The sequence below is a fragment of the Lacerta agilis genome, chromosome 8 (assembly GCF_009819535.1).
Source record: "Lacerta agilis isolate rLacAgi1 chromosome 8, rLacAgi1.pri, whole genome shotgun sequence".
NCBI lineage: Eukaryota > Metazoa > Chordata > Lepidosauria > Squamata > Lacertidae > Lacerta > Lacerta agilis.
Window position 1 is genome coordinate 7,894,788 of NC_046319.1, and position 143,435 is coordinate 8,038,222.

A 143,435-nucleotide genomic window follows, 5' to 3' on the forward strand; every position below is an offset into this window, starting at 1 on the left:
GGGCATGCACTCTCCCTTTCGGCTGCGCACGGGCGTCTCCCCCGGGCGACGTAACCTCTCCCCCGCTCGGCTTCCTCCAGGTTCCCTTTGATCTCCGCGTTCGGCTCAGCAGGGAGCGATAAAAACAAGCGCGCGAGCGAGGACTTTTCTTTTTTTCCCCCCTCCCCGTCTCTTGGCGAGCCTCCCTCGGTCGGAACCGCTGCCGCAAGATCCGCTGCGGAACGAGAGCCCTGCCTGCCTGCCTGCCTGCCTGCCTGCCTTGACGGTAAGCCGCTCGCCCGCCTCTCTCACCCGCCTGTTTGGGCTGGCCGGCCGGTTGGGTCACGGGTCGGGCGACGCCGCTGGGCGCTTGGTTGGGAGGTATCTGGGCGCGGGTTGCAGGCAGGGGCATCCCTACGGTTCCTCTCCACCCCGCCTCCTGTTGGAAAACACGGGAGCGATCTTTCTTGCGGGATCAGTCCCGCCGTGGGAAAAGCTCAGCAACCCCACCTCGGTATCCTGCAAAGAATCGCAGCCCAAGGGTCATCTAGTTCAACCCCCCCCCCCAAGAAGGAGATGGGGCTCCCCCTGGCAGGCGTCTGGCTTGGGGGCAGAGCATTTGAACCACACTCAACACCCATTTAAAGCGCAGGACGACTCCTCCGAAGAATCCAGCGAACTATAATTCCCAACACCCTTAACAAACTGCAGCTCCCGGGATTCTTTAGAGGAAGTCAAATGCCCGTTGAGTGTTCCTTTAAATATACAGTACGAGGCGGATCTGCTGTGATAGACTGGGCAGATGTTCCAAGTGGCTTCTTGTGGTTCTGTGGTTCCTCCTTGCCCCCCCCTCGGTCCACTGCCTCAAATGGGGAGGGGTCCTAGCGCTAGGGTTCAATGCCCGCTCTGCATGCAGGAAGCCTCAAGTGCTGCCCCCCCTTTGCCAGCAACAGGCTCTTAGCTGGCTGGGCATGGAACTGCCCTCCATTGCCCGAAACCTGATTGAACTGGGCTGGGGGCGTGTGCGAATCAGTGAGATTTGGACCTGCAGGTGTTAAATCAAAGAATTGTAGAGTTGGATGGGACCATGAGGGTCCCCTAGTCCAACTCCCTGCAATGCAGGAATCTTTTGCCCAACGTGGGACTTGAACCCACGACCCTGTGATTAAGCACCTCAAGCCAGGTTTCTGAACAGCGTTAGCCTGTTAACAACAAAGCCAGACAAGTCTCAGGTGGCAGCTGGCGGCAAAGGACTCCCTAATCCCTGGGCGCGTCTGCCGTACGTTGAAAGTGCATCATCTTCGTCTGGGAACTGTAGTTTGTTGAGGGTGCTAGGGGCTGAAGTGCCGGGCATGGGGAACTACAGTTCTGGTGCCTGAATGGGATGCAGGGAAAGGAAAAAAGCATAAATTCTCTTGCTTTGGGAAAGCTTGTGGAAGGTTAGCTTTGCGTCCCTCGAAATGAGCTGGAGGAGGGTCTGTGTTGCCTTCGCTGGTGCTCCCCGCTTTGCTGCAGACTTACTGGGGCAGGCAAATTCCTCCCTGCTCATCTTTGATCCCCAGGCCCACAGAGCTGTGGAGCTGAGCAGCTGCAATGGAAAGAGCAAACATCCACATCCCATTCTAAGTACACTTGGAGCGGCAATATGTTTGAGGGGCAACGATGAAGGAGGGGGTGTGATCTGCAATGCCTTGAGAGGGAGGGATGGAGGTGGACAGCTTCCTGGTGGGCGGCCAGGTGAAAAAGAGGACAGGGCTCTTGCACCTTTAATAGCAAGCTGCCCATTCTGCAAAGCCTTCATCTTCACATCTATTGATGGTACAGGAGCCCTGTCTACCCTCTTTCTTGACTGAGTGCTTTCTTGCACTGAAGGAGGTGGCTGTGGCCTGGGGCCAAGGAGGAGCGCCTGTATTGTCAAATGGGCATGTAGAAATAACCGATGGGTGTGTGTGTGTGTGTGCCTTCTGGGCTCTACGGAGGTATTCACCTGGCCACTACTGGTGGCTGCAGGATGCTGGGCCAGATGGGTCATTTGCTAGGATCCAGCACGGCAATTCTTGTAAAGACCTGGACAAACTCTCAGAGGTGAGGTCTGTCAATGGGTTTCAGCCCTAAGGAAGGAGCCTCCCTGTTTAGGGGTAGTCTACTGGGAACAAAGGGCTAAGCTGCCCGACTGGCCCCTGCTGGAAATGGGATGCGCCCTAGGTGCAATGTGGTTTGGATATTATGTTCTAGTGCTCGTAGCTCCAATATGGATCGATGGGAACTCCCGTACATCACATTGTGTCATGCAGAAATGATTAACATGGGAGCGTGTGCGATAGAAGGCGCATTCCTATTTAAACGGGATTCATGCAGAGTTAACAGATACAAAAAGAACAGAAAAAAGGAATGCAACAATATGGAAAAAAGATATTCTGTGCTAGGTGGGGAAAGTGGTCCAAGCCTTGGCCAAGTTGCATGAAGATGGGAAATGGGAGGCAGAACAGAACCCTGGGAAATGGCTGGTCGGGATGGCGTTAAACCCAAATGGACAGAGTAATGGAAAAGAGGAAAGTCTTCTGCAAGCAATCAGTTTAGTTCAGACCTCTTGAGAAGGAGAGGGAAATGGGTGGGGGAGGGAGAGTGGAAATGGATGGAATAATGGAAGGAAGGGAAAGCCCCCTGCAAATGAGAGGAAAAAAGCTTTCCCTGCCTTTTATCTTCTTTTCATGAATCACAGAATTGTAGAGTTGGAAGGGACACCAATGGCCATCTAGCCCAACCCCCCTGCAATGCAGGAATCTCAACTAAAGCATCTCTGACCGATGGCCATCCAAACTTCTGCTTAAACACCTCCAAGGAAGGGGAGTCTGCCACCTCCCAAGGGAGTCCGTTCCACTGTCAAACAGCTCCCAAGGCCGGAAAATTCTTCCTGATGTTTAGTCGGAATCTCCTTTCTTGCCATTGGTTCGAGTCCTCCCTTCCGGAGCGGCAGAAAGCAAGCTTGCTCCATCTTCCATGGGACAGCCCTTCAGATATTTGAAGATGTCTCTCATTCCTCCTCTTCTCCAGGCTAAACACCCCCAGGGCTTGGTTTCCAGACCCCTGATCCTTTCGGTTGCCCTCCTCTTCACACCTTCAATGCCCTTCCTAATGTATTGACTTTATTCTTATTTTATTCCACACTTTTGGACAATGTGTTCTATGTGACGCTGGTCTTTAACCCTAACAAGAAAGATTTTTTTTGGGGGGGGGGTGAGATTCCCTTGCTCCCCTTTGCTCTGGCTCTGCTCCAGTTTTGGGGCCCCAACAAATTCACCCGTCCCCAGGTGACAGAGGAAAGGCTCCTGCCCTGCATGGAGCTCGTGTCTCCTTAAGGATGACATGTGACCCACTTGTCACCCTGCTGCTGCATCTGAGAATCACACCTGTGGGGCGGTTTTTTGTTTTTTATTTTGCTCTTTGGACCATATCCTCTGGGGAGTCATAAGCTGTGTGTGCGCATGCATGGAGAGCAAGGAGCTCATTGCAATACTCTAGCTGTCAGTTCTGGTCCTGATCTTCCTGACCAAGCGCTAGATTTCGAAACACTTCCCCGCCTGCTTGTTGGCAACCGTGCAAAAGGCTGTCGATGAGCCTGGCTTTTTGTCACAAAATCCATGGGAGTCCGCAGCAGTTATACGGCAGTAGTCTTTCCGACTCATATTTTACAGCAGAGCAGCAAGGCTTAGCTAGGGGATGGGCTTGGCCTTGGGACCTGCTCTGGATTCCGGAGTTTGTTCCTGGGATGTGCCTGACCATGTAATATCAGGCATGGCCAAACTAGGCCCTCCAGATGTTTTGGGACTACAACTCCCATCATGCCTAGCTAACAGCACCAGTGGTCAGGGATGATGGGAATTGTAGTCCCAAAAACATCAGGAGGGCCAAGTTTGGCCATGCCTGATGTACAGTGTGTTTTCCTTTCACCCGCTGCGAAACCACAGCCCATGTCACAGGGGATGGTCCTGAATGTGTGGAATGCAGAAGCCTTGCTGAAGCTAAGCAGATGACAGGCCACTTGGGAATTACCTCCCCCCCCCCCCAGGGCCTCACCATGTATGCCATCTTCCATCTACCACGGAAGAAAGGTGGGGTAAAGGTAAAGGGACCCCTGAGCATTAGATCCAGTCGTGTCCGACTCTGGGGTTGCGGCGCTCATCTCGTTTTATTGGCTGAGGGAGCCGGTGTACAGCTTCCGGGTCATGTGGCCAGCATGACTAAGCCGCTTCTGGCGAACCAGAGCAGTGCACAGAAACACCGTTTAGCTTCCCGCTGGAGTGGTACCTATTTATCTACTTGCGCTTTGACATGCTTTCGAACTGCTAGGTTGGCAGGAGCTGGGACCGAGCAACGGGAGCTCACCCCATCGCGGGGATTCGAACCGCCGACCTTCTGATTGACAAGCGTCCTTGAAAGGTGGGGTATATAACATTAAAGAATAGATGAGGGAGTTGGTTATGCTTAGCCTGGAGAATGAGAGGTGATGGAATAGCTGTCTTCAAAGATCTGAAGGGCTGTCCCATGGAAGATGGAACAAGCTTATTTTCTCCTGCTCCGGAGGGTAGGATACAAAATAGTGGAGCCAAATGACAAGGAAGGAGATTCCGACCAAACATCAGGAAGAACTTTCTGATGGTAAGAGCCGATCACCAGTGGCATGGACTCCTTCGGAAGGTGGTTTTTGAACAGAGGTTGGATGGCCATCTGTCAGGGATTTTTGAAAGCCACGATTCCTGCATTGCAGGGGCTTGGACCTCCAGTGCTACAATTCTGCGAAAGAATACACCTGGGATTAAAAAGATGGGCTTCTGTGTCAAAAAAGGCCTGAGGTGGTTGCACACCACGGAAGGGAAACCGAGGCTTGCCCAAGGGCAAATATGGACTCTGTAATGGAGATGGAATGTAGTAATTATTCCAGCTGTTACAGGTAGGTAGCCGTGTTGGTCTGCCATAATAATAATAATAATAATAATAATAATAATAATAAATCCTTCCAGTAGCACCTCAGAGACCAACTAAGTTTGTTCTTGGTATGAGCTTTCGTGTGCATGCACACTTCTTCAGATCCACCAAAGTGCTTCGTGCCTGTTACCCAGTTGTAACCCTCACAACAACTTTGCAAAGCAGGTCTGTGGTTCTCTAGCTGTTGTTGAAGTCCGAATCCCATCAGACCCAGCCAGGATCTCCAGTACTCCGGCATTATGGGAGTTGTGGCCCAACAACATCTGTATAAAGTGTTCTCATCTGCTGTAAAGTGAAGTGGGATGTTCTGATCTCTAATGCTGAAGATGGTGAAATTGAAGCTGAGCGAGAGTGGCTTGTCTCAGGCTATCACATGGAGTTTCAAGCAGGGTTCAGTCCCAGCCCTACCTGGGGACTGAGCGATGGCCCAGTACAGTGGTACCTTGGTTTACGAACTTAATCTGTTCCAGAAGTCCGTTCTTAAACCAAGGCACGCTTTCCCTAATGAGGCCTCCTGCCGCCGGTGCCTTTCCATTCTTGTTGTTGTTGTTCAGTCGTTCAGTCGTGTCCGACTCTTCGTGACCCCATGGACCAGAGCACGCCAGGCACGTCTATCCTTGGCTGCCTCTCGCAGTTTGGCCAAACTCATGTTAGTAGCTTCGAGAACACTGTCCTACCATCTCGTCCTCCGTCGTCCCCTTCTCCTTGTGCCCTCCATCTTTCCCAACATCAGGGTCTTTTCTAGGGAGTCTTCTCTTCTCATGAGGTGGCCAAAGTACTGGAGCCTCAACTTCAGGATCTGTCCTTCTAGTGAGCATTCAGGGCTGATTTCTTTGAGAATGGATAGGTTTGATCTTCTTGCAGTCCATGGGACTAAGATTGCGGTCTAAGATTCCATTCTTAGACCGAGGTAAAGTTCTCAAAACAAGACACTATTTACGGTTTTGCGGAGATTGTAAACCAAATCGTTCTTAAACTGGACTGTTCTTAAACCGAGGTACCTCTTTGTGTGTGTGGCAGCAGCATCTGCGCTAGGGCTACCGAATGAATTAGGGGCCGAGTCGAACCTTCCAGTTACTGCTTGCTCCCCCTTTTAATCCCGGAGAGACATTAGCTTATTAACTGACCTTGAAAAGTGCTTTAATCCATTTCAGAATTAGCCGTGACATTTCCACGCAGGTCCCCCTAGTTCTTGTGCCACAGGCTACAGGGGTGGTTCTGGTACAACAGGAGTGTGGAATCGATCTGGCTTGCTACATGGTTTCTCTCTCCCTCCATGCAAAAATGCCCTGCTCTTAAATGGGTCCGTTAATGGATGCAGAGCCTCGCACAGAGCTAGCACTAGTTTGTACACATACAGAATGTACAGTGCCGAAAATGGACTGAGCGTTCGCTGCCAAAAAGCCCCTTCAGTGAATGTGGGTTTCTTTCCCAGGAGCTCAACTCTGCAAATATCTTCTGTGCAAATCAGTTTGTTCTTTTGGGGGGGAGGGGCAGAAGGGGAGTCTTAATGACTGTTTCCACAGCAAAAGGGGGGAGGCCTCTCTGGTTCATCTTTGTGGAAGTGCTTGATGGAGGCTGGGATGTATATATATATCTTCCATTCTCCATCTGTTAGAAGCATCATTATTTATGCCCACTTCACATCTGGGGGAACTGAGGCTAAGAGCGAGGGCATGCAACAAATCACAGGAGAGTAGTCTACGGACCTCCAGATGTTGATGGGCTTTAACTCCCATTGGTTCTACTCATGCCCCCCCTCCCCCCGAAAATCAATCCATGGCAAAGGTGCCCTCGAAGGACTTAATCATTGATTTACTCAATCAAATCAAGGTTCATTTGAATTAGTGGCCTGTTTCCAACAGTGCACAGCCAGATTCCCATGGAAGCTCAGGGTGCAATGGCAAGATGGCTTTCCCCTCTTGGTTCCTGCTCGTACTTAGAGGTATAGTGCTTTGGAATATGGAGGCTCATAGCTGTGGATGGATCTCCACTATAAATTTGACCGATCCTTTAATTTAAATTCAGGGGCATCTAAGATATAATAATAATAATTATTATTATTATTTGTACCCCGCCCATCTGGCTGGGTCTCCCCAGACACTCTGGGCAGCTTCCATCAAATATTAAAATACATTTAAAATATCACAGTTTAAAAACTTCCCTAAACAGGGAAGTGAGCACGGCCAATTTAAGAAGGATGTTGACAAGCTTGAAGGTGTGCTGAGGAAAGCAATCCATTTTTTTTTAAGTTTTAAAAATAAATCTTTATTGAGAATTATAACATTCATACATTAAAAACAATGCACAATGCACAACAAAACAAACATCACACTCACACATAACCATAATACATCAAAAAGAAAATTGAACAAAACAAATCATACATATTCATTCATTCATTCATTCATTCATACTATCTATTAATAAAATGGCAATATTCACTACTTAAATCAATCAATCAATCATAACCTCCCCTGTTTTTGATGTCAATTAATAATTTGTATTTAATCCTAGCCGGTTTACTATTCCAAATAAATTTCGTTAAATCCTTCCTCCATTGTTTAAATTGTTCTGACCCTGTTGACAAAATTGGTAACATCCGGAATAAATATAACATTTTTGGGAGTATATTCATTATCTTTTCTTAAATTTTCCAATAGAAATTCAAGTACCAAAATAAATAGAAGAGGGGATAACGGGCATCGAGGAGGGCAATCCAATCAGGATGATCAAGGTTCTGGAAACAAAGCCTTATGAGGAATGGTTGAAGGAGCTGGGTATGTTTAGCCTGGTAAGGAGGCGACTGAGAGATGATATGATAGCCATCTTCCAATATCTGAAGGGCTGTCATATGGAAGATGGAGCAAGCTTGTTTTCTCCTCTGGGACTCAAAACAATGGCTTCAAGTTACAACGAAGGAGATTCCGGCTAAACCTATGGAGAAACTTTCTGATTGTAAGAGCCTCTGGAAGGTGGTGGGCTTCCCTTCATTGGATATTTTTAAGCAGAGGTTAAATGGCCATCTGTCTTGGATGCTTTAGTTGAGATTGCAGGGGGGTCGGATTAGATCCTCCATGGGGTCCCTTCCAATCCTACAGTTCTGTGTTTCTGTCTCGTGTGTGTAACTGTTGTGCAGGGATTCGAACTTGTGACCTACTCTGTTGCAGGCACAGCTGTCTGATGCAGCCATCCAAATGCAGCACAGGTGAAGAAGGGACTTGCAAGTGTGGTGTTTCTAGAATTCCTAAAGGAGATGGCCCAACAGTGTGATACCTAATCTTGCTGTTTTATTGCTTCACGTTGGGGCTCCACCCTTCTTCCAAGGGCTCACGTTTTATCCACGCACAACCCTCTGCTGTAGTGTGATCTGCCTGTGATTGGTCCAATTCCATCCACTGATACTCATGGCCAAGTTGGGGAGGATTTGAATCCGGGTCTCCCCAGGTCAACATTCTCACCACTGCACCACGCTACCTCTCAAATGTATGGAATTGTTGATTGATTAGTCCTAAAAGTAAATACCTCTGAGGTTTTTGATCCAGATACCGCCGTTCAAGTACCAGGTTCCTCGGACTGACTTGATGTCCCAAAACATCTGGAGGGCACTAGGTTGGTGCCTGCTGATCTCTGCAATGCAAGCAAAGGGCCTTCTTGCTGGTGGCTCCACTTCTGCTCAGTTGAGATTTAATGTGAACCTGCTTAATTCACGCTTCCTTTGGAATCCACGCTTCTCTGAATTTTTAACCCCCAAATGTATACAAAAATGTATATTCAGGGAACATGTATAATCAGGGGAAAGTGGCGTATATGCATATGGTGATGAAAATAACATACACAAATGAATTTTATTGTTTATATTGTTTTATTGTTTGCACATGTGCATTAAAATGTGGGTGAATTTTCATGACTACCATATGTCACAGACTGATGAAGGAACGGGATGGCATTTTAGGGGGTTGGACTAGATGACCTTTGGGTACCTTCCAACTCTATGATTCTATGAAATATGAGAGATTGAAAAGGATACATTTATCCATCCCTCCTTTAATATCTTTTTATCGTCTGATGACCTTTACGTTTCCCCAGGCTTTTAAAATTTCCTGCTTTGAAATGTCTTGGTTTTTAAATCCCTTCTCCTCATTTAATTTGCTTTTGTTTCTTGGCATTTTAAGCCTTTTTGTCCTCATTAAAGTTTTAGCTCTCCTTTTAATTGCTCAATTGCTGGCTTCTCATATTGTTGTTGCTGGATCCTACGCCCCTCTCCATTTCAGTATCTTTCTCCTTTTTATACTTACACCCCGAGTGTCTTCTTTGGGCAGCATTGCAAATTAAGCAAATTATCATCCAGAATAATCTTGGTGACAGGGATGGAAGAACATTTCTTTATCTCCAGTTCCCGTTTTCCTAATCTTAAACCTAGTTTTCCCAATTTCTGCATTCATTCGTTATTTTTTTTATTTGTTTGCGCTTTCATGCGCATTCGTCCTAACAGAACCTGTTTTGCCTAATACATTTTTTTGCAAGCCAGTTTCCCTAACGTAATGCATTTTTACATATTATTGTACCTTGGTTATTACATGCATTATATTTGGCACCAGAAATCTTGACTGGTTTGGATTTTGAAGGAGAGGCATGCTTTGCCGGGGGGGGGGCAAGCGAATCAGGTGGGTTCAAACTGAAACCTCTCCTTCTCGCCATCCTTGGAAGGTGAGGATCCGAAGCTGGGAAGGTTTGCTGCTCAAATCTTTACCAATGTGATACATGGCTCAATTCAGGAATTGGTGCAGGGGACGATGACTACGAGGGAGCCAGCAGGTGTCCTCACTTTCCTCCCCTTTTAACTGCCTGTGATGGATTTTAAAATTCAGCCCAGCAGGTATTCAGTGCCCCGCTTTGTATTTTCAACAGAGATTTGCAGCACGGGTTATTTTTACAGCTTTCCATCTCTCCGCCTGGCTTTCTCTGGCATTTAGTGGTTCACTGGCCTGCGGGGGGGGGGGGGGAGAGGAGGGGATGGTGGGGGGGGAGTGGATGTGGTTGCCATGGTGAGGCTGCCACCGAAGCTCTTTTGGGATGGAGAGGGCGGTGGGCCCTTCGGAACGGCGACGGGGTAAAAGATAAAATGAGATCCGATGTGGCAGGGAAAGGCAGCTTTTGGGTTTCCTCCAGAACCCCCCCCCCCCGTGCCAGGTCACTGCTGTGTTTCGGAAAGCGCAGCGTATCACGAGGGTTTATATAACTCTAGGACTGCGCCTGTATTAAGAGACGAGGCTCAGGCCTGGAATGAGGGGCAATGCACTAGACCGGGAAGTCGTGGGTTCGAATTTTGCCTTCTCTCTGAGTCTGCAAGATGGACTGCGGGTCAGGCCACATGGCTGGAGATTTGTGGCACTAGAGGAGATGGGCAAGGTGTCCCCCCCAAAGGAGCTTGCCCCCCCTCGTCTCACCTCCATTGATGGACTCCTGTCTATAATAGACACATCAGAGATCTATATTCACATGTGGGACACAGCTTACCTGCATACTTGTCCCATCTGTGCCCCCCTCCAAATGTTTTTCTGGTGTCACCACTGCATACCCGCCAACATTTCTCTGATGAATATAGGGTTGTTGTTGTTTGTTTGTTTGTTTGTTTATTATACCCCACCCTTCTGTTTGGGTTGCCCCAGCTACTTTGTGCAGCTTCCAGCATATATATAAACATAACAAAACATTAAACATTTTTTTAAAAAACCTTCCCTATACAGGGCTGCCTTCAGATGTCTTCTAAAGGTTGTCAAAGTTACTTATCTCCTTGGCTCCAGGGGGGGGGGGTCCGCATAGCTCCATACCCTCCAACATTTCTCTGATGAAAATAGGGACACCCTAAGTTAAAGTGAGGGACGCGGGTGGTGCTGTGGGTTAAACCACAGAGCCTAGGGCTTGCTGATTAGAAGGTTGGCGGTTCGAATCCCCGCGACGGGGTGAGCTCCTGTTGCTCGGTCCCTGCTCCTGCCAACCTAGCAGTTCGAAAGCACGTCAAAAGTGCAAGTAGATAAATAGGTACCGCTCCGGCGGGAAGGTAAACGGCGTTTCCGTGCGCTGCTCTGGTTCGCCAGAAGCGGCTTCATCATGCTAGCCACATGACCCGGAAAAACTGCAGACAAACGCCGGCTCCCTCGGCCAGTAAAGCGAGATGAGCGCCGCAACCCCGGAGTCGTCCGCGACTGGATCGAATGGCCTTTACCTTTTACCTTTTAAGTTAAAGTGGGACATTCTGGGATCAAATCGGAAACTGGGATGGCTTCTGTAAATCTGGGACTGTCCCTGGAAAATAGGGACACTTGGAGGGTCTGCCACCGTTTGCAACTGAGCTTCCTGCATTTTTTTTCAAAGATAAAAGAGGGCTTAGTCTGGACTGGGACCACAACGCTGGGGAAGGAAGGCCTACAGCTTACTGGCAGAACATACGATCTGCATGCAGAAAGCCCCATCCTCAGCTCCTGAGTCCCGTTCAAGAGTCCTGAGAGCTGCTGCCGGTCTGTGCAGACGACACTGACCTAAACGAACTCAATGGTCTGACTCAGTCGAAGGCAGCCTGCAATGTCCCTATTTAAACTGGTAACTTATGTGGAACCAGGTGGAATGGAATCTGGTTATTTTTAGGGGCAGTGCTGTAGCTCATAGGCTGGGAAAGACCCCCTACGAAACCCCAGAGAGCTTCTGACAGTGTCAGCCGGTCGGAGTGCTGTTTCTCCTGACCTTCCTCTTATTTGTCTCATGCGGGCAGAAACATAACCGCAGTGGTAGGGAACTTGAGTCCTCCCCAAGGTGTTGGTGGATCACCCCTCATGTAAAGGCACCTAATTTGTGGTGGGCGAGTCTAGCTGCTTCTATTAGCTGTGATCGGTTGGTGGAGCTTCCATGTTTAGAGGCAGTATACCACCGAATCGAAAGTGCTGGAGACAAAACATGGGAGGTCTGTTGCTTCCATGCCTGGTTTTTGTGAGCTTCCTGGAGGCATCTAAAGAAGCTTATGGCCCCCTGATCCAGCTAATAACAATAACAATAACATATTGCTTAAAAGTGCTTTTTCTGGGGGTACACCAGGGTACGCATACCCCTACACCTATTGCGAATCTTTGTACTTTTGTCCATTTACTGTATTGATTTTTCCCAATTTGAACGATAAAATGGTGATTTTCTTGAGTCAAAATGAGAGTACCCCTAAAAAAAAATATTTAGAAAAAAAGCACTGCTACTTAATGCCAAAATAGGCATCTAAGTAGTTTGCAAAATATAGAAGCCAATTGCACAAAACTATTGAAATACACCATAATTGAAACGCATCTTAAAAGAATCCCATTTAAACATCCTGCCCAGCACACGGCGGCAGCTGTGATGTGACAAGTTCCAGGGAGTTTTTGCTAAACAAAAATCACACCAGGGTGAGCGTGGGGAACAGTAAAGGGACATTTGTACTGCTTAATTCCTGAGATGATCTGCCCTCTTCCCTGCTGAAATGAAGAACTCCTGCAGGTGACCTGTTTATTCAAAACAGCATTCACCCTGATTTGCTTGCACAAAGCTCACTCAGTGCTTAGATTCTCGAGTGTTTGTTTGGATTTGTTTGCAGGGCTTTTACAACAATGAGAATTCATCCATAATTTGCATACGGGGGTGTTTACCATGCACTCACCCCAAACTTTCCCATTCATTTCCCCCATCCCGATCCAAATGCAGAAAGCAAGCCCATCCACCCCCACCCTGCTTTTAAACATGATTATTTTTTCGTGCTAAAGTGTCAGAGCACTTTGTTGTTGTTCAGTCGTTCAGTCGTGTCCGACTCTTCGTGACCCCATGGACCAGAGCATGCCAGGCACTCCTGTCTTCCACTGCCTCCCGCAGTTTGGCCAAACTCATGCCAGTCGCTTCAAGAACACTGTCCAACCATCTCATCCTCTGTCGTCCCCTTCTCCTTGTGCCCTCCATCTTTCCCAACATCAGGGTCTTTTCCAGGGAGTCTTCCCTTCTTATGAGGTGGCCAAAGTACTGGAGCCTTAACTTCAGGATCTGTCCTTCCAGTGAGCACTCAGGGCTGATTTCTTTAAGGATGGATAAGTTTGATCTTCTTGCAGTCCATGGGACTCTCAAGAGTCTCCCCCAGCACCATAATTCAAAAGCATCAATTCTTCGACGATCAGTCTTCTTTATGGTCCAGCTCTCAGAGCACTTTAATCCACCTTAAAGGTTTGGACTATGTGCTTTCATCCCTCTCAAAAAATACCGACAGCCTGGAGGCCTTGACAGCTAAGGGGCATATAAGTGCATATAGGAGGTCTTTTTGTGTGTGACATTTGCTCAGTTCCCCTTCCCCTCAAGTTCCCTCCCCCTTAATTGAGATTTAGATTTTAAGCTCCTCTGGGCAGAGACCTCTCGCTTGCTTTTCGGTGCAAAGAACCGCATTGCACTGCTGCTTATCATAGTAGCAATAGTAGAAGAGGCAATACTAATATGATAACTGGGTCTCTTTTATGGGTCTCTTCTACCCTTGTTAAGGGCTTGTTGTAGGGAACGAGGAGAGGGAGTAGGAGAAAATGATTTGTTTAATAGATTTATATCCCACCTTTGTCCCTGGATGGGATTCAAGGCAGCTTCCAAACATTTAAAAGCATCGTTGTAAAAGGCAAAGCAAAAAAAGTTAAAGACAATAGTGAAAATGCATTGAAACACATTTAGAACTAGCAAGATAAATAAATAAGTAAAAATTCAGCGGTTCCCATGATCTACTGGGCAGCTTCTGAGGGAAAAGTCTTCGAACCTTGACAGTGGACCATTGCTTAGCATTTTCTGACCCTCAGTTTCCAAAGGCCTGTCGGAAGAAGAAAGCTCTCAGCCTGCCAGCAGAAGGATAGCAAAGAGGGAGCCAGCCTTACAAAGGAATTCCACAGTATGGGAGCAGCCACAGAGAAGGCTCTGTCTTGTGTCCTCAACAGCCAAGCTATGGAATGATGAGGATGAGGATGAACATGGAGGGACAAATTGCAGATGCTGCAGTTTGGGAATGAGTGGAGAGCCTTCCCCTTGCCCCAGACACTGGATCCACTGAAATTCAGGGGGCATGTTGTGCCCCATTCCTCTAAGAACACCTAGGACTTCCTGACGCGTGAGTGGATCAAAAAAAGGAGCCTATCTCTAAGGCCAGGAACCCACTTCACACATGGAAGGTCCCATGAACCCACTTCACACAAGGTACCAGGGGGAAGAAGCAGGGGCATCGCAAGGGGTGCGCAGTCCGCCCTGGGTGTCTTGCCTGGGCGGGGTGACAACCGCCCTGGGCGGATCGGCGTGGCGGCGATCGTACCCCCGACGGGCATATTTGAGTGATTGGCAGGTGGCGCTCGCACCCCCAGGAGGATCAGCGCACTGCCACTGGCACCCCCGGGAGGACTGGGCGCCGCTGATGGCACCCCCGGGAGGATTGGCGCGCCCTTGGGTGCAGGTCATGTTTGCCGCTCCGGGTGCCCAAGTGGTTTCCTCTGCCGCTGGAAAGAAGACCCTTCCCTGCTGAAGACCCATAAGCCCCAACAGACATTGCCCTATCATGCTGGGGCTGATGGGAGCTGCAGGGCAAAAATCAGAAGGGCAGCAAGTTGGCAAAGACTGCTCTACTAGGGAGCAGGACCTCTGATGATGGGAATTGCTAGCTAGGGATGGTGGGGGTTGTAGTCCAAAACCAGCTGGAGATCCAAGTTTGGGAAACTCTGGTCTAGCTCCTTCTGTTTACACTGACACCTAGCAGTGTCTCTCCAGGGCTTCTGGCAGGGAGTCTCTCCCAACCCCAGCTGGAGACACCAAGAGTGGGACTTGGGACCTTCTGCCTCCAAGCTGGAGTTCTGCCACTGAGCTATGGCCGTTCTGCTTGCACAGGTAGTATTTCTTTAGTTATACCCCGGGCATGAATTTCTCCTTGCTTTGCTTTGCCATTTTCAGAAATCCAAAGCATATGGAGCAGCAGAATGTTTACTTTCTCTCTTTCTGAACTCTGCTGCTGTTGTGCCGTCTGAGGGGGAAAAAGGGGGGGGGAGGCTCTTCTGTGATGAATTTCCCCTACAATGGGATTTTCCCCCCTGGTTTAATCATCATAACAAAATAAGGACATAATTTTCCAGCGAGGAGAGGAACGATCTGCAACTGCTATTAAGAGGATAACAGATAAATAATTTGGTTCAATTGCTAATGCCGAGGACTTTGTTTGTGTTCTGTGGCATAAAAATTGAAGCTGGAGAGGGTTTATGCGTGCGCCTGGGGTGTCTCTATTCTTGATGTAACAGCCCCCCCCTTTGAAAAAAGATCCAGATGTTGTGGGTTTGGGTGCAGTCAGTCTGGATGATGCCTCAAGTCCCTTCCAATTTTTGGGATCCTGTATGGGGAGGGGTGTTAGAACAAAAGAGAGCAAGCTTGTCGAACCAGCCCCTTTGTCTAGATCGTGGGTAGGCAAATTAAGGCCCGGGGGCTGGATCCGGCCCAATCGCCTTCTCAATCCTACCCTCGGACGGTCCAGTAATCAGCGTGTTTTTACATGAGTAGAAGGTGTGCTTTTATTTAAAACGCATATCTGGGTTAGTCACACTCCTGTCTCAGCGACATCCACACTGGCTTAGCCATATCCACAGAATGGAAGATGGCAGGGTCCCCAAGGACGTGCCCTACAGGGAGCTGGCTCCAGGCACCAGGCCAATTGGCAGACCAACTCTGCGTTACAAAGATGTCTGCCTACGTGACATGAAGGCTGGCAACATCAACCCTGCTGTGTGGGAATCCCTTGCAGATGATCGCAGTGCCTGGAGACAGGCGGTGAGGTATTGCATCTGCAGCAGTGACTGGAATAGGAATGGCCACTGGGAGGAGTGCAGATTGAAGATACGCCATGGTTGCATCTGCAGCATTACAGCCGGACTCCTCCTTCTGCCCCAGCTTCAACAAAACATGTCTCGCCTGCATCAGTCTTTACAGCGCTGCAACCTTCCAACAGTTTGATCAACAGTTTGATCTCTCCCCCAGCCCCAAGGCAGACTCCTCCATTGCCCCCAAGGCAGACGAATGCCAAAGGCATCCTCAGGTTCACTTACCTCTCCTGGCCTGAGCTACTTCACAGTGTTAATGTACTAAGAAAAGGGGTAGCACCTTGGAGAAGCAGTGGAATAATACATATTGCTGGTGTAAACAAAATCTGCTCCTTTACAGTGTGGTGTGTGGAGCCTGTGTGGTGTAGTGGTTAAGAGCGGTAGACTCGTAATCTGGTGAACCAGGTTCGCGTCCCCGCTCCTCCACATGCAGCTTGCTGGGTGACCTTGGGCTAGTCACACTTCTCTGAAGTCTCTCAGCCCCACTCGCCTCACAGAGTGTTTGTTGTGGGGGAGGAAGGGAAAGGAGAATGTTGGCCACTTTGAGACTCGTTTGGGTAGTGATAAAGCGGGATATCAAATCCAAACTCTTCTTCTTCTTCTTCTTCTTCTTCTTCTTCTTCTTCTTCTTCTTCTTCTTCTCTATCCAAGAGCCCATATAGAGTCCTTAAGTGCATTCCCTATCGGTAGGAGAAAATAACAGAGGACATCCAGAGAATATTGAGAAGCAAAGCAGATAGTAAGCCTGATTTTATTAAATCATGGGTAGGCAAACTAAGACCTGGGGGCCGGATGCAGCCCAATCGCCTTCTAAATCCGGCCCGTGCACGGTCCAGGAATCGGTGTTTTTACATGAGTAGAATGTGTGCTTTTATTTAAAATGCATCTCTGGGTTATTTGTGGGGCATAGGAATTTGTTCATTTCCCCCGCCCCTCCAATATAGTCCGGCCCACCATATGGTCTGAGGGACGGTGGACCGGCCCACAGCTGGAAAAGGTTGCTGACCCCTGCATTAAACTGTTGCAACAGGGTCCTCACTCACCCCACGCAGGAGGCAGGAGGGACCTAGAACAATGGTGTGCAAGCCCTTATATAGACTTTTGAAATTGCCCACCTTGTAGCTCAAGGTAAAGGTAAGGGACCCCTGATAGTTAAGTCCAGTCATGAACGACTCTGGGGTTGCAGCGCTCATCTCACTTGTAGGAAACCAGAGCGCACAGAAACGCCGTCTACCTTCCCGCCGAAGCAGTACCTATTTATCTACTTACACTTTGACGTGCTTTCGAACTGCTAGGTTGGCAGGAGCTGGGATCGAGCAGCAGGAGGTCACCCTATTGCAGGGATTCGAACCACTGATCGGCAAGCCCTAGGCTCTGTGGTTTAGACCACAGCGCCACCCGTGTCCCTTGTAGCTCTAGACCACCCCCCAAAACATCATACATACATCACAGAAGGAGGCAGTCTCCAGCAGAAATCCTGTCTGCCAGGATACCTGACAATGGTCACTGATTGCTTTACCTGGGCAGCTTGGCCATTCTTTTGTGATGGTAAATACTTTAATTCCTGAAACCAGGTCGCAGGCTCACCCTATTCATACACAAATACGCAAAAGACAATGGCGAGGCGTTCCCATTTCCTTCCTCCTTGCAGAAAAAAAATTGAGGTCAATTTGGGAGAGTCAAAATAGTTTCAGGATGGTTCTCCTGTGCTATTTCAGACAAGTGGTTTACATACTTATGCATGTGTTTGCCTTGTAAATTCATGAACATTTAATTTATATGTTTGAGACCTTAAATTCTTATAACATCCCTCTCTCCCTCTCTCTCTCTCTCTCTCTCTCTCTCTCTCTCTCTCTCTCTCTCTCTCTGTCTCTGCCTGCTTGAGTGCTGCTTATGAAGTTCTCTCTCTTTTTGGTGGGGGGGGGCAGATGGAGCTGATTTATAAGGTCTTCATCCTGGGTTTGGGAAGGTGTGATTGCCTCATCATCTGTGATGGATTTCTATGCTTACTGTACTGCTTGCCGTTTGGATCTATTACCTGCTCTTTTTTAAAAAAATGATTTTTAATTGTTTCCCCAGCCGGGGGGGGGGGCTTGAGAAGGGTGGGCAAAGTGCTATTTTAAAACTGCAGACTTCTCCTCCTGCCTTATGTTGTAAGCCAATTAAAACTATAATAAGGAGAAAATAGGGACCGTTTCCCAAGGGGGAGTTCCGGAATTTTTACCCTGGGGAAGACCCTGTAATTTGCAGAGCCTCCCACTTATGCTGAAATGACAGAGACGAACCGTAGCTGAAAAAGCAAAGCGTAGCCTTCCCATTTATTCCAAGATCTGTTGCAACAGAGGTTCCCCAGACGAACAGAGAACCCCGACTTATGGTACAAGGAGACTTATATACATTTCCGTTTCCATACAAGTCAATGACACGAAAAGAGCGGGAAAAAGGGATTTTACATAAGGTAAGCACATTTTACTGTGTGATTGGATTTGACAATGGTGGTTGAGTGCTTTTTCCTGTCCATCCTTTGACTAGATAACAGTCCTGTATATCTCTGTATGCAGGGTGGAGCCGGCGATTGGAATTTCCTGAATTGCAAATGTCCATGCTTTTGTTATGAATAAAGGTGGTTGTCCTTGTTTATAGTTGACATCTCAATGTTTATTTCTTGCTGCTTTGGTAGTAGACCCAACGGGTGGCGCGGGTCTGGCTGATGGGTTTAGATTATGCAAATGGTCAAGAGGCTGGGTGGAGAGGCTAATCCACCTGCAGGCGATAGGCATGGGTGGGGTGCGGAGATGTGATCAGATAATGAGCGGTCAGTTTTGCATCTGAACATCAGGATTGTCGCTGTCCGTTCCCCCCCCCCCAACCTGCCCTTCTGCTTCTGGAAAGAAATGGATCAACATGGCTCTCTCTCCCTCCAGGTGGCCTTGCCTTGGACCTGGGTTCTGTGGGTCCCCTCTCTGTTCATTGGGGTGATAGTGGGGTGCAGGTGGGGTACAGGTGGGGTGCACTCCTATTACATTCCCCTCTCTGCGGCTTAATTTTGGTACAAAATTATTGCCGCACATCCTTTGTTGAATACACACCTCCCCCTAAGTGGTACATAGGGATGGACACAGGGGCTCCCCGGGGCTGCATCAAGGGAGCCTGGATGGGAATAGGGGAGGGTTGTGCCGAGCGCATTATAGCAGGAAAACATTGTAAGCAGCAACAGAGGAAAACAGCGATGGCAATCAAAGAGGCAGCAATAAAAATGAACCCCTTTACGGTCTCATGTATCCATGAGGAATTAGGGAGCCATGACCAAAGATCCTGATCAGAAATACCTTCATGTAGGATATCTTGGAGGTTACCGGTGAGGGAGGCGATGGCACCGAGGTGGGCTGAAATGTTAAAGGTCTGGCCGGTCACATAAGAACAACACTCTGCCCCGATGACCTTACAAGCTCTGCCTTGTTACTTGTGGTATTCTAGCACTTTGGGATAAACATTTTCTCCCTAGTGGTCTATGCTTTATTTACCAGGAAGGTCCGCCAGTGACTGAAAATGCAGTTTGTTTTGTTCCTGTCTTTTGTGTGTGTTTCCAGGTGTCAAAGCTAGCTGTCCTATGGTCTCTTGACCTTCAGCATGCCACAGCAACACCCATACATGCATCCCTGGTGTAAGGGCTTGCATTGACTTGACCTAAAGCCTTTTAACCCCATGTGGTTAGGTGTGACACTCCCTGGAGAGAAAATGCCCCATCCTGCGCATTTTGGGGCTTCTGTGGCTTTGGTTCTGCTCTCAAAGGGGTGGGCCTGCGCTCTTGCTATTTATAGGGACGTAAGCCAATGACACCTTGGATACAATTGTCCAATTCAAATGAAGTCCAATTAAAATTTATACATGCCCATGGTTCACGTTCCAAACCAATCTGTGAAAAACCATTCTAAAAAGGCAGTGGTCCAAATAATAATTTAACATATAAGGAAACATTCCTGCAAAATCAAAGCATAAACACCTTCATGTATCTGGGGTTTTGTTTTTTGTTTTGGATCTCGAAGTTTCTTCTTGGTAAATGATTCAAACAATCTAAAATGTGTAGATGAGGTTGGATATCCAGTGGGTCAAGGAAATGTGGTCATAAATTGGTCTAACCTAAATACTGGACTATGCAATAGCCTGATCTATTGAAACATAAAATGCATGGCAATACGCTATACATTAAACATAAAAACAAAACAATTAAACACAAAAAGAACACACTATCAGACAAATTTCAGCATTCCTACATAATAACACATAATATACACAACATACAATTATTAATTCAACAGCAGTTGGATGTCTTTGAGGAACTCATGTGATTTTGAGACCATTCTGGCTGCTGTTACATCCTTTCAATCCTAGGGCACAGAATCTTGGTCAAAAGAAAAGAAAAATGTCCTTACAATTCAACTCCCCCCCTTTTGTCAAAAAAGAAAAGAAAAGAAAAATAAGCTCCTGAAGAGAGCACTCTCATTTTTACCTGTGGAAATAATTTGGCATGTTAGGATTTTAAAGCCCCAATACTTAATTCTTTTGTTGTTATTCAGGTGGCCCCTGGAGCAATCTCCTAGCAGGGATAAACTTTGTCAGTAGCCTCTGTGCATGTACAGAGTTCATGATTTAGAAACCTATTGTACCACTTGAAAGAGTTGCATCCCTTGGCTAAATTATTTTTTTATAAAGGAAGGGAAGGGTGAGGAGATTTTGAAAGAGTAGGTTTAGACAGAAACCCAGCAATTTACGCTTTCACAAAACCAGCACTAAAGATTGGTCAAATTAAAGTCCTAATGAAGTCTCGGCACTGATCGTGTTTACTGTACCAAATAAACATATCATACCCCAGGCAAAATAAATTGGGAGCTATGCCTCCTTTATCTACAGGAAATTGGGGTGCAGGTTTCTATTCTCAATTGTACCATTTGCAGACAAAATTATTCTGCCCTTTATTTACAGGAGAAAATGGTCAAGGCTCATTGATTAGTCTACTTGAGTATGTGGGCTATCATTATTTTGTGTGCGCCCCCTCTGGTCATTTAGCAGAATACCTGCTCCCTTATATATGAGTAAAAATGGCCAGAGTCAGAATGAATAAAATTCAAATATTCACAGTGATTTTAGCCAAGGCAGACTAAATTCTCTGCTCCCTCATGTATGGGAAAATGGCTCTTCAAGGCTCTTGTATGTGCTTAAACTTTAAAACTTAAAATAGGTGAATTGGTAATCGCTCCTTTTATAAAACAAAACACAGCACTCTACTCTCAACTCTGAAAGCTGGGTTGAATTTCAACCCACCACCACACCAGGATTTAAAAATTACCCTCCAATGCTTGCAGACACATGGCCTTCCACATAGTTATAAAGTGGGAGTTGAAATGTACCCTGAGGTCATCTAGTCCAACCCCCTAAAATACAAGGTTCACAAGATTTGTACTACCAGAAACACATTCTTATGTACAGACACAACTATCATGCAAGTACACATGTACTAAAAGCAAAAGAAAAGTACCATCTTTATACAGAACCCTTTAGCAGACTTTAAGATAATTTGAGTGAGGATTTTTCCTTAGACTAGAGATGGCAAGTTCTTCGAGAATTATTTTTTTAAGATACAAGTGAACAGACGGTTTTCCTAAGATTTGATAGGGAGATAGTCTTTTATAAGGAATACTAATTCAAGAGTTGATATAACCACCTACAAATAATAAAACAGCAATAGATTTGATAGAAGTGATTTTTTTTTTTTTTAGAAGGTAAAAGTGAACAATTTTCTTGAAGCCTAATGAACCAATGTATTAGCAGCAAATTAAGAATTAAAACAACCATACATAGGAAAGTGAGATGGGGGGTACCTTTAGCAAAAATCCCCCCCTTTTCGATGGGGAAGGAAAAGCTCAGACAGAACAAAGAAAACCCTTTTTTTTAAGGCTTAAGGCTGATGAAAATCAGACACTGCAATTCATCTTGTAAAACTTTAGACTTCTGCAGCAGAAAAAATTGTGTATTGAACACTGAGTTCACAAGTTCAAAGTTTTATATAAAAATTCAAAGTTACAAATCTCCCTTTTCTACAGCCTCTTTAAAACAAAAAAACATTTACACACAAATTCCATCACTTACATAAGATTATTTAAGCAAGCTTGCATTTTCTAAACCTTGATTACTTCTCTTATTTACTTCAAGGAAAACAAAGATCTCTAACATACAGGCTCTCAGACTGTATAATATTTGGGGGGGTTTCTCTCTGGCCTTTTTAAACTCACTGAAGTTACACAAGGAAAACAAAATGACAGACACAAGGAACAGACTCACATGTATAACAGACAACACACATAACAGACATGTAACATGTAAACATATATTTCCATAAAGGAGTTGGCTCACTTCCTGTTTCATTAAGCGAAGTTAGTGGGAAAGTCCCACATGAAGTGGTTTTATGAGCCTCCTTTAAAGGACCAATTTCAAAGTTTGAGCAAACATTTCCACAGTTACAACCCTTCATTTTTCTTCATCCTGTACCAATTGCAATTTTATAAGTTGGTCATGTCAATTTTAAAGTACAAATTGGAGAGAACTGACTCAGAGTTCCAGCCAGGACCAAGCCAGATGGGCTTTGTTCTGACCAGGAGTCTGGGAAAGGAATTCCTTGGATTGGGGTGCACCCATTATCTAAAAGTGTGGTCTGACCTTTTATCCTGCAGTCGGGTTAGGAGAACCCTCTATGCTGGGACACGTTTCTCCCGGATCTTCTAGATCCCACAGCCCCCGGCTGTGATCTGCCTACCGTTCGTTTGCGCTAACTACTAGGTGGCCCAGCCATTGGCCTCTAGCTACTAGGCTGTGGTGCGATCAAGTACCTTCGAGACCCCCCTTACTAGTGTCAATAATAATTGCTGAGGGTCCGACAGCAACGTTCCTGCCTCTTACAAACTAAGGAAAAGGACTACCTGCCTTCGAACGCTTGCGTGTGCAATGCCGAAGCGGTAAGCCCAGGATAGATTTTGTGAAAGGAAAAGGCAACCTTGCGTCCTGACAGCAGCCCATCAGATTTAAAGAGGAAACATAGTAAATTTTGACAAGAGAGTCAGAGTGGACCGGGTCAGTTGCCACGTTTTGGACGTGAGCACTGTACCCCAGGACTTTGGTTCTGCTTTATCACCCTGCCCTACAGCTATGCTGTTAACCAAAAGTCCGAGCGAAGGGAAAGAAAAGGGATAGAACAGAATTTTTCGTTGCTGCGGTCACTTATCCACCCCTTACACCGTGTCCCTTATACTCACTTAGCGCTCTCTCGATGGCTTCCCGGGTTTCTTAACCTGCAAATTAACGAAAAAAAAAGGAAAAACAAAAAACAAACTTCCTTCCCGGTTGCGTTGCTTTGCTTCGGTGCGTCCCGCTGGAACTCCAAATTACTGCCGGAGATCCTGGTTCCTGGGGCGGGGGAAAGCTCTCCCTGCAAAAGAGCTGGGTGCGCGCTGAGCTCCCTCGTCCCCAGAACCCTCAGATCTCCGGAAAACTTGGGTCCCTTCGTGGTTGCCAATTGTTGTAAGCCAATTAAAACTATAATAAGGAGAAAATAGGGACCGTTTCCCAAGGGGGAGTTCCGGAATTTTTACCCTGGGGAAGACCCTGTAATTTGCAGAGCCTCCCACTTATGCTGAAATGACAGAGACGAACCGTAGCTGAAAAAGCAAAGCGTAGCCTTCCCATTTATTCCAAGATCTGTTGCAACAGAGGTTCCCCAGACGAACAGAGAACCCCGACTTATGGTACAAGGAGACTTATATACATTTCCGTTTCCATACAAGTCAATGACACGAAAAGAGCGGGAAAAAGGGATTTTACATAAGGTAAGCACATTTTACTGTGTGATTGGATTTGACAATGGTGGTTGAGTGCTTTTTCCTGTCCATCCTTTGACTAGATAACAGTCCTGTATATCTCTGTATGCAGGGTGGAGCCGGCGATTGGAATTTCCTGAATTGCAAATGTCCATGCTTTTGTTATGAATAAAGGTGGTTGTCCTTGTTTATAGTTGACATCTCAATGTTTATTTCTTGCTGCTTTGGTAGTAGACCCAACGGGTGGCGCGGGTCTGGCTGATGGGTTTAGATTATGCAAATGGTCAAGAGGCTGGGTGGAGAGGCTAATCCACCTGCAGGCGATAGGCATGGGTGGGGTGCGGAGATGTGATCAGATAATGAGCGGTCAGTTTTGCATCTGAACATCAGGATTGTCGCTGTCCGTTCCCCCCCCCCAACCTGCCCTTCTGCTTCTGGAAAGAAATGGATCAACATGGCTCTCTCTCCCTCCAGGTGGCCTTGCCTTGGACCTGGGTTCTGTGGGTCCCCTCTCTGTTCATTGGGGTGATAGTGGGGTGCAGGTGGGGTACAGGTGGGGTGCACTCCTATTACACTTATGACATTTTGTAGACCTTAAGGCTAATCCCTAGTGAGTTGTGTGTCCCCCCCCTGCCCTGCATCCACTGCTTTCTCTGTGCGGTGGGTGCCCAAAACACCCTGCAGGACTCAAGGCCCACAGAGACACATTTTCCAGGAGCTGTGTGCTGGAGAGCTTAGACGAGATTGGCAGGACAGCGTTCCCCGAAATGCTGCAGTGTTGCTGTCGGTGGTGCACACCCTGAGATTCCCCCTCCCCATTGCAAAAAAGAGCCTAGCCATCCTGGATAAAGTCCCCCCCCCATCCTGTTCTAGATCTACCTCTTCCTTTCCACATCTCTTTGTTTACCTTCCTATCTACCTGTGTACACAGGTACTTTGAGAGCTGCTCTGTTTCCCCCTGTAATTAATGCTCACGACTCCTTTGTGATGATGTTTGCTTTAGGGAAAGAGGTTGCCTCGCGGATAATGTCAATGCCCTGCATCGCTCGAGCTTAATTTCCTGGGCGCTGCGGTGAGTGGATGCCTTCTTCTTCCAGCATAGCGTAAAAGTGTCAGAAAGCCCCAAATTTGGGTGGCAGGGATGGGGAGAGAGAGAAAAGCAGGGGGTTCGGGTCCAGAGAAAGGCAGCAGGAAGACGACAGAACAAGGCCCCCCCTGGAGAGAGCTTGCTTGTCTCCCTCCTTCTGCTCTTCTGCAGGGTCACTAGAGACGAGGTTACCTGAACTGTGAGGGGTTGCCCTGCACCCCACTCTTCTCTGAGGTGTTCTGCAGAGGGAATCCTGTTCATAAGGGGCTGCTAGGAAGATTTTAATGGACTGAAGTTTGGTAATGATTGGTGTTTGTATGGGGTAAAAGGGAAGCAGGTGGCGCTGTGGTCTAAACCACTGAGCCTCTTGGGCTTGCTGATCACAAGGTCAGCGGTTCGAATCCCCACGACGGAAGGAGCTCCCGTTGCTCTGTCTCAGCTTCTGCCAACCTAGCAGTTCAAAAGCACACCAATGCAAGTAGATAAATAGGTACCACTGCGGTGGGAAGGTAGATGGCGTTTCCACACGCTCTGTTTTCCGTCACGGTGTCCCGTTGCACCAGAAGCGATTTAGTCATGCTGGCCACATGACCAGTAAAGCTGTCCGTGGACAAACGCCGGCTCCCACCGCCTGAAAGCAAGATGAGCACCGCAACCCCATAGTCACCTTTGACTTGGCTTAACCGTCCAGCCCCCTTCATGGATCACTGCCTTGTTGTGGCGAAGGGGCTTGAATTACTCAGGGAAACTATGGACAGGTCAAGATGGACAGGTCATAGTGGAGAGTTTGGACCAAACGTGATCCACCTGGATCACAAACCTAGACAGCATCTTAAAAAGCAAAGACATCACCTTGCCGACAAAGGTCCGTATAGTTAAAGCTATGGTTTTCCCAGTAGTAATGTACGGAAGTGAGATATGGACCATAAAGAAGGCTGATTGCCGAAGAATTGATGCTTTTGAATTATGGTGCTGGTGGAGACTCTTGAGAGTCCCATGGACTGCAAGAAGATCACACTTATCCATTCTTAAAGAAATCAGCTCTGAGTGCTCACTAGAAGGACAGATCCTGAAGTTGAGGCTCCAGTACTTTGGCCTCCTCATGTGAAGAGAAGACTCCCTAGAAAAGACCCTGATAGTGGGAAAGGTGGAGGGCACAAGGAGAAGGAGAAGGGGACGGCAGAGGATGAGATGGTTGGACAGTGTTCTCGAAGCTACTAACATGAGTTTGGCCAAACTGCGGGAGGCAGTGAAGGATTGGTGTGCCTGGCGTGCTCTGGTCCATGGGGTCACGAAGAGTCGGACACAACTGAACGACTGAACAACAACAACAACAAACCGTCCAGGGGTCCTTTACCTTTTTCACCTTCTGCTGGGGGACAGGTAATGCTCCTTCTGGGGTACTTTGTCCACCTCTGGTCCCCACCTCGCACTCAGCTCTCACCTGTGGCTCCTAGAAGCTGCCAGCATGTGATAGTGGCCACACTGTAGGAGCAGCTTTGACTGGCCGGGCTGCCCACCCTGGCCAAACTTGCCACTTTGGTGCTGCTAATGCAGTGGTTTAACTTTCACCCCTGGAGGTGAAGCACCCCATTGTCTCTTGAGGCAGAGAGATGCCGACAATGAGGTGCTTGTAGGAATGGATGGGGTGGAAGTGGGCAGAGGTATTCTGGGGTGGGATTCCAGGCATAAGGGAGAACATAAAAAGAGCCTGCTCATAGCTGTCAAGTTTCGGATTTGAAAATAAGGGATCAGCAGTCTCACCTATCCCGGGGACAGTCACATGTCAGTGGTGGGCGGAGCCAGAAGCAAAAGTGGGTGGAGCAGCAATGGAAACTCCAAGCGGGGTCAGAGTGGAGCAAAGAGGAGGGCAGCCGTGTGCTCCGCGCGATGGAGCCCCATCGTCTTCTTCTCTGATCCCATCAAAACAGGACAGGAAGCAGCAGCTGCTCAAAGGCAGCCAGGCTCCGCCCGCCAGCTAACCCTATTGGCCGGCTGAGGGGCTCGGTTGCAACGGATAGGGGCTGATGGAGGGGGAGGAATACACCCCCCTTAGAGCACGGGAAACGGCTCCCACTTGCTTTGAGGGCTGAGGCTTTTCTCTCCAAGTAGGCGAGGTCTTCCCACCCAGTCCCTGGCCAGCAGGGGAGGAGCTGCTTCCATTAAAAACGGGAAATTTAAGGGAAATAAAAAATAAGGGAGAGCAGTGGGAAACTGCTTAAAATAAGGGAGAATCCCGGGGAAAACGGGATACTTGACAGCACTGAGCCTGCTGGATCAGGCCAGTGGCCCATCTAGTCCAGCATCCTAGCGGCCACCCAGATGCCTGTGGGAAACCAGCAAGTAAGATTTGAACACAAGATCCTTCTCCCTTCCTGTGGCTTCCAGCAACTGGGATTCGGAAGCACTGTTGCCTCCAACTGTGGAAGGCAGAGGCTAGTATTAGCCATCGATAGAGCTCTCCTCCATGCAGGGGGCTGCACGAAAAGGCTGTGATGCTCAGTGTTGCCAGTGCCTGCAGTGATGGCTGGGGTAGGAGTTGGAGCTGCTCTGCTCGGGCGACTTGTGATCTACCTGCCGGGGAGCTGCGCTTTGCTGCAGCCGTTGCCAATCGCAGGGATTTTTCTTTCTTTCTTTCTTTCTGGGGGTGGGCACGCCCGGCGAATTTGCTCGCCACCCTGCAGGTGTCTGCACCAAGCAGGAGGAAATTCACATTGCAGCAGAGGCTGCTCCTTTACGCTCTCTCGACAACAACAGACTGGAACGGGAACACATTGGATTCCTCAACGTGAGTTGTGAATGAGCTTTGAGGTGGGGGGGGGGAGGAGGAAGAGGGAGGGAGTGAGTGAGTCCGTGTTTCATTGAATAAGCTCCTGCGCTGTTTCGGTTTAATTTTGCCTCTCCCTTCTGCGAGCAGAGCACAGCTCCGAGACGCCTTCTGCCGCAGCAGAAGGGAGGCTGGGCAGCTTTTCAGGAATCGCGTGGAACACCTCGGCCTCTTGGGATCTGCTGTTGCAGTGTAACGGGGGTTCGCCCAGGGTGTGGTTGGCTCCCAGGAAAGAGGGAAAGGACCCCACTCCCGCAGGCTCTAGGGCAGGGAGCTTTTTTTGGACGAAGGGCCACCTTCCTTCTGTCCCATCAACATGAGAGGCATTGCTGGTGGTGACATGCAAGAGAGCCTTCTCTGTGGCTGCTCCCAAACTGTGGGATTTGCTCCTGGAGTGGGCAGACCGGCTCACTCCTTTTTTATCCATCTGCCTAAGGCTGAGACCTTTTGTGCTCCGACAGGCCTTTGGAAACCGAGAAGCAGATGGCGCAGATGCCTGAGCTGCTGTCAGGGCAAACTGCACTTTAACTGCTGGTGGAAGTCGAACGGAATCCATTCCAGAAGTCCGTTCGACTTCCAAAACGTTCGGAAACCAAAGCGAGGCTTCTGATTGGCTGCAGGAAACTCCTGCAGCCAATCGGAAGCCACGGAAGCCCCGTCAGACATTCGGCTTCCAAAAACACGTCGCTTCTGGGTTTGCAGCGTTCGGGAGCCAAAACGTACAAGTACCAAGTTGTTCAGGATCCAAAGTACGACTGTATTGTGTTTTTATCATTTTTTTGTTGGGAGCTACCCAGAGTGGCTGGAGCAACCCAGTCAGATGGGCGGAATAATAATAATAATAATAATAATAATAATAATAATAATAATGCGCATTTTGCAACAATGCTTTTAAACTTTGTAATCCACCTTGAATCCTAGCTTGGGAGAAAGGCAGGATAGAAATACGTACTGGGTAAATGCAAAATAATAACAAATGCCTGGGCCAGTTCACTCCAGCGGAGATCCCTCCGTGGGCCGGATTGCGTGCGCGGTCGCGATTTCCGGTGTCTGCACCTGCGCAGGCATGATTTACGGCGCCACGCAAGCGAGTCCCCACGCCGCGCTGCGCCAGTTTAGTGCAGCGTGCGGGGACTCGCCGAGTTGGTGGCTCGGTTCGTGGGCGGCTCGTGGGCCAGTTAAACGGCCCCCGTGGGCCGCTTGTGGCCCATGGGCCTTAGGTTGCCTACCCCTGCCTTAGTGCAATAGGCTCCCCCCAGGATATCTCGTGTCTTCCATCAGGCAAGAAAGAGGCAGAACAGCAGTTCAGGGACACCTTCCAGCCAGGCAAAAACACTTTGAGGGCAGCCTGTAACAGGGGCAGGGAAGGGGGTGTGGTTTGCGGAAGGGTCGTGGCCCAAGGAGGGACCCGGTGGGCAGAGAAAGAGGCCTTGAGGGCCACATTTAGGAGGACTCCACGAACACCACCTCGGACCTTCCAGAACCCAGGCCTTGGGAACAGACTGGAGGTGATACCAGTCCTTTTGTTGCTATTGTCTTCTTGGTGCATAAGGGAGGGGTTTGACCCCACATCCCAGCCCCTCCTTCTCCCAGATTGCGTTGCTTTCAGAAGAGGAACACAGGGGTTCTTTAGCTGCGATTCCTGCAGTCCAGGGGGTTGGACTGGATGACCCTTTGAGTCCCTCCCAGCTCTTTGCAGCTGCGCTGGAACAAGAAGACACCCGCTCATGGTAGTGCTCAGGAAATGAAACTCAAGTGATGCCATGACATTCTTAGCAAAGCGACCTCTTTCCCTAAAGCAAACACCACCGCAAAGCAGTCGCGAACATTAATTACAGGTCTTCCCCGGGGAGTTTCATGGCCGAGCGGGGATTCGAACCCTGGTCTCCCAGGCCTTAGTCGGACACTCTAAACACCACACGGCCACTGGCTTGCAACTCCAGGCCTGCCACCTTCTGTGATTGCAGGAATAGAGCAACAGGGGTACAAAACAGGTCCTGGGGCTCATACTTTATCCTGACACACTGAACTTGCCTCTAAGTTGGGCAACGTATTCCTTTCCCTCTGAAACATTTACCTATGGGCAGATCCACACCATAAATTCAACTGGAAGCTGTAGTTTCCCCTTACAGAACTACATTTCCCAGCACCCATAGCAAACTACAGTTCCCAGGATTCTTTGGGGATAGTCATGTGCTTTAAATGTGCGTGGGATGTGCTTTAAATGTACTGTATGCCTGGTGTCTTCCAGAGGGCCAGCTGATTGTGGCGGAAATGGTTTTCTCCCTCTCTCATAGCACTTGAATTTGTGGGCATGCAGTAAACTGAATGTTGGAAGATAAAATGAAGTCCTTCTTCATGCAGCAATAATAATAATAATAATAATAATAATAATAATAATAATAATAATAATAATAATAATAATTTATACCTCACCCATCTGGGAGGTTCCCAATAGAGTATTAAAAACACGATAAAACTTCAAACATTAAAAAACTTCCCTAAACAGGACTGCCTTCAGCTGTCTTCTAAAAGTCAGATAGTTGCTTATTTCCTTGACATCTGAGGGGAGGGCGTTCCACAGGGCGGGCGCCACTACCAAGAAGGCCCTCTGCCTGGTTCTCTGTAACCTCACTTCTCGCAGTGATGGAGCCACCAAAAGGCCCTCGGAGCTGGACCTCAGTGTCCGGGCTGAACGATGGGTGTGGAGACGCTCCTTCAGGTATACTGGGCCGAGGCCGTTTAGGGCTTTAAAGGTCAGCACCAACACTTTGAATTGTGCTCGGAAACGTACTGGGAGCCAATGTAGGTCTCTCAGGACCGGTGTTATATGGTCTCGGCGGCCACTCCCAGTCACCGGCCTCGCTGCCACATTCTGGGTTAATTGTAGTTTCCGGGTCACCTTCAAAGGTAGCCCCATGTAGAGCACATTGCAGTAGTCCAAGCTATTGATGGATGCTGGCCAGGATGGCTCTGCTCTGCCTTCTTGTTCAGAGGCAGGAGTGCTTCTGAAAACCCTCTCCACACGAAGGGAGAGTGCTCTTGCCACTGTGAGAACAGAAGTTGCACTGGATGGGTCATTGGCTCTTCTGATGTTCTTTGCCAGGTCATAGGTGCCCCATCAGCCTGTGCTGGTTAGGGCTGATGGGAGTTGTAGTGGTTCAAAACATCTGGAGGGTACCAGGTTGACAAAGATATGATTGGACTAGTTGGGCCATTGGCTTGATCCAGCAAGCTCTTTGGGCATTCCTATCTATTTCTGCTCACCTCTACAGCAGCGGCTTTGCAAGGGCAGACGCTTAGGCAGAACGGTGTGGAGCAGTGGAAAGGAGCATGGAATACTGTGTCCAGTTCTGGGCACCACAGTTCAAGAAGGATACTGACAAGCTGGAACGTGTCCAGAAGAGGGCAACCAAAATGGTCAAAGGCCTGGAAACGATGCCTTATGAGGAACGGCTTAGGGAGCTGGGTATGTTTAGCCTGGAGAAGAGAAGGTTAAGGGGTGATATGATAGCCATGTTCAAATATATAAAAGGATGTCATATAGAGGAGGGAGAAAGGTTGTTTTCTGCTGCTCCAGAGAAGCGGACACGGAGCAATGGATTCAAACTACAAGAAAGAAGATTCCACCTAAACATTAGGAAGAACTTCCTGACAGTGAGAGCCGTTCGGCAGTGGAATTTGCTGCCAAGGAGTGTGGTGGAGTCTCCTTCTTTGGAGGTCTTTAAGCAGAGGCTTGACAGCCATCTGTCAGGAATGCTTTGATGGTGTTTCCTGCTTGGCAGGGGGTTGGACTGGATGGCCCTTGTGGTCTCTTCCAACTCTATGATTCTATGATTCTCTATGTGCAGAGTGCCTCCCCTTGGCCACTCGGCAATCACGGCAAGCCAACGCCCAGTTGAGAATATGGGAGGAGACAACTGCACCCCGGGTCCTGCCGTGTTGTTGATGTGCTTTTATTGACGGCTGTTTCCATTTTGGCGTTGTGTTCTCAGCAAATGCCGCCCTGCGCCGCTGCCCTCTCTGCCAAGGGGGTCTTTGTTGAGCATGGTTTTAATTGGGATGCGCGGCTCTGATAGAGGAGCTGGAGCATCATTAAAAGCGAGATGCCGTGCACTGATAGGCCTTGAAACCTCAGTGCTCTCTGAAATACATTTTTTTTTTTTTGCTTAGATGGATGCACCAGACAACGGCTTATTAAATTGCTAATTGGGAGCTGTGGGGCATCTTTGAGAGCCAATTTGAGATACCTCCTGTGCCTGGAATAGATGGTGACTAAGAATTAGGGTGTGAGGAGGAGGAGGAGGAGGAGGAAGGGGGGCTGTTTATGGAGGAGGGCCTCCCCCACCCATTTGAGAGGAGTGTTGGCACTGGCAAAATCTGCAGGTTGTTCCCAGCTCCTGGGAAAATGCTGGGCACAGACTTATAGAAAAGCAGGCAGAGGGCTTGGGTTTGTTGCCTGCATGCCTAGCTCATACTGGAGGAAGAGCAGCTGATGCTCATTTTTCTTCTGCAGTCTTTGAGCAGTGGCATAGCATTGGTTGCTGGTGGCCGGGGCGTGTGTGTGTGTGCATGCACTGGGCTGGGGAGGGGGTTCATTTGTGCGCTGGGTGGGGTGGGGCACCAGCCCAGCCCTCTCTGCCACTGCCACTGCCACTGAAGTGACCCCACCCCCCACTGGAGCAAAGTGGGGCCATGCTGATCCCCCCCCCTGCCTCCCCTCTGCGCAGGGAGGAGCCTGGCCGGCCGACGCAGCCCTTGGTGGGTGGAGAGGAGCACTGGGCCAGGCTGCGTTGGGGCCACCTGCATGGGTTTGGCCCCCTCAAAAATTGTGTGCCTGGGACCACATCTCCCATGGTACCCCCCATGCCTCATCCCTTCCTTTGAGTTTTCCCTCCCTTTGGGGAAGTAGAGAACAGCTTTGTATTGTTTTTGCAGAAATTCCAGTCTCCCAAGTGGGTTGGCTCTGGGCATGGGCACCGGCTCATGGGAGCCGAGGCATTTCTCTCCACCCAACTTTTTTTTTTTTAGTGGGCCGGCCCCCCTCAATGTTCAGAGGGCATTCAACTCTGCCCCCTGGCTCCTCATGATGTCGCACACATGACATCAGGAAGTACCCTCGGGTCCCCTCAAGCATCTTGAGAAGTTGGCGCCTCTGACTCTGGGGTTAGGAACCTAAGGATAGCCTGTAGGATCAGGTCCAGCCCAGTGTGCGAAACTCCCATTGTTCTAGATGCATTTTGCCACAGGGTATTCCATCAGCACAAGGAGTTTCTGAGCTCTGGGCGCAGTGCTGTGCCTAAGATTTCAGATTAAAACTGCGGAGTGGATGGAAAGGAGGGGCCTTTTCTGCCTCCCCACTTCCAGCTACTCTCTGGAGACTGGAGAAGAGCCCCTCTGAAGAATATTGGGGGGGGGGGGCGGGCAGGGGAAGGACTAGAGCATATGAAAAATGAACATAATATTTTAGCTGCAGTTCATTCATTTTCAGCTTTGTATTCTTGTTATAAAAAAAGTGCGAAGACATTCAATTGTGGAGCCCATAACCCAGCTTTAAGGTGCCATTTAGCTCCTAGCTTTCGTATCTCAGTTTCCAACACTGGTCCAGCGTCCTGTTCTCACGGCGGCCAACCAGGTGCCTGTTGTGGGAAACCCACAAGCAGAACCCGAGCACAAGAGCCGCCTCTGTGGTTTCCAGCAACTGCTATTCAGAAGCATTGCTGCTTCCCACCGTGGAGGCAAAACCGATCCATCCTGGTTGGTAGCCACTGAGCATCAGATCTCTCCTTCTTGCCCTTGGGACTGTCCCCAAGTCACGACCTTCAGTGACCCTGCTCCATGCCTTCTTCTGGGGCCTTTGCATGCCTGGAATGTACTTACGAACGGCTGATAGTGCTCCTTGTTGCCCGGACGTAGGTAGGCAGGTCTCTCTGTGCAGAAGCTTTTGCACGGCTGCGATGTTGCCTCCTTAAAAAGGTAAGAGTCACATCCATCGCCTAACCCCTCACCTTTGCCTTTGGCTCTAACCAACGTGAGCGTCTGGTCCCCACAAGGGAGTGGGTGGCGCTGTGGTCTAAACCACAGAGCCTCTTGGGCTTGCCGATCGGAAGGTTGGCGGTTCGAATCCGTGTGACGGGGTGAACTCCCGTTGCCCTGTCCCCGCTTCTGCCAACCTAACAGTTCGAAAGCACGCCAGTGCAAGTAGATAAATAGGTACCGCTCCGGCGGGAAGATAAATGGCATTTCTGTGTGCTCTGGTTTCTGTCACAGCGTTCCATTATGCCAGAAGCGGTTTGGTCGTGCTGGCCGCATGACCCGGAAAGCTGTCTGTGGACAAACGCCGGCTCCCTCGGCCTGAAAGCGAGATGAGCGCCGCAACCCCACAGCCGCCTTTGACTGGACTTAACTGTCCAGGGGTCCTTCAACCCTTTACCTTTTTAACCCACAAGGAAATGTAGTCCTCCGGCTGAAAATATTGCCCCACTCTTGGGAGAGTTGGACCATGGGGTTTGCCTGCAACCACCTCTCCTCTGAAGTCTGTCTGTCTGCTGAACTGAATTCATCCAGTGTGGTGTAGTGGTTAAGAATGGTAGACTTGTAATCTGGGGAACCGGGTTCGTGTCTCCGCTCCTCCACATGCAGCTGCTGGGTGACCTTGGGCTAGTCACACTTCTCTGAAGTCTCTCAGCCCCACTCACCTCACAGAGTGTTTGCTGTGGGGGAGGAAGGGAAAGGAGAATGTTGGCCGCTTTGAGACTCCTTCGGGTAGTGAAAAGCGGGATATCAAATCCAAACTCTTCTTCTTCTTCTTCTTCATCCTGCTATGCCCATAAGGTCATAACAGGTGTGGACATTGCCTTTCCAGCATTAATAGCTGACAGTGGAAAGAGGGGGTTCAATGGGGGCTGGGGGCTCCTGCAAGCCATTTCCAGTTAGGTTCAGGAGGCTGCAGAGAAGGCGTTCAGCTCTTTTGAACATAGCCAGTGAAGAATAACGGAACTGTAGAATTGAGCGCAACTCTGAGGGTCATCTAGTCCAACCCCCTGCAATGCAGATGCCTCTGTGTTTTTGCAGGTGGGTGGCAAGGAGCCAGCCTGGCAGATCACTTTGTGCGGAGCTGAAGTTGCTTTAAAAGCCCAGCACTGCTCATCTGGGTGCCTACCTGCTCCCCAGCTTGCATATTTTCTCATAAACCTATTACATAACAACCCCGTGAACCAGAAGTTGTCGGACTCCCAACAGCCAGCACCCCTGAGGATCCACCGGCATATGGAGGGTCGCCCGGCCATATGCCCCTCTCCTCGCGGGGAAACGGGCCCCGAAAAATGCCGACCGCCTTCCCTGCCCCTCGGTGCACCTTCTTGGCACGTGCAAAGGGAGAGGCTCTGCGGATCTCTCCCTCTTGTTTTTAATTCTCCTCTCGCCACGTCCTCTTTGGTCGTTCCCCCTTGCTGGGCATCCCCCTTCTTTTCCTGAATGAAGATTGATTGCGTTCAGGCGCCCTCAACGTGGGGAAGGAAAGAAAGCCAAGCGGTCCCTCAGTCTTGGCTTTACCCGCCGGAGTTGCATCAGCCAGCCTGTTCAATATTTAAGAAAGCTGCATTGCAGAGCTGGGAAAGTGATGGAAAGAAGCCGGTCGCTGGGTTGCTCCCACCCTGGAAATGCCGTGCCCGGGAACTGCCCCTGAAACACCCCTTGCGCCTCTCCTTTTCACCCCTGCCCAAGTTCCAGGTTTTCCTACGGGACCAGTCTGCTTCAGGGTGTGCCAAGGATCAGCAAAATTTTTCAGCAGGGGGCCGGCCCACTGTTCCTCAGACCATGTGGGGGGGCCGGACTATATTTTGGAAAAAATAATGGAACAAATTCCCATGCCCCACAAATAATCCAGAGATGCATTTTAAATAAAAGGACACATTCTACTCCTGTAAAAACATGCTGATTCCCGGACTTTCTGCAGGCCAGATTTAGAAGACCAGAGCACGCCAGGCACCCCTATCCTCCACTGCCTCCCGCAGTTTGGCCAAACTCATGCTAGTCGCTTCGAGAACACTGTCCAACCATCTCACCCTCTGTCTTCTCCTACTCCTTGTGCCCTCCATCTTTCCTAACATCAGGGTCTTTTCCAGGGAGTCTTCTCTTCTCATGAGGTGGCCAAAGAGGAGATTACCATCTCCAAATATTTCAAGGGCTGTCTCATGGAGAATGGAGTAGGCTTGTTTTCTCCTACTCTGGAGGCTAGGACCCGAACCAATGGATTAAAATGACAAGAAAGGAGATTCTGACTAAACATTAGGAAGAAGTTTCTGAAAATAAGAGATGTCAGACAGTGGAACGGGCTCCCTCGAAAGGTGATGGATTCTCCTTCATTGGAGGTTTCTAAAGAAAGTTTGGAGCGCCACCTGCCTTGGATTCCTTAGTTGCCATTCCTGCATCACAGGGGGGTTGGACTAGATGACCCTCGGGGTCTCTTCCAGCTATACAATTCTACATTTATGTGACTATTATCCAGAAGCCATTTTAACGTGGCTTTGGATTATGCTTTGGCTATTGGCCACTCCGCAGCATGGACTCAATCACTTGGTCCCTCTCACAGGCTCTCTCGGCACCCTTTCTTGTTTACATCAAGCTGAAGCCATTGCTGCCTTATGGAAGAGTTCGGAGCCCAAGTCCTTCATGCTGGCCAAAAAGGCTGAAGTAAGATGTAGGGGCTGTTCCCCACAGAGCTGGCATCACTCGGAGATGCTGCCTTCCTTCCTCGTTTACATCTCTTTCTCTGAAGATGCAGGAAGCAAACAGGAGCCTTCCCCCCCCCCCAACACTCTGGGGATTTGAGGAACGGAGAAAACAAAAGGAAAACAGCATTTCCCCTTTGATCATGTTTTTCACATGCCTGAAATGAGATACTTGGAGAAATCTTGGCAGCTTTCTCTTTTAATGATCCAAGTGCGAGGACGTCTCCTGCTGCTGTTCGATGGAGAACGTGTTACACCCAGGCTTTCTGCTATTCCGTGGTGCCAAGTACAAAAGTTGTTTGATGGGTGAGAATGTCACAAAGTGAACTGGGTTTCCCCCCCAAAAGTTACTTTGCAAGGTAATTAAAACCATCCTCACCTGGCAGGTCTGGGAGGGAAGGCAGGTTTGGTTGAGTTTTGAAGTGTGCCCTGCCCCCCTTTTACAGTAGAAGCTGTTCACCCCCCCCCCAATTAATCAAGCTTGATTATGTCGTCACAAATCCCTTTTAGATTTCAGGGCTCTGCTGTGCCAGCCTTGTGGCTTGCTTCTGCACCCCATGTACACAACACCAGTTCAACCCGTGCACTTCTAACGACGAAACCGTTATAGGTTTGCGGGGTCAGTCTGGATGATGTCCCGGGTCCCTTCCAAGCCTGTAAACCAGCATCCAGTGCTGTTAAAAATCTAGAGACTGCAGAACCAGTCCAATCTGGCTTTGGCCAGCCAGGTAAATACTGCTACTTACCAAAGAGGTTGCTCTGTTGCCATGGAGATAGATGGGTGGGTCTTTCCCAAACTCACCTGCCTGGATGCAGATGCCATTTTGGGATGGAGAACAACAGGGGGCTTTGTATGTGAGACTTGTGTGCTTGAGGTTTGGGCTGATGCTGGAAGCTGAGGAGGCAGAGGCCTGTCTCGCTCTGTGATGGGCTGTGAATTTGGGCTTCCCTGGAACCCTGATATCTTAAGGGCTGTCACATGGAAGAGGGAGCAAGCTGGTTTTCTCCTGCTCTGGCAGGTAGGACTCGAACCGATGGCTTCAAGTTAAAAGTTAAACATACAGAAAAACCTTCTGACAGTCAGAGCTGTTCGTCAGTGGAACAGTCACCCTCAGGAGGTTATGGACTCTCCTTCCTTGGAGGTTTTTAAAAGCAGAGGTTGGATGGCTATGGACACTTTAGCTGAGATTTCTGCATTGCACGGGGTTGGACTAGATGACCCTGGGTGTCCCTTCCGACTCTATGATTGTAATGGGGAAGGAAGTTCTGTTGAGGCCTTAATGCTGTGAGTCCCTCCATCCTCTGCTCAGGTTGTATGCATGGGTATACATCTTTGGAAAACAACACCACCACCAAAAAAATGCACAATCAACATGGTAGGTATGTAAAAGAAAAGTGAAGATGTGTAAATATAGATTTTACAATACCGAAAACACACACAGAGCAGAGCGCCTTTTATTTTGTTAGCATAAAGTTCCTGGCATGTCCAGTGAAAAAGAGGCTTGAGAAATCCTTTCTGCTGAAGTGGGCTACATCACTTCTGCTCCGTGGACCGATGTTCTGGTTTGGTATAATACAGGGGTCGGCAACCTAAGGCCCATGGGCCACAAGTGGCCCACGGGGGTCGTTTAACTGGCCCATGAGCCGCCCCCAAACCAAGCCTCCTGCTCGGTGAATCCCCGTGCGCTGCGCTAAAGTGGCGCAGCGCGGCGCGGGGACTCGCTTCCGCGGCACCGGAAATCGTGTCTGCACAGACGCTGGAAATTGCAGGCGCGCTTATGCACATGCGCAATCTGGCCCACGGAGGGATCTCCACTGGAGTGAACCAGCCCAGGCGAGGTAAATCTTGCCGACCCCTGGTATAATACTTCCTAATGCAAGCTAGTGGAAAATCCTTTTGGCTTGGTATAAGTGCACCCCTCAGAGATGGGAGGTTATCCCGTTACCGCATGAATGCCCACTTGACCACTTTGATTTACTGAACTGGCTCTATTACAGGTGCTATGTAAGACTTGTTCTGCGTCGGCAAGAAACAGATCTTTTATTTTGGTAGCACCCGCACTTTGGAACTCCCTGCCTATTGATAATGTTGAATTATAGAGTTGGAAAGGGACCCTGAGGATCATCTAGTCCAACCCCCCTGCAATGCAGGAATATGCCGCTGTCCCATACGGAACCGTGTATATCACTGGAAGAATAGCATAAACATGAAACTAAACTGACAATATCTTAATGCAAAGGGTACTTATAAATATTTCATCAGAGGCAAACCTATATATGCTTTAAATGATAAAATGCTAGTACAAAGTGCAATTAGAAAGTGCAAAAATACAAAGTGCCATATAATGTTCAGTATAATGATGAAGATGGTATAGCAAATGTCTATCAGACGCGTAGGTCCATCCTCACAATGTTGAGGAAGGTTATTCAGAGTCCCTCCAACATGTGGGTGTGTTCTCCCGACTGGTGGCTAGCTTCAAACTTCCCGTTTCACCAACGGTTTCTTCAAGGTCTGGACTTTTCATCAAATCAGAACAAAGAAAGAAAACATAACTCAGCTATTCACAGTGCCTCAGACTCCCATCCTTCCAATACAGCTGTTTGAAGCTAGCCAGTGATATACACGGTTTTGTATTTTTTCTGAGGTTCAGATACCGTGACTGTCTGTTGTTGTTTCTGCTGTCCCATACGGGGATCGAACCTGCAACCTTGACATTATCAGCACCATGCTCTAACCAACTGAGCTACCAGGCAGGCACCTTCGCAGTCCTCTTTTTGGCTCCTGCTTGCTCAGACACGCCTGCCCAGATACACAGAAGGTTGACATGTGTTTTAATCTGTTTTTCACTTATCGTTAATTGCAATCATTTTTGCATTATTTCAACAGCTGCTTTAACTGGTTTTATTGATAATTTTCTTCTTTTCTGTAAACGGCTTTGAGGTTTCTTCTTCTTCTTACAATCAAGTGCATATAAACTTTTATGAAACTTATAAATATCCAAGCTTGTAGGCCTTGTCTCCATTTCTTCACACAGCACCCTTAACTTGCTTGGTGCTGCACAAAGTATGAGGGGGTGGGTCCCTGCCCCGATGAGATTACAGTCTTTGATTCAGCACAGAGGAAACAACAGGCAAAGAAGAGGGAAATGGAGTCAAGGTTAAGGGGCGGAAAAAAATAACTTTTGGATTCAGTTGCATGCACTTGGACTTACCCAAGGTTAGACCTGCTCAGAGTAGACCCATTGAAATTAATGGACCACATAAAATCCAGTGGAGTAGGAAGCCTAAGGGGAGTGTGGCAAAGATGCCATAGAAAATGTGGGCTTCTGAACATGTTTTTAACCCCTAGTAATAATTCTTTTGAAATGTATCTGTTGGTCAACTGGAATATGGAGGTAGTTACTGCAAATTGCTCCAAGTAGACCCTCCGAGTGTCCCTATTTTCCAGGGACAGTCCCGGATTCATAGAAGCCATCTGGGTTTCCGGTTTGATCCCAGAATGTCCCTCTTTTCCTTAGGACGTCCCTATTTTCGCCAGAGAAATGTTGTAGGGTATGAAGCTGTTGTCAGTGTCCCAGCGTGGCACCATTAAGCAGGATTCATTCCTGAAACAGGAAAAGGAAGCCAGCTCTCTGAATTCTACGCCATTCACGGTCTGTTTTGCTTGTGTAAAGTTGTGCCTCTTTGTGCTGTTGTGCGGCGACACTTTCTCAATCCACACCGCTGCGTCTCTTCCGACACCCAGGAGCTGCTATCTGAGCTCCCGTGCTCGCTGGCTTTCCTCGTGCAAATGGCGTGGTGTGTGGCAGGGATCTAGCATCAAGACTCAGTGCTGGCATAGCAAGGCAACACCCAACGTGTGGCTGGCGCACTGTAGCATTGCGCATGGTTTAGCTCTCGATCGCTCCCATATAAATGTCCGTGCAGACTTGATGTCCAAACTGACCCGTTGCAGCGTTCACAGATTCAGTCTTACTTGCATCAGATAAAATGCCCCATGCTGCTTTCCCTCCAGGAACCCGGCCTTGTGAACAAAAATTGCAACTCGGCAAAATCTCTCCGGACCAGAAAGGCAGTTTCTTCCCTGTGGCTCCTGGTACCCATTTAAGATGCCCAATGGTCCTTTGAGAAGGGACCTGTTACTGACCTGCAAATATGGAGCTGACAGAGGAGGGGGATTCTCCGACAGCTTCTTTGCCTAAAGGGCTCGTTGCCTTGTAGCTCTGTCAGCGGAGCGCGAGACTCCGAATCTCAGGGTCCTGGGTTCGAGTCCCATGTAGGGCAAAGGATTCCTGCATTGCAGGGGGTTGGACTAGATGACCCTCGTGCTGCTGCAATCGTTACCTCTTCAACCCTTGTTCTCGCTGCTGACTTACAAGCTCTTGCTGCCTTTTTTTTTTTTTGTCTTTCAGGGAGCCTCAGCGTTCAGCCATGACGGACACGGTCGTTGGCAACAGCACTGGTCAATGGATGTATCAGAATGATAGACAGATGGCACTTCGGGGCGGGTAAGAGGATTCCCTGGCCTTTGTATCTCTCCAATTCCACCACCCACCTGCCAGCTTATTTGTATATTATATCACAGCTTGTGTGGAGCTTACGTTCCAGGGGTGGCCCATATACCAAAAAACAAAACAAAAACACATATACTCGAATCGCACACCCCATCCTTACTTTCCAGAGCTGGCAAACTGAGTGGGCCTTATCCCTGCACCCCCCTAGGCAAGGCAGAGAGCTTTCAAGTGCACAGACTCTGGGATGCTCTCATGAGATCTCCTGGAGCCATCTGATTTCCCATGGGATGTCCTGAGAGCATTCCAGCGCCCCTCTCCAAGCGGAACTTGCCTGGAAAGCAAGGCAGAGAGCTTAAAAGGTCTTTCCACATGGGGGAAAACCTGACGCAAAAGGAGCTTTTTAAGCTCCCTGCCTTGCACGCAATTAATTTGCACCGTTTCGACCGGCCAGTTTCCAACTGTGCAAGGTTGAAATTGTGCAAGTTACCGGTTATTGTGCATAAGATGTGATCATACTGTTTAATAATGTGCGTGTTGTGTGCATGCATGCGGCGATTCAACAGGCGTGCACAGAACCTGGAAGAACGTGCTGTCAGTGGCATAATTTAGCTGCCGGAGAACCAGAGGTTTCACTCCTCGTTTCTAAGCCTTATTTCTTTAGAGAACCAGTTTCACCCCACTCTTTAGCCAAAAAAATGTGGCTTATAAGATCAGTCATAAAGACTTATAATAAAAATAGACATGACACACAAGGAAAAGGGGATGGGGAGGGAGGAGGGAAAAAGTGAGCTCATGCAGCAGTTCTCAGCATTTACAGTTCTTATAACGATGCAAAGATCTGTTTGAATTATGCATTATGGCTGTCACCTATTGAAATATCAGCAGCCCGAGGAGGTAGTTGATCAAGGGAGCTTGTGTGCATGTGCTTCAGTGCTCGGCAGAACATCTTTGTTCCTTCCTGTGATAAGCAAACCAAACCAGAATAAAATGCACAGAATGGTAGGAACACTGCGCAAAGGAAGTGGAAACAGGGATCATTAACGCAGGTTGCAGAATTAAGCCTGTCTGGTTGCAGAATGTTGATACTCTTCAAAGAAGAACCCAAGGAGAGCCTTGCTACCATTCCAGTTTTGGCAGGTCCTGACAGCAACTGGGGTGCGTGTGTTTGTGTATGGAGTGCGGAGACCCTTAAACACTGACAGCACCTCTAGTCCACCAGCAGTGATCAGAAGCGTTACTGGAAAAGCTGAAATTGTGACCCGAGTATCTCTTCACCCAGCCACCCGTGGCCTAAATTAATTTTGCCCGTTAATTCTAATCCTTAAACTGCCATCTATCTCAAGCCATCCCTCAGCTCGGCAGCAGAATTAAATTCAAATCATTTAAATAATGTATGCAGCTATTCCCTTGCCAGAAGTGTTTGCTCCTTATCAGACTGGATTCCAGGAGCTGCTAATGACCGGGTTGGGGGGGGGGGAGAGACAGAGACAGAGAGTCCAGTAGATGTTAAATTGTTTGCAGATCATTTTCAGAGGGCACAGAACTTAAGGAAACTGCGATAGCCATGGGCCCGTTGATGTTGTTGGTTGACCGTGGGGGAATGCCAAGTTGGTGTGGGTTTAATTGGGGAGTCCCAGAGCTCCAACATGGGACGCAGGTGGTGCTGTGGTCTAAACCACAGAGCCTAGGGCTTGCTGATCAGAAGGTCGGCGGTTCGAATCCCCGCAACAGGGTGAGCTCCCGTTGCTCGGTCCCTGCTCCTGCCAACCTAGCAGTTCGAAAGCACACAGTGCAAGTAGATAAATAGGTACCACTCTGGTGGGAAGGTAAACGGCGTTTCTGTGCGCTGCTCTGGTTCGCCAGAAGCGGCTTAGTCATGCTGGCCACATGACCCGGAAGCTGTATGCCGGCTCCCTCAGCCAGTAAAGCGAGATGAGCGCCGCAACCCCAGAGTCGGCCACGGGAGGGGAGAGTGCTCTTGTGCTCAGATTCTGGCTTTTGCAGTGTCCTCTGAGGGTTCTTTTTCTGGTACCAGGTCAGGGCAAGGCGTGACGTCAACCTGCCCAATTCCCAAACTCACACACAGGACTTCCATCTTACAGTAATCTCCTTCGGTTGATTGGCCCTTACCCAGCCCGTCACCAACTGCAGACATGTGTCCAGGAATTGATCAGCCTCCCCTTATTCAGACGTTGCCGAGAAATATTATTATTATTATTATTAATAATAATAATAATAATAATAATTGCAGAAAGGGTAATTGGTGTTAGCTTGCCTTCAACAGAGACAATTTATGCTACCAGAGTTAGGAAGAGAGCAGAGAGAATTGTAGCAGATCCTTTACATCCCGGTCATCATCTGCTTGATTTGCTTCCATCTCGACGTTGCTACAGGACTCCATATACAAAATCGGCCAGGCACAAGAATAGTTTTCCCCCTTGTGCCATTAAATTGTTATATTTGTAGTTTGTAGTTGTATAGCTGAAGGGGAGGTAAATTATGGGTGGGGTTTCTTTGCTTTGAGAGGAACAGTATGTTTACATTGCAATGTAGCTGAAACAAATTCCAAGTATGTTGGAAAATGTACTTGGCCAATAATAAACTATTCCTATTATTATTTGTACCCCGCCGATCTGGCTGGGTCTCCCCAGCCACTCTGGGCGCCTTCCAACAAATATTAAAACACATTAATTATTAGCGGCCTTTTGATGATGTTTGTTTGGTGCAATAATGTGTTTGACTTTCCCCCCTCTTCCTCCCCCCCCCATGCTGCTTTGAAGTGGAAAAGAACAGTAAGTCCTCTCTTTATCTGTTGTGCATTTAGTTCACATATACACCCATGGCATCTGGCTGGTGGGGGCTGATTGATAGCTTGATGAAAATGTGGACACAAGTGTTAACGATCCGGTAGGAAGTGAAGTGAAAGTAAACTGCATTTAATATCATGATGCTGGTATGCAGATCAGTGGTGTGAAGTCTCGTCAGAAGGCTTCGTGAGGCCTGGGACTCCATCTCTGAGGCCTCTCAAGGCCCCAGACACCACCTCTGAGTCCCTGAGAGGCCTCAGACTTGACTTCCAGTGCTTCGCAAGGCACCAGAAGTCGTGTTTTGGGTGCTCGGACCCCCAGGGCGCTGGTGGACCTGGAGTTGTCAAGTGTGGACCTGTGCCTGGAAAGAGCAGGGCAAAAAGTTAAGCATGGACAAAGCCCTTCGGGTAGACAGCAGCGATGTAGGTGGACCAAAGGTCTGGCTCAGTGTCCAGGATGCCACCACAAGAACGTAGCCAGACTTTGAAAGGAGCTGCCCGCCCTCTGAAGTCCCTGAATGGGGAAATTCATCTGCCGACCCCCTCCTAACGGCGTCTGCCTGCGAAGAGGCATCTCTGTCTAGATTTCCCCCCCACCCAAAAAAAACACCCCGCCTTGGCTTGGCGAGGGGAAGAATGGGAGACGAGATCTGTTCAAAGCCCCCCTCAATTTCACGATGTGAGAACAATTGGCACTATTTATACCTGCCCTATTTAGCTCCCTGCCTGCGCCGGCTGGCTTTTGTCCCTCGATTCAGCTGCAGATTTCTGCTTGTTCCCGGCAGAATAGAAATGCAGATGGCAGCTTGGATTCGGGGCGGGGGGGGGGGGTGGGCTCCATCTGTAGGCGCTGTGCTCGATTGGGTGGATCTGCGAGGTGGCTCCCAAAGGGCTTTGTCCTCTCCGGGTGGGCAAGATCTCATCCCTGTGCCCTTCCCCAGTTGTAACGGGAGCCTGTAGGAGAGAATTTGGAGGGTTGCCATCCGTACCCCTTTCTAAGGTGTCTCTAGCAATGTGTTCCCTACAGTTCTGGTCGCCTCCTCTCAAAAAGGAGGTACGAAGATGTAAAGGTAAACATAAAATGGCAAATGCAATTCATTTTAAAGATTTCTCTGATGAAAATAGGGACATCCTATATATAAGAAGGCTGATCGCCGAAGAATCGATGCTTTTGAATTATGGTGCTGGAGGAGACTCTTGAGAGTCCCATGGACTTCAAAAAGATCAAAAATATCCACCCTTAAAGAAATCAGCCCCAAGTGCTCACTGGAAGGGCTGATCCTGAAGTTGAGACTCCAATACTTTGGCCACCTCATGAGAAGAGAAGACTCCCTGGAAAAGACCCTGATGTTGGGAAAGATGGAGGGCACAAGGAGAAGGGGACGACAGAGGATGAGATGGTTGGACAGTGTTTTCGAAGCAACTGGCATGAGTTTGGCCAAACTGGGGGAGGCAGCGGAGGATAGGGGTGCCTGGCGTGCTCTGGTCTATGGGGTCACGAAGAGTCGGACACGACTGAACGACTGAACAACAAAATATATAATAATAATAATAATAATAAGAAGAAGAAGAAGAAGAAGAAGAAGAAGAAGAAGAATATCCCACCCATCTGACTGGGTTGCCCCAGCCACTCTGGGCAGCTTCCAACATATATAGAAACATAACAAAACATTTAACATTAAAAAAACACTTCCCTATACAGTGCTGCCTTCAGATGTCTTTTAAAGCTTGTCTAGTTACTTATCTCCTTGGCTGGGGTGTGTGTGTCACATAGCTCCATACCCTCCAACATTTCTCAGGTGGCACTGTGGGTTAAACCACAGAGCCTAGGGGCTTGCTGACCAGAAGGTCGGCGGTTCGAATCCCCGCCACAGGGTGAGCTCCCGTTGCTCGGTCCCAGCTCCTGCCCACCTAGCAGTTCGAAAGCACGTCAAAGTGCAAGTAGATAAATAGGGACCGCTCCGGCGGGAAGGTAAACGTCGTTTCCGTGCGCTGCTCTGGTTTGCCAGAAGCGACTTTGTCATGCTGGCCACATGACCCGGAAGCTGTCTGCGGACAAACACCGGCTCCCTCGGCCTATAGAGCGAGATGAGCGCCGCAACCCCAGAGTCGGACATGACTGGACCTGATGGTCAGGGGTCCCTTTACCTTTACCTTTAAGGAAAAGTGGGACATTCCGGGTTCAGATCAGAAAACCAAGATGGCTTCTGTACATCAGGGACTGTCTCTGAGAAATAGGGACACTTGCCGGGTCTGGCAAAGTGATCCATATCAGGGCAGGAAAAAAACGCCCTTGATTTCACTGATGTCTTTTGAGTCAGGGGTCAGCAAACTTTTTCAGCAGGGGGCCGGTCCACTGTCCCTCAGACCTTGTGGGGGGCCAGACTATATTTGGGAGGGGGGGGGGAATGAACGAATTCCTATGCCCCACAAATAACCCAGAGATGCATTTTAAAGAAAAGGACACATTCTACTCATGTAAAAACACGCTGATTCCCGGACAGCCTGCGGGCCAGATTTAGAAGGCAATTGGGTTGGATCAGGCCCCCGGGCCTTAGTTTGCCTACCTATGGCTTTGAGAAAGCTACAATTGCTCAGGTAGATTTTGGCCCCCAAGTCACTGATTTTGCTTGAACCACAGCTTACTTTGTGGTTCTGTTGCTGCGACCTATTTGTTACGACCAGGAATGTTCACCGGTTGTTGCTGTTTTTTTTAAATTGCCCTTCTGAGGAGTATCTAATAAACCGAGGAATCCAAACAAAGATGGTTTATTGATTGGAACAGAGAAAAACACCTGATGGGATCCGGCTCGGTTGCAGAGATCTGCCGGATAAACTGCTTACTTTGGTAATCCAAGATGAGGGCCTGGGAATAGGGGAGAGATTTATTGATGGCATGATTGTACATGAAATGCAATTTGGTCGATAAAAGAGCTGCAGCCAAAGGCTTGGCTTGCAATTTCAAATTGAGACGTGGGGTTCGGCTCCCTCCACCAGAGAGTTTGTATCCTTGCAAATACCTGCTTTTTTAGACACAAACCAGAGGGGAGAAGGGGAAATGTACAGCAACGTGACAACTTCCCCAAGCGATTTAGCAAAGACCACTGCTACGAATTGCTGCTTCTGAATGGAAATCTGGAAATGTTGTTCTCAAGTGTTATAAGAAAAATACGGCTCCCTTTCCCTTATGGGGTATCGAAGAGCCCATATAGAGTCCTTGAGTAGGTTCTCTATAGGTAGGAGAAAATAACAGAGGCCAACCAGAGAATATTGAGAAGTGAAGCAGCTAGTAAGCCTGATCTTTATTAAACTGTTGCTAGTGTGGTGTAGTGGTTAAGAGCGGTAGACTCATAATCTGGGGAACCGGGTTCGTGTCTCCACTCCTCCACATGCAGCTGCTGGGTGACCTTGGGCTAGTCACACTTCTCTGAAGTCTCTCAGCCCCACTCACCTCACAGAGTGTTTGTTGTGGGGGAGGAAGGGAAAGGAGAATGTTAGCCGCTTTGAGACTCCTTCGGGTAGTGAAAAGCGGGATATCAAATCCAAACTCTTCTTCTTCAACAGGGTCCCCACTCACCACACACAGGAGGGAGGAGGAAGCCAGAACATTGGTGTGCAAGCTCTTATATAGACATTTGAAAATAGCCCACCCTGTAGCTCAAGGCCACCCCCCAAAACATCACAGAAGAGGCAGTCTACAGCAGAAAACCTGTCTGCCTGGATACCCGATAATGGTCACTGATAGCTTTACCTGGGCAGCCTGGCCATTCTTTTGTGATGGTAAATACTCAGTTCCTGAATCCAGGTCACAGGCTCACCCTATTCACACACAGATACGCCCTTAAGACAGGATTTGTGAGCAAAGAGACAATGGAGAGGCTTTCTCATTTCCTTCCTCCTTGCAGAGAAACATTTGAGGTCAATTTGGGAGAGTCAAAATGGTTTCAGGAATTGTTCTCCTGTACTATTTCAGACATGTGGTTTATATACTTATGTATGCGTTTGCCTTGAAAATTAATGAACGTATGATTTATATATATGAGACCTTAGAATTCCTATAACACATGGGTAGGCTAACTAAGGCCCGGGGGCCGGATCAGGCCCAATCGCCTTCTCAATCCAGCCCACGGATGGTCCGGGAATCAGCATGTTTTTACATGAGTAGAATGTGTCCTTTTATTTAAAATGCATCTCTGGGTTATTTGTGGGGCCTGCCTGGTGTTTTTACATGAGTAGAATGTGTCCTTTTATATAAAATGCATCTCTGGGTTATTTGTGGGGCCTGCCTGGTGTTTTTACATGAGTAGAATGTGTCCTTTTATATAAAATGCATCTCTGGGTTATTTGTGGGGCCTGCCTGGTGTTTTTACATGAGTAGAATGTGTCCTTTTATATAAAATGCATCTCTGGGTTATTTGTGGGGCCTGCCTGGTGTTTTTACACGAGTAGAATGTGTCCTTTTATTTAAAAATGCATCTCTGGGTTATTTGTGGGGCCTGCCTGGTGTTTTTACATGAGTAGAATGTGCCCTTTTATTTAAAATGCATCTCTGGGTTATTTGTGGGGCATAGGAATTCGTTCTTTTCTTTTTTCCCCAAAATATAGTCCGGCCCCCCACAAGGTCTGAGGGACAGTGGACCGGCCCCCTGCTGAAAAAGTTTGCTGACCCCTGCTATAACACAAGGAATTTGCTTTCCGGCCAGGGCTGTCACCTCAAGGATGAGCAGCTTTGGCCAGGTTCTTCCAGGCATGATGAGACCTGTCTTGGTCCTAAAAGGCCTTGGGATGCTCACAGCACCAGCTTCCTTAGGTAGGAAGTGGTGCGTTTCATGCCTGGCTGGCAGATGTTTTCCTTGCGGAGTTCCTCCCTCTCCTCCTTTTTTCTTCTTTGCGCCGTGGGAGCGAGAGAACCTTGTTGGCTCATTTCACAGACACAGAATTGCAGAGCCCGGATTGCAGAGGAAATTGCTGCATCAAATCCCACTGCAGGATGAAAGGCGTGAGCAGCCTCAGATACGAAGAACAAGCCCAGTCTCTCTCCGCCTGTCTTTTTGCAAAAAGACAACTCTTTTCATCTTCCCATTTCCTGGAACGCTGGTAGTTTTGTGGACGGCCTTTATAAAAGTGGGTTGGTGGGAGGCTCCCTCGCCTGTCTAATATCATACAGGGGCGCAGGAGGAGGTGCACAGCTCATGTGCAGCAACATGTGGGGGGTGACTGCGCGGTCCAGTGGTTAGAGTGTCAGGCTAGCACCTGGGGGGCCAGGGTTCAACCCTCCCCCCATTTGGCCATGAAGCTCACTGGGTGTGACCTCGGGCCAGTCCCTGCCTCTCAGCCTAGCCTATTTCATAAGGTTATTGTATAACACCACACTCTCCAACATTTCTCCAATGAAAATAGGAATGTTCTAAGGAAAAGCAGGACATTGCAGGATCAAATCAGAAAGCGGAATAGTTTCTGTAAATCTGGGACTGTTCCTGGAAAATGGGGACACTTGGAGGGTCTGGATAGCCAGCACGCGGGGGCCTAAAGCCAAAATTGCGTATAGTCAAAATCAAAAGTTCAATGATGGGTAGGACTGCCAAAGTCATCCCCCCATCCCAGGAACCCCTTCCCCTTTCCATATGTGCCTCTAGGGCAGTGTTTTTCAACCTTTTTTGGGCAAAGGCACACTTGTTTCATGAAAAAAATCACGAGGCACACCACCATTAGAAAAATTAACTCTGTGCCTATATTGACTATATATAAAGTAATTCTCTTGAATAGGAATCAAATAAACACAAAGAAAGTATTTTATAATTCTTGGACTTAAGAGCAGGGGTCCCCAAACTAAGACCCGGGGGCCGGATGTGGCCCAATCACCTTCTAACTGCTGCCTGCGGATGGTCCAGGAATCAGCGTGTTTTTACAGAATTGGAACCTGTCCTTTTATTTAAAATGCATCTCTGGGTTATTTGTGGGGCATAGGAATTTGTTCATATTTTTTTCAAAATATAGTCCAGCCCCAAGTAAGGTCTGAGGGACTCTAGTCTTGTACCTGAGTGACTTTTTGTGACAAAGACATGAGTGGAGAAGCTCCTGAGACATCCTGACATGATATAATTAACTGCCATGCCACACTTGAGAGCCCAGCCAATGTGGTGTTTCCCTTTTTTGTGATGATCTTGTGCTTTGGGAAGTTCAAAGAGGTTGAACCAGCAAGTGCGAAAAAAATGCAAAAGGAAACCTACACATCCTAATTATTCATCATTTATTAGCAAAGTGCTCTCACCCAGCTGAAAGGAGCCAGGCTTCTTATTTCCTCCAAACAGCAAAAGAATTCTTAATTAATTTATGTAGGTTGGAGATTACTGCACTTTGGGAAACATTTCCCTTGAGAGGTTATAGATGCGGTTTTGCATCCGATTTGGTACTGAATCCTCTCTCTCTCCCCCCCCCCCTCCCCGGCCTCCGCCTCGCGCGCGCTATTTCCAAGCCCCCACCCACGTCCACCGCCGGCTCCCTCCTCCTCATCTCCAGCCCGCTCTTTCCACCCCCCCTCCCGCTTCTAAGATGCGCGCGCCTACATTGGCCTCGGAACCCCACTCGCGACAAAGCGCGCACGGCGCGCAGGATCCCTTCAGGGCCACGGCGACGGCCGAGGAGGCGGGGAACTCCGGCAGGCCGGAGGGCGCTGACGATTGGCCGGCAGGAGGGCAAAGGAGGGAGGGAGGCGCTTTTGAGGCGGCTGGCCCGGCTGCCGCATCCAGGGCCGTGCAATGCAGTGCAGTGTAGCCTCGGCGCTGCTGGGGCAAGGCGGGTGTCTCTTTTCGGCTCTCTGTACAAACGCGCGGGCTGACCCTGATTGGCTGAAGGAAGGCAACAACAACGGCCGGGACGTTTTGCCCACGGCACACCAGGCAACATCTCGCGGCACACTAGTGTGCCGCGGAACAGTGGTTGAAAAACACTGCTCTAGGGCAGTGTTTTTCAACCTTTTTTGGGCAAAGGCACACTTGTTTCATGAAAAAAATCACGAGGCACACCACCATTAGAAAATGCTAAAAAAATTAACTCTGTGCCTATATTGACTATATATAAAGTAATTTTTCAATTTTTCCCACGGCACACCAGGCAACGCCTCGCGGCACACTAGTGTGCCGCGGAACAGTGGTTGAAAAACACTGCTCTAGGGCTTGCCAATCAGAAGGTTGGTGGTTCGAATCCCCGCGACGGGGTGAGCTCCCGTTGTTTGGTCCCTGCTCCTGCCCACCTAGCAGTTCAAAAGCACGTCATTTTGGTGTGAGGTGAGGATATTTATAGCAAGAGTAATAAAAAGGAATTGTTATTTAGGGGAACTGAATTTAATTCTAAATTATATTCCGGAAACGTGGGAGATTTCAGGGGGTCAAAAAAAAATATGGATATACTGTGCTATATTAGAAGCAAAAAAACTTGTTTGGATGAATTGGAAAAGCCGTAAAAAGATTCGATTGAGCACACGGATTGATAATATGGACAGATTAGCTACATATGAACGAATTGCATGTCGTTGCAAATTAAGAATGGATAAATATGAAGAAATCTGGAATGAATATTTAAGTGATAAGGCGGACAGTGGTGGGAGGTAGAGGGAGGCGAGAGAGGTGGGGAAACAGTGTTTTTAAAAAAAGTGTAGTCATAGGTATATCAGTGTATTTAAATTTGAATTGTCAAACTGTGTTATTATTGTTGTTATGGTTTTTATTGTTTGTGTTTTTTGTGGTTGATGCTTGTATCAAAAATAATAATAAAAAGATTTTTAAAAAACCACGTCAAAGTGCAAGTAGATAAATAGGTACCGCTCCGGTGGGAAGGTTTCCGTGCGCTGCTCTGGTTCGCCAGAAGCGGCTTAGTCATGCTGGCCATGACCCGGAAGCTGTATGCCGGCTCCCTCGGCCAGTAACGCGAGATGAGCGCCGCAACCCCAGAGTCGTCAGCGACTGGACCTAATAGTCAGGCGTCCCTTTACCTTTACCTTTCAGTTATCGGCATCCTGTACCCTGAGCTCCCAGAAAGCTGTGACCTAAGGCTTTGGGGCTAGACTTGAACTTTCCTACTGTCTTGCTCCGTGACGTTGACTTAGCAAGGGGTTGTGAAGGAGCTTCTCCCGTGTTGCCATTCTGCTCTGCCGTTGGCCCGCTGCCTTGGCTGTGACTCAGTTTAGCTGCAGCAAACCCCCTTTCTCATTGCCTGCGTTCCTTGGAAGCCTGCGCTGCCGGGCTGCAGACTTAATTCTCCTCCTAGTCGACAAAATATAGGCTGCCATCGGAAAGGGAAACAAGCTTGACAGCTCCTCGGCCAAAATGCTCTTGCTTATTATTCCAAGAGGACAAACCGATTATTAAAAGGAAACGGGCTTGTGGCAACAATAGTAATTTAGCACTTTGCTGGGCTGCTTCTCCCCCTTTCCTCCCCGCTCCCCTTTTTGGTGGTGGTAGGTTCCCCCCCACCCCTTGGCTGGCAAAGCCTTGAATGAGGAAGAAGCAAAGGGGAGTGGCAACTCTGCCTCCCAGGCTCTGACCCTGTTGGCATCCGCCTCTGGTCCTGCTGTGTGATACTCACAGTTTGCAAAAGGGAGGCTTGTCAATATGGAAGGCATGAAAGGACCTGAATTATTTTTAGGCTTTCTTTAGAATTGTTTTAAATGGCACAGTCATACCTCGGGTTGCGAATGCTTCGGGTTTGCCTACTTTCGGGTTGCGTACTTTCGTGTTGCGTACTCCGCAAACCTGGAAGTAAAGATTGTCGTGCCGCACACGCGCAAAGCGCTCTACTTGGTCTGCACATGCAGTTCGCGCATGCGCGAAAGCGTGATATCGCGCTTTCGCGCATGCGCAAAATGGATGCTCGGGTTGCGTACTTTTCGGGGTGCGAACGGCACCCCGGAACGGAGCAGGTACGTAACCCGAGGTACCACTGTATTTAACACTGTTTTTAATGCTGACACATGCCCTGAGACTTTAGGGTGAAGGGAATTAATAATAATAATAATAATAATAATAATAATAATAATAATAATAATAATAATACAGTGGTCATAGAATCATAGAGTTGGAAGAGACCACAAGGGCCATCCAGTCCAACCCCCTGTCCAACCCCCTGTCCTTGGTTCTCAAACACCTTGGTTCTCAAACGCCTTGGTTCCCAAACGCCAAAAACCTGGAAGGAAGTGTTCCGGTTTTCAAACATTTTTGAGAAGCTGAACGTCCCATGCGGCTGTGGGTTATTGTTTCCGGGGCGCCTGCACCGATCAGAAGCTGCTCCTTGGTTTTTGAACATTTCGGAAGTCAAACGGACTTCTGGAATGGATAAAGTTTGGCGCTTTTGTTTTTGCTGTTTATTTTGCGTTTTTGTTTTTGAAGCTTTTTCGGTTAATTCATTTTTGTGACTGTGTGGAAGCCAGTTCAGCTACTGATTGATTTTGTGACTGCAGAAATGGAAAAAAGCTCCCCATCCAAACAACGACTATAATCAGTCTAAGTAAGAAAAAATAGTAATTTTAATTTTTATCATCTACAATACTGTCTTATTTATTTTATAGTACAGTACATTGATTATTGTCTGGACGTGGGTAGCGCTGTGGGTTAAACCACAGAGCCTAGGGCTTGCTGATCAGAAGGTCGGCGGTTCGAATCCCCGCCACGAGGTGAGCTCCCGTTGCTCGGTCCCAGCTCCTGCCCACCTAGCAGTTCGAAAGCACGTCAAAAATGCAAGTAGATAAATAGGTACCGCTCTGGTGGGAAGGTAAATGGCATTTCCGTGGGCTGCTCTGGTTTACCAGAAGTGGCTTTGTCATGCTGGCCACATGACCTGGAAGCTGTACGCCGGCTCCCTCGCCTAGTAAAGTGAGATGAGCGCCACAACCCCAGAGTCGGACATGACTGGACCTAATGGTCAGGGGTCCCTTTACCTTTACGTTGATTATTGCTTTCATTTTATGGATCAATGGTCTCATTAGAGGGTAAAATTCATGTTAAATTGCTGTTTTAGGGGTTGTTTTTAAAAGTCTGGAACGGATTACTTTCTATGGGAAAACGCACCTAGGTTTTGGAACGCTTTGGTTTTGGAACGGACTTCCGGAACGGATTAAGTTTGAGAACCAAAGTACCACTGTGTTAGTAGTAGCAGTAGTAGTAGTAATAATAAATAATATCAGCTGGATGCAGATTACAAAGTGATCAAGCACTCCTCCTGCTGTTCGTAGAATCATTGAATTGTAGACTTGGAAGGGATCCTGTGGGTCATCTAGCCCAACCCCCGGCAATTCAGGAATCCCAGCTAAAGCATCCAAGACAGATGGCCACCCAACCTCTGCTTAAAAACCTCCATTGAAAGGGAGTCCACCACCTTGCGGCGGAGTCTGTTCCACTGTTGAATGGAAAGTTCTTCCTGATGTTGAGTCAGAATCTCCTTTCTTGTAACTTTAATCCATTGGTTCGATTCCTACACCTTGGAGGCAGGGTTATAGAATCATAGAATCATAAGAGTTGGAAGAGACCACAAGGGCCATCCAGTCCAACCCCCTGGCAAGCAGGAAACACCATCAAAGCATTCCTGGCAGATGGCTGTCAAGCCTCCGCTTAAAGACCTCCAAAGAAGGAGACTCCACCACACTCCTTGGCAGCAAATTCCACTGCCACTAGCTCCTGTTCCTGTGGCTGTTTCTCTTATTACGACACCCCTTTTTTATTTCCCCGTGTCAGGACTAGGGGTTCCAAATTCTGGAACAGTGTATTTGAGATAATACAGGGGAAGCAGGGGCTACAGCAGCTTGACAAACACTCTGAAAACTGTCTGAGGTCAGAGGCTAGACCAGGGGTCTGCAACCTTTAAGACACAAAGAGCCACTTGGACCCGTTTCCAAAGGAAAAAAAAAAAACCTGGGAGCCGCAAAACCATTGCGACATTTAAAACAAATATAACGCTGCATATATTGTTTCTTACCTTAATGCAATAATAATAAATAACGTATAGGAGCCAATGCAAAGTATAATTAGTAAAAACAACAAGAATAAGTTCTTACTTTTTTGCATTGACTCAGGGGCGTACCCAGGATCAAAACTGGGGGGGGGGGCAAGCCATGGTCCTTCAGGTTGTGACATTTCAGCACGGAAAGGCGAATGAAACCAAAATTTTAGGGAAATTATATATAATTATAGCAGTGCTTTATTACAGTAGTTATTACAATTATTTGCTTGGTTTTTTAAATTTTTTATTCTAGTTACATGTCTTATACCAGGGGTGGCCAACTCCCAAGAAACTGTGATCTACTTTCAGCAGTGATCTACCCCCGTTTTTTGGGGTTCAGCTCAAAGTTGTTTTGGGGGGGTGTGGTGGGTGGGAGAGAGGGCTTCCCCCTCTAAGATAGCTTGGCAAGCGAATTAAGAAAGAAAGAAAAAGGGGGGTGGGAATGGAAAAGGGGGGTGGAAAAATATAAATTGGGGGTGTGGTGGGTGGGAGAGAGGGCTTCCCCCTCTAAGATAGGTTGGCAAGCGAATTAATAAAGAAAGAAAAAGGGGGTGGGAATGGAAAAGTGGGGTGGAAAAATATAAATTGGGGGTGTGGTGGGTGGGAGAGAGGGCTTCCCCCTCTAAGATAGGTTGGCAAGCGAACTAAGAAAGAAAGAAAAAGGGGGGTGGGAATGGAAAAGTGGGGTGGAAAAATATAAATTGGGGGTGGGGTGGGTGGGGAGAATATCTATTAAAAATATGTAGTAGTTTAAAAAATAAAAATAAAGGGGGAAAATCTTTTTCTTCTTTTTCCTTTTTTTGAAAACAAAAACAAAAGGGGAAGAGAAAAGAAAAAGGGGGGGATAGAGGGAGAAAAGGGTAATAATAAAAATTCAAATAGAGTGGCTGCAGCAGCTGTGGGGGGTGTTTGTTTATTTTTCGTTTGTTTGTTTGTTTTAAAAATGGGATTTCTCCCCTTGGATTAAAAAAGGAGGGGAGGAAAAAAAAGAGAGGGGGGGTGGGAGAGCAAGGCAAAAAGCCAAAAAGCAAAAAACAGGTTTTTTTGGGGGGGAATCGCGCCAGGCTCTGCAGCGCGCCGCCCTTGGGGCCATCGTTGAGCATGTACACCGCCCGCAGCGAGCGCTGGCGAAGCACCGGTTGGCGGAGGTTTCAGAAGCAGCCCGGACGTTTTCGCCGCCGTCGCCCGGCCTTCCTGTTGCACAGCGGCGCAGGAAGGCTCCGAGTCCCGGCCGGGCCCCCGGGCGCCCCCCGGATCCCGCTGCCAAAGAGGCGCCGGACGGCGAGGCGGAGCAGCAAAGCCAGGCGGAGGCGGCAGCAGCACCATCCGGCGACCGACGCCGGGAAGGTCCCCCGCCCGCCCGCCTCTCCGGGGAGCGGGGAAGGCGCAACGGAGCCAAGCCCCACAAGGACACCCCAGCCGCCCGCCAGGCCCGACACTCCAAGGAGGGAAGCGGGCAGGCGCGGCGGGTCAGGAGGATGGCGCGGCGGGCGCAGCCCAGGCAGGCCAGGAGCGCAGCGCAGTGCCCCCACCACTCTGCACCACCTCCGCGCCCCAGGCAGCCGCCCCGAAGCCAAAGGAGGAGCGCCTGTTGCGCGCTCACAGTGGCGGGCCACGGCGGGGACGGCCCCGCTCCGCTCCGCCAACTGCGCTGCCGCCGTCGCACCAGGCCCTGCCCCCGCGCCTCCCCCCGGCTGCCCCCTCCCTCCCTCTCTCTCTGCCCCCTGCAAACCGCCCCTCCATCGCGGGCAGGGCTGGCGCGTCTTCCCTCCGGCCGAGGAGTTCTCAGGCGCAGTGCCCCCACCACTCCGCGCCACCTCCGCGCCCCAGGCAGCCGCCCCGGAGCCGCGGCAGGGCCGCGAAAGAGCCGCATGCGGCTCCGGAGCCGCAGGTTCCCTACCCCCGGGCTAGACCAACAGACTTAGAAGCAGTTGCAGCTCTCCTAGCAACTGGCAGATTGCATTGCTGGAACGATCTGTCCCTCATTGAAAGACTAGCTAGATAAAACATGGCTTCCATTGAAAAATTTCCATCCTCTTCATTTGGGCAGGCTGGAATTCAAAGCTGGCTTCCCTCTCTCCCACCCCTTGCAGAATTTGCCTATGCAAGACGGGGCTTTTGTCACTGGGGTATAAAGCCATCATCTCCAGCTGCTGTTGCCAGACAGGAGGAGAAGCTGGCTGGCAAACAGCTCAATAAGCAAAAATTAGCAATGGATAGAGCACTGGGCAAAGAGGAAGTGGGAGAGTCTTGGGACACAAGAAAACCAAATAATTAAGGCTCCTTCATGATGTGGGATTTCCTGAGCATGGCCTTAACAGAGGGATGTAGCCCAGCCGGCTGTTACTAATATCAGATCCATGGTGGATGAATAACTGAAGCTCTTACTGCATATATCTGCATAGGACTGGAGGCTGCCTGTTGCAGATCTGCATGAGTTACTGCTCTCCTTGTGATCGGCCACTGTTGTGGGCCGGCAGTTGTGCCATCTCCCTGCACTGGGGGCGTTTTGGTTATTCATCCTGCTTCTGGTGAACATAATAAAGAAGCGCCAGGCCCAGAACGGGGACTCATGCAGAAACGCCTGAGGCAGACTCCTCTGAGTAGCGCTGGCTCTCTCACACACTAGCTCCATCGCAAGCCTTGGCAACAAAGATGCATAAAGGCATCTTTCTGTTTTGATTTTTGTGTGCCAGTAGTAGGCATTGGGGAATTGGGGTTCAATCTGGAATCAGGAGTGCAGTGTGTGGGAGGGGGGTATCCCTTCCTCCTAGACTATATCCTAAAATAAATAAAATAATGAAATAATGAAATGAAATAAAATAAAATAAAATAAGAGACCGCAATGCAGTGACACATCTCCATTGTGCTCACATCTTATTTGGTGCTAGAAGTAAACCTGTAGTTTGCAATAGCTGTGCGTGTGCATAAAAGCAGAGTTTGGGTGGCCACCTCGCAGGGATGGTGTAGTTGTGGATTTCCTGCATTGTCCTGGGGTTGGACTAGATGACCACTTGAGGTCCCGCCCCTTTCAACCCTCCGCTTTTCAGATCAAATATGTTTCTTCACGCAGAGCAGCAGAAATGTAAACCACTTAGATTCCCTTTGACCTGTTGGGAGATTTCTATATTTTATTAAATGGTAGAGAAGTTTTTTCATTTTTTTTTTTTTAAAGCTGGCTTGATGCCCTTATGAAGGCAACCGTCCGCCGTGACCCGTGTGTTGCGTTGGGTTCCTCTTGCAGAACCTCCTCAGATGCCTTCCTTGATCAGATTCCCCTCTTTCCTGTGCCCACTGCAGAGCCCCCGGCAGCTGGTCAGCTCACGGGACCCAGCCAGACCGAGGGAGGAAGAACGAAGAGCTGACGGATGAGGAGAAGGAGATCATCAACCGGGTCATTGCTCGTGCCGAGAAGATGGAAGAGTTGGAGCAGGAACGCATTGGGTAAGTAGGCCACGTGAGTTGGGAGTCTTGGTCTGTGTGCATTTGTGTGCAGGTAGCAAATCTGCATCCCTCCAGATGTTCCCAGACACCAGGTCCCATCAGCCCTAACCAATATGGCCAGTGGTTGGGGATGATGGAAGTTATCCTCCAGGTGTTCCCAGACACCAGGTCCCATCACCCCCAACCAACATGGCCAGTGGTTATTCTCTTCCATCAGCATCAACATCTGGATGGCCATAAGGAGACCACAAGCCAATTCTGTCTGAAGCGGAAACAGAGGTGGGTGGCCTGGGGTTCCCCAGATGTCATTGTATTCCGTCTCCCATCACCCCCTGCTAGCAACATGGACGGCAGACAGGGATGATGGGTACTGTAGTCCAGATTTTAGAAAGACATCACAAGGCAACTGTTAAAGGAGAAATCTGAGGGCTCCCTTGGACAAAATTAAGGACACCTGCCAGGAATACCAGAGCAAAACAGCAGCCAGTAGGCTTGGTCTTTATTGAAGACTGTTGCAACTGGTCTCCCACCTGCCACCAGTTGGAACAAGATGGAACCCCCAACCAAGAGAGACCCTAACTTTTATTAGTTCCTAATCCCCCAGTTACACCCCTAAAACTACATCACCACCACTACATCACAAAGACACACATTCCAGAGAACAAAGAGATGTTCACAGTTTCCTGCCCTTCCAGGGTGGGTTTCGTCACTGTCCTTTGTTTCAGTTCGGGTTGAATCCATTCCCAAAAGGTGCCTCTTTGTACCCTAAGTGAAATGATCCACAGTCTGGCACCTGAGCAGAGTTCTCTGTGGATGTGCTGCCACATCTAGGAGACCATGGCTTCCCTGCACTCCAAGTCTCCCTCCCCTAATAGTCCTCCCTCCATGGTGAGAAACAAAGGCCGAATTGATAGGAATTTAAAACAGAAATATCACAGAGAAAGAAATACTTTCACTCAAGTGTGTGTGTGTGTGTGTGTGTGTGTGTGAGTGTAGTGCCTGTGGAACTGGGTGGTTCGGGGAAATTCCTGTAACACAACCCTGGTCAGGGAAGTTTTTAGTGTTTGATGTTGTCTTGTGTTTTTTCCCATTTTTGCTGGGAGCTGCCCAGAGTGGCTGGGCCAACCCAGTCAGATGGGTTGCATACAAATTAATTATTGTTATTGCCATTGTTAATATTTCAGGAGGTTTGTTGTTGTTGTTCAGTCGTTCAGTCGTGTCCGACTCTTCGTGACCCCATGGACCAGAGCACGCCAGGCACGCCTATCCTTCACTGCCTCTCGCAGTTTGGCCAAACTCATGTTAGTTGCTTCGAGAACACTGTCCAACCATCTCATCCTCTGTCGTCCCCTTCTCCTTGTGCCCTCCATCTTTCCCAACATCAGGGTCTTTTCTAGGGAGTCTTCTCTTCTCATGAGGTGGCCAAAGTACTGGAGCCTCAACTTCAGGATCTGTCCTTCTAGTGAGCACTCAGGGGTGATTTCTTTAAGAATGGATAGGTTTGATCTTCTTGCAGTCCATGGGACTCTCAAGAGTTTCCTCCAGCACCATAATTCAAAAGCATCAATTCTTCGGCGATCAGCCTTCTTTATGGTCCAGCTCTCACTTCCGTACATTACTACTGGGAAAACCATAGCTTTAACTATACGGACCTTTGTCGGCAAGGTGATGTCTTTGCTTTTTAAGATGCTGTCTAGATGGGAGCAAGCAAGACAATGCAGAGTTGGGCCTATCTCCCCTAGAGAGCTGCAGTATTCAGAGTGGTTTAACAATCAGTCCCTCTTCACAGGGAACTCAGGGCCACTCGAACTCAGCTCCCATCCCCATCAGTGCTGGAAGCAATCCCTCCCTGCCTCCCCAGGACAAGGCCATCAGGAGATACAGAATTTTGTCATGGACCCTGCTCTTTCTTAGTGTCAGGAGCTGCTCTGGCTGCCCAGTCCAGCTGTGCGCCTTCTTCCTCCACTTCTGAATTCAGGAAGGAGAGAGGAGCCCCGCTCCTCCTCGCTCACCAGCAGCCCAGTCAGAAAGGAGGAGCTGGTACGCTCGACTTATTTTCCAGCCATAAACTGCTGCAGTGCACCATTTCTCACGAGGAGCAGGGAGAGGGAAAGCACTTCTCGCTGGGACGCATGGGAATTTGCCAGGATGTTTAAGAAATATTGTTTGTAAAGGGGGGTGGGGGTGGAGACTCTTGGAGGGGGGCCATTTCCCCGCTGCTGCAACTTAACATAACGCCAACTACATTCTCTTTGCAAACACGTTTGATTTAAAACCGGCTTCCCTCTCCTGCTGCCGACCTTGCACAACTAATCCCCCTTTGAAGTCATCCTAGTCTGTGGTCATCGCTGCCTCCAGTGGCAGGGGGTTCCGTAGTTTAACTAGGCGCTGCATAGTCTTTGCTCTGTCCCGAATCTTCCAAATTTCGGCTTTGTTGGATGTCTACGAGATCCAGTCTTATAATAAAAGTCAGAAAAATAGACGGATGCTAGAGGACAGAAACTGGTCCCCTTACTGGCCTCCTGGGAAGACCTAGTGCCATCGGTGTAATATTTTAAATGTATTTAAATAATTTAAATAAATAATCGTATCCGAGTTGATACTGATTTCAGTGGGGAGTTTTTAGCCCACAAATTATTCCGATCTACCTCCGCAGTCTCTGACCCTAGATCAGATTCCGCTTGCGGCTACACAGAGTTCTATCCTCCTTTGTGCTCATTTATTATATGATTTTAAAAAGTTCCTGTATATTCTTTTGTATGTAAAGCCACATTTTCAAATGGTGCGAAACTTTTAACTTCAGAATTTGATTTTAAAAAGGCCAATTTACGTCTTGCATTTCACTTTTTCCTCATCGTTCGTTCTGCTGGTATACAGGTGAAACTCGAAAAATTAGAATATCGTGAAAAGGTTCATTTCTTTCAGTAATTCAACTTAAAAGGTGAAACTAATATATGAGATAAGACTCATGACATGCAAAGCGAGATATGTCAAGCCTTTATTTGTTATAATTGTGATGATTATGGCGTACAGCTGATGAGAACCCCAAATTAACAATTTCAACTTTGGGGTTTTCATCAGCTGAGCGTCATAACCATCACAATCATAACAAGCAAAGGCTTGACATATCTCACTTTGCATGTCATGAGTCTATCTCATATATTAAACTCCAGTAGCTAATAAAAACAATTGCTTACAGAAACGGACTTTTCCACGGTATTCTAATTTTTCGAGTTTCACCTCCGTTTTCAGATGAATCAATTAGTCTGCAATTGATTTTTTTGAAAATGGTCCGCCTATATCAGCGGAACAGATAATGAGAAAAATCACCTGTTCATTTGTTGCTAATAATGTGCTCAGCACGGCGGTGTGCCTAGAACTGGAAAATAAGCTGAACTGAGCCCAGTCCTGTAGTCAGGATTGGTGCAAAGCCTTCACCTGCAGCTCCATGTTTTAATGTCATAAACTGACTGGCTCAGGCAAGTGTGTCTCCTCTAACAACACTTTCCCTAATAACGCACACTGATTTAACGGTTTTGTCAGATTTGGGTCACACCGCGACAGGAGGGGATGAAATTTCCTGCGGGCTGGATGTTCTGGAAAACCTCTCCAGAGGGCTTCTATTTTCCTCGCTCCCCCCCCCCTTCTCTTTATATATTCCCTTCAGAACAGAATAAATAATAGATTTTTTTTATTGCATGCACTATTTTTATCTGCTTGGGATTTTATACGGCATGCCTGCCTGACCGAACTGCCTCTGAACACTTGCAGGGAGAGAGGCTGCTGGGGGGTGTTTGTGAAGCTCTTACCTTGCTGGCAGAGGGGGCTGTCTGTGCTATTGGCAGGTGGGGTAGGGGTTTTTGCAAGCTGCAGCCCCCCTGCAAGCCCTACTTAGTTTGTTTCTCAACAGAAAAAGGCAAATGAACCTTCTGCCTTGGTAGGATTCTTCCTCCTAGTCCAAGCTACATAGCAGTAAAGGCAAAGGGCCCCCTGACCATTAGGTCCAGTCGTGTCCGACTCTGGGGTTGCGGCGCTCATCTCGCGTTACTGGCCGAGGGAGCCGGTGTACAGCTTCCGGGTCATGTGGCCAGCATGACAAAGCCGCTTCTGGCGAACCAAAGCAGCGCACGGAAACGCCATTTACCTTCCCGCCACCTATTTATCTACTTGCACTTTGACGTGCTTTCGAACTGCTAGGTGGGCAGGAGCTGGGACTGAGCAACGGGAGCTCACCCCGTCGCAGGGATTTGAACCGCCGACCTTCTGATCAGCAAGCCCTAGGCTCTGTGGTTTAACCCACAGTGCCACCCGCATCCCCTACATAGCAGTAGTTGGCCACAAATGCTCAGAGGTGCAGGGAAAGTCTAACAGCATATTCTCTGAAATTCTCTGCGCCCCTACATACTGGATCTCGGGGGCACACCTGTACAGAGTTTACCTGCGAGATCCTCTTACCCTCATATATGCCCATTTGACTGCTTTGATTTGCAGAATTGACATTGTTACGCGTGCCACGCAATCGTTGCTCTGCATTTCTTTGTAAGAAATCATTCTTTTAGTGTGGCAGCATATTCACTTTGGAACTCCCTGCCTATTGATATCAGACAGGAGTCTTCACTGTACTGTTCTCTCCACCTGCTTAAAACCTTTTTGTTTAGACCAGCCTACTCAGATGTTTACATAGTTGGTGCGAGTTTTAATCTGCTTTTAGCTTCCTGTTAGTGTTAACTATTTTTTTCTGTGTTTTAAGCAGCTGTTTCTAACACTGACTGCTGTAATTTTATTGTTTCATTGTTTCTTTAAATTGCTTTGAAGTTTTTTTTTGCAATAAATCAATAAATAAATTGATATGCCACTTGTTATGCCATTTCTTTAATAGAATCACAGAATTGTAGAGTTGGAAAGGGACCCAGGGGTCATCTACTCCACCCCCTCCTGCAATGCAGGAATCTCAGCTACAGAATCCATGACAGATGGCCACCCAGCCTCTACTTAAAAACCTCCATTGAAGGAGAATCCACTGCCTTCTGAGGTAGTCCATCCCACTGTCAAACAGGTCTTACTGTCAGAAAGTTCTTCCTGATCTTTAGCCGGAATCTCCTTTCTTGTAACTTGAAGCCATTGGTTCGAGTCCTACCCTCCAGAGGAGAAAACAAGCTTGCTTCACCTTCCATGTGACAGCCCGTGAGATATTTGAAGGTAGCTCCCATGTATCCCCTCAGTCTCCTCTTTTTCAGGCTAAACATGCCCAGCTCCTTCAACCGTTCCTCATATGGCTTGGTTTCCAGGCCCTTCATCATCTTGGTTGCCCACCTCTGCACACCAGCTTGTCAACATCCTTCTTAAATGGTGGCGCCCAGAACTGGACACAGTATTCTGACCAAGACAGAATAGAGTGGTACTATTACTCCCCTTGATCTGGACACGAGACTTCTGTTGATGCCGCCTAGAATTTGTTGTTGTTGTTGTTCAGTCGTTCAGTCGTGTCCGACTCTTCGTGACCCCATGGACCAGAGCACACCAGGGACCCTATCCTTCACTGCCTCTCGCAGTTTGGCCAAACTCATGTTAGTAGCTTCAAGAACACTGTCCAACCATCTCATCCTCTGTCGTCCCCTTCTCCTTGTGCCCTCCATCTTTCCCAACATCAGGGTCTTTTCTAGGGAGTCTTCTCTTCTCATGAGGTGGCCATGAGAACTCCATGGACAAAGACAACAGGCCGCCTAGAATAGCATTAGCTATTAAAGGTCTGGAGAGTTGGACCCGAGCCAACGGATTCAAATGATAAGCATTAGGAGGAACTTTCTGATGGTAGGAGTAGTTTGACAGTGGAACAGACACCCTTAGCAGGCGGTGGACTCTCCTTTGTTGGAGGTTTTTAAGCACACTGGCTGGCCATCTGTCATGGATTTTGTAGCTGAGGGGGGTTGGACTAGATGATCCCTGGAAACCTTTCCAACTCTACAATTCTATGATTTGATGAGTCCACATACAAAGTAAAACTTGAAGCCCTGCATCCCTGGAGTACGAATCCCATGAGTATGTAGGCATATAACACAATCCCTCCAGTGCTGTGTCAAGTTTCATATGAAACCGTTGCTGAATAATAGAATTCATAGAGTTGTAGAGTTGGAAGGGATCATCCCAGCAATACAGGAATATGCCACTGTCCCATACGGGGATCGAACCTGTGACCCTGGCATTATCAGCACCACAGTCTAACCAACTGAGTTGTCCAGCCTTTGACTGTGTTATCTCCCCCCTCTCACTTCTGAAAGGACTGTACCACCTTAAAAGGAAAGGCACCGTTGAGCCGACATTAAGGAAAGGCTTTCTAACCCAGGCTTCACCAGTCTTCTGCCCTCAACCCCAGCCAGCACAGCCATCTGACTGACTCTTAAGGCTGGTGGGAGCATGGCTGTGCCAGCTTGGGTTGATGGGAGTTACTAGTTCAGCAAGAACTTCTGGGTTGGAAATCGGCGGATTTAATCAATTAACTTGGCCAAAAGGAACATTTGCTGCATACAGGCGGTTGGAGGATGGATGGCAGCTAACAGATTGAGGTTGAATCCTGACAAGACAGAAGTACTGTTTTGGGGGGACAGGAGGTGGGCAGGTGTGGAGGACTCCCTGGTCCTGAATGGGGTAACTGTGCCCCTGAAGGACCAGGTGCTCAGCCTGGGAGTCATTTTGGACTCACAGCTGTCCATGGAGATGCAGGTTAATTCTGTGTCCAGGGCAGCTGTTTACCAGCTCCATCTGGTACGCAGGCTGCGTCCTTACCTGCCCACAGACTGTCTTGGCAGAGTAGTGTATGCACTAGTTATCTCTCGCTTGGATTACTGCAGTGCGCTCTATGTGGGGCTACCTTTGAAGGTGACCCGGAAACTACAACTAATCCAGAATGCGGCAGCTAGACTGGTGACTGGGAGCAGCCGCCGAGACCACATAACACCGGTCTTGAAAGACCGGCTCCCAGTACGCTTCCGAGCACAATTCAAAGTGTTGGTGCTGACCTTTAAATCTCTAAACAGCCTCGGTCCAGTATACCTGAAGGAGCGTCTCCACTTCCATCATTCTGCCCGGACACTGAGGTCCAGCGCCGAGGGCCTTCTGGCGGTTCCCTCGCTACGAGAAGCCAAGTTACAGGGAACCAGGCAGAGGGCCTTCTCGGTAGTGGCACCTGCCCTGTGGAACGCCCTGCCACCAGATGTCAAGGAGAAAAACAACTACCAGACTTTTAGAAGACATCTGAAGGCAGCCCTGTTTAGGGAAGCTTTTTAATGTTTAACAGACTATATTGTATTTTAATATTCTGTTGGAAGCCACCCAGAGTGGCTGGGGAAACCAAGCCAAATGGGCTGGGTATAAATAATAAATTATTATTATTATTATTATTATTATTATTATTATTATTATTATGACTCTGCTGCCTTGCCTTCCCCCCCTTTAGGCGTCTCATGAACCGCCTGGAAGACATGCGCCGAAACGTGGCTGGTGATGGGGTCAACCGCTGCATCTTGTGTGGCGAACAGCTGGGGCGCCTGGGGTCAGCCTGCGTGGTGTGCGAAGATTGCAAAAAGGTGAGGAACCCGAATCCCTGCCCTCTTTTCCGCACCCCGCCCTTGCGTGCTTCGTTCCAGGGGTGGCCCAATGCTTTTTTGCTTCCTGGGACAAAGGGCAGGACTCTTGAGGGTGATTGAACTACCAAGGTGGCACCCTCAGCCGACCTCAGCACCCAAGAGGGTCTGGAGGGAAGGAGGCGGAGGCCTGTCAAATATTTTGGGCCTGAGGCATTTTGGCCTTTAAACGCTAAGGATGGGGATGATCTTGTCATGAAATTATACGCAATATTGATCCAGAGTAGATTCCAATGTATAGTTAGCAGAGTAACAAACACATTGCAGGAGTCCCAGACCAGAGGCAATTAATATTTCATCCAGCCGAGCTTTTACTGCTCCTGAGGGCAAATGAGCATAATGGTCACAAATCCAATACATTTCAGGATTGGCACTGTCCATAAGAAATCCAGTCGCAGCAGACTTAAACATAGAATAACTTATAATAGGTCTAAACCTTAACACTATATACAGAATACCACACCAGATGGAAAAGAGATAGAAAGAGAATGTGTGAAACCCAGGCTCCTTCTGGCCCTACTATTACAGGTGAAACTCGAAAAATTAGAATATCGTGGAAAGGTTCATTTCTTTCAGTAATTCAACTTAAAAGGTGAAACTAATATATGAGATAGACTCGTGACATGCAAAGCGAGATATGTCATAATTGTGATGATTATGGCGTACAGCTGATGAGAACCCCAAATTCACAATCTCAACTTTGGGGTTTTCCTCAGCTGTGCGTCATAATCATCACAATTATAACAAGCAAAGGCTTGACATCTTGCTTTGCAGGTCATGAGTCTATCTCATATATTAAACTCCAGTAGCTAATGAAAACAATTGCTTGCATAAATGGACTTTTCCACGATATTCTAATTTTTCGAGTTTCACCTGTGTAGTCAGCATAACATTGACAGAAAAGAGATAATAGAACCAGTTTGAACCAGCTGTACTCGGCTTCTCTGAAGGTTTAACCCAAACATCATGAAGCTTCTGCCTGCTTCTTTCACACAGAGAAGCTTCCAGAACCCTCTGGAATTAATTAGAATAGGATCTACACATCTTTCTGCACTAAGAAATGCAAACTGACGGATCTATCGCCAGTGCCAGAAGTGTCATGCCCCTGAATACCAGTTGCTGGAAGAAACAGGTGGGCAGAGAGCTGCTGTGCTCATGTCCCGCTTGTGGGCATCTGTTTGGCCACTGTGAGAACAGGATGCCGGACTGGACAGACCTTTGGCCTGATCCAGCAGGTGCTCTCCTTATGTTCTTACTTATTTTGGAGGGGGAAGCAACCCCTGTACCTCGGACTGTTCCGCCTGTATTCCTCACCGAAGCCCTAGAGCGGCTTCACTCAGATGGCCAGGCGGTTCTCCTTGCCCGCCATCTTGAAAGCAAGTCTCGCTGTGCCAGGTATCTGGTGGAAGGATGACATTCTTAATTAAGCTGGAGGTAGCATCCCCTCGAGGGCACGAGTGGCAGCGCCAGGGCTGCGCGGCACAGATGGCATGACAAGCCTCCCGCATCTGCTGCAGCCGACCTTCTGCAGCCGGGCCAAAAAATGTCTGGCGCCGTTTCTGTCAGAAACGTGACTCTCCTTGATTGTTGTTATTGGAAAGCGGGTGGGTGGGTGTGCACAGCTTTCAGACAGGCCCCATCCAAATAATTATAATAATAGTAATAGTAATAATAATAATAATAATCAGTGCTTTTTTCTAAAAAAAATGTTTAGGGGTACTTTCATTTTGCCGAAAATCACCATTTTATAGTTCAAATTGGGAAAAATAAATACAGTAAATGGACAAAAGTACAAAGATTCACAAAATGTTTAGGGGTATGCGTACCCCTCCCCAGAAAAAAAGCACTGCTAATAATAATGCCAATATTTATACACCGCCCATCTGGCCCATCTGAAAGCACTCTTATTCCACTTTAAAGAGTCCTGGGATCTGTGGTTTGTTAAGGGTGCTCAGAGGTGTTAGGAGACCCCCCCCACCCCCGCCAATTCCTCCCCCAGAGCTACAGTTCCCAGAGTGGTTTGACAGTCAATCCATTTTCACAGGGACTGTAGCTCTATAGAGGTCTCCTAGGCAGGGGCGTAGCTAGCCGCTGGGCTGGCGGGGGCAGCAAGCCAAGCGGCACCTATGCGCACGGAGCGACGCCTCCGCCCGGGCCAGCTGGCCCGCCCCTCTCCTTTCCCCGCGGGCTCTGCTCAGGCACCGCAGCAGGTTTTTCTGCTGCTGCGCACCCTGAGTGGAGCCGTCCCGGGGCATGGAGAGGGGTTGGGCCAGCGAGGGGGGTGACACCCCTCCTCGCTGGCCCGCCGCTCTCCATTTCCCGCCGCCTCAGGGAGCGGAGCGGCGAAAAATGCCGTTGAAAGTGGGAAAGCCCCCTCTTTCAGCAGCTTTTTTCGCCGCTGGCTGGAGGCGGGGATTGCGGGGGGCGGGGCACCGCCCCGAGTGTCACCCCCCAGGACGCTACCGGGGGGCCCCCTCCGCCCCCCTTGCTACGCCCCTGCTCCTAGGGGCTCCCCACACCCTTAACAAACTGCAGCTCCCAGAATTCTTCGGGGGAAGCCATCACTGTTTAAAGCAGTACCGTAGCATTTTAAATGTGTGTTGTGATTCAGGGCACTGTCTGTCTTCCAGTGCCACATCTGGGAGACCAACGTGGGCTGTTTAGACACTCGTACACAGACAGAACGGAACAAAATAGAAAATTCTTTCCAGTAGCACCTTAGAGACCAACTGAGTTTGTTCTTGGTATAAGCTTTCGTGTGCATGCACACTTCTTCAGGTACGATAGCTTATACCAAGAACAAACTCAGTTGGTCTCTAAGGTGCTACTGGAAAGAATTTTCTATTTTGTTTCGACTATGGCAGACCAGCACGGCTACCCACCTGTAGACAGAACGGAAGTCCATCTTCATTCTGATAAGGGCTTTTCTGGATGTTTTCACAGCGTTTTGCATCTTTCTTTCCCATGCAGAATGTCTGCACTAAATGCGGCACCCAGACCAACAACAACCGGCCTCACTCCATCTGGTTGTGTAAGATCTGCAGCGAACAGAGAGAGGTCAGTCGGGAAGTGGCTTGTTAGATCTGTATACGCTCATTCAGATGGTCTATCCTAATAATATCCTATTTGAGGAGTCAGGACCTTGTGGCCTCCCCAGCTTCAATGGACTGCAACTCCTATCACCCCTGGAAATTTTTAAAATTATGATTTCTTAAATGAAAATTCACCAGCATTCTAGTGTGAATTTCTCCTAATTTCTTATGCAATTTGCCTAATATGCACGATCTTTTGCAAAGTGATTTCTTCTAATGTGCTATTTTCAGTGACATACAAATTTTTAGGCACACTTTGACCCTGGGATATTTTGTATAGCCTACAATTCTTGGCTGAAGAGCCAGTGTGGTGTAGTGGTTAATAGCGGTAGTTTTGTAATCTGGTGAACCGGGTTCGCGTCTCCGCTCCTCCGCATGCAGCTGCTGGGTGACCTTGGGCTTAGTCACACTTCTTTGAAGTCTCTCAGCCCCACTCACCTCACAGAGTGTTTGTTGTGGGGGAGGAAGGGAGAAGGAGAATGTTAGCCGCTTTGAGACTCCTTCGGGTAGTGACAAAGCGGGATATCAAATCCAAACACCACTTCTTCTTCTTCTTCTTCTTCTTCTTCTTCTTCTTCATTGCAACATATGGAGAAATGGGATTTTTTTTTTTTTACTTTACAAAGTTGTTATTGTACTTCACCAGATCTTAACCTATTGCACTATTTGTAAGTATGGATTTCAAATGTCATTGAGTTTGTCCATGGCAAGTATATGTTTGTATAAGTCTCCAATCCAATCGTAGAAGGGAGCCACATTTTTATTTTTCCAATTCATCAGTATCAGTCTTTTTGCCATGGTAAGGGCAGGGAGAGTCCACTCATATTGCCCTTTTGTAAGATTCTATGTGCTGGGCATATAATTCAAAATGATATTTTGCTCTGTAAATGTAAGGTTGTTCCATACAGTTCTGTTGATAGATTCAGTTACCTTCTGCCAAAAAAAAATTCAATATAGAACAATGAAAAAACATACGTTTTAGAGAAGCATCACCCCTATTGCATCTCCAACAGTTAGATACCTTGGATAGCCCTTTTTAAAATAAACATTTTTTAAAATAATAATAATCACAAATGGGGAAAAAAAAACCCTGGCAATTAAGCACAGGTTCCTCACCCCTGTTCTCCTTCAGCTGGTTGCAAGTAGGTGGCCTTCCTTGGTTGTAATCCTCTCAAAAATGAGTGAATGGGTGGCAAAATGGCAAACGCAGTTCAACTGCAAAGTAACGCATTTGCCGGTGGGGCGAAAAGTCTTAATTTCACATATATGCCAACGGGGTTTGATCTGGAGGTGATGGATGAGGAACGAGACCTTGGGGCAGGCTTCCTTAGCCTCGGCCTTCCAGATATTTTTGGCCTACAACTCCCATGATCCCTAGCTAGCAGGACCAGTGGTCAGGGATGATGAGAATTGTAGTCTCAAAACATCTGGAGGGCCGAGGTTGAGGAAGCCTGTCTTGGGGTCATAATGGACAGCTCAATGAAGATGTTGGCCCAGTGTGTGGCAACTGTGAAAAAGGCAAAGCCCATGCTAGATCTGGCCCTGCCATTGGAAGAATTATAGAACTATAGAGTTGGAACGGACCCCAAGGGTCTAATAATAATAATAATAATAATAATAATAATAATAATAGTAATTTATGTATGCCCCACCCATCTGGCTGGGTTTCCTCAGCCACTTTGGGCAGCTCCCATCATCATCATCATCATCAGCAGCAGCAATAAAACATCAGACTTAAAAAACTTTCCTAAACAGGGCTGCCTTCAGATGTCTTCAGATAGTTGTTTATTTCCTTGATATCTGATGGGAGGACGTTCCACAGGGCGGGTGCCACTACCAAGAAGGCCCTCTGCCTGGTTCCCTGTAACCTCACTTCTCGTGGGAAGGGAACCACCAGAAGGCCCTCAGGGCTGGACTTCAGTGTCCGGGCTGAATGATGGGGGTGGAGGCGCTCTTTCAGGTATACTGGGCTGAGGCTGTTGAGGGCTTTGAAGGTCAGCACCAACACTTTGAATTGTGCTCGGAAACGTACTGGGAGCCAATGTAGGTCTTTGAGGACCGGTGTTATGTGGTCTCGGCAGCCATTCCCAGTCACCAGTCTAGCTGCCGCATTCTGGATTAAGAATCATTTAGTTGAGTCCCCTGCAATGATGGAATCGAGAGCATTCAATCAGGTGACAACCCATATTGCCAGCGGTACAGTCCCAGGAAGAAAACTGTACATTGTCAGTCATCTCTGAACATACAGTTCTCATGCCTCTTTGTCCCATTCTGTTTTCAGGTATGGAAGCGCTCTGGGGCATGGTTCTTCAAGGGGGTGCCGAAGCAAATGCTCCCCGAACCAATGCCCATTAGCAAGAGCAAACAGCAGCCGCTGCCCAGCGAAGCAGCCGCACCTGCTCAGGACTCGAAGCCGTATCCTCGCCAGCAGAATCGCGGTAGGCAAAATATGCTGTCGATTATTGCACCGCTGATAATATACAACGTTATTAGATTAGATTTCAGCATAGGTTAAAAAAAACAACAACTCCAAAATAATAGGTCTCTGGTGGGAGGAGATTACAATGCAGACTTATGCAGTAAGGAAGAAGAGAGGCATGGGAGATGCAATGGTTTAAAATTGTGGTGGACAGTCCCCTGCTCTGCCCTGCTTGATTTGAAATTGGCTCAATATTAAGCTTCTTTGTTTCCTGAGAATATTTAGCCTTGCTTCTAAAATTGGTGCAAAAGTTCTGAAGGATTTGCACGTTGTACACTTGTTTAATCTAGCCCAGGGTTTCCCAGACTTGGGTCTCAGGCCGTTTTTGGACTATAGTTCCCACCATCCCTGACCACTGCTAGCTAGGGATGATGGGAGTTAGAATCCAACGATAGTTGGAGACTCAATTTTGGGAAACCCTGATCTAGCCATTCACTGAGGACTAATCTATACCCCTGAGTCATAATGTTAAAAATGTGTTATAAAAATGTGACACCAGAGGGCGCTGTAGAGCAGTGATCTGTCGCCAACGGGAAATTGCATTGAGAGCTATATTTTTTATAGCGTTTTCCAGATCAGTGTAGATCCAGCCTGAGATTGTTGGAGAAGGCCCTTCCAGTCATTTCCTGCCTGGCAGATTCACCTGGTGTTGCATCGTGAGAGCGCCTTCTCTGCAGTGGCCCCCATGCAGTGGCATGACCACCCCCTAGAGATTCTGTGAGCACCTATGATAATGGTGTTCTGCCATGCAGGGAGCAGGTGGCGCTGTGGTCTAAACCACTGAGCCTCTTGGGCTTGCCGATCAGAAGGTCGGCAGTTGGATTTCCCGCGATGGAGGGAGCTCCCGTTGCTCGGTCCCAGCTCCTGCCAACCTAGCAGTTTGAAAGCACACCAGTGCAAGTAGATAAATAGGTACCACTGCGGCGGGAAGGTAAACAGAGTTTCCATGTGATCTGGTTTCTGACATGGTGTTCAATTGCGCCAGAAGCAGTTTAGTCCACATGACCCAGAAAACTGTCTGTGGACAAACGCCGGCTCCCCTGTCCTGAAAACGAGCTGAGCCCCATAGCCGCCTTTGACTGGACTTAACTGTCTAGGGGCCCTTTACCTTTACCTGCCATGACGTCCTCTAGTACTGACTATTGAAAATTTTGTATCTCTGTAGCATTTGCTTTTAGTTTCTTGCAGTTTTTTTTTTTTTTACTGATTTCATTCTGGGAACCACGGTGTTGTTCCAATATGGAAGGCAATCTATCAATGTGTTAAGAAAAATAAATGAACAAATGCAGTAGTTTGCTTACACTGGCTTTCCAATAATTTTAAAAGATCAGATCGACAGCGTTCAAAAGAGTGCTGGCTCTGCTTAGTTACAGATGGTACCTGTGGGCACCCCTTAGCAGTGCTTGCTGTGCCTCCAATAGCACCTGGTCAGGACTGAAACTCCCTTTTTGTTGTATGAATTCGCTTCCAGGGCCGTCATACCCATAGACACTAGGGGTGCAGGGCGCCGGGCTCTCAGGGGTGCCAGGCCAAGAGTCCGGTGCCCGAGAGTTGAGTCCGGGGAAGAGCCTGCCCGTCGGTCAGAGCGCTGTGGCGGGCTCTTCTGCTGCGGGCAGCTCTGCGCCGCGAGTTCAGGGGCGACCGAGCCAACGAGGTGCTGAGGCTGCCAGCTTGCTCTGCCCTCCTGCGCACCTGGAACTGGGCAACCGGGGGGGGGGGCACCAGACAGATCTTTGCACCCCAGGGCTGGATATGCTTAAGGCAGCCCTGTTCGCTTCCTTTCAATAAACAACCCCTTCCTTTTGCTTCCAAGGTCAAGCTGAAGCAGCTGCCCCCGTTGAACAGGAATCCTACGGTAAGAAATCTTACTTCTTTGGCATATTTATTCCTCTTCGTTGCATTTGTGTCTTTTCCATTGGATTCTATTGGGGGAAATTGCTTTCAAAAATGCATATACAGTGGTACCTTGGTTCTCCAACGCCTTGGTACTCAAACAACTTGGAACCCAAACACTGTAAAGCCGGAAGTAAGTTTCCCGGTTTGCGAACATTTTTTGGAGAGCCGAACGTGCTCCGTTTTGAGTGTTACACTTCCGATTTGAGTGCCAGACTTCCGTTTTGAGTGCTATGCTGAGGTCTGTCTGTTTTCACTATATATTTTGCGTTTTTTTATGCAGCTCCTTTTCCCTGTTTTTGTGACTATGTGGAACCCGGTTCAGCTACTGATGGATGGATGGATTGTGTGGCTGCAGTACATTGTTTATCGCTTTCATTTTACGGATCAATGGTCTCGTTAGATAGTAAAATTCATGTTAAATTGCTGTTTTAGGGGTTGTTTCTAAAAGTCTGGAATGGATTAATCCGTTTTGCATTACTTTCTATGGGAAAGCGTGCCTTGGTTTTGGAACGCTTTGGTTTTGGAACGGGCATCCGCAATGGATTAAGTTTGAGAACCAAAGTACCACTATTTTAGGAGAAAAGTGCACTAAAAGAGTGGTGATTTAAAAAACAAACAAACTGATGCAAAATTGTTGAGAACCTAGCTTAAGAGACTCTTGATAGGAGACTCTTGAGAGGAGACTCTTGAGAGTCCCATGGACTGCAAGAAGATCAAGCCTATCCATTCTTAAAGAAATCAGGCCTGAATGCTCACTGGAAGGGCAGATCCTGAAGTTGAGGCTCCAGTACTTTGGCCACCTCATGAGAAGAGAAGACTCCCTGGAAAAGACCCTGATGTTGGGAAAGATGGAGGGCACAAGGAGAAGGGGGCGACAGAGGATGAGATGGTTGGACAGCATTCTCGAAGCGACTAGCATGAGTTTGGCCATATTGCGAGAGGCAGTGGAGGATAGGCGTGCCTGGCGTGCTCTGGTCCATGGGGTCACGAAGAGTCGGACACGACTGAACGACTGAACAACAACAACAACAACAAGCTTAAGATCAGAAAAATAAGAAACAGGAACTGAATTTGTCAGTTCCCTCCCTCCCTCTGTGCAGTGAATTTTCTCTACTGGCTTCAGTGGGCTAAAGGCTGACTTCTCAGCAGCCGCACCACCTCTTTCTCCTTGTAAACTAACCAGTAGCTTGGAGCAGTTTGGCTTTGCACAACTGTTCTACGGGGGGGGGGGGGGAGTTCTCTGGGGCTTCCTTCTTTCCACCATTTGGGCCCGAGAGACTGATGAGCTTTTGTCTTCCGGCTGTCATTCCGAGGGGCTGTCAGCTGCTCATCAGGAGGTGCTAATCTTGAGTGATTGCCCCATTATTAAAATCTGGATCAGCCTGCAAATCGCACAGAAGAGCCTGGCACCCACGGGAGAACGCCAGGCATTGGCCGGGTGATTGATGCTGTCAGGGCAGTCATTAGTTTGCTCGTTCTAGCAGCAGATGATCCAAGCAAGCGCTGGCACACTGCAATTGTGGCCTGGCTCTGAGCTGTCAGCTGGAAAGCTAAGTCTCTCCTTTCCTAATTGCAAAGAATCTCCTTCCCCCTTGGCACAGCGAGCCGGTAAAATTGCCATTCGCTTGGATGTGAACGAGAATCTAAAAATCCTATAAATAAATATTAAAAAATCTATAAAAAGTCAATCTAACGCCAATTCCCTCCCTCCTTCCCATGTGGACTAAAGGGTAACTGCTCCCCCACCCCACCCCACCCCACCCCACCCCCCGGCTCATACCTTTCTTATATGAAATACCATTTTCAACCTTTTGGAGCAGAAGATGGAGACCCGGGGTTTTAACGTGAACTTAGAGGTCCTGAGTGCTGTAGCCCTAGAACCTGTTTTCAGCGCCAGAGCTGAGCCTCTGGGCCTATGCAGAGTTCTTTGTGCTTAGAACTTAGAAGCCACAAGCGACCTCTACAGAACTGGCAGTTTGCAGGTTTGGGGGTAAGGGGTCCTTCAAAACAGGCAGTGACTTTAAGATACACCACATGCCAATCAGGGGAACAGCACAGGAGATCAAATCACACTTGTATATTCCCAGGCCAAAATAAACAAGTTTTGCTTTTTTAAATTTTTTTATATAATTTTTATTAAATTTTCTGTTATACAGTTTAAAATACTCACTTTTACATCCTTAAAATACCAGTGACTTCCCTTCCTCTCTTTCCACGGTTCGTTTTGCATACCACAAATCCCTGCACGTTTTACAAAAACTAAACCATTCCGTTTCCCATCATTACATCCATCAAAACCTATTCACGCTGTTGAATTTATCTCGATGCTGCCAGTGTTTTCAGCTGTACACAGTTATTTCCCATATATTCAATAAACGCTTTCCAGTCGTCTCTAAACGTATGTTCTTCCTGTTCTCTTATTCTATATGCTAAACTGCAAGTTGAGCAATATGCAAAGTAAACAGTTTTAGAACAGGGTTATGTGAAGATATTCCCCCGGCCCAAATATTTTCCGTTTGCACTGCACCGGAGTCATGTTTGTTGTCAGCATTCTGCAGCTGACCCTTTCCCTTCACCGCTGGATGCTAAGCCCTCTCTGTGGTTTCAGGTCAGTTGGTGAGCATTCAGGAAGCAAATAGCCCTCTTTCCCGCAGTCTGCAGCTTTCTAGAATTTCCTTCTTGCTTTCAGTTGTCATGGCTTCCAGCTGGATTTCTTTGCATCTGCTGTTCCGATGGGAAAGTAACTTCCCTACTGTTTGTGCCCCTGCCCCTCTCTTTCTGATGTCTATGCAGGCGCTGAGCCAACCACAGCTGCTTCCAGTCGGAGAAATTATCCACAAATTAGCCGCAAACCTTCCGAGGCCAAGATGGGGCCTGGTGGCAGCGAATATATTAGTGAGGACAACCAGAACTGGGAACACACTAGAGGGAATGAAGCCGGTCAAAGCCCTGGAGGTGAGAGAGAAGCAGGCAGAGAACTACCTGCACTCATGTATGTTTCCGATCACAATTCAAAGTGTTAGTGCTGACCTTTAAAGCCCTAAACGGCCTTGGTCCTGTATACCTGAAGGAGCGTCTCCACCCCCACCATTCAGCCCAGACACTGAGGTCCAGCGCCGAGGGCCTTCTGGCGGTTCCCTCACTGCGAGAAGCAAAGCTACAGGGAACCAGGCAGAGGGCCTTCTCGGTAGTGGCGCCCGCCCTGTGGAACGCCCTCCCATAAGATGTCAAGGAAATAAACAACTATCTGACTTTTAGAAGACATCTGAAGGCAGCCCTGTTTAGGGAAGTTTTTAATCTGTGATATTTTAATGTATTTTAATATCTGTTGGAAGCCGCCCAGAGTAGCTGGGGGGACCTGGCCAGATGGGCGGGGTACAAATAATAAAATAATAATAATAACAATAATAATAATTATTATTATGTTCCACCTATAATATATTCCAGTGCCCCATGCCAGACATTCCCAAGCCAAGCCCCATACCACTCACCTTGGAGAACTGGTGAGATCCTCGCAGACTGGAGGCAGGCAAGAGTTGTCACCATCTTAAAAACAGCCATTTAAAGCATTCAGATAATAATTAAAACCAACAGCAAGCCCTAAACAGATGAAAACACAGGTTCACATTCTACCTATCTGGGTCCTTTCCAACTCTACAATTCTACGATTTTTAGGCAAAAATGCTTTTATAACGCCTTAATTTATTTTTATTTAATAAATTGATAATGCCACTTGTTTGCAAAAGAAAAGAAAACCCCAAACAAATTTCAAAGCAATTTACAGAAACAATGAAATTACAGTAAACGCAGTTAAAAACAGCTGTTTGAAAAACAGGGGGGGAAATGGTTTTTAGCATCAGCAGGAAGCTAAAAACATTAAAACTCTCGTCAACTTTGCAAACATCTGAGTAGACGTCTAAGGAAAAGAGGTTTTTAGCAGGTGCCAAAAGAAGTGACTGCCTGGTGTCAATATGCAGGGAGTTCCAAAGTTTGTGTGCTGCCATACTGAAAGACTGATTTCTTATAAATGTGTAACGAGGATTATGTGGCACCGGTAGCAATGCCAGTTCTGCAGATCAAAGCAGTCGAGGGAGCGTATATGAGGCAAGGTGTTCTCACAGGTAAGCTGGTCCCAGGTTGTTGAAGGTTTTATGTACCAATATAAACACCTTGAACTTGGCCCAGTAGCAAATTGGCAGCACAGGTGCTCTGTGCTGTTGGGGTCTCACTCCTGCCAGCAATCGTGCTGCAGCATTCTGCACTGACTGCAGCTTCGCAAGCTGACATTAACACATCTGCTGTGTTTGTGATGCTGTCGGTTGTGTTTCCCTGCTTCGCAGCTGCGTTGTCCCTTTAGACTTTGGTGTAATAGGGCCTTGGAAATTGCCCTGGTACAAATAAATAAATAAAAGCTAACAGATGATGGACAGCATCTGGCCAAGGAGTGCGTCTCCCCAGATGGGGACTGTAGAATGATGGGGTCTTTTGATGGGGTCTTAGCTAGGGGAGCCAAACGGGTAGGTTTTTGCCCTGTGAGCTAAACACAAACTGGAAAGGACCCAAGGTTCCTCCGATATGCAGGGAATGTTTAAACAGCCTGCCGCAGAAGAGATCTACCCATGATGTAATCCCCCTCGCCTCCTGCCATATGGACAGCTGGCTTTCATCTTGGCTGAATTGCAAAAAAAAACAACAACGACGCTGCAATGTTTGATCTCATTATCTCAAGATCTGGGGCAGCAAACTGGCTGACTGTGTGCCAGCATGTCTCCTGTCCAAATCTTGCCACAGTGCAAACTCAATTAAAGTACAATCCTGCATCTGTCCGCTGGGGGGGGGGGGAGTTCCCTTGAGTTCCGCAGGGGCTTCTCTTTGGGTAAATGGTGGTATAGGGAGTTGGGTTTGTTTAGCTTGGAGGAGAGAAGACTGAGAGGTGACATGATGGCTATCGTCAATGATCCTGAGGGCAGGACCCGAACTAATGGATTCCAGTGACAAGAAAGGAGATTCTGACTAAACACCAGGAGGAAGTTTATGACAGTAAGAGCTGTTTGACAGTGGAATGGACTCCCAAGGAAGGAGAGTCCACCACCTTCTGAGTTGGTCCACTCCAACGTTGAACACCAGTGTGGTGTAGTGGTTAAGAACGGTGGACTCATAATCTGGTGAACCGGGTTCGCGTCCCCGCTCCTCCACATGCAGCTGCTGGGTGACCTTGGGCTAGTCACACTTCTGCGAAGTCTCTCAGCCCCACTCACCTCACAGAGTGTTTGTTGTGGGGGAGGAAGGGAGAAGGAGAATGCTAGCCGCTTTGAGACTCCTTCGGGTAGTGGTGAAGCGGGATATCAAATCCAAAGTCGTTGTCTTCTTCTTCTTCTTCTTCTTCTTCTTCTTCTTCTTCTTCTTCTTCTTCTTCTTCTTCTTCTTCTTCTTCTTCTTCTTCTTCTCCTCCTTCTCCTCACCAGAAAGTTCTTGCTAAGGTTTAGTCAGAATCTCCTTTCTTGCAACTTGAGTCCACCGGTGCGAGTCCTAGCCTCTGGAGCAGGAGAAAACAAGCTTGCTTCATCTTCCATGAGACAGCCTTTCAGATATTTGAAGATGGGCTCTCATCTCACCTCTCAATCTTTTCTTCGGGGATTTTCAGAGTAATGGATGCAACTTTAAAACAAAACAAAACAAAACAAAACACAACCACCTAAAAAGGTGTTTTTGATCAGGGTTTCTCTCATCCGCTTCCTATTTTCTGATTGCTGGCTGTGTTTTTATTCCTTTTATCCTAAATATAGCTGACCCACTTGAGTTATTTATCTGGTGGGGGAAGCGAGAGATTATTTTCTGCCTTCTTTAGGAGTAAAACTGCCCAGTTTTGTAGCTTAATATTGTGCTCCAAAACCTAGTGTTTTATATTTCCACAAGTCAGCCTTTAGAATAGGCAAAACATGACTGCCTCTGAGATTGTGCTAAGTGTCGTCCCCCCAACCTCCCACAGGTAACCACGTCTAGCTATCCATTTTTTATTTTCAAAAGGTCTGGGAATTAATCCAAGTGTAGTCACATTGGTACTGAGAGAGGGCTAATGCACACCTCCATTTGCCCTGCTGATTTCTCCTGGGGAAACCCGATCTTTAGCACTGAATCAGAACAAATGGCAATTGGGTTTCCTGCAGACTGCTGTTTGTTCCGATTAGCGCTAAAGAGTGGGTTTTCCAGGGGAAAGTGGCGGAGCAAATTAACAACTGCTTGGTCTCGTGCCTAAGAAAGCTCAGGGCGAGCAAAAGTGCTTTCTAGGCACGTGTGGATGAAACCAGAGTCTCAGTAGGTACAGATTATCAGGGATAATCACAGAGTTTTCATTTTTAGGTGACTGGATTGGCAACTTTCAGACTATATCAAACTGGTTTCCCCCCCCCCCAATTTTTTCTGGGGGAAAAACAGCTTGGGGGGAAATGGGGGGCTGTTTTTCCCCTCCAATTTGTCCGTCTCCCCCCTCCCCAGGCCTTCCCATCTCTGCTTATAACCATTTACATCTGTAAAACACATTCTTATTAAGTGACCCACAAGCTAGTATAAACCTGTGGGACCGGCCTATGGTTTTCTGGAGAATTTGTGAACGAAATAAAGCTCCACCGTTCTCCCACAAAGGCATTCTTTGTGCTCTGTTCCTTTTGCCAGTCTTCATTTGTGGGTCAATTTCCACATTGACGGCAATGTCCCACACTCTCCTGAGTCAAGTGTTCAAGTTTTCAAGATTTTCTGTATTGATGTCCATGTGGATGATTGCACACAAGTCTTAACATCTGTCCTGCAAGGCAACACTATTTGCTTGGTAATTGTTTTAAAAAATGTCAACAAAGTTAGTAATTTTTTAAAGTAAAAAAATAAATGCACCTTTAAAAAAACCCTTCGTGCTCCCATTAAGGGAATCACAATAAATGGTTTATCTGCCTGGTCCTGGTTCTCATTTAAATACAGATTCGGTAACACAAGCTCTGGGGACTTTGTGATATGCTGACAATTATACTTTCTTCCTTTTTAAAGGTGTGAAGCAACCCACTTCTGCCCAGGCTGCAGGTGCTAGGCCTCTGGCTTCTAACCAGAATCCACCTGCCCAGGTGGCAGAACAAGGTATGGCTGGTGATTGTTGAGCTCCAGGGTATTTCTCCACTTCCAACAGTACCTTTTAAAACCAGAGTAATTGGAACAAGAGACCTTGTGCTGATTTTCCTTACTGTATTGGACAAGGGGTAGAGCAGGCTTCCTCAACCTCGGCCCTCCAGATGTTTTGAGACTACAATTCTCTGACCACTGGTCCTGCTAGCTAGGGATCATGGGAGTTGTAGGCCAAAAACATCTGGACGGCCGAGGTTGAGGAAGCCTGATTTAGAGACTCTCATTTTCACTGCCAGGCTGAATGCCCTGATATATGTGTGCGGCTCTGTAAGGAAACAGAGGCTAAGATCTCCTGCCCTCTTGGTATTTTTTGGGGGTGCTGGGGCTGAATCTTGAGGTCAGGCAGGTGAACTCATTGGCACACCCTCTTCTTCTCCTGTTGATGGCTGCCATTTTGAATCTCTACAAATGCCCTGGGGCAAGGCAGCTTCACGAGGCAGCACCATGCCAGGGCCCTTGAAATTCACCCCCATTCCCTCACAGTGCTGAAATGCCCCTTTGGGACCTCGGTCTCAGGATAGGGGTGGAGGATCAAACCTGCCCCCCTGGCCTCTCTACCTTCCCCCCTGGGGCATACTTGAAGCCATTCCCTCCCCAAACCACCTCCCTTCTTGGTCTACCCTTCCTGGTATAGTGTTTTTGCCCAGCTAAAATGTACCCTTGAACTCCAGAAGAGGGCAACCAAAATGGTCAAAGGCCTGGAAACAATGCCTTATGAGGAACGGGTATGTTTAGCCTGGAGAAGAGAAGGTTAAGGGATGATATGATAGCCATGTTCAAATATATAAAAGGATGTCATATAGAGGAGGGTGAAAGGTTGTTTTCTGCTGCTCCAGAGAAGCGGACACGGAGCAATGGATTCAAACTACAAGAAAGAAGATTCCACCTAAACATTAGGAAGAACTTCCTGACAGTGAGAGCTGTTTGGCAGTGGAATTTGCTACCAAGGAGTGTGGTGGAGTCTCCTTCTTTGGAGGTCTTTAAGCAGAGGCTTGACAGCCATCTGTCAGGAATGCTTTGATGGTGTTTCCTGCTTGGTAGGGGGTTGGACTGGATGGCCCTTGTGGTCTCTTCCAATGATTCTATGATTCTATGATTCTGGTCACCTGGATGGAGGAAGGATAGAGAGCAGTTTGTCAGCAAGGATGTTCACAAGCTGGAAGGTGTGCAAAGCAGGGCGGTCAGGATGATGAAGGGTCATCAAGGGAGCAGAAAAGACTATTTATGTATGTGACCATGGCTGCATGGATGTTATTGGCCCAGAGATGGAAAGAAGATAAAGTCCCTACCAGAGAAGAATGGCAGATGAATTTGATGGACTATGCTGAAATGGCTAAAATGACTGGAAGAGTCAGAAATCACGAAGACCAACATTTCAATAAGGAATGGGGGAAATGTATAACTTATCTTAAAGACCAGTTAAAATTATTAGTAGGATTGGAATATCACTTGTAGTTTAAGGCTGAATTCTGGACACAATGGAGATGTAAAAGATTTGGATAATCATAAAAGATGCCGATTAATAATAGGACCCACAAAGGGGAGGATGGAAGTCCAGGAGATTCCTTGGAATCTTGTTTTTCTGATTTATTTTTGATATATCTATGTAAATTTTTAATTTGAAAAAGCATATATATATATATATGAATGAGAATGATCAAGGGTCTGGAAGCCAAGCCTTATGAGGAATGGTCGAAGGAGTTGGGTATGTTTAGCCTGGAAAAGAGCAGACGAAGAGGAGATATGAGAGCCATCTTCAAATATCTTCAAGGCTGTCCCATAGAAGATGGACCCCCTTTCCCCGGTCGTGCTTTAGGATATTCCTAAATGCACCTCTTTGCTTTTGGAATGTAAGATGTAAAGAGCGAGAAATAGAAGTGCCTTGTTGGGAATACCTATAGTTCAGTGCAGACTTTTGCTTTGCAGGCCCAGCTGCTGTGGGGAGGCCAGGGACAGGCCCTGGAGGTCGCTTTCCAGAAAGACAAGGTACAATGTGTTTGATTTGTATATTAACAGGGGAGGGGGCTTTTACAGGATCAACAGGGGAGGGCTCTGGCCTTTATGTCCTGGATGTGGGCTTCACGGGGGCATCTGGATGGCTGTTATCAGAAACAGGGAGCTGGGCTAGATGGATCTCTGGTCTGATCCAGCAGCAATCGAGTTCTCTCTCTTCTTGTCCTCCATCTTTGAATGCTCACGATCAAGGTGTTGATCTCTTCCCAAGATCAGAAGTGGGTCATCTCCTCCCCCAACTTAGTGTTCCCTGTTTCCTTTTATCAAATAACAGAGAGGGTGTGCATCACAAAAGAAGATACGACCCGAAACCACTGTTTGAAATTAGCCAGGAGCCGGGCGCATTTTGCACCTGACTTTTGACCACTTGCGACCAAGTGAAGATGCCTGGTCGCCAGGATGGTATCTGACATCTCCACCATCTGGGGAATCATTGGATCTGGACTGTTTTCACGTAGAATTCTATCAGTTATATTTTATCTGGAACCAAAATGCTTTTTCTGTTCAACCTGAGCCGGAGCAGTCACCATTAAGCAATAAGCCAATATATTTGTGGACTGTAGGCCCAAGCTTCTGTAACGTTGCTCTAGGGACTGAATGTTTTTGAGGAAAGGGTTGGTGCTGTGATTTTTTTATTATTGTTGCCTATGTTTTTAACGGACCTTTTTATATTATTTCAATGCTATTGGTGTTTAATTACATTTTAAAGATCTTTTCTATGTTTTTAGCTAGTTCTATTTTATCTGTGCGAGCTGCCTTGAGTATTTGTTAACTTGACCATATCTTGCTTTTCCTTTTCCTTTTGGATTCTGTCTATGCTATGCTATGCTATGCTATGCTATGCTATGCTATGCTATACAGTGGGACCTCGGGTTACAGACGCTTCAGGTTACAGACTCCGCTAACCCAGAAATAGTACCTCGGGTTAAGAACTTTGCTTCAGGATGAGAACAGAAATCGGGCAGCGGCAGCACAGAGGCAGCCAGAAGCCCCATTAGCTAAAGTGGTGCTTCAGGTTAAGAACAGTTTCAGGTTAAGAACGGACCTCCAGAATGAATTAAGTTCTTAACCCAAGGTACCACTGTACCATACCATACCATTTATTTATTTTTAGGAAAAGAAAGCTACCCTAGAACTCGTACCCATGACCAGTCTTCTTCCTCTCGCTGTCTTTCTCTCTGCTTGCATAGGAAGTCTTTCAATGGCTCCGCCCCAAGTGGATCCCCCCTATTCTGCTGCTGGGACATCCAGGGATGAGAAAGCCGCCTCCGGATATCCGTCACCCGCGGGGGAGAGACCTATGCGCCAGATGGCTCCCTACAGCCAAACCGGTGCCCCTCCTGCTGCACCTGCACCCCAACGGCAGCCTCCTCAAGAGGAGGAGGAAGACGAGGCCAACAGCTACGACTCTGATGAAGCAAGTAGGTTGTAGTTGCAACGACTGAGCTAAGGCTATTTTTTTCTTGTTGCAAGAGGCCATTTCCCTCTCTCTCTCTCTCTCTCTTTCTCTCTTTCTGTCTCACTTTCACTCTCTCTCTCTCTCTCTCTCCTTTCTTTCTTTCTTTCTTTCTTTCTTTCTTTCTTATCCATGACTTTGTAAGAGGAACCCATAAGAGGCACATGGCTTCAAAGATAAGAAAGTGCTCCAATCTTAGACCTACCAATTAACAATTGTCCCCACTGATTAGGGACATTGGGCTTGCTGATCGGAAGGTCGGCGGTTCGAATCCCCGCAGCGGGGTGAGCTCCCGTTGCTCTGTCTCAGCTAGTTCGAAAGCACACCAGTGCAAGTAGATAAATAGGTACCGCTGCGGCGGGAAGGCAAACGACGTTTCCGTGCGCTCTGGTTTCCGTCACGGTGTCCCGTTGCGCAAGAAGTGGTTTAGCCATGCTGGCCACATGACCCGGAAAACTGTCTGTGGACAAACGCCAGCTCCCTTGGCCTGAAAGCGAGATGAGCGCCGCAGCCCCATAGTCGCCTTTGACTGGACTTAACCGCCCAGGGGTCCTTTTACTTTTACCTGTTCCCACTGATTAGTCTCTAGTGATTTCCAATTGATAAAAGATTGCTTCCTTAGGCAACTCGAGCTTCAGGAATATGGCTTGACTCTTTCTTTCTTACACGGTCAAATTTATAATTTAAAATTGAAGGAGAAAACTGCAGAAATAAGCAACTTTTGTGTCAGGTGACCTGATTTCTGCCAAGGGCCACTACCTTAGGGGTGTGTGGGGGGTGCGCATTGGCTGTGAGTGGGTCCAGAGTCGCAGAGGGTAGGATTTGCAACATGGCAGGGGTCCACCATGCCACCTCCTCTCTTTGTCCCTGCACCCTATCTCTGCAGGGCACATAAAACGGGCTGCATGACTCTTAAGCCAAGGTGCCTCACCCTGATCCAGCTATTCCTTAGCCTACAGGGCAGTGCCTCCTTCTGACCCCCTGATCTTACAGTCTGATTGCCCCTTACCTGCACATGACTCACGGGATTTCAATTGCATAAGGTTGAAGGTTGGCCGGCTGAAACCCCACAAGTTAAACTCAAGGCAGAAAGCTCAAAAGCTCTTCTTGCCTGGAGCTTTTAAGCTCTCATTCTTGTTCCAGAGCACCTGCTCTGGAAGGCTAGGGATGTTTGCATAGAGGGTGATTCTATGGGGGCAAAACAAAATAAAAAATAAAAAAAATCCTTTTTTTAAAAACAAGAATTTATTGATTTTTTAAAAGATATATAAAAAAATAAACATACAAAATACAAGATACAAAATACAAAACAAAACACAATCAGAATACACTACAAAACCAAAATACAAAAACAAAACCTAACAAACAAACAATTATTTAACTATGCTTATCTTAATTATAATCTTATTTTGGGATGAGCTTTCGTGTGCATGCACACTTCTTCAGAGCATGCACACGAAAGCTCATACCAAGAACAAACTTAGTTGGTCTCTAAGGTGCTGCTGGAAGGATTTTTTTTTTTTTTTTTTTTTACTATGGCAGACCAACATGGCTAACTGGATCCATGGGGGCAGTTTGAGTATGGAGCTTTTGCATATACATGGTTTTTTTTGCATATACATGGGACCCTTGGACCCGAACCCCCATGTAAGATGCAATCTTGGTTGTCTCAACATGAATCACTTTGATTTCTTTTGTAGATTTGGTGGGTGGGATCAGAGAGGGATCCTAGAGCTCTTAGATCCTTCAATGTCCAGGCCTCTCTGCCTGGGAGCTTTCCCCAAGCCTCCTGCCGATAGGCTTTTAAAGTTTATTTCTGCAACATGGAGGAACAGAAGCCAAAGTTTGTGGTTGTGTTGCCTTCATTCAATGGAAGATTCTGAACTGCCTTGCTTTTGTGATACACCGGGAGACGCCATTTGCAGACGTCCCAAGTTTCTCTCCTTAGTTTTGTCTCCTGCATTTTTCATGGCTTGGTTATACTTTTAAAGTGTGCTAGATTTCCTTGGGCCCGGGGATGCTGCTGTCCTTTTCAAAGTAATGGTGGCTGCCCTCCTTTGGGGGCTCGTGACATCGTTCCAGAGCCTCCCTAAGTGCTTTTAACGGTTAGTAAATAAGTAATCGGGGAGAGGAATGGTGGAGTGCAACCGTTTTTCTCCTCTGGTGGAAGATAACAACCCCATCTCTGCCCACACCCAAAAAAAAACCACCCGCCCACGCTGGAAGATTTCAATTATTCATCCAAGACGGAGGAGCCCGCAGGCATTCTTATGCAGCAGTGCTCTTTCTCGGGGTGGGGGTGGGGAGCCCCATGAGGTGAAAGGCAAAAACTAGAATCTTCCATCTTCGGACTTACCTAAGAGATGTGAATCATCTGCAGAGTTGTGTCACGTCCCTCCAAACGCAACCTTCTTGCACAGCCTTCGGCTCAGCCTCTTGGTCAGGGCCAGCCCTACCGTTAGGCAGGGTGAAGTGGCAGATGGGCCATTCCATTGTCACTGGTGGAACACTTGGACCATGTTTTTTGGTATTCACACATGTGTAACAATGTAAATATACATAAAAATTAACAACCAAAATTTAAACTATGTTCTTAATAAGATACTGAACATTTCAGTAATTTTTTATTATTTTTATGGATATTTTTGACAATTTTATAAATGTTAAAGTATTGTCATGGATGGGACAAAAAAAGGACATGGAGCTTGAGATAAGTTTAATTTATGGAGTTGGGAGGTGAATCAATGATAAACTCAGCATATCTGTTTAAATCAATGTTTATTGGTTACAACTATGCAATCAGAAATTAAGTTTAGGAAATTTAATGCTAAAAAATTAAGGGAAAAATGCTGTCACGGGTGGGACAATCATCAGAAAACTTTTAACTTGAACACTTCTGCGAAGACTACGTGGGTGGACTTTTGAAAAGAAGGTCCATAAACTAAACTTCTTTTGTCTTTAGCTTTAAAAAAAAAATGGTTAGACTGCACGTCTGGAATCTTCCTCACCAAAGTCCAGCGCTCATCTAGCATTCTTATCAGGCTGTGGGCAGAATCCTAAAATATTGTTTTCTTACCAGTGCAGAATGGGTGCTATGTGGCCCCTGTAATCATGCCAGCTCTGCAGACTGCAGTGCTTGAGAGGGCATACTTGGGGTAAGGTAGATCTCACAGGTGAACTGCTCCCAAATCTTATGCCCAACTACAGTGGCTCCTTGATTCTCAAACTTAATCCATTCCAGGAGTCCGTTCGACTCCCGAAACGGTTCTAAAACCAAGGCGCAGCTTCCGTTTCGCTGCAGGAGCTTCCTGAGCTCAACCGGAAGCCGCGGAAGCTGCACCGGACGTTCGGCTTCTGAAAAACGTTCTCAAACTGGAACACTCACTTCCGGGTTTGCGGCGTTCGGGAGCCGATTTGTTCGGGAGGCAAGCCGTTCGAGTACCAAGGTACCACTGTATCTGTTTTTGAGTGGAAAACCCACCACTGAAGTAGTTTTTTTCCCTGGAAAACAAATGCTAGAGTTGTTTCCCTCTAACCTTCCTGCAACACCACGGGCCCAGCCAATGTTGTCAGCATTAACCCTTCTCTCTCCCTAGCTACTCTTGGTGCTCTGGAATTCAGCCTTTTGTACGACCAGGAGAACAGCTCTTTGCAATGCACCCTCATCAAGGCAAAGGTAAATGTCCCCCTTTGGGTCCTTCAAGAGGAAATCAGCTGGAGAACTGGAATATTATCAGGCTCGGAGGGCCTATTATTCTCCTTCTGCACAAACCTTTCCAGTTGTTCTACGGGGGTGTGCGAATCTCGAAGGGCAGCCTGGTTTCAGTTCGCTGCTTGTTTTGGAAAGCGCAGGTTTGATAGATCTGCCTTCCAGTGCAAACTGAATTGAATTTCTAGCCTATCCCTAGCAGCAGTGAGAGAACAGTTTCCCCTCTGCCCCTGCCCTCCAGCTCAAAGAAGAAGCGCTTTAAAGCAGACCCACGCCATTAAGACTGGAGCAAAAAGCTCAGCCTGCCTGTCAATCACATTAAGTCATCCGATTAATAGGTGGACGCCCCACCACAGTGTCAAATTTGGCCCATTACGCAGATCCTGATAAAGATAGAGCCAAAAGGATTCCCCACCCCATCTTATTCCATCCTTGTTTGGTCATGGCATGAGTTAAGACAATTTGGCCTCTGGCGGAGTTAATGAGCCTGTCCTGATTTTATTTCTGCCCAGGGCTTGAAGCCGATGGACTCCAATGGGTTGGCAGACCCTTATGTGAAGCTACACCTTCTGCCAGGGGCCAGTAAGGTAAGGTAATTTTGTCCCTTCATCCTCCTCCTTTGATAAGAGGCAACTCTCTCTAGGACAACGTGCTGGGAGGTGTGCAGGGGAGGGCAAACAAGATGGCCAAGGGTCTGGAAACCAAGCCTTTGAAGCAGAGGTTGGGTGGCCATCTGCCAGAGATTCTTTAGCTGTGATTCCTGCATTGCAGGGGGTTGAACTAAATGACCCATGGGGATCACTTCCAACTCTATTATTGTATGCAGTGCCGGATTTACGTATAAGCTAAACAAGGGACGTGGGTGGCGCTGTGGGTTAAACCACATAGACTAGGGCTTGCCGATCAGAAGGGCGGCGGTTCGAATCCCTGCAACGGGGTGAGCTCCCATTGCTTGGTCCCTGCTCCTGCCAACCTAGCAGTTCAAAAGCGCGAAGTGCAAGTAGATAAACAGGTACCACTCCGGCGGTAAGGTAAACAGCATTTCCATGTACTGCTCTGGTTTGCCAGAAGTGGCTTAGTCATGCTGGTCACATGACCCGGAAGCTGTACATCGGCTTCCTCGGCCAATATAGCGAGATGAGCACCGCAACCCCAGAGTCGCCCGTGACTGGACCTAACGGTCAGGGGTCCCTTTACATTTACCTTTAAACAAGCTATAGCTTAGGGCCCCACTCTCTTGGGGGCCCAAAAAAATTAATGGAAAAAAACCACACTGGATGTACATTTCCAAAATATAAGATAAAAAACAAATAAAATAAAACCTACATGCAGTTAGAGCTTAATAATTATTTCACAATATACTTCTTCTTAATTGTATTTCACTATTAATATACTTCTTAATATACTTCAATTCAACAATTACTTTGAGAAAATACATACAGGTATTTTGTTATGTGCAATTGGCTTTAGGTCCATAAATGACCATATAGCATATATTCAACACAAAAGACAGCGGTGGTTTGCTGTTGACAGAGGACAGCTGGACACATACAGGGCCCCATTACCTTCAGTAGCTCAGGGCCTCATCAAACCTAAATCCGGCCCTGACTGTATGAAAACAGCGATGTGACATTTTGAGGAATTACCGTATTTTTCGCTCCATAAGACGCACTTTTTTCTCCTAAAAAGTAAGGGGAAATACCTGTGCGTCTTATGGAGCGAATGGTGGTCCCTGGAGCTGAATTGCCCAGGGGCCAAAAGCAGATTGTGTTTTTTATTTTACAAAGAGAAAAGGGAGTGTTGAAAGGACCCTGCTCAGCAGCTGATCAGCAAGAGATCGGGAGAGAGATAAGAGTCCCGGCTCCCTTTCAGCCCCGCCCTCCATTGTTGAATGTGCTGCAGAGGGAGGCTGTTTGTTTCCCCAGGACATGTGACTGGCTGATTAGATTATCTGTCTGGAAACAGTAGAAATGGCTCCCTTTCCTTTAGCAGCTGCAGAAATGTGAGTTAAACCCCATAAAAATGGGGCTTTTCCTCTTTGCTTTTCCCCCTTTGCAAAAAAAGCTGCAAAACCTTTAGCTGATCCTCAAAAAAAAACAAAAAAACAACCCAGGGCTTTTCCCTTTGCAAAAAAAGCTGCAAAACTTTTAGCTGATCCTCAAAAAAAGGCCTTTTGCCTTTGCAAAAAAGCTGCAAAACTTTTAGCTGATCCTCAAAAAATCCAGGGCTTTTCCCTTTGCAAAAAAGCTGCAAAACTTTTAGCTGATCCTCAAAAAAACAAAAAAAAACAGGGCTTTTAGAGGAGGAAAACCAGAAAATTTTTTTTCTGGTTTCCTCCTCTAAAAATGAGGTGCGCCCTATGGTCCGGTGTGTCCTATGGAGCGAAAAATACGGTAAGGGGAAATGCACGAACTCACATCTCAACGGAAATGTAGAGAAGGAAATCTCCAAGTCAAAGCAGCAGCAGACATGAACCAATCTCCTCCCTCCTTCCCTCTCCCTTCCTTCCACAATCAAAACACGGCACATGGACCGCTGTGTAATTACAGCACTTATGAACTTAGTCGAGTCAGCCAAACAGCAGCACACAGTGTCACACCATAGCAATAAAAGAAATCTCGAGGGTAGTACTAAAACCGTCTTTTAAAAGCCTGAGTGTCAGGATCTTCCCAAGTGTTGCTCATGAGTAACGACAGAGCCTTCAGCAGCTAAGACTATTTATTGTGCATTCCTATTTACAGTGTAGAGCTAGTTCAAAACATGACCGCTCAGTCGCTTGAAGAATCCGGAAGTGCCCCTCTCCGGTTTCCCGCCCAACACCAAAGTCTCGGCACCCTAAAACGACGTCTGCGGTGCCTCCTGACCCCCCGATGTTGTGCCCGGATCCTGCTTTTTGGTTTCCTATAATCAGGACCACCTTTTTGGCCAACTTACCCTAGCCTTAGTCTTATGTATATTCCCAACATGGAGACTGTCGTCACACCTGCTAGTGCTTTTTATTTTTATTTTTATTTTATTTGTTTTAACCTGTTTGATTTTACTTCCAATTGTTTTAACTGTTGTATTCTCTGTATAATCGTGTCAGGCTACTGCTTGGTCTTTTACTATGTGCTATGGCCATAGGGCTAATGCAATAAATAAATTGATTGATTGCCTCTGACAGGTTTCCTATAATAGGCATCTGTTTGGCCATCCTTGTGAAAACAGGATGCTGGACTAGATGACACCCCATAGGCCTGATCCAGCATGCCCTTCTTATGGCACCTGTGTTAATTAACCCAGAATATCTACCCAGCCACCCTTGTTAATGGTTAAATTAAATGTAGTTGCTCTTTTTTTCCATTCAACACCCTTCCCTATCCCCAATTTTGGGGGGCTGAAGTTTTCCGTGCATGTTCCACAGCCTTTTGTCAAAGCTCGTAGCTGCACTCGGGGGGGGGGGGGGTGAAGAGAGGTTAATGAGAATGGCAGGTCTAGAAAGTGGCATTGTTACCGCGAGGTGAAGCCTCTGCCCGAAAATCTAATTATTACTGGGTTTTTTTAAAAAATTGGTTTGCTGCAAAGGCTTTCATCCAGGTCTAATTGGTACCTTGGAAAAATGGAGCTCCTACTGACGAGTGACTCAACTCCTCTAATAGATTTTTCTTCCTCTTTGCTGTATCAAAGAGCAGCTCTGCCAAGCTGTGCTCTGTGGGACAAGGGAAATTCTATGCAACAAAGTGGGACAGGATTGCCCCAGTCTGAACCAAGGAGGCGTTTCCTTTTTGCCAAACAAATTTAAACTTTTTTGTCCACCCATAGGAAATGTCAGTGAGTTTTCTGAAATGCTCAGACACATGGACTGAGCAGGGGAACGTGAAACGGGGATAAGATCTCAGCTGGTTCAATTGATCGAGCTTGTTTTTGCAAGTTTCCTTCTGGTGTCTTACTCGGACCGCCTTGATAAATCCTGCAGAATAAAGGCACCTATTAAAATACAGTGCATTTGTATGCTGAAACAAATCCAAACCAGTCCAATGTGGCTTGATACAGTCCATCAGGCACGATGGCCCATTCAAAGGCGTTCAGATCAGGGAGGTTTGTAGGGCTGTTTGTAAGGACTCGTGCATGTTTTAACAGCTCTGCTTGTTTTCCAGTCAAACAAGCTGAGGACCAAGACTTTGAGAAACACCCGGAACCCTGCATGGAATGAGACCCTGGTGTACCATGGCATCACGGACGAGGACATGCAGAGGAAGACATTGAGGCAAGTCAAAGGGTTAAGAATCAAACATGACGGGATCGTTCCTGCTTACACCCACAAAGTTACTTCTGGAGACCTGATGAAACGTGTCTTCAAAGGTCCTTCTGAGATGGAGCTAGGCGGGAACTAGGGCTGTTGTGACAGTGGGATCGGTCTCCCTCGGAAGGTTGTGGACAACTCCATCCTTGGAGGTTTTCAAGCAGAGGTTGGACGGCCATCTGTCATTGAACCTTTGGTTGAGATTCCTGCATTGCAGAGGGTTGGACTAGATGACTCTTTGGGGTCTTGTCCGAGTCCACTGTTCTATGATTCTATGACCCTGGAAAGCTGCTACCAGTCATAGCTGTTTATAATAATAATAATTTATTACCGTATTTTTTGCTCCATAAGACGCACTTTTTTCCTCCTAAAAAGGAAGGGGAAATATCTGTGCGTCTTATGGAGCGAATGGTGGTCCCTGGAGCTGAATTGCCCAGGGGCCAAAAGAGGATCATGCTTTTTATTTTACAAAGAGAAAAGGGGGTGTTGAAAAGACCCCGCTCAGCAGCTGATCAGCAAGAGATTGGGAGAGAGATAAGAGTCCCCGGCTCCCTTTCAGCCCCGCCCTCTTGCCCCGCCCTTCTTTGTTGAATGTGCTGCAGAGGGAGGTTGTTTGTTTCCCCAGTGACATGTGACTGCCTGATTAGATTATCTGTTTGGAAACTGTAGAAAAGGCTCCCTTTCCTTTAGAAGCTACAGAAATGTGAGTTGAACCCCATAAAAACGGGGCTTTTCCTCTTTGCTTTTCCCCCTTTGCAAAAGGAGCTTTGCTTTTCCCCCTTTGCAAAAAAAGCTGCAAAACTTTTAGCTGATCCTCAAAAAAAACAGGGCTTTTCCCTTTGCAAAAAAAGCTGCAAAACTTTTAGCTGATCCTCAAAAAAAACAGGCCTTTTAGAGGAAAACCAGAATTTTTTTTTCTTGTTTCCTCCTCTAAAAACGAGGTGCGCCCTATGGTCCAGTGCGCCCTATGGAGCAAAAAATACGGTATTTCTACCCCAGCCAATCTGGGCGGCTTCCAACAAAAGATTAAAAATACATGAAAACATCAGTCATTAAAAACTTCCCTAAACAGGGCTGCCTTCAGATTTCTTCTAAACGTCAGATAGTTGTTTATTTCTTTGACATCTGATGGGAGGGCGTTCCACAGGGCGGGTGCCACTACCGAGAAGGCTCTCTGCTTGGTTCCCTGTAACCTCACTTCTCGCAGGGAGGTTACTGCCAGAAGGCCCTCGGAGCTGGACCTTAATGTCCGGACAGAACGATGGGGGTGGAGACGCTCCTTCAGGTATACTGGGCCGAGGCCGTTTAGGGCTTTAAAGGTCATCACCAACACTTTGAATAGTGCTGAGAAACGTACTGGGAGCCAATGTAGGTCTTTCAGGACTGGTGTTATGTGGCCTCGGCAGCCGCTCCCAGTCTAGCCACCGCATTCTGGATTAATTTCAGTTTCTGAGTCACCTTCAAAGGTAGCCCCACGTAGAGCATGTTGCAGTAGTCCAAGCGGGAGATAACCAGAGCGTGTTTGTTTGTTCCTTTCAGGATCTCTGTGTGCGACGAGGACAAATTTGGCCACAACGAGTTCATAGGTGAGACGAGGGTGGCCCTGAAGAAAGTGAAGGCCAACCAGAAGAAGAATTTCAACATCTGTCTGGAAAGAGTCATCCCGGTACATTTCACCGCCGTCTTATGTTATTGTCCAATTCATTGTGATGGTTTGTGCGTCTTTTCTTACGCGAACATGTGCGGACCTCCTCTGTAGCACAGAGGGGATGGGAAGCTGAGTTGAGAAGAGTAGGAGAGGTCGTCTGCTGGGCAGACAGTAGGAAGGATGGCTTTTTCCAACTAAGAATCAACACGGCAGGTTAAGGAGAAGGAAGCAGATGCTATCCACGGTTTCAACACTGGGCATCTCTGGTTAAAAACAGATAAGAGCACCAGCAGAGCCAGGCCAATGGCCCATCTAGTTTAGCATCCTGTTCTCACAGTGGCCAACGAGATGCCTCACTGAGAAGCCCACAAGCAGGATCCGAGCACAGGAACCCTCTCCCCTACTGTGGTTTCCAGCAACTCAGGACCGCAATACCTCAAGGACCGCCTCTTTCCATATGAACCTACCCGGTCCCTAAGATCATCTTCTGAGGGCCTCATTCATGTGCTTCCTCCTCGAGAGGTCAAGAGGGTGGCAACACAAGAATGGGCCTTCTCTGCAATGGCTCCCCGTCTGTGGAATGCTCTCCGCAGGAACGTCTGCCTGGCGCCTTCATTATACACCTCCAGGCACCACGAAAAAGCGTTCTTTTTTTAACCAGGCCTTTAGTTGACCTGATTTATATACTATGCCCTTTTAAAATGGTTTTTTTTTTGGGGGGGGGCTATTGGATTGTTGTATGTATTTTTATTAGGTATTTTGTGTTTTTATATCCTGATTTTATTCTGTGAACTGCCCTGAGACCCCAGGGTATAGGGCGGTATATAAATTCAATGAACAAACAAACAAACAAACAAACAAACTGTCAGGGATTTACTCCTTCCCTTGGATGTTGCTCATGAGTAACGACAAGCCTTTAGGTAAGCTAAAACTATTTATTGTCCATAACGGAATTAGAGTCTCTGCAGCCATGACTGCTCAGTCAGTTTCAGTTTCTCGGAGTGGCAGGCTTTCGCGCCCCTGCCAACACAACCAATGGCTCGGCACCCTAAAATGATGTCTGCGTCTCCTCCTACCCCCCCCCCCCCGGCTCATCTTCCTGTCTGTGACTGACGGTGCTGGGTCTCTGCTCTGTCATCCCCAGGCCTGGCATCTCCCTCTCTTCCGGAGACATTTCCTGACGGGGGCTGGATTAGGAAGATGAATCTGTGGAGATTATGGGTGGCTGTTCTCTATAGCCCAGTGACCCCCTTCCCTGGAGGAATCGCTATCTTCCCTCCCAGCTCTAGCTTGCTCCTCTCTCTCTCCCTGCTCCTCCCGAGTAGTCCCTCTTTCCCTGACACAAACAAACAGATAATCAGAAGCATTGCTGCCTCCAACTGTGGAAGCCGAGCATAGCCATCAGAATTAGATAGCTTTCTTCTCCATGAATTTCCCCCATCCTCCTTTAAAGCCATCCAGGCTTCTCGTCATCACGGCCTCCTGTGGCAGTGAGTTCCATAGTTTAACTTTGTGCTGTGTGAAGAGGTAGTTTCTTTCGCCCTTCCTGAATCTTCTAACATTCAGCTTCCATTTCATGCCTGTGGCTTGCAGCATCGTGAAAGGGGGAGAAAACATTTCTCTCCCTCTCTCCGCTTTCTCCATGCCGTGTATAATTTTATAAGTAAATCAAAAACCCTGTGTTGCAACTTGAATGCTGAATCAAAAAACAAAGCAACACGAGACCACAGGCAAATAATTTTATAAGCTTCTATGCTGTCACCTGTTAACTTGCCTTTTCTCTGAAGTAAAAAGTCCAAAGCGCTGCAGCCTTGATCCGTCCCCTGGGTCGAGTACAAGGTGATGTGATCCTTGCATGGTGTGGGAAAATCCTTGCATGAGAAAACTCCTCTCTTATAATTTATAATTTGGGGGCCATATGACGAAGCAGAAGACTCAGGGCAGACAAAAGGAAGGAGCCTTCACACAACACATAGTTCAACTATGGAACTCACTGCCACAGGATGCGCCAGTGGCTGCCAGCTTCGCCAGACTTAAAAGCGATTTAGGCAAGTCCATGGAGGAGAATGCTGCTAATCGCGATCATGGTGTACTGTGCCCAGTCTGAATACGAGCTGGGGAGAGGACTCTTGTCCTTGGGTCCTGCTCCCGGGCTTCCCATTGTGGCATCTCGTTGGCTACTGTGGGAACAGAATTCTAGACCAGTTGGGCCATGGGTCTGATCCAGCTGCAGGGAGGTCTTCTGACGCCATGTTTTAAGGATGCGGTCTTCAGCACATTGACGTAGTGGCTCTGTGCATTGAAAAATGTGGGATTTCCTTGTGAGCGAACGCATGCGCTGTGAAAGTTGTACGATTAATTGGCTAAGGCAGGAATCTTCCATTACACAAACCTAGGGGGGGGAGCCTCATTGAACTCACTGGGACATACCTCTGGGGAGATAATGTTTGGGGCGACAGCTTGCGTATTTAATAAAATCGCTTACTGTTTTATAAAAGTGAAGGTGCTTTCATTCAAACACAGGTTGCGGGGGGTTGGAGAGAAAGTCAGAGATACATTTGAGGAGGAAAAAGTGGTCCAGGGCCCCCTTAATTCAGGTTCCCCAGTGACTCTCAAGCTACCTTCTGGACAATATTAAAGGAAACCTTTTTTTCCCTCTCCCCCACCCCCCATCTTTCACTCAACGCTAACCCCAAGATGAAGCGTGGAGGTACAACTGGATCATCAAGAGGAATGGCATTGTACGAAGATGAGGTAAGACATTATCTACTCCGAGGAGAGGTTTCGCCTCGTTTTCCATGGCCACAACTAAGCTGCTGAGGAGAAACGCTAAATTATTTTCTGAGCAGATGCCCTCTTAGACCAATGCATATATTTTTTTAGTTCCAGTGCCTTGATCAGACTGTTAGTGCAGGGCAGGGGAAGGCAGTGATGGTTCAGTGGTTGGATCAGGACCTGGGAGACCTGGAATGATCACGTCAGCCTCAGTGGACCGAGTGGCAATTTACCAGTTATCAGATTCTAATTTTGTTGTATCCCCAAAATTAATGTATATCATTAATATCATTGATGGTTATTACTATTTTTATTTTCTAATGTAATTATGTATGCAATTTTTTCATTTATTGTGGGAGCCCTTTTTGTGGAACCTTGTTCAGTTTCCCCATATGTTGTTGTTGTTGTTCAGTCGTTCAGTCGTGTCCGACTCTTTGTGACCCCATGGACCAGAGCACGCCAGGCACCCCTATCCTCCACTGCCTCCCGCAGTTTGGCCAAACTCATGCCAGTCGCTTCGAGAACACTGTCCAACCATCTCGTCCTCTGTCGTCCCCTTCTCCTTGTGCCCTCCATCTTTCCCAACATCAGGGTCTTTTCTAGGGAGTCTTCTCTTCTCATGAGGTGGCCAAAGTACTGGAGCCTCAACTTCAGGATCTGTCCTTCTAGTGAGCACTCAGGGCTGATTTCTTTAAGGATGGATAAGTTTGATCTTTTTGCAGTCCATGGGACTCTCAAGAGTCTCCTCCAGCACCATAATTCAAAAGCATCAATTCTTTGGCGATCAGCCTCCTTTATCGTCTCACTTCCATACATCACTACTGGGAAAACCATAGCTTTAACTATACGGACCTTTGTCGGCAAGGTGATGTCTTTGCTTTTTAAGATGCTGTCTAGGTTTGTCATTGCTTTTCTCCCAAGAAGCAGGCGTCTTTTAATTTCGTGACTGCTGTCACCATCTGCAGTGATCATGGAGCCCAAGAAAGTAAAATCTCTCACTGCCTCCATTTCTTCCCCTTCTATTTGCCAGGAGGTGATGGGACCAGTGGCCATGATCTTAGCTTTTTTGATGTTGAGCTTCAGACCATGGACAAAGACAACAGGCTGCACCATATAGTCCATGGTAAATCCGGCAATAGAAAATTTCTGTGGTGCCCCCCCAGGTCCTTGATGCTCTAAGCACATGCTTATTTAATGGTTAATTCAGCCCTCCTGGGCCTGCATTGCCAAAGGCTGCATGCCAGAATCAGTTTCTGATAGGTAAAGGCAAACCCTGTTTCTACAATAGAAGCTTTCCGTTCGTTTTCCATTCAGTGCTGCTAACTCTTTAGCCAGCTTTTCCATGAGAGCCACAGAGTCAACATCTTCATCAATGACTTGGATGATGGGCTTGAGGGCATCCTGATCAAGTTTGCAGATGACACCAAATTGGGAGGGGTGGCCCAAAATGTCTGAATGGCGCCTGCCCAGTTCTAAACTGGTCTTTGGAAGATGCAACGTTTGGAAATCAATGGGGCGGTGGTGGGGAATGGATTATTCTTCGCATAGTGATTCCCGACTGCAGTGCCATTTCCTATTTCCGCACTTTTCTGAGGATTGTGGGCTGGCTTTGCAAAAAGCGGGTGAAGCTTAGGGGGAGAGATAGAGGACTCTTTTAATCTGTAGAGGAAAGCCTGGGTCAGTAGGACATAAACCAACTAGCTGGGTGCCAGGAGGATGGCTGGGCAATCTTGCTGAGCAAATCTCACTGCCCTCGCGTGGTCACACTTAACATTTCACTGCATTTTCCAAGTTAACTCTTTGAAAACCCAAGGGTCGGTTTTGTGCTTCTCAAGCCATCAGCGGCGGATCTTGGGGCCTCAAATTTCAGCAGTGGCCTGTGTGATGCCAAAATTTAGCATCTCTACTGGCACCTCCGAGGTTCCACGTACAGTGCAGCTGAATGGATCACACCTCCCTAAATGGCAGGTCTTGGGGCCTCAAATTTCAGCAGCGGCCTGTGTGATGCCAAAATTTAGCGTCTCTACTGGCACCCCCGAGGCTCCACGCCCAGTACAACTGAATGGGTCACACACCTCCCTAAATCCACTTCTGAGACCATCACTTGATGAATGCAGCACTCAAAGGACAACCTGAATATGTGAAACATCCATGCCGCTTCCTGTGAATGGAGCTTTCAAATGCCTACTTCCAAGCAGATGGCAGAAGCTGTTCTCATGTTTGCACGGTTGATCAAGTAGTTTATAGAGTAGATCTGATTAACATGACAATGTGAAGGCAACCCAAGCTTCTTTGGACTCAAGAGAGAACTGAGTTTGGCCACCCAGGCAGATAATGTGTTTCCCTATGTAGATTTCCCCCCTAAAAAAAACCTTTTTAGATATAAAAAAAACCATCTTTTTATTAAATAGATTTAAATATACCACAATTCATATTGAAATCCATCGGGGGTGGGGGGGAGACTTCCTAGAAGATTTGCACCATTGCAGATTAATTGGAAATTGTATTAAACTGAAGTAATTTGGCAACAATTGGTAACAATAAAATCAATAAAAATAACTGGAAAAAACCCCAATTGCAAATTAATGCTAATTTCTGCAAATACACAATCCGTATTGATATCTTTCTAGATGGTCTATACCATTTTTTCGGCCCGAGGGCCACATTGCTAAATAGGCAGCCTTCCAGGGGCCGCATATGAGTGGGGGGCGGGGGGGGGGCCTTGAAGTTAGCGGTTTCTACAGCTGCCTCTTCTCCATCCAGTTCAAGGGAAGTTTCCAACAAGGCCAGGGCAATGGTTTTGGGCTGCTCCAGAGGGGAGGACCTGAACCAATGGATTCAAATTACAGTGGTACCTCGACTTACGAGCGACTCGACTTCCGTATTTTTCGACTTCCGAATGACCTCTGGAAGCGAAAAAATGGCCGCCGCTTCCAAAATTTTCGACTTACGAAGGGAAAGCGGCGGCACGATACCTCGACTTACGAAAATTTGAATGCGCTTTTTTTCGACTTCCGAATTTCCCCCCCGTTCCGAGATGGCGCCTTCGACTTACGAAGATTTCGACTTACGGGCGCGCCTTCGGAACGGATTAATTTCGTAAGTCGAGGTACCACTGTACAAGAAAGGAGATTTCAGCTAAGTACCTGGAAGAACTGTTCGGCAGCAGAACAGGACTCGCTTGGGAGGTTGTGGACTCTCCTTCCTTGGACGTTTTTCAGCAGAGGTTGGATTGTTATGGAAATTCTACTCAATACTGATCCAGAGCAGATTCCAATGTATAGTTAGCAGAGTAACAACTTAAAAAACGTAACAGGATTCCCCAAAAAATTAGACCAGAGGCAATTAATATTTCATCCAGCAGAGTTTTACTGCTACTGAAGGCAAATGAGCATAGTAGTTTTGTCGGAATAATGCCTGCTGATGATTCAGGGTCTTTATGGGTTAACCTATCACTCCCATTTTAGGTAGGTGTTCCCTGGGAGGCGGAGCTAGTTGGCATTCTAAAAGGAGGGGGGAACAATCGTTAAAAGGCAGTTGGGGGTTTGGCAGTGGGGGGGGGGGTTGGAGAATTAGAGAGAGATAATGCGAGGTTAGGCTTTGGGGAATGGGAGGAAAGGTCATTACCATTGCTAAAGGGATGCAGGAAATATTATAACAAAGCTGAATTACATGAGAAGAAGATTTGTACCAGTAATAACCCGAGACACCCATGTTTTCAAGTTACCTAATAAAGTTAAATGTGCTTAAACGTTCGTTGACTCTGGCAGTGTATCAGTACCTTAAGAGGTGTGACTAAGAGGAGAAAACAAAGCTTTCCTGTGGAAGAGGAAACTGTTTGCTTATTCTCCTGTCATACAGAGGGCTGGACAGTGAAGCCAAGTGTGCCACCTATTTGCCTAAAAGGGAAGGCAAACTGCAGTAGTTGGGAACCCTGGTAGGGAGATCCCATAGGTGGCAAGAGGTTTTCAAACGTAGAGCCCTGAGGTACCCCAGAGACAACTCCCATATAAACACTGAAGGATTCATCCTAGTTGTCAGTGAAGCCTAGGGAGTGTCTCTGTTGGGGAAGTATTGAAGGGGAGGGAATAGGATCCCTCACAGTAGTCACAAATCCAATCCATTCAGGATTGGCACTGTCCAATAAGAAGTCCAGTTGTAGCAGACAAAACTTACAATAACTTATAATAAGTCTAAACCTTAACACTATATACAGTGTTAACACTATATACACCAGATGGAAAAGAGATAGAAAGAGAAAGAGAAACCCAGGCTCCATCTGGCCCTACTTTTCTAGCCAGTATGACCTTGACAGAAAGAGATAAGAGAACCAGTTTAAACCAGCTGTGCTCAGCTTCTCTGAAGGAATAACCCAGACATCATGAAGTTTCTGCTTGTTTCTTTCACACGGAGAAGCTTCTTGAATTAACCAGAATAGGAAAGATCTCTGCACATCAGATGAATACTTTTTGCACTAAGAAATGACATATGTAAGCCTCCAGTCAGAGATGCTTTAGCGGTGATTCCTACATTGCAAGGGGTTCGGATGATGACCCTACAATTCTGTGATTCTACGACTATCTCAAAATACAGGCTCTCTCTTTTCTCCCCCACAGATGGGCCAAGCGGGCGACGTGGAGGAACGGGGCAAAATCTTGGTGTCCCTCATGTACAGCACCCCGAAAGGAGGCCTCGTCGTCGGCATCGTGCGTTGTGTCCACTTAGCGGCCATGGATGCCAACGGATACTCTGACCCCTTTGTGAAAATGTACGTCCTGTGGGCACAAACTCCTGGGCTTTGTTGGCCACCGGCTTTGTCAATTACTTAGTCGCTTGCAGTTCTCTGAGTGCCTCTTTCCCCAAGAGTTTTGGTGCTTTGCCATGTAATCTCGCAGGAACCTTCCCTATTCCTCCTAAATCTCTCCGCTTTACCAAATTGTTCAGCACCAGTGTGAGATGACACGACTCTTGGCAAACGTTGCAATCCAACCCCATGTTTCCAGGACGGAAGTGGCAGGCAAGGGTGTAGCTCCCCTACGAAGAAAGGCTTCAGTGTATGGGACTTTTTTTTAGCATAAAAAAGCTGAATTTCTCCAAGCAGAATGCATAGTAACGTTGGGTTCTTTCTCTCTCTCCCCCCCCCCAATTTATATGCATTTATATGCACGCTTTCCTCTAAATACCCACGTTTACAAAAACTTATTTATTTGTTTTGGCTGGAGGAATGCCTCACAAAATATGGGAAAGTGCACATTTTGGGGGCACGGCTGTGTTCTGGTTTGCATATTGCTTTGGGAACTGTGAATGGGGTTGGTTAAAATGCAGACTGGACCAACTTTCTGCCCCATCCCTCTTGGGAGCAGATGGAGCCAGAAGGAGGGTTGAACAGGGGAGGAGTAGCAGAGAGGAAGCAGCAGCATGAGCTCAGTATTGTCTACACTGACCGGCAGCAGCTCTTCAGGGTTTCAGGCAGGAGTGTCTCCCAGAGCTACCTGGAGATGCCAGGGGTTGAACCTTCTACATGCCAAGCAGCTGCTCCTTCCATGGTGGGAGCGGTGGCCCAACAACATGCTTGTCACCTGTGGAGAGTCACAGGTTCATCACCTCTGGGATAATGTGTTTTTCTGTTCATCCCTGTCCCCCACCCCCACCCCAAATTAGCTTGACAATTCAGCAAACCACCTCCCTGCTTGCTCTTTCCACGATTATGCATCACCATTACATTCCAAAAACATGGTCGGAAGAGAGACCTTTTTTCCTTCCGCATGGACTGATGCTCGCCCCTTTTAGCTTTTCAGCTGTCTTTCATCATCCCCCAAGTTCTGGAGAAATGCTCACATCTTCTTCTTTCCAGATGCTTAAAGCCGGACATGGGGAAGAAAGCGAAACAGAAGACGCAGATTAAAAAGAAGACGTTGAACCCGGAGTTTAATGAGGTGAGGCAAGGCTAAGATTCCTGTGTTGCAGGGGGTTGGACTAGATGATCCTTCTTGTCCCTTCCAACTCCACGACGCTATGATTCTAAGGCCTCTTCTCACATTCCATGTGGTGCATTCGTGGATCTCTGAGATTTTCAGAGCCTGCTTGCCGCACACGCCTGATGTTCTCCAGATTATTTATTCATCATTATTATTTATGTACTGTATTAACTTCCCGCTCTTCCTTCCCAAAGGAGTTGGGTGACAAACAGATGTACCATTAAAAAAACCTCAAAACAAAGCAAACAGTTTAACGCATTCTAAAAACACAGTTTAAAAACATCTAAAATCAGTTTCTGAAAAGTTCAGAAACATTCTTCCATCCGGTACTTCTTCAGCCACTAAACGCCTGCGTGAAAACAGGAATGTTGTCAGATTCCTCCTGAAAGCCAATGAAGCTTTCACTCACTCGGGAGAGCATTGCACAGCCAGGAGTCACCACTGAAAAGGCCCAGATAGGATTCCAGCTCCCATCAGCCCCAGTCAACATAGCCAGTGGTCAGGAAGGCAATACTTTAGAGGCAGTGATGAAGCAGGGATGTGTTTGTGGTGTTTATATTGTAGATAGTGAACGCTGTGCTCAGTTCCATCCATCCCTAGAACTGAACCCCCTCCTCGCTTCGTCTGAACGAAGTTTGACTTCCTGGTTATCGAAGCCTGCTTTGAGCAAGGAAGGGGAGGCTAGCGGGCCAAGGCCTTGTCCGCCCCCTCCCCAAAGCCCCACCACTTGATCCTTGATGGAGAGTGTTATCTTTTTGGCAGGAGTTTTTCTACGATATCAAACACAGCGACCTAGCCAAGAAGCAGCTCGACATATCGGTTTGGGACTACGACATTGGAAAATCCAATGATTATATTGGTGAGTGCTATCAGAAACAGCGGGGGACTCTCAGCTTGCTTAATTAGGGTTTTTTAAACCATGGTGACGTGTGTGTGTGTATATATATATATAAATTGAATTTTAGGTTCTTAGGATATCCAGGAATGGGTTGTTTATTGGGTTTCTTTCTCAAGAGGTGCTTTGCAGTACAATCCTCAGTACAAGGTCTTCCTGGTCCTCTTCCACCCAATGATGATTTTGGACTACAACTCCCAGCAGCCCCCCTTGCTGGCTGGGGCATGATGGGAGTGGCAGTCCAAAGCCCCTGGGAGGGGGGACCTGGTTAGGGAAGGTGGTGCGGGATCTTTGATGGGACGGTGGGCATTGCGGGGGGTCATCTCGGCCAGGTTACCCAGGGCAACTGTTGAGTATTGGTTGAATAAGATGCGAGCTGTCAGGTTTAAGGGGGGAAAAAAGACAACCCGGAAGTGGGGTTTGGGGCCTCCCATGATGCACGCAACGCCTCCCTCTGCATCTGCGTCAAAGGGGCCTCCTCTGCCTTTCTGTCTCTTGCAGGTGGGTGCCAGCTGGGCATCACAGCCAAAGGCGAGCGCTTGAAACACTGGTACGAGTGTCTGAAGAACAAGGACAAGAAGATTGAGCGCTGGCACGCCTTACAGAATGAGAACCATGTGGCCAGCGATTAGGAGAAACCGCCCCCCATCCCATCCCATCCCATCCCACCGTACCCGAACCCTCCTCCACCCAACCCCCTGTAGATTCCCAGACGTCTTCCAAGACGGTTGTGTTTCTTTCGCTCCTGGGGAAAGCATTCCCCTGTCGTCTCCTGCCTCTTTTGCGAGAGAGGCTTTCTTCCTTCTTAACCATCGCCCTTTTCTTCTGGTTTTCCTTCTCCATCGTCTCCTGCCTCCTTCAGGGAGCAGCTGCTCCTCCCTTCATCTCTCTCTCTCTCTCTCTCTCTCTCTCTCTCTCTCTCTCTCTCTCTTCCTTCCCTTTCTTTGTCTGCCTCCTTCCGGGAAGCAGCTTCTTTCCTGCTTCTCCTCTATTCTCCACGCCAAGGATAAAGGTTCTCTCTGTTATGTTTTGTATTGTGATCCATTCCTGCCACTGCCACCTTCTCCTGCCGTGGGTGCATTGATGTATAGACTTCTCCAAGCAATAGCCCAGCACTGGAAATATTTTACGTTTGGCCTCCGCTTATCCTGACAGCTAAATGACACCCACCCGACCTCGCCCGACCTCGCCGTGCTTCTCCCCGACCTGTTGAAGGTCTTTGTACTCTTAAGTGCCCTTGAAACTGACCTCCTTGCCTGCCTTCCTCCAGTCTCCACCTGGGCATGTGGAAGGCTGCGCTCATTCCTCCTCCTCTTTGCACACTCGAACTACTCTGTGCATCGCTCATGGGAAAATGCACGGCTACGGTTTTTTTGATCCGGCTGCTCCGAGCATGTGGGGCGGCTGAAACGAAACCAGACCAAACCAGCCAGATAGCGCAAGTCTTTCGAAAACCAACGCCTACGCTGTAGAAAGCTTGGGCTTCCGACTCTTAGCATCACTTTGGTCTCGCATTTTTCCGCGGCCCGCCATAGACGTAATTCCGCCAAGATTCATTTCTCAGCGTCGCGATGCAGCAGGTGTCACCTTGGACACTTTTAAGCTGGAAAAAACCCACCTTCGTCCTTTTCGGTCTGGCAGCTACCTGGGCTGGATGGCCAATTAAAAAAAAAATTTATGCCGTGCTTCTCCTCCCACCCACTGTGTGGTGCTGTTGTCCTGTTCATGTTAATGGGGCCTGTCTAGGACAGCTGTCTGTTTAGGATAGCTGTTACTGCTCTGGTGCCCTCCAGGTGTTGTCAGAGTCCAACTCCCATGAGCCCTAGAAGCCAGCGTGTCCCGATGGTCAAGGATGATGGGAGCTGGAGTCCATCTGGAAGTTCCAGGAGGTGTTTCCCATTGACCATGCCCTACTGTTTTTGGAGCACTCCTGGAATCTAAAGTTCAGACGTTCAGAGGTAGAGGCAGCTTGGAGGGCTGGTGCATTTGCAATATTTGTGCAGAACATCGCATGCCAAGGGCCCTCCTTGTGCACAGTAAAGAGCAAGCTTGACCCAGAAGCTTTGGCGAAATGGGGGCAGCGCCATGTGGCTTATTTGCCACTCGAGAGGTTCTCCCCAAAGCCCTCTCCTTTAGCCTGGACTTGTTGGTGGCGGCACCGTCAAAAAAGCCCACCTGAAATCTCTCAGGTCACGTTCGCTCTGGCTTGAGGCCCGGCATGCATCTGTATGGATATACAACATTTTCATACTTCTTAGGTCTTATACCTGTGTTGAAACTTGAAAACAAAAAGCCCTGTAGCACAAAAGCATTGGTTAGGTGTTATGTGGGGCCATGCTGTAGCCATGTTCACAATCCATTTAAAATACTACGATGCCCCTTTGAACAGCCATGGTTTCCCCCAATGAATTCTGGGGGCTGTAGTTTGTGAAGGGTGTTGAGAGTCGTTAGGAGGACCTTATTCCCCTCGCAGAGCTACAATTTACAGAGTGGCTTGATCCCTCTTCCCAGGAAGCTATGGGAATTGTAGCTGTGAGAGGGGAATCTCCGCACCCTTAACTACAGCTCCCAGAACTCTTTAGGGGAAGCCACGACTGTTCAGAGTGGCATCACAATGCTTTGATTGGATGGTGTGGCCTATGTTGACTACAGGCCGCCATAGCTGGCTCAAGACAAAGGACAAAATGGCGGCCCCTCCACTTTTCTCAGACAGAAATGGTGTCCCAGAAGCTCCGTGCAACCAAACCAGTGGTGCTCCCCTAGATCTGCCTTCGTCATCAAAGCTCTGACTGTTGGTCTACCTGGCCCAGGATCGTCCAGTGGGTAGCAGCTCTCTGGGATCTTCATCCCAGATCCAGTCCTTCCCACCAGATGCTTCCTGAGTACGTTCATTTTGGAGGCGCCAGGAGTTGAACTTCAAAATTGCTCCTGCTTTTTAAAAAATTTCCATTGATAAGGGGAAAAAAATCGGAAGGAGGGCAGATTCTGGTGAAATTCTCATGGATGGTTGCATATTTTTTTTGGGTCACGGTTGCATTTTTCATTCAAGGTGGCTGAGGTCACCTTTGCTGATGTCCTTCCACTCTTCAGGCCATCTCTTTGGGGCTCTCAAACCTTTCCTGCAAGGGCTCGTGCTTCCTCGAAAGCATTGCCAAGGACCTCATGGGGCTTTAGTGGAAGCTGTGGCTGAGAGTTGCTGCAGGACATCAAAAGATGTTCATCTAGCAATGGAAGAGGGCATCTTCCTGACACATCTTGGCCACCTTGTAAGTAAGATAAGTGCAAACCCCGCTAAACCAAAAACTAAAAACGAAACAGCCCCCATCTTAAGTGTCATGAGAAAGAGTCAGAAGATAACTAGCCTCTTCCACATGGGATGAAGATGATCTGGAACAAGAATTGGAAACCTGGTGCTCTGCTGATATTGCTGGACCCCCATCAGCACCAGAGTCCAACAACATAGGAACATTGATTAGACCATTGGTCTATCTAGCTTAGGCAGCAGGTCTTTGTGGTTTCAGGCTGAGGACATTCTCAGCCCCACCTGGGAATGCTGAGCCCTGAACCCGAGGCTTTTGGCGTGCAACACAACCTCAGTCCATGCAAATCACTGGCCGCCCTGATCTAGAAACAGACAGGAAGGATTCTTCAGCATGGCACAATTTCAAACCTTCTATGTAAAAAGTAGGCGCTGAGCTGTGGCCGCTTCCTCGTCTACCTTCCTCAGCTTCAGGAGTGCTGGTTCCGTTACCCTTCACCTGCGAGCTCACACCTGGGCCATTTTTGTGTGGTGGTCAGGATGCTGCCAGCGGCTTTTGGCTGGTTGCCCAGGAAAGTATAAAGACAAGGGAAAGTTTCTTACTGTCCTTTTTTATTCCAGTATTACAGAGAGAGGCTAAAGAGAACCCAGCCTCTTGGATAATGGCATTGTCCTGAGTGAATCTCTACCCTCCGTCTCTCCCACTTCCTCATTTGTCTCTTCTATGGGTGCTGCTATGGGCTCTCTGTCTTTAAGCTCTTTGCTCTCCTACTTTTAAGGCTTACCAGGTCCTGGGAGATGGAGGGTCTGGAATGCTTTCTAAAGACACTGCGTCAGCCAGCTGCCGTTCCAGTTCTGCCTCCTCTTCTCCCATTATTTATTCCCCAACTTTCCCCCTCATCTGCCTCTGAGCTGTGACCTCCCGCAAACCACTGTTGTAAATCTAGACTGTCTTCCTCTTCCTCTTCCCTGGAAGGGTCAGGATTGGAGGGAGACGGTCTCTGCCATTCCTCCTCTGCCCAGTCCTTGACAGTGGTCTGCTGTTTCAGAGCAGAGCCCCAATGGCCACTCCTCCCTGTGTTTTCCAGCAGCAAATCTCCCTCTCATCTCCCTTGTCCAATAGACTCTTAGTTGCACATTTGTGAAGGGCACCTTCATGAATAGATGTCCCAGCTGTCTTGTCCTGAAGGAGAGTTTCAACAGGGTGTCGTTTTTCCTTGTTTGCCTTTCAGAAGGACACAGCCTCAGAGTTCTGGTACAGCCAAACTTCTTTACCTACCTTGACCTTGTAGTATTTCTCCATCTCTCTATCCATCCCAGCATTGCAATGAGTTGGACTAGATGACTCTTTGGGTCCGTCCGTCCCAAACTCTATGTCTGTCTGTCTAATCATCTATCTAGACAAATCTAAGATTTCATAAAACTTACTGGGAATTTTTTTTTGTTTTGTTCCTTTTGTAGACAGTAAGAACCATCCAGCAGCCTAGCTGTGCTGGTAGCCATCTGATCACCTGGCAGAACTTTAGGCTAGTGGATCCCTTGTGATATGCTGGTGTCAAAGTCCCAGATCTGGTGTATCTTTGGGACCTGCTAGCCCACAGGACTTCCTATCACAATGCTCTCCCTCCAATGTAACCAAGATCACTGGTTCATGCTAGGAAAGCTTGTTTTCTCTTTCACATTTAAATTCTGGGAAACAGCAATGAGATGGTTGGATGAAGACTGGGGTGGTGAATGTTTTTTTGATCCAAGGGCCACCATATTTCACTGTCGGCAGACTTCTGGGGCTCACCTGCTGATGGAGGGTGGGAGCCAGAAGCCCAAAGGAATGAGGCAGCAGAGGTGCCTCAGAACTTTGTATGATAAGCGACATTGCAGCTTCACAGACATGTAAGAGGTTCTACACACCCACCCACCCACCCCACCAGAAATATCTCTTGTCTTCCATCCTGGCACGTGAGATGCATTACTGCTTTTCAGGGGCCCACCTGTCAGGCGAGTGCAAAGCGTGGCATTCTTCTCCTGTCACCTCTTTCCAAAATACACAACAAGAGGAACCCTTTGCAAGTCCCCCCACCCCCAAAGGCTGACGCCACTCCCATTTAACGCCAAGGTAGATGCAGAGCAAAGGCCCTCAAGCGCTGCCCAGACAGGGACTCCTCCCCTCTGGCGCCAATGTTTCTCTTCTCCTCCATTCCACATGCCGTCTTGAGATGCCTTCTTTGTGTGCAAGTGGTTTGTTTTCCTCCAAAGCCTGGTTTTTGCACAGCACGGTGTGAAGATTCTTGTCGGAAAACAACAAGAAGAAAGGACCTGCATTTCTCCCATCCACCCTCCCAGATTTTCACGGTGTCCGCCCCCCCCCTCTCCACCCCTTTCAACTTCTTGGCAGTTTGTGACCATTTTGTAATGTGCCCGCTTTCCTTCTTTGTAAATAAAGCATGAATCATCTTAGATCAGGAATGGTACACACCCCTCCCCCCTCCCCTCCCCTCTTCCTTCTCTTGACAATTGCATTCTCTCAAGCATGCAATGAGACTTCACAGAGAAATAAAAACAGTTTACAACTATTTAACAGCCAACCTACCACCAGTACTAACCCCCCCCACAAAAACCCAATCCCACCTGACCTTCTGCTGCATGCAGGTGTAAGAAACCCCCCCCCCCACTTTTCTTCATATCATACCTAATAAAGTGAGAACAACCTGGGGGGAAACCTCACTTGGCCTTGTGTTTTTGTCACCTGCATTTCTCGAACGCGTGCACCTGAGGTGGAAACGCTCTCAAGAACCAGTGTGGTGCAGTTTTGTTGAAGAGTGTTGGCTTGGGAGAGAACCAGGGGTTGAATCCCCACTTGGCCACACCGGGTAGCCTAGGGCCACTGACTGCCTTTTGGCCCCACCTGCCTCGCAGGGCTGTTGTGGAGGGGGGGGAACCATGTAGATGACTTCTTCAGCACCTTGGAGGAAAAGGAGGGCTAGAAATTTAGTAGATAAATAAGATCGATCCAAGATCGTTGGAGGGGTGGTGGTGGTGGAAGGTATCTGATCAGTCTTCCGATCCTGTCTGAGGCCTGGCACACTATAACTCATCTCTCAGTCTCCTTCCTTCCTTCCTTCCTTCCTTCCTTCCTTCCTTCCTTCCTTCCTTCCTTCCTAGTTCCTCCACCTCCTCTCTGGGGCTGTCGAGGAAAGAGGCCCTGGCCAGAACCCACCGTGAACGCTTCCCTTGTTCTCTTATACAGTGGTACCTCGGTTTAAGAACAGTCCGGTTTAAGAACGATTTGGTTTACAAACTCCGCAAAACCGGAAATAGCGTCTTGGTTTGAGAACTTTACCTCGGTCCCTGCTCCTGCCCACCTAGCAGTTCAAAAGCACGTCAAAGTGCAAGTAGATAGATAGGTACCACTCCGGCGGGAAGGTAAACGGCGTTTCCGTGCGCTGCTCTGGTTCGCCAGAAGCGGCTTAGTCATGCTGGCCACATGACCCGGAAGCTGTCTGCGGACAAAGGCCGGCTCCCTCGGCCAGTAAAGCGAGATGAGCGTGCAACCCCAGAGTCGTCTGCGACTGGACTTAACAGTCAGGGGTCCCATTACCTTTACCTAAGAATGGAAGCTGAACGGTGGAAAGGCACCGGCGGCGGGAGTCCTCATGAGGGAAAGGGTGCCTTGGTTTAAGAATGGTTTCGGTTTAAGAGTGGACTTCTGGAACGGATTAAGTTTGTAAACTGAGGTACCACTGTAATGGCAATGGCACCCACCTGAGAAGTGCTGGAACTGAGTTCTGGTGAGTTCCAGCTGAAAAAAAGTCCCAGCGCCCCCCAAGAGCTCAGCACCCCACCCTTGAGGCGGCACCTCTGTGTTGGTCCATGATATGTGAGCTTTTGAAATGAAATGCACGCTATTTAACTCAAATCCGCCTAAAGAGAAGTTTGGGTAGAGCTATTTCAAAACAAACCTTCGGGAATCTGGGTGGAATCATCAGGACCTTGTTGCAATCATCTAAGTGTGCAGCAGGTGGCAGTAACACTCCAAAGATGCTGATCATCGCCAGCAAACTCTCTGGGACAGCAGCACATGAAGGGGGGGGGGGAATTCAACACTGGCGGGTGTGTGTGTGTCCAGTTTTCCTGGCAAGGCACAAATCCAGGAAGCAATACAGGTGCACATACGCAGCTGGGTATGGAGGAGCTCTGCAATAGTCGGCCCAATGGGGTGGGAGCCACGAAAAAGTCAAAATCCATGCTAGGGATCACTAGGAAAGGAATTGAAAACAAAACTGCTGATAGCATAATTCTGTTATGTAAATTTATGGCATGACTGCAGTTGGAATGCTGTACAGTCATATCTCATGTTGCGAACGCTCCGTGTTGAGTGTGTTCAGGTTGCGTACTCTGCAAACCCGGAAGTGAAACACGGAGCGCGGACGCTTCTGCGCACGTCCGCGCGGTCCGTGGATGCGCAGAAGCGTTATGTGCAGTTCGTGCATGCGCAGAAACACGATCTTGCATTTTTGTGCATGCCTGGAAGCGCTGCCCGGGTTGAGCATTGTTTGGGGTGCAAACAGCAACCCGGAACGAATTAAGTGCACAACCCGAGGTACCACTGTATATAGTTCTGGTTGCCTCGCCTCAAAAAGGGTATTGTGGAATTGGAAAAGGTTCAGCAAACACGGTCAAGATGATGGAATGATGCCCATATGAAGACAATTGGCAGCATTTGGGACTTTTTTAGTTTAGAGAAAGAGAAGGAATGCCAGAAGTTCATAAAATTATGCCTGGCAGGGAGAAGGTGTACAGAGGAAAAGCTTTTCTCCCTCTCTCCTAACACTAGAACACCGTGGGCATCTAATGAAGCTGAGCATTGGGAGATTCAGGGCAGATAAAAGAAAGGACTTCTTCTTGCAGCACAGTTGAACTGTGGAACTCCCTCCCACAGGAGGCAGGGACGGCTGCCAACCTGAATGGCCCTAACAGAGGATTGAACAAATTCATGGCTCAAGGTCTAGTTTGGTCTCACCAGAGCTCATCTTTGGAACCCGATTTCAACACCAGGGCTCAGACAAGCAACATATAATTTTAAACTACCAAAAAACAAATGTGTCTCTGAGCCTATGCAAAGTGCCCTTCCTTCCCTGTTCAGTGATCGCCGCCCACTTGCTGGAATCAGGCGCTAAGGTTCCTTTGTGCGGCTGCTGCTGTTTGACAGCTCAGCCTGCTCCTGCCTAGAGTCCTCTTAACTTAACGTTGCTCAATTGCATTTATATGAAAGGGCAGTTTTCACTTTTGGGGACCCCCTCCCCAACAACACTTGACTTCTGATCCAATGACTTTTTCCGTCCCCCCTTTTTTGGGCGCGCTAATGTGATTTGGCCCAATCGATGGAACCTCATCTTGGAACCAGCTGAGCCGGTTGTCACGACTAATAATTTACAGTTTTAGTCGCTTGGAAATCAATACAGATTTGCTCTTTCCTGAGAAGCTGTAAAGGCCCCGGGGCAGGCGGGGGACCGAGCAGCAGACCGGCAGCTAAGCAGTTTGGACACAAAAGCCAATTTCTTGCTATGTTGGGGTGGAGGCCAGCTCCAGCCACGGAAGGGACCAAATACTTTTGGCTGAGGATGTGAAGAAGGTGCTGACTCTACCCCATGGAGGCCCCACCCCTTGAAATAGAAGGCCACACCCCTTGAGCACCCCCCCCCCCCCGGGGCTCCCCTCCCCCAATAGGCTTTGCTTTTTATGATGGCAGGAAGGAGGAGGAAACCTTCCCTCCCTTATGTGCAGCAACCTGTCCAAGTGCCTCTCCCATATTCTTATGAGCATGCCAAAGCAGGTAGGATCTGCAGTCCTGCTTAGTGCTGGACTTGGGTTTCCAAATCTCAGGGCTGACCAGAAGTCTCCAGGTTGCCTTGCCCCCTCTGGGGGCAGGGGGAGGGCTTGGATTTCCAGGTGGGTGATAGTAAAAGATTATTAACAAGACACTGCATGCAGCTTGCAAGCTGCAGCCCAGCAGAAGCTGGCTGCAAATTGTTGCACAGACACTCTTGGGCGGAATCTGCTCTCCCAATTAACCCCCGTCTCCAGGGCCCATCCTGTGGCATCACCTGGGGCCACCCCTACATCTCATTAATTAAGAAGACTGCATACAGCTTGCCAGCTTCAGGCCTACAGGAGCTGGCTGCAAATTATTGCATGCACTCTTTTGGAAGGGTCTGCCTCCCTCCCTGCTCCCTCCCAAATAATTTCCTCAACCTCTGAAAGTTCCATAGACTCTTCAAGGTGGCACACCCTTCTCTTCTCTCCCAATTAACCTCTGTCTCCAGGGCTCAGTGGTACTGAAATCTGCCCGTCCATTTCTCAAGTTTTCCTCCCCTAAGAAAGGCATTCCCCCCCCCCTTCATTCTCATAGAATTTCTTTAAAATTCTAAAAGGTGCACAGACTCCTCCTGGATTAAGACCTGGGAGGCCGGGGTTCGAATCCTCACTCTGCCATGAAGCTCACTGGGTGACCTTGGTTGAGTCACTGCCTCTCAGCCCAAACTGCCTCATAGGTTTGCTGGGAGGTAGAGATGGGAGGAGGGAGAACCATATCTACCACACTATGCTTGGAACTGAATCCCACCATAAGATGTGAGCCAACTATATACATAACACCATACATCCTATATTACCATATATCTGTTGATGTTCATTCCAAAGAAACTGAACCATGGGAAATGCTCAGGCAACCCGGAGTCCCTTGCCACTTGGAGATCGCAACCATAAGACAAACATGACAAAAAAACCTCCATCCAACCGTGAGAATTTCATCAGAATTTTCCCTCTCCTTTGATGCAATTTCTTTTCTCATTATTGAGAACTGTTGAAAAAAAGCACGGGAGAAATTTCTGGCAGAGCGCTAACCAGGCACAGGGCCTTCTTGGTAGTGGCGCCCGCCCTGTGGAACACCCTCCCATCAAGGATCTGACTTTTAGAAGACATCTTAGGGAAGTTTTTAATGTTTGGTGTTTTATTCTGTTTTCAATATTCTGTTGGGAGCTGCCCAGAGTGGCTGGGGAAACCAAGCCAGATAGGCGGGCTATAAATAAATTATTATTATTATTATTATTATTATTATTATTATTATTATTATTATTATTAACCTCTGGTTTTGTAAGGAGCTACACATTTCCATGTGCTGCTCTGGTTTGCCAGAAGCAGCTTAGTCATGCTGGCCACATGACCCGGAAGCTGTCTGCGGACAAACGCCGGCTCCCTCAGCCTATAGAGCGAGATGAGCGCCGCAACCCCAGAGTCGTCTGCGACTGGACCTAATGGTCAGGGGTCCCTTTACCTTTACCTTGCACATTTGGGGTGAATTTTTGAGGTGTGAGCAATAGTGCAGACAACCCCCCCTTTCGTTTCATTGACGGCATTTGCGAAATATATAAACCCATGCAGTTAATTGCTACTGGTAGGTGAGCCTCTATGAATTTTTCAAATCCCCAGGAAGTAAATATCAGGGCTGGATGGGTTGTTGTTGATGGGTGTTGTTTTTTTTTTTACTATTATTAAAAGAACTGTATACCACATAAATAGGAAAATAAGTTATTACCACCAGAGAATGTAGCTTTCAGCTTCTGCCATAAATCCAGGGTAGCAATTGACTCCGTGTGTGTTTATAAGCAAAGAAGATGGGAGTTGAAGGTGAACAGCAAATGTAAGTGGAATAATGGGGTCGGGGGGGGGGGGGAATGGAGCCTTTTGATTAATCAGGCTCTGAATATTAACCATGCATTGTGCTGATTTTATTGGAAATATTTACTGTACAGTGGAAAGTAATTTATTTGCCGGTTTGGCACCACCCTTGCAAATCTCCAGTAAAGGGGGGGGGCGGCAGTTGGAATTGGCTTCCAGAAAACTCTGCTCATGGCTCCGAAGCAGGTGTAGAGTATTGTAGAGCTGGAAGGGACCCCAAGGATCATCTAGTCCAGGGGTCAGCAAACTTTTTCAGCAGGGGTCCGGTCCACTGTCCCTCAGACCTTGTCAGGGGCCGGACTATATTTTGAAAATAAATAAATGACGAATTCCTATGCTCCACAAATAACCCAGAGCTGCATTTTAAATAAAAGGACACATTCTACTCATGTAAAAACACCAGGCAAGCCCCACAAATAACCCAGAGATGCAGTTTAAATAAAAGGACACATTCTACTTGTGTAAAAACACGCTGATTCCCAGACCATCCGCAGGCCGGATTTAGAAGGCGATTGGGCCGGATCTGCCCCCCCCCCGGGCCTTAGTTTGCCTACCCGTGATCTAGTCCAACTCCCTGCAAGGCAGGAATCACAGCTAAAGGATCCGTGACAGATTGCCATAAGACCTATGTTTAAGAACATGCAAGGAAGGAGTGTTCACCACCTTCTGAGGGAGTTCCATTCTGCTGTTGAGCTGCCCTTACTATCAGAAAGTTCTTCCTGATGTTTAGTCGGAATCTCCTTTCTGGAGCTGGAATCCCCTTTCTTGAACTGCCAATTTCTGCAGCAGGGTAAAAAGGTAAAGGTAAAGGGACCCCTGACCAATAGGCCCAGTCGTGGACGTCTCTGGGGTTGTGGCGCTCATCTCGCTTTACTGGCCGAGGGAACGAGCGTTCAGTTTCTGGGTCATGTGGCCAGCATGACTAAGCTGCTTCTGGCAAACCAGAGCAGCACACGGAAATGCCGTTTACCTTCCCGCCGGAGCAGTACCTATTTATCTACTTGGACTTTGACATGCTTTCGAACTGCTAAGTGGGCAGGAGCTGGGACCGAGCAACGGGAGCTCACCCCGTTGTGGGGATTCGAACTGCCGACCTTCTGATAAGCAAGCCCTATTCTCTGTGGTTTAACCCACAGCACCACCCGCGTCCCTGCAGCAGGGTAACAGTTGCCAAATTTCTCTCCTGGAGACTCTCCTCGGAAACCTAGCAGCCGGAGGAAAATGTAAGTTTACAGACCCTCCAAGTGTCCCTATTTTCCAGGGTCATCCCTGACTTAGAGAAGCCATCCCGGTTTCTGATTTGATCCTGGAACGTCCCAGTTTTCCTTAGGATGTTCCTATTTTCATTGGAGAAATGTTGGAGGGTATGGAGTTATCCAACCCCATAGCCATCTGAAGGCAATCCTGTATAGGAGAGTTTTAATCTTCAATGTTTTATTATGTTTCTATATATGTTGGAAGCTGCCCAGAGTGGCTGGGGCAACCTAGTAAGATGTGTGGGGTATAAATAGTAAAATCATCGTCATGGAATGGGACGTCCCTATTTTCATCAGAGAAATGTTGGAGGGTATGAGTTTATTTATTTGTTTATTGCATTGATATCCTGCCTTTTCCTCCAAGATGGTGTCACCCAGGAAGCTTCATGGCCGAGTCAGGAGGTTTGAACCCGTGTCTCCCAGTTTGATACTCTAACCACTACACTACATTGTGTCTTTGCCAAGATGGGCCACCAGTTTTTTTTTTTTTTTTACAATCATACTCTTTCCTTTTGCCTCCAGCTTCCGGATATGTAAAGATTATTTTTTTTTTTAGATAACTGCTCTTTGCACATGCTTAGGGAAACTCTTGCTTTGGCTTACAACAAAACATTCCAGAACAGAGCCCTGCTATTGAAAATGGGTCCCCCCCCCCCCCGGCTAAGGCTCCAAAGCCTTTTCTCCCAAGGGAGTAATACATCTTCAGAAGTCCTTGAGTTCAGAAGTCCTGGTGGCAATTCTGGGATCACTGCCTGAGAGTGGGCATTGCAAACTGATAAACAAAACAGCAAAACGCTAAAACGACCTTGTCTAACGAGCTTAAGTTAAAGGTATTTCATTATGGGAAAATGTGAAGTGGCTGCTTGCTTTGCATCAACTGGCCAGATCTATAGGGAGAGGGAGATGGTTGGCTGAATAACGCAGTAGATTCAGAAATCCTTCCGCCTTATATCTTTGAAACTAAAGGGTCTTAGAATGATGTCCAGATTTTTAAACTTCCAAGTTCCCAGACTGACCCTTCAGAATAATAAGGGATTTTAATGGGGGAAATGGTGGTTGATTTCACATCTTGCTGGCGTGAAATTTGTGCAAGAGACTCTTCCTCAATTTCAGCACACAATTCCCAAGTCCTGCTTTTTAAGGGGAACAGAGGGGGGGAAAGGAAGGGCTGTGCTGGTGGAGTTGAGTTGCAGAATGGGGTGATTTGACATTATTTGGGCAGTTGCCGCACCAGAAGACTGCAGATGCGAGGCCAAAATCCACCACCCCCATATGTAGAGTCCTCAAAGGTTACAAGAGTCCTGATGCCCTCCTTTGCATCTGGTCCATCAGGGAGGAAGTGAGGGATGTTGTAAGTGGTTGCTAAGCAACAGCCAATGGCATGCTCCCTTGCTTCCAGATTTGAAGAGGAATAGGTGTTTCCCCCCAGTCCGTCTTCTCCATCGCTGTCAAGAGCTTGCAGCCTCCGTTGGTTTTAGATGCTGAAGACCCATATCACAGGAGATGGGGAAGAGGGGCAGGACGCTAGACAGCTCTGGCCTGAATTTGGAGTGCTCCTGAAGAACATCCACCGCTTCTCTCTCTGCCTCCTCTCCACTAAATAATTCAGCCCTAGATCCTTCCAGCTGAGAAGGGGCTATGAGGACAGAGTCCTTTTAGGGATGAATTTTTTAAAAGCCAAGTGATTTTGAAAAGAGCGGAGCAACAGAAATAGCTGCCTTATACCGAGCCAGAGCATGGGTCCGTCTAGTATTGTCTACACAGACTGGCAGCAGCTCGCCTGGGTTTCAAGCAGGGAGTATCTCCCAACTGCGGAGGCAGAGCAGAGCCATCATGGCTGGGAACCACCAATAGTAATAATAATAATAATTTATTATTTGTACCCCGCCCATCTGGCTGGGTCTCCCCAGCCACTCTGCTCCTCCATGAATTTGTCTTGTCCTCTCCTTAAGCCACTCGTGTTAGTGGTCATCACTACGTGAAGAACTTTCTCTTATCTCTTCTGAATTTCCCAACATTCAGCTTCATGAGAGCCAGTGTGGTGTAGTGGTTAAGAGTGGTAGACTTGTAATCTGGTGAACTGGGTTCGTGTCTCCACTCCTCCACATGCAACCTTGGGCTAGTCACACTTCTCTGAAGTCTCTCAGCCCCACTCGCCTCACAGAGTGTTTGTTGTGGGGGAGGAAGGGAAAGGAGAATGTTAGCCGCTTTGAGACTCCTTCAGGTAGTGATAAAGCGGGATATCAAATCCAAACTCCTCTTCTTCTTCTTCATTGCATGTCCTCAAGTTCCAGTATCTTGGAAATTGTATCGTGATGTTCAATCCAGCCGGCCACCAGGCCTCTGCTCGCATTCCTGAGCATTGCACAAATTGTGCGTGATTTTCTGTGACTGATCAGAGTTCAAAGTGACCTGCTAGATCATCTCCCCCATCTCCTCTCTCTGGCACAAAGACCCTAAACTCCCTGCAATCTCATTTCCCCAATCCCCGTTCAATCTGAATAATTAAATATGAGCTTCTCTCTGCTTGATGATATATTGGATGCAATGGATATTGCTTCGCCCCGGCTTGTCCTTATTAAGGAACTAAGCCCCAGCTTTAGTCATTAAAGGTTGTTTAAGCAGAGGTTGAACAGCTGATCCCTTCCGTGGCTGAGAAGACAGGCGAGGGAGACACTGATTGCTTTTGAATCCTTTCTGCTCACGGGGAGGAGGCGGTGTGGCATCGACTTTGGAGGAAGAGAGAGAGAGAGAACGCTGTCACTAGGGTCCATCAATTTTTAGAAAGGGCGATCAGTCAGGTTGCCAGACCTCCATAGCTGAGCTGAAGACTTCGGGTTTGCCTGGCCCTCTCCAGGTAGCAAGGGGAGGGCTTGAATTTCCAGGGGGCCGAGAGTGCCTTTAAAATATTTTTTTACCTTTGTTATTAGACAGAGTGTGCATGCAGCTTACCAGCTTCAGCCAGGCAGGAGCTGGCTGCATATTATGGCATCGACACTCTCAGCCAGGGGTCTGCCTTCCTCTGCTCCCTTTTCCCAATTAACCTCCATCTCCAGGTCCCACCCCTGTGACATCATCAGGGACTACCCCTACATCTCAGGTTTGGGTCTTGAAATCTATGGGGCTGGTATGCTCCTGACAGGGGAACACTAATGATCAGATACAAAAAGGCAATGGGGTCACTGCCCCATTAAAATAGGCATGGGAGAGCTCAGGCTCCACTGCCTCAGGTTGGACTCTGCACCTGCCCTCCTCCATTCCACACCTGGGTGCCTTTGCCAGAGTGGAACATGAGAGGTGTGTGTCTGTGTCTGTGTATAAAACTGTGGCTGGGTTTTCCTCTCACTGCCAGAAGTGAAGTTACAGGGAACCAGGCAGAGGGCCTTCTTGGTAGTAGTAGAAGAAGAAGAGTTTGGATTTGATATCCCGCTTTTCACTACCCGAAGGAGTCTCAAAGCGGCTAACATTCTCCTTTCCCTTCCTCCCCCACAACAAACACTCTGTGAGGTGAGTGGGGCTGAGAGACTTCAGAGAAGTGTGACTAGCCCAAGGTCACCCAGCAGCTGCAAGTGGAGGAGTGGAGACTCAAACCCGGTTCACCAGATTACGAGTCTACCGCTCTTAACCACTACACCACACTGGTAGTGGCTCCCTCCCTGTGGCATGCCCTCCCATCAGATGTCAAACAGATAAATAACTACACCATGTTTAGAAGACATCTGAAGGCAGCCCTGTATTGGGAAGGTGTTTTTTTTTTTAATGATTGATGGTTTATTATGCTTTTATATTTGTTGGAAGCTGCCCAAAATGGCTAGGGCAACCCAGTCAGGTGGGCAGGGTACAAATAACGTCATCATCATTAAGCCTGCTCTACAAAAGTAGGAGTCAGATGTGCTACTGTTGCCTCTGTCCTCCCCCTGATATGGCTATGCAGCCCCATGGAAGTTGCCCTAAAGGGAACATGGACCTCAAGCTGCACAAGGTTCCCCATCCCTGCTTTGCAAAGTGTGTGGAGAAGCCATGCTGGTTCTGCTTCAGCAAGGCTTGTTCTGAAGAAGAAGAAGAAGAAGAAGAAGAAGAAGAGGAAGAAGAAGAAGAAGAAGAGGAAGAAGAAGAGGAAGAAGAAGAGGAGGAGGAAGAAGAAGAAGAAGAAGAAGAAGAAGAAGAAGAAGAAGAAGAAGAAGAAGAAGAAGAAGAAGAAGAAAGGAAGGAAGGACGGACGGAAGGAAGGAACCAAGGAAGGAAGGAAGGAAGGAAGGAAAGTCAAGTATTACCCATCGTTTACAAAACCTTGAGTCAGGCCTCAAAGTGCAGGAGGCAGAAATGCCTTGAACTGATACTTCTTTTGATTTCTGGTTTATTGCAATAAATCAATTCATCAGAACGACCAATTTGATGTCCCTCCCCAAGGAACATAAGTAGCTCTCTCACAGATCAATCACAGCAGTGAGCAGCTTATGGCCACAAATGGCACAGAACCTTTTACAATTCTTCCAAAAATACGCCTCCCCACCCCCCCACCCCCGAAATCTGGATTCATTTTCCTGCAACCTGGCTAAGCAGTTTATGGAAAGCCGGCCTCATTAGGTTAATGATTCTCAGGAAATTATTCCATACCCAGCCTGGTTAATCTCCCAAATGGAACGTCTAAATGCTGGTGGATCAATTTTACGCAGTTATGCAATACTCGGATACAAAGCTTTGGTTCTGCAGGAATAGGCCACCATCCCCTTAATTGGAAAAGGATATTTATCAAGGTTAAAATTTCCCATTCGGCTCATTTGTTGAGAGTAGGCCTCCTTTGAGTCCTAAGAAGAAATGCCACGTGCTTTGTGTGTTTTCGTTTTTTCCATGTCGGTTTTTTATCTTTCTTCTTTTCCTGTTAGAAGTCTAGACCAGGGACTCCTCAGATATTGTTAAGAACGTTAGAAAAATTAAGGTGAAAAGGTCTGCGTCGTGAGGGTGGCCAAATGGGCAGACAGAAGAAAATTTATTTATGCCGTTAAACTATGGAACCCTCAAAAGGGTAAAAGAGTACTGGGAAATAATCCGTAATGAATTGAATTGTTTAAAAGTACTTTCCCTTAAAAAAAACCCCAGAGTCTTTTCTGTTGGGGATAATTCAGACTGAAATTTCCAGGTGTCAAAAAAGGTTGTTATGTATGTCCCTACTGTGGCCCATGTTTTGTTATCCCCGAAATGGAAAACGAGCAAGGTCCTAACTAAAGAAGAATGGCAATTTAAGTTGATGGAATATGCACAACTCGCAGACTTAACATATAGAATAAGAGAACAAGAAGAACATACGTTCAGAGAAGATCGGCAAACGTTTATTGAATATGTGGGAAATCATTGTATACAGCTGAAAACCCTGGCAGCAGTAAGATAAATTCAGCAGTGTAAACAAGTTTTGATGGATGCAATAATGGAATACTGAATGGTATAGTTTTTTGTAAAATATGCAGGGATTTATGATATGTAAAATGAACCATGGAAAGAGAAGAAGGGAAGTCATTGTCGAAACAAAATAGAAAATTCTTTCCAGTAGCACCTTAGAGACCAACTGAGTTTGTTCTTGGTATGAGCTTTCGTGTGCATGCACACTTCTTCAGATACACTGAAACAGAAGTCACCAGATCCTTAAATATAGTGAGGGAGTGGGGAGGGGTATTACTCAGAAGGGTGGTGGGAATGGGTGATCAGCTGATAGGTGTGGAAAACCTGTTGATGACTCTTAACGGCTGCAATTAGTCTTGTAGGGAAAGGCAAGGGGTGAGATGGCTAAAGATAGCTTTGTTATGTATAATGAGATAAGAATCCAATGTCTTTGTTCAGACCAGGTTTCTCCATGGTTTTAAGTTTGGTGATTAGTTGCAATTCAGCCACTTCTCTTTCCAGTCTATTTCATTCAGTCTAAGTTATTGATATCTTAAGGATGTAAAATGAGTATTAGATGACTTTAAAAGGGGATTGGGCAAATTCATGGAGGAGGGGGCTATCGATGGATGCCAGACACAATGGAATAAGAAGGGAGAAGAAGCAGGGTCAATGCCCAATTCATGCTCAGGGGTCTGAGCCATAAGAACATGGAAGAGCCTGTTGGATCAGGTCAGTTGCCCACCTCGTCCAGCACCCTGTTCTCATAGTAACCAACCAGTTGCCTGTGGGAAACCTGCAAGCAGGACCCGGGTGCAAGAGCCCTCTACCCTCCCGGAACTCCCAGCAACTTGCACCCAGTGGCATAATGCACCCAGTAGCCATTATTTCCTGCGAGATCGCCTGACCCCGTGTCTGCCCCCTCTACCTGCTTTGTCCTTCAGAACTTTCACTATCGAAGGCACCACATAACACCGGTTCCGCATTCGTAAGAAATTGATCTGTTAGTGTGGCACTTTGGAACTCCCTGCCTCTTGACATCATGCAGGTGTTTTCGCTGTATTCTTTCCTGCGCCCGCTGAAAAAGCTTTTGCTTCGGCAGTCCTATCCAGATATGTACGACGGCTTTGAGGCGCCCCCCCCCATCAAGTCGTATGAAATAATAAACAAACAGAATGTAGACACGAGTTTCAATATGTTTTTAGCTTATCACGGATTTTAATTATCCTTTGAAAGTTTTAAATAGCTGTCATCCACTGTTTTCACTTTTCCTGTTCCGTCCTTTCCATTCCGTCCTTTCTGTAAACCCCTCTAAGGTTTACAGTCAAGCGGTATACGAATTTTAGACAGTGAATAAAAATAAGATTATTTGCGTGGATCAGCTGAGGAGAGGAGAATTATGTGCCAAGGGGGAAGGCTGCCCTCGGAGCAGAGGGTAACCCCTGGCCTGTAGCAAGAGTGGGGGACCTGGGAGCCTCTCCAGGCATTGCTGGGTTCCATCTCCCCCCCATTGCCACAAGCCTTGCTGGCAGGAATTAGGAGCCCCAAAAGAAGGCTTCCATCCCTGGTCTAGACAAACAAACAGTAGCTGTCTTTCTATTGCAAACAGCAAGTTCTAATTCCCCGAAAGAGGGATGAGGGTGGCGCTGTGGGTTAAACCACTGAGCCTAGGGCTTGCCGATCAGAAGGTCGGCGGTTCGAATCCCCGTGACGGGGTGAGCTCCCGTTGCTCGGTCCCTGCTCCTGCCCACCTAGCAGTTTGAAAGCACGTCAAAGTGCAAGTAGATAAATAGGTACCACTCCGGCGGGAAGGTAAACGGCGTTTCTGTGCGCTGCTCTGGTTCGCCAGAAGCAGCTTAGTCATGCTGGCCACATGACCTGGAAGCTGTACTCCGGCTCCCTTGGCCAGTAAAGTGAGATGAGCGACGCAACCCCAGAGTTGGACACGACTGGACCTATTGGTCAGGGCTCCCTTTACCTTTAATTCCCCAGAAGTAAAGAAATGGTGTCTCCTTCTCTCAAACTAGGCTCTTGGATGGAGGAGAGTCTTCCATGGGCTTCATCTCCAGGTAATCATGAGGCTGAGCCCTCCAGTTGAGATGGTTTTAAATTTTGCTCTGTCCTTTTCTCTCAAGCGTGTTAGAGATTGCTACTGCCTGCGATGGGCTGACTTTCAAATCCGCCCAGGGCAGCCACGAACAGCTGCCACGATGCAAAGCCAACCAATTTTTAGATTAGTTTCAGCCACCCTTAACCCCCGGACCATCAAATTCATTTGTTCCCTGATATGTATATATATATCTCAAGATGTCCGGTACTGCCTGATTCCTCCACTGGGGTTTCGTAATGGTAAGGATTTTCCCTGTGAGGTAGAAATCTGAAATTTGAAAAACACAAATTTGGAGGGAGGCTGGGAATCCTCCTGTTTTGTATTTTGATCTGAGCAGGAGAATAACTTGAGTGACTGAAAGTTTGCCTCTTGGTTGAGGTTGGTTTTTACGAGCTCCAAAAACGTCACACACACACACACACACACACACACCCCGGTATGTAATTATTTATATATATATTATTTACAATAATCTTATTATTCCAGACATTCTAGACAATAAAGTGACTCACATCAGTCTTATTGTGTTTTTAATATTTTGTTGGGAGCTGCCCAGAGTAGCTGGGGCAACCCAGTCAGATGGGCAGCATATAAATTCCAAATTATTATTATTATTATTATTATTATTATTATTATTATTATTATTATTATTATTAACAATTATCTTTATTATATGGTGAATCAGCAGCTTAAGGCCAGAAAAAGCAGTCGGCTACTGCGTTTCCGTGCACTGTTCTGGTTTCGCCAGAAAGCGGCTTAGTCATGCTGGCCACATGACCCAGAAGCTGTACGCTGGCTCCCTCAGCCAGTAAAGCGAGATGAGCGCTGCAACCCCAGAGTCGGCCGTGACTGGACCTAACGGTCAGGGTTCCCTTTCCCTTTCCCTTTACAAGCATTTACATCCAGTTCAGGCCAGGCTGACCTTCAACTTGATCCTAGGATGGTGGGGATCACAGCATTAAGACCCCCAGAATATCTGCCCCCCCCAATTAGGTTCCAATGGAAGATCCAACCTCACAGCTTTGGTTCCAGCACAGAGCAAGCCATACCTCTGTGTCTCCAGCTTCCAGCAGCGGCCCACCCCACACACTCAACTCTCATGTCCACAGCCCCCCCTTGGCCTATTGCTCTCCATCCTAGGATGATGTGGTATCCAGGCAGGTGAGGAGGGAAAAGGCCCAGCCACTTGTCTCTATGGCAACAGAGCGACCTCTTTGGATGTGGTACATGGGAGACAAAGCCATTACATTAACAAGGGGACAGGTCTGGCTGGTTCAGCAACCTCAAATGCTAGTTTCTAAAAAACACAAAGGATGCAGGATTGGAAGGAATGAGAACTTAGCTGGTTAGAGCATGGTGCTGATAACACCAAGGTTGCAGGTTCGATCCCCGGATGGGACAGCTGCATATTCCTGCATTGCAGGAGGTTGGAACAGATTCTAGGATACAGACCTGTGTATATCAGCCAGACTGACTCCCGCAAACTTGTAATATGGGATAATAAGAAGGGCTGGTCTGAGAGCCTGCATTGGAGAATTGATTCATTTTGAGCTGGAGAGCGGCGTCACAAAATGTGGAGCGGTGAGAGTTTTGAATGATAGATTCCTTTGAATTTGCCTGTTGGTTTGGGAAGTGTGAGGTATGTAGATTCAACGTTTCTGCCTCATCCCTAGGGAGGGACGTAGAGCTAATTCATAGACACAGTTATGAGACTCAGAGCTAACTAAGGGTGGCGCTATGGTCTAAACCACTGAGCCTCTTGGGCATGCCAACCAGAAGGTCGGTGGTTCGAATCCCCGCGGCGGAGTGAGCTCCTGTTGCTCTTTCCCAGCTCCTGCCAACCTAGCAGTTCGGAAGCACACCAGTGCAAGTAGATAAATAGGTACCGCTGGGGCGGGAAGGTAAACAGCGTTTCCATGCGCTCTGGTTTCCGTCACGGTGTTCTGTTGCTCCAGAAGCGGTTTAGTCATGCTGGCCACATGGCCCGGAAAGCTGTGGACAAATGCCAGCTCCCTCGGCCTGAAAGCGAGATGAGCGCCGCAACCCCATAGTCGCCTTTGACTGGACTTAACCGCCTAGGGGTCCTTTACCTTTACCTTTATAGAGTAACAGAAGTGTAGAGTTGGAAAGGACCCGAGGGGTCTTCTAGCCCAATCCATGACAGATGGCCCTCCAACCTTTTTTAAAAAACCTCCATGGAACGAGAGTCTACAACCTCCCAAGGGAGTCCATTCCACTGTCAAAAAGCTCTTACCCTCAGAAAGTTCTTGCTAATGTTGGGTCGGAATCTTTTTCCCTTGTCCTTTGAATCCATTGGTTCAGGTCCTACCTTCTGCAGCAGGAGAAAACAAGCTTGCTCTGTCTTCCATGGGGCATCCCTTGAGCTATTTGAAGGAAGCTAGGGTGGCGCTGTGGTCTAAACCACTGAGCCTAGGGCTTGCCGATTGGCAGGTTGGCGGTTCGAATCCCCACAACAGGGTGAGCTCCCGTTGCTCGGTCCCAGCTCCTGCCAACCTAGCAGTTCGAAAGCACGTCAAGGTGCAAGTAGATAAATAGGTACCACTCCGACGGGAAGGTAAACGGCGTTTCCATGCGCTGCTATGGTTTGCCAGAAGCGGCTTAGTCATGCTGGCCACATGACCCGGAAGCTGTCTGCGGACAAACGCCGGTTCCCTTGGCCAGTAAAGCGAGATGAGCGCCACAACCCCAGAGTCGTTCGCAACTGGACTTAACTGTCAGGGGTCCTTTCTCATATCTTCTCTTCTCCAAACATACCCAAATCCCTCAGCCATACCTTATAAAGTTTCCAGGCCTTTTATCTTCTCGGTCTCCCTCCTCTGCACATGTCCCCATATCTCAGGATTGCTTCGCTAGGTGGCTGTGATTTTGTCTGTGCAATTTCTTCACTCTCGCTGTCTTTTCTTCGCTGCTGGCTAGACCTTCAAAGGAAAGAAATTCCTTGTGAATAACAAAAAAAAAACAATGCAAGCATTTTGTTCCCTTGCATCTACATCACTGCTTCATTAGGAGCTACAGCAGGAGAACAGATGCGGGGAGGGTCGTGTTAATAAATCGTCGTGTAATATTTCTTTTCATGCCGCATACGTACGATTAACTGATGTTGTCGGCTCCCTGATTAACTTTGTTTATTTCTTAATTAGGTTGAGCATTGCCTGTCTCGTGGTTAAGAAATAATTGTTTGATTAATGCCTCCGCATTTGCATTTTCATTAAGATCCCAAAATAAGTTCCGCAGCAATTAGCTGCGATGTTGTGCACAGATTTGGAGAGACCAGAATTTCAATTTTGAAGCCCATTAAGTAATAACTGTTATATTGATTGGTGATAATGGGGCATAGGCACTAAATACATATTAGGAGGGTCTGAAGGATTTGTGACCCGGGTTGCCACGGGAGTGACTTTGGAAGGCGGGGTCCTTGAATTAAGAGCACGGGGAGCTGTTTTATCCTGGATCAGACTATTTCTCCCTTGAGTCCAGTTACTGACTACTCTGATTGGCATCAACTCTCATAGTTGGAAGGGACCCCTGAGGGTCATTTAGCCCAACGCCCTGCAATGCAGGTACAGTGGCACCTTGGTACTCAAACACCTTGGTTCCCAAATGCCGAAAACCCAGAAGTCAGTGTTCCGGTTTTTGAACGTTTTTCAGAAGCTGGACGTCCAGTGCAGCTGTCGGCTATTGTTTCCGGGGCACCTGCACCAATCAGAAGCTGCTCCTTGGTCTTCGAACATTTTGGAAGTCCAATGGACTTCCGGGACGGGTTAAATTTGGCGCTTTTGTTTTTGCTATTTATTTTGCATTTTGTTTTTGAGGCTTTTTCGGTTAATTTGTTTTTGTGACTGTGTGGAACCCAGTTCAGCTACTGATTGTGTGACTGCGGAAATGGATAAAAGCCCCCCATCCAAACAATGACTATCATCGGTGCAGGTAAGGGGAAAATTAATTTTAATTTTTATCACCTAGTTCTGTCTTATTTATTTTATAGTACAGTACATTGATTATTGCTTTCATTTTATGGACCCATGGTCTCGTTAGATAGTAAAATTCATGTTAAATTGCTGTTTTAGGGGTTGTTTTTAAAAGTCTGTCTTATTCTATATGTTAGGTCCGCAAGCTGTGCATATTCCATCAGTTTAAGTTGTCATTCTTCTTTAGTTGGGACCTTGCTCATTTTCCATTTTTTGGCTAACAAAACACGGGCCACAGTAGTGGCATGCATAAATAACCTTTTTTGACACCTGGGAATTTCCATCTGAATCATGTGCATGCACACGAAAGCTCATACCAAAAACAAACTTAGTTGGTCTCTAAGGTGCTACTGGAAAGATTTTTTTATTTTGTTTTGACTATGGCAGACCAACACGGCTACCCACCTGTAACGAGAAAGGACTCTGGTTTTTTGGGGGGGGGGGTGCTTTTGAACACCCCCCCCCAAATCATTATAAATTATTTCCAAATGCTCTTTTACCCTTTTACGGGTCCACCACGTATGAAAGAACGTAGTGTCGACCTGATGTTCAGTATTAAAGCCCACAACCCTTAACAACAAACAGATAAAACAAAACTCTAAAGCCGGCTATTGCTTTTTAATCCATAAGGAACAAGGAATAAGGAACCTGAAAAGGAACACCCCAAAACACAAATTGTCAAACCAAAATTCTATGGAATTCTGCACCCAATGTGGTATTTTGTGCTAGCAAGGAATTATGGGGTGTAGGCAGCCCTGTTCCAGGGTATTCCCAGGTATTCAGGGTTGAGTTTTCCCCACGCGGCCAGTATTCCCTCTCTTTTAAAAAAGTCAATCTCACCTTTGGCTGGAGATATGAGGAACTCAGACTTTCTCCACCTTTTTAACTATCTGCCAGTGTGGCTCCTTCAATGGTGCACTTTTTAAAAAACAAATCAATAGCTTGCTTAAGGAAATGGTAGACAAAGGCTGGAGGAGAGAGAGAGAGATTTACGACCTGGTTGAGAGGTACGTTTTTATTAATCCCAAGAGTTTCCAATTGCTCCTTTCCAGTTCCCAGGCGCTTGATCAATATAAGATTACTAGCTGCTGCTTTTGCATGGGGCGGGGAGGCGAGGGAGAAATGATGGGCTGCTGACATCTTCCACCTTGTTTATGGATCAGCACAGGAGCAAAAGAAACTCTCTTATTAGACCTCTGGTCCATCAAGCTCAATATTGTCTACACTGACTGGCAGCAGCAGCAGCAGCTCACCAGGGGTTCAGACAGGGGACATGGCTGTGGAGATGGCAGAGATCGAACCCGGGACTTTCTGCACACAGAGCAAGCGCTCCGGCTTCAAGCTTCAATCTACAGAACGGGCAGCATTACAGCTGCCACATAATCCTCGTTCCACATTTGTAAGGAATCGATCTTTCAGTGTGGCAGCACCTGGACTTTGGAACTCTCTGCCTCTTGACAACAGGCAGGTGTCTTCACTGTACTCTTTTTGGCCCCTGCTAAAAACATATTTGCTTAGACAGGCCTATGTTGCATATATGCATTTAAACTGTTTTTGATGTACCGCTGATTCTAATTTTTATTCAAATGTTCTAAACTGCTATTTTTAACTTTTTTAATTGATCATTCTACCACTTTATTCTTTTTTAAAACCACTCTGAGGATTTTCTTTCTCTTTCTTTCTTTCTTTCTTTCTTTCTTTCTTTCTTTCTTTCTTTCTTTCTTTACAATCCAGCAGTATATACATTTTATGAAATAAATTAAATGAATAGAATAACACTGTAAATGTTGGGTTTTTTTTCTTAATTAAAAAGAAATAAATCAGGGGATGTCTACTGTTGATGGAAGAGCCAAGAGGGGCAACTTGTTAGAAGGAGAAGGAATCAGTATTGGTTTATATGTATTAGTAATTATGTATTATAGGAACATTTTTATATGTAACCACATATGCAATTTTTTTGGTAAAAATTTGTTGTTTTGTATACCACTTCAATATATATTTTTATACAGAAATTACTTCATCGTCCAGCGCACAGGCGAACAATGGAACTCACTGCCACATGAGGCAATGATTGCTACCAACTTTAAAAAAAAGAGAGGAGAAATTCATGGAGGAAGAGGACTATTGAGGGCTACTAGCCACAATGGCTATGTTCTGCCCCCACAGTCAGAGGCAGCAATGCTTCTGAATACCAGCTGCTGGAAACAGCAGTGGGGAGTGAGCTCTTGTGTTCGAATCCTGCCCCAGGGCTTCCCTTTGAGCCATCCATGTTGACCACTTTGGGAATCAGATGCTGGACTAGATGGGCCATTGGCCTGATCCTGCAGGTCTAAATAAAACAAATAATAATAAACTTCACCCTGTTAAGCATGGGTTGGATGGCGATCTGTCCGGGATTCTTTCGCTGCAATCCCTGTTTTGCAGGAGTTTGGACTGGATGACCCTTGGAGCCTCTTCTAACTCTGCGATCCTGCGTCTGGTAAGACTAGATGAACCTTTCTTCTTATCCACCTGGGTGCATCTTATAACCTTAAAGGACCCGGGTGGCGCGATGGTCTAAAACGCTGAGCCTCTTGGGCTTGCCGATCGGAAGGTCAGCGGTTCGAATCCTCGTGACGCGGTGAGCTCCCGTTGCTCGGTCCCTGCTCCTGCCAACCTAGCAGTTCGAAAGCACATCAAAGTGCAAGTAGATAAATAGGTACCACTCCAGCGGGAAGGTAAACGGTGTTTCCGTGCGCTCTGGTTTCCGTCATGGTGTCCCGTTGTGCCAGAAGCGGTTTAGTCCTGCTGGCCACATGACCCGGAAAGCTGTCTGTGGACAAACACCGGCTCCCTTGGCCTCAAAGCAAGATGAGTGCCGCAACCCCAGACTGGACTTAACCGTCCAGGGGTGTTTTACCTTTTTAAAGAGGTGCCACCTGGCCACACCTGCCCCATCGTTCAGATGCCAAGCTTTTGCTCAATGCTGAGTTTCAATTCTGAAGGAGCCTCCTTGGGAAATACTGAACCCCCCCCCCCACCTTCTTCTTCCCTCTGGGACTGTCTGTCCGGACTCCTAATCGATTACCCGCTGATCTGCCGCTGCTCCAGCGGCTGGACCCACAAGAATCAATTAATTTGTTTCTGTCAAAGCGGAGTGTTGCTGCAGTTGACCTGCCGCCGCTCTCCTCGCCGCCTTTCCACCCTCCCCTTCCTTGTGCAATGGCGCAACCAGCTTTACTCAGCCCCCATCTGATCGATACGGGCCTCATCGATAATGCCTCGGAATAACCTACAGCTACCATTGGGCACCGTTTAATAAGGCAATCGCTCATCACAGCTCATCGGGCCAGTTTTATTGGGCAGGTAAGATCATATTTCAGAGGCAGCCCGTTCCTAGCAGTACATAATTCTGGTCTATTATTACTTTTTGAGGGGGAGGCAGCCGACATCGCCTCCCCAGCAAACCAGAAGGAATGAATCAGCAGCTCCGAACGCCTGCAAAAAAGGAGCGGCAGCAAAAATGAGGTTCCTGGAGTTGGGACTGGCAGGGAAAAACAACCTCAATCTCCAGGGCCAAAGCAAACGCCTGTGAATATTCAAAACCTAGAGAAGAGAAGACTGAGAGGTGATAGAAAAGCCGCCTTCAAATATCTGCTTGTTTTCTCCTACTCCAGAGGGTTGCAGACCCTCCCTATTTTCCAGGGGTCTCCCTGATTTAGAGAAGCAATCCCAATTTCTGATTTGAACCCAGAATGTCCCGCTTTTCCTTAGGATGTCCCTATTTTCCTTGGAGAAATGTTGGAGGGTATGGAGTTATCTGACCCCCGAGCCGTCTGAAGGGAAGTTGTTTTTTAAAAAAAGTTTCATGTTTTAATATTCTTTTATATATGTTGGAAGCTGCCTAGAGTGGCTGGTCCAACCCAGTAAAATGTGTGTGGTATAAATAGTAAAATTATCATCATGCAATGGGACATCCCTATTTTCATCAGAGAAAAGTTGGAGGGTATGGGGCTGGACCCGAATCAGTGGGTTCAAATGACAAGAAATTAGATGCCGATTAAACACTAGGAAGAGCTTTCTTACAGTAAGAGTTGTTCAACAGAGGAATGGATTCCCCCGGAAGGTGATGGGAGTCTCCTTCACTGGAGATTTTTAATCAGAGGTTGGGTGGCCACCTGTCAGGGATTCTTTAGCTAAGATTCCTTCATTGGAGCGAGTTGGGCTAGATGACCTTTGGGGGACCCTTCCAGCTCCACGATTCACAATTTGATTTGATGATCCACCGAGTGCAGCCCAAAGTAGCCAACCAAACGACACTGGAAAGCCCACAAGAAGGGCGCAAAGGCAAGAGTCTTCTCCTGTTGTCTAGCCCCAGCACCTGGGAATTAGGGATAGACTTCCATTGAACATGAGGGGCGCGGGTGGCGCTGTGGGTTAAACCACAGACCCTAGGGCTTGCCGATCAGAAGGTCGGTGGTTCGAATCCCTGCAACGGGTTGAGCTCCTGTTGCTCGGTCCCAGCTCCTGCCCACCTAGCAGTTCGAAAGCACGTCAAAGTGCAAGTAGATAAATAGGTACCAATCCGGTGGGAAGGTAAATGGCATTTCCGTGCGCTGCTCTGATTCGCCAGAAGCAGCTTAGTCATGCTGGCCACATGACACAGAAGCTGTATGCCGGCTCCCTTGGCCAGTAAAGCGAGATGAGCGCCGCAACCCCAGAGTCGTCCGCAACTGGACCTAATGGTCAGGGCTCCCTTTACCTTTAATTTCCCAGAACTAAACAAATGGCGTCTCCTTCTTTCAAACTAGGCTCTTGGATGGAGGAGAGTCCCTTTACCTTTACCACTGAACATCGACGTTTTCCCTAGACATCAGGTCTAAGAGGTCTTGACAGGACTATCCCCCTCCTTCTGCATATACAGCCTGCTGAATCAGACTCCTGCACCCCCATAATTATATTGCGTTACGGAGCTATTTCAAAATGATAGATAATTTGCCACCAAAGGAAACCTTTAGAATCGGGTCCACTTGGAAGTTATTTGAAAGGTACTTTCTGAGATCTGGAACCTGTCTTTTAAGCACTTCTCTCGCATCTTAGCTGCATGCATGAGATCTCACAGGAAGCCACTGCCGCTGCATCTTATTTACTTATTTAAATTTACTTATTTAAATCCACCCGTAGATTCACCCGGTTCAAAACGTAAGCACAACATCTGTCAGACCCCTGTAGGTGATGTTTCGGCGGGGGTGGGTGGTTGGGGGTCGAGGGGGCAGTGGGGTGTGTGTGCGAGGCACAGAGCTAAAATTTCCAACATGGTTAACAGTTAATCTCTCCTCCAGGGAAATCTGGGAATTGTAACTCTGGAAAAGGAGTAAAGGGCCTTCTAACTACTTTCAGTTCCCTTAAATTACAGCTCCCAGGAATTTTTTTTGGGGGGGGGGGAAGCCACAACATTTTAAAGTGTATTAATGCTGCTGTAAATGTATGCCAAACTGGAAGGCATAAAGGTAAAAGTTTCTGCTAAAGTTTGATTTAAAACAAAAACAACAAAGGAAAAAATCTGTAGCTTTTTCGTTTTCTGCCAGAAGTGGATGAAATTTGCAGGCCTGGTAACTGCTTATTGGAGGAGCGATGACGTACCCCAGGTTTCAGAATGAGCAGGGATCCTCTGGAAGGATGCGGGATAACGTAGCACCCAGCCAGGACCCTGTTCCTTCTTCTTCTAATGGGTCATTCTAGCATTTCTTCAGGTCCCTAACCTGGGGGCGTTATCTCAACTTTCTCTACCCAAACATTCCCCCCCTTGCCGCTCTCAACTGGCAAGGATCTCTTGCATTTGCTTCCTTGCCTCTTGTGATGCAGCTGAAATTCTTGGACGCTCCCTGCTTCTCTGGCGCATCGATGGTTGTAGCGGAGGGATGATCTTTCCTGGCAACAGTGGCTCAGGGCTTAATTAATTAATGTTTGCTAAGGAGTCGAGCGGGTCCCAGGGTGACACTTTGCAAAAGGGCAAACGGCGAGAGCATTACCAGGCTGTGTAATCTGCACGTCTGGGCAGACAGGTGTCTCCGCAGATCCGATTAAAGGCGTATCCCATTTGGAGAGGGGCCGCTCAATTAAAGTCTGATGAGATGGGAAGGCTGGGCAGCTGGGGGGGGTGTGCAAAGCCTCTCTCCCAGCCAGCACAACCTTGGCCAATGCCTTCAGTGAGCCTCGGGTGGTGTTCACACACCATACACTCTAAGCTCTATGATGCCACTTGAAACAGCCATGGCTCTCCCCAAAGAATTCTGGGAGATGTAGAAACATCATAACCAGACACTGGAGAGACCTGTCAGGAGTCATTGTCTTGTTGGGCTGTGTGTGTGATGAAGGGGATGTCTTGTTGGGCTGTGTGTGTGATGAAGGGGAGCCATAACAGGGTGAAGAAGAAGAAGAAGAAGAAGAAGAGTTTGGATTTGATATCCCGCTTTTCACTACCCGAAGGAGTCTTAAAGCGGCTAACATTCTCCTTTCCCTTCCTCCCCCACAACAAACACTCTGTAAGGTGAGTGGGGCTGAGAGACTTCAAAGAAGTGTGACTAGCCCAAGGTCACCCAGCAGCTGCATGTGGAGGAGCGGAGACACGAACCCGGTTCCCCAGATAACGAGTCTACCGCTCTTAACCACTACACCACTACACCACAGAAGGCATCTTCGTCTATAGTCCATATTCAATCCAGGAACCCTTTTTGGTTAATGTGTTGTAATGTCTTGCTTCTCCCCTCATTTCTGGTATCCAATTCTTGCCAAATCCAGCAAAGTCCTAAGAATGCTCTCAGGACCTTAGAGAACTCAGGTTGGGCATGTCAAAGTTGGCAAACAAGTTCCTTGCTGAAGCTGAAACTGACACGGGGACAAATAGAAGAAGACACCTTCACCCCGGTATAGCTCCCCTTCATCTCACACACACAGCCCAACAAGACAATGACAAAAACCCACCAACAGCATACAAATCAATATGGCTAACCTGATCCTCAACATCCACCCACCCACCCCACTCACACATGAAAACAAAGACCACCACAGCCAACCACAAACGAACAACCACACCCTAGGCCAGGCATAGGCAACCTTCGGCTCTCCAGATGTTTTGGACTACAATTCCCATCATCCCTGACCACTGGTCCTGTTAGCTAGGGATCATGGGAGTTGTAGGCCAAAACATCTGGAGAGCCGAAGGTTGCCTATGCCTGCCCTAGGCCAACCCCGACCTCCCTCACCACCAAAGGAACACAAGCAAACAGCAGAGAATCTTCACAAGCAACGCTGACACCAAACCCCACATATATTAAGTAAAATAGAAACATCGTCACCTGACCTCACCCCACCCCCCATCTCCTCCCCCCCGTCCACCTCTTTCCCCCTTTTCTTCCTAACATCTCAACAAATGAAACTGATTTGTAAAAATGTTACATGGGGGGGGGGAATACGAGAGAGAGACATTGCACATACTTTTGTAAATCAAGAAAATCTTTAATAAAAATACATTAAAAAGGGGTGCCGAGAGTTTTTTTAGGAGGCAACTTTTTCGTGGCATGGAAATGAAAATGCTAAGAAAAGCTCCCTGCTTGACACTTTTGCATGCGAGGCTACTGTTTAAGGAAGAAGTGAAAAGCACAGGAACGGAGGCTGTTTTGAAAGCTGGCAATCCTAGTGGTAAGTTGGAGTGGGGTGAGCTCCTTCTGTGACTCAGTGTGGGGGTGGAAAGGGGAGAGGCCTATTTTCGTATGGTGTTTTCTCCTCCCCCCCCAACTTTCTGCTGCCCCCAAGTCCAGCCCCCCCCACCTTCAATCCAAACAGAAATCAGATCACCGGAAATGCCAACAGTACTGTTTTAGTTTTTCTTTTTAAACACTGAAAGTGTTACGTACTTAGAAGGAACTGTCCACCTCCCAGAATAACAATGTCTATTTTGAAAAAAAAGCTGACATTTCGCATCACCAAAAAGGCTCCGAGACTTCAAAAGGAAACCTATTTTAATACATTCCAGCTCATTAGTAACGGAGAATGGGAACGCAGCGAGCCAGCTATTTAAATTTTAGATGATGCCCTTTCTGGCTTAATATATTTTCGTGCATTCTCTCGTATGCTGTTCCACTCATCTTTCACTCCTCGTGAGACCCTTTTAAGGAGAGGCTCTGTGCAACAACATGGGGCAGAGAGGGAGAACATCGCAACAGGCTCCAACCCCCCCCCTTGCCCCACACATGTCTCTCTGTTTCCCTGGCCCCTTCCAGCTGTCAGGGGGAGATCTTGATTCCCAGGAGGGCGAGACAGCTTTAAATAATAATGATGATAATAATACTAATAATACAAATTCTTAAGAAAGACTGTGTGTTCAGTTTTGCAAGCCTCCCTCCATAAGGAGCAGGCTGCAAATTATAATATAGGCACCCTGGTGTGTGTGTGTGTGTGTGTGTGTGTGTGTGTGTGTGTGTGTGTGTGTTTGTGTGTGTGTGTGTGTGTTTGTGTGTGTGTGTGGGTGTCTACCTTTCTGCTCTCCCCTCTCCCAATTAACCTCCATCTCCAGCTCCCACCAATTAACCTCCATCTCCAGAGGCTGCTCCTAGGTCTCAGGTTTGCGCTGTGAAACCTCAGGGCCTGGGATGATCCTGACCTAGCAATCCTAATAACAGTTAATCTATAACCTGCATGGGGAAACGGTGGCCCACTGGGTGTTCGTAGAATTGTAGAGTTGGGAGGGACACAGAAGGTCAATAAATCCAATTCTCTGCCATACAGGAATTGGGAATCTTGGATTGCAACTCCATTGTCCTTGGCCAATGGCCACTTTAGCTGAGGCTGATGGGAGTTGTTCCTACAAAATCTGGAGGCTTCCCACCACTGGGCTATAATATCGACATTCAGACCCCCACCCAGTTGGCTGACTTCTTTTGCCAAACTCCTGGTGATTCAAGGCTCCCACCCCTTTGCAATTTAGTGAATGTGTCAGTGTTATAAATCCCAGTGTGTAAAAACAGGCTTTGGAGATTGTAACTGGCACCAGCCATGAGGACTAGCTCCTTGCCTCCTGAAAACACACAATCAGAGAAGCTGAGATTCTGAGGATGCTGAATTCGATACGCCAAGGACAAAATCCTGCATATTTTCTGAGCTTGTAGGATCCATGGATTCCTGGATTAGCATTACCTTTCATCACCAACTCTGTGTTATTGCGAATCAAGGGCAGCACATCCAGGTGTGTGGCAAAAGGAGAAAATGTACCACCAAGAAAACAGGCTGGGCAGCAAAATAATGATGATTAGCAAGTGTTGTTTAAGCATGAAAGTCATACCTCCAGAAAAAGCTCAGGTGGCCTTTGTTTCTCTGCTCTCACTTTTGCTGAAACTCACTTTTGACCAAAAGGCACCAAAAGCATGTATACAGGTGAAACTCTAAAAATTAGAGTATTGTGGAAAAGTCCATTTAAGTAAGCAATTGTTTTCATTAGCTACTGGAGTTTAATATATGAGATAGACTCACGACATGCAAAGCGAGATATGCGAAGTCTTTGCTTGTTATAATTGCATGTCATTATGGCGTGCAGCTGATGAAAACCCCAAAGTTGAAATTGTTAATTTGGGGTTCTCATCAGCAGTACGCCATAATCATCACAATTATAACAAATAAAGGCTTCACCTATCTCGCTTTGCATGTCATGAGTCTATCGCATATATTAGTTTCACCTTTTAAGTTGAATTATTGAAAGAAATGAACCTTTCCACGATATTCTAATTTTTTGAGTTTCACCTGTATAAACCAACTTTTGCCCTCCACCCCAACCTTCACACTTTCTTTTCTTTCTTAGAAGCTTTTTTAACCCCCAACCAAAAAAACAAAGCAAAAACAAAACCCTAACTGGATGACATAACAGAGATCTATGATTTGGTTTTTTCTTTTCTTTTTCATATTTACATTTAAATGGATAGCAATGGACCATGTATGTTTGTGTGTGACCGGGAGCAGAGGGAATTCAATTCAGTTCACGTTTAAATGCAAACCGACCTAATCTGCACTTTTCAAAACAAAATGTAACGCAGAACACAGCCAATCTTCAAAATCGACACTTCTCTGAATTTTGCACAGTTCTCCGGTCAAATAAAATTGCATGCGGGCAACATTCACTCCCCATTCATGCAGGAGATACGTTCTGAGGCAACGTGCATTTAAGTGAAATAGCGTATATTTGAAACACAATTGATAAAGCTTGCAAACACCCTGTTCTGCCCCTGCCCCTCATTCTGCCCCCTTTAATGAAGTTTTCAAGTCACTTTTGGGTTCAGTGCAATGCGCACATGCATAGTCACACACCTATCAGATGCGCCTCTCAGATACAGGTGGCAATCATTTTTTGTTGTTGTTCAGTCGTGTCCGACTTTTCGTGACCCCATGGACCAGAGCACGCCAGGCACTCCTGTCTTCCACTGCCTCTCTCAGTTTGGTCAGACTCATGTTGGTAGCTTCAAGAACACTGTCCAACCATCTCGTCCTCTGTCATCCCCTTCTCCTTGTGCCCTCCATCTTTCCCAACTCACTATGGAAGTGAGAGCTGGACCATAAAGAAGGCTGATCGCCGAAGAATTGATGGTTTTGAATTATGGTGCTGGAGGAGACTCTTGAGAGTCCCATGGACTGCAAAAAGATCAAACTTATCCATCCTTAAAGAAATCAGCCCTGAGTGCTCACTAGAAGGACAGATCCTGAAGTTGAGGCTCCAGTACTTTGGCCACCTCATGAGAAGAGAAGAATCCCTGGAAAAGACCCTGGTGTTGGGAAAGATGGAGGGCACAAGGAGAAGGGGACGACAGAGGATGAGATGGTTGGACAGTGTTCTTGAAGCTACTAACATGAGTTTGGCCAAACTGTGAGAGGCAGTGAAGGATAGGCGTGCCTGGCGTGCTCTGGTCCATGGGGTCACGAAGAGTCGGACACGACTGAACGACTGAACAACAACAACATCTTGGTGTGAAGATGAGCAAGTTTATTCCAAAACATACTCGAAACCTAGCCAATGAATTTAGATGTTATGTGAACTATGATTCTGGACTAGGTTCTGATTCTGTTTCTTGACACTGCTCAGAAAGAATTAACCAAATATATATTTAAAAAAAAAACCCAATGTCACCCATGGTTACCTTGACACACAAACAAGAAACTCTATTCTGCCTGCCTCCATAAAGCCTTCTCCTTTTGCTCCAGTTTAACGTGCTGTTTCGGCTCGGCACGTTTGAGCCAACGGAGATAACGGGGTCTCCTCTTTTTTTGCAATTTGAGCCCATTTGTGGCTATCAGGAAGCCTCTGGGCATGAATGACGCCAGTGAGGAAATGTCATCTGCCCGTTGCATGGAGCCAGCCAGCCGCTGCCTGCAAGGGAGCGCACGAAATGTGGCAGTTAAGGAGTTAAGCAGTAGGCAGTGCTAGAGGCCTGCAAATAGCTCTGTGGCTCTGGCAAAGACAGCGGCAGCAGCAGCAGCAGCAAGAGAGAGAGGGAGGGAAGGAGGGAGGGAGGGAGAAGAAATGAGAGAGGCTGCCAGATAGAGATGTTAAGTAAGGGAGCCCAGAGAATCACCTCGCAGCAGTTGGGAGCTGCATCCGAGGTCTGGAAGCCTCCCCAGAGGCAGGAGGGCATCCCAGCCTTCCTTTCCTGGGCTGGTGAGCCAGGGGCGGTGATGAAGACCATCTTTTTCCGGCAAGGAGGAATCTCTGGGTGAGGAGCAGCTGAGAGAAGCCAGTGTGCAGCTCCGGGGGGGAACTCTGCAGTGACTGGTCTTTTCAGCGTGACCATCTTTCCAGGAGCTAATCTGGCAGCAGGGTTGCTGCCTCCGGTGCTCTGGCCAAATGCACCCGGTCGACCGAGAAGGTGTCCCTGTGATCCGAGTGTAAAAGGCAAAGAGAGAGAGAGAGAGAGAGGAGACCCTGGGCCGGCAGAACTTGGATTTGAACGCTCGGTGGTCTTAGCTTCTTCTCCATGCTAGCTGTCAAGGGAGCCAGGCGCTGCTGCTGCCGCCTCATCAGCAGAGAGCCCAGAGTTGGCGAGAAGATGGATGTTCCTCCTCTGAGGACCCCATGAAGGCTTCGGTGTTCAGGTAAGGTGGGCCAAGGAGGATGGACATGAGTGTGTTGCCGGCAGCAGGGCAAAAGACGTCGGGGACCTTTGGCCTTTTGGGATGCATGCGGAGACGCAGAGGCAGGGGAAAAGGTGGACTCGTTGCGGGGCCAGAGGCTTGACGGGCAAAAGTTTCACTCTCTGGCTAGTTCTGATGGTTTGGAAGCTACCTCGTTTTGCCTGCTCTTCTCCTTTCCCTGGCAAGCAAAAGGGCTGGCGACACTTTTCGTAGGCAGCCAGCGGAGCTTCTGCAAGTCCCTCCGAAAGACCAAGATGGAAAAGGTGCGGGGGGGGGGGGGAGAGGCAGGTTGCTGTAAGGCTGCCAGGTGTCATTGCAACCCCCCCCCCCCACCTCCAGCGTCTTCCCAAAGGCTTTTTAAACCTCAGGTGGGATGATGGGATCTTGATGGGCACCTGGAGTTGCCTTTTCTAGAAAAGGCAACAGATAAAACCTTTTTTGCAGAGGATTCATGTCGAGTGTGGAACAAACCAAAGATGGTCTAGATATTCAGGGCTGATTAACATGTGTGTTTCTGTGTGTGAAATAGGGATGGGTAAAGTACAGCTGAATTAATGGGAAATTAAACATTGGAAACATATTTTTTTTTTTAAAAAAAATAAAAATTAAGAGGCTGCGTTTGTTCCCGGAGAGATGTATCAAAGTTATATGGTGAGTGGGCATGGCTGAAAAAACCCGATCATCTTAAGACTTAGGACTGGGGATATTGGGGGAATGAAGGGAAACGGTGGACCAGACCACATCCTGCACAGGTTTGTGGGCACAGGGTTGTGGGCACAGGAAGAACAACTGGTTTCACTGGAGCAGAGAGCTTGTCTTTTCTTGCAGTGCATTACAACAGTGAATTTTGGCCATAGCTGTGAAAAGGTGGTCACATGTTTGGCATCCTAGCATTGCTGCCTTCTCCCAGAGAGATAGAGAGAGTTCTCCAGGGCACATTTTCTAGTGTGTGTGTGACCATTCTTTTGAGTGCGTCCCTTGAGAGAGAGAGGAAAAAAACCCCCTGCAAGAGACACCCCCAGGAGGCCAAGAATGGGCTGCCCCTGTTGATGTGAGTGCGGCAAATCTCTGATTTATTTATTTTTTGAGACCATCCAATTTCAACAAGCAGCAAGCAAGGAATGAGGGAGCACTGAAGAAAGGAAAGGAAATTGTAGGATGAGTAGCTCCTGTAAGCCAGCCATGCTGCATGACACAAGGTCATTTGTGTGTGCGAATGGAGGAATAAAGCAGGAATGGGTAGAGGGAAGGGGCTGTATGTATTGAATAAATTCTGATCGGTCCTCAATTTATAATGAGGTATAATGCCCCATCCTGTCATGCCTTCAGTGAATTAGCTTTCATTGTCTCCCATCAATAACCAGGCCACACCAAAGCTCACTGCCCCAGTTATTAATGGGTGCACAATGTACCCCAATGGACAATGAGCCCTTTATTTCTTTCAAACCAAGCTTTCAAACCAACCTAAAAACCCACAGACCTTGGGTTCTTTTACAGCAATGTAAATTCACCCAAAGCTGAACACTGGACCTGGATGCTCATCAAATTCTTAGGATCAGATGCCACCAATCAGATTGATTAAAGAACAATAAATCAAGTACTTCTTCATCATGCAGCACTCAGTTGAACTATGGAACTCACTTCCACAGGAGGCAGCAACGGTCGGCAACTTGGATGGCTTTGAAAGAGGATTGGGCCAATTCATGGAGGAGCAGGAGTGCCAGCTTGGCCCTGCAACCGTGAGTGCCCAGGGCCGTGGGTGCCATGCAGCGTGCATGGCCCTGGCATTGAAATTTGTGGGTGCCCTGCCCCTTCATGGGTAATTGTGTGGGTGCTCAGGCAGGCACCCAAGACCCCAGGGAGTTGGCACCTATATGGAGGAGGGGGGTTAGTGGTGGTTACTGGTTGGCCACTGTGAGAACGGGGTGCTGGACTGTGTGGGCCGTTGGTCGGATCCAGCAGGTTCTTCCAATGTTCATAATAAGGCAAACAGGGCTGCAGAGGAGCAAATGGCAGGCCAGTTTCTCAGCAGCACGCGCATGACTTGTTTTTGCAGAATTTGCGAAGCCCCTTCGCCAGAAAGCAGGAGCATTTGGGAGCGATGGGGAGGTTTCCCTCTGTGCTTCCATCACACATCCAGTGAACCGGCATTACAAAACTGCATGTGGGGATGAGTACCAGGGTACTGCTGTTTGCTAGGTAAAGGTCCATTGGGTCCAGTCGTGTCCGACTCTGGGGTTGCGGCGCTCATCTCGCTCTATAGGCCGAGAGAGCCGGCGTTTGTCCACAGACAGCTTCCTGGTCGTGTGGCCAGCATGACAAAGCCGCTTCTGGAGAACCAGAGCAGCACACGGAAACGCCGTTTACCTTCCCGCCGGAGCGGTCCCTATTTATCTATTTGCACTTTGATGTGCTTTCGAACTGCTAGGTGGGCAGGAGCTGGGACTGAGCAACGGGGGCTCACCCCGTGGCAGGGATTCGAACCGCCAACCTTCTGATCAGCAAGCCCTAGACTCTGTGGTTTAACCCACAGCGCCACCTGGGTCCTGTTTGCTAGTTAGCCAAAATTTGCATAGGAGAAGGTGAAAGGGAGTCTTGAACACTAGGTATCTGCAGGGATGCTGGCCGCACAAAAGATGGAACAGGCTTGCTCTCTGTGGCGCCAGAGCGGCAAAACTAGAAGCATTGAGTGGCAAATTGTAGGGAAGCCAATTTTGGCTTCAGATTAGGAGCATCTTAAGAGTAGAAGGAAGAGACTGCTGGATCCAGCATCCTGTTCTCACATTGGTCAACCAGATGCCTCAGTTGGGAGCACGAAAATAAGACCCAAATTCAGGAGCACACTCCCCTCCTTTGGTTTCCAACAACTGAAATTCAGAAGGACTATGGATGCAGATCATTGCCATCATAGAAGCCATTGCTAGCCTGATCCTCTATGAATTTGTCTTTTAAAGTCATCTGGGCTGGTGGCCCTCACCGCTTCCTATGGGAGTGAGTTCCATAGCTCAGCTGTGCACTGCATGAAGAAGTAATTTCTTTTATCGGAATATTTTTTATTCCTTAAACTTCCTAATGCTACAGGTTGTTTAGGAAACGGGAGGAGGTGGCACCTCCTTGCTGGAGGCATTGAAGCAGATGCTGGACGACCATCTGCCAAGGTGCTGAAATCCTTTGGGGTGTTTGGATGAATGTCCTCCACAATCCTTCCCAAGGCTTAAATTCTTTGATTCTGGAGAAATGTCCCGGAGAAATGTCCCAAACTCTTCAGGGGCCAGAAGGGACCTTGGAGAGCACCCGGCCAGTTTGGAGTTAACGTTGGTGGGTTGTAATTTCTTGATGCTTTCCAATTTCCAGAGTGAATAATCCATGTGCGGCACATGTCAGTTTCCAGATGGGATGGCAGGTTCTGTATATCTGGAACGGGCAGATGTGCTACCGCGCTGGGGTGCCTGCTTTCTCTCACCCCCCCGCGCCCCCCCACCTAGTTAATTTTGGAAAGTGCATCCATCGTCATCAGCCGGAAAGATCCTCTAATGGGTCACATGATCGCGTTGCCCTTTCCCTCTCTCCGTTTGCTCACTCAGCCTTTCGGAAAGCGCTCCTCCATTCAACTGGAACTGTGGATGTGAAAAGTTCAGCTTGACTTTTGCTGTGGGCATTAAAATACAACACTGGCCGAATGAACCTACGATTAGCAGGGGGCGCGGGGGGGGGGTCTTCGTTTGTGGTTCAGGTCAGGACTCGTGGCTCAGGGACACTTTCAAAACTTGCATGCCCTTCCCCGAAAACTGTATCTATCCTTGCATTTAAAGATCAGTTGAAGGTGTTTTCGTTTAGCAAGGGCTTTACGGTTTGATAGGAACACAGGAAGCTGCTTTTTGCTGAGGGCTTGTCCACACTTCCACTTGTCCGCTGGGAAAACCAGCTGTTGACTGCTGAATTGGAACAAACGCCAATTGGGTTTTTCAGCCGCTTGAAACTGAAAACCTGTTAGAAACTCAGGCATATGAGCTAAGACACCAAATGGCTCCTGAAACCAGGGTTTCAGTCCCGAAAAAGGAATGCCAAGTTGCGACTTTGGGCCAGACAGCTCGAAAGTCATATTTTTTCAAGACGACTTTTCAGTTCCTGAAATCCATTCTGACTGCGCAGATAAAATACAATGGATAGAATTCTACAGGATGTGTTGCCTGGCAAATTTCGAATGCTGATGATATTCCATCCCCCAGCCGGAGATGCCAGGATTGAACCTGGTTTCTTCTGAGCGCAAGACAGGCAGCTACAGTTTTCCAATGCCTAGCAAAAGCATGTGTTAATAATGTGTTTCTAATTATTCTGATATTTTATGGATTTATTTTATTTTTTTATTTAGTTTTCGCATGTATTTTATTTACTGGTGGGTTTTGT

General features: G+C 47.7%; 1 protein-coding gene across 2 annotated transcripts; it reads left to right on the forward strand.

Annotated features, from left to right (window-relative positions):
- The first annotated feature begins 40,783 nt into the window (after nucleotides 1-40,783).
- RPH3A (rabphilin 3A) lies at nucleotides 40,784-103,805 on the forward strand. 2 transcript variants are annotated; one of them, XM_033159292.1, is made up of 20 exons: nucleotides 40,784-40,876; nucleotides 43,663-43,674; nucleotides 57,978-58,121; nucleotides 65,575-65,704; nucleotides 68,732-68,818; nucleotides 71,135-71,291; nucleotides 73,146-73,187; nucleotides 76,022-76,183; nucleotides 80,267-80,353; nucleotides 82,325-82,384; nucleotides 83,602-83,832; nucleotides 87,464-87,543; nucleotides 88,089-88,163; nucleotides 91,713-91,822; nucleotides 93,398-93,524; nucleotides 96,204-96,260; nucleotides 100,898-101,049; nucleotides 102,136-102,217; nucleotides 103,022-103,118; nucleotides 103,656-103,805. In XM_033159292.1, the coding sequence occupies exons 1-20, from the start codon at nucleotides 40,800-40,802 to the stop codon at nucleotides 103,784-103,786; spliced, it is 2,100 nt and encodes a 699-aa protein (XP_033015183.1). In that variant the 5' UTR covers nucleotides 40,784-40,799; the 3' UTR covers nucleotides 103,787-103,805. The 2 variants fall into 2 exon arrangements, with proteins under 2 accessions (XP_033015183.1, XP_033015184.1); XM_033159293.1 differs by lacking the exon at nucleotides 43,663-43,674 and having other exon boundaries at nucleotides 103,656-103,786.
- Nucleotides 103,806-143,435: the final 39,630 nt, after the last annotated feature.

What these genes read in the sequence shown, in the direction of transcription:
- RPH3A (XM_033159292.1), top strand. Translation starts at nt 40,800, where the DNA reads ATGACGGACACGGTCGTTGGCAACAGCACTGGTCAATGGATGTATCAG. An exon ending in CGTTGAACAGGAATCCTACG is followed by an intron (nt 73,188 to 76,021) that starts GTAAGAAATCTT and finishes ATGTCTATGCAG; the next exon opens with GCGCTGAGCCAACCACAGCT. An exon ending in TGAACCCGGAGTTTAATGAG is followed by an intron (nt 102,218 to 103,021) that starts GTGAGGCAAGGC and finishes TCTTTTTGGCAG; the next exon opens with GAGTTTTTCTACGATATCAA.